The 130,269-nt window shown below is 45.8% G+C and overlaps 1 protein-coding gene and 1 long non-coding RNA gene across 2 annotated transcripts; both read right to left on the bottom strand.

Annotated features, from left to right (window-relative positions):
* Positions 1-28,484: 28,484 nt before the first annotated feature.
* On the bottom strand, positions 28,485-123,184 carry YLPM1 (YLP motif containing 1). Its single transcript, XM_073586890.1, has 21 exons — positions 122,676-123,184; positions 112,232-112,429; positions 111,339-111,533; positions 109,544-110,496; positions 104,376-108,212; positions 102,936-103,038; positions 102,638-102,842; positions 102,464-102,559; positions 100,203-100,398; positions 100,018-100,133; positions 99,803-99,939; positions 99,659-99,721; positions 99,452-99,571; positions 97,626-97,802; positions 47,276-47,359; positions 46,977-47,060; positions 46,531-46,611; positions 44,465-44,516; positions 29,054-29,175; positions 28,798-28,958; positions 28,485-28,661 (listed from the first exon to the last, which is right to left on the bottom strand). The coding sequence occupies exons 1-20, from the start codon at positions 123,081-123,083 to the stop codon at positions 28,812-28,814; spliced, it is 7,374 nt and encodes a 2,457-aa protein (XP_073442991.1). The 5' UTR covers positions 123,084-123,184; the 3' UTR covers positions 28,485-28,661; positions 28,798-28,811.
* On the bottom strand, positions 121,178-122,384 carry LOC141098912 (uncharacterized). Its single transcript, XR_012234386.1, has 2 exons — positions 121,897-122,384; positions 121,178-121,728 (listed from the first exon to the last, which is right to left on the bottom strand). It is a non-coding gene; the product is annotated as an uncharacterized lncRNA (long non-coding RNA).
* Positions 123,185-130,269: the final 7,085 nt, after the last annotated feature.

The raw sequence follows: 130,269 nt of genomic DNA, 5'->3' as shown, positions 1-130,269 counted from the left end.
GGCTAAGTTCCCATTTGCGTATATGTGCGCAGCGGATCATGTGCATGGCAGCGCAGTGTTTTATCCGCTTCAGCTTACGCGTGACGCCAACAAAAGCTGCGGTTGCATTATTTATGTGCATGCGTTTGATAGGACAGTGCTTTTCCAGGAGAATTTCCTTGACACCAGCCACGTCCAATGGGCGTGTCCATGGAAATTCTCTATATAGACACTTGTACAGATGAAATCCTCGTCTTTTGCTGCTGTTTCCAGCTGCAAGATGGATCTTGGCATGGAGAGCTTCTATCGTAATCTGAATTTGGACTTGAAATTGGCTCTTGCCTTTGCTTGTGAAGAATAAAGAGAAAGACGGAGAAGTCGTCGTCGCTACTGGCAACACCCCATCGTTGAATTCCGAGAGAGCTGTGGAGCCTACCACTCGTTGTACACCGAGCTGCGTCCAAACCCTCAGAAGTTTTTCGACTACATGAGAATGTCAGAACAGAGCTTCCATCACTTGCTGCTACGTGTCCAAGGATCCATCACCAGGCAGGACACACAACTACATCTAGAATGTCTGTTGGTGACCCTGAGGTACATCATTTTGAAAAAGAAACACCTGTCATTAATGGTTATAAAAGCCATGTACTGATTTTTTTTTTTCCAATTTTCTGTTCTGCAGATTCCTGGCTACTGGAGAGACCTTATCAGGTCTACATTTTCAGTTTCGGATTGGAGTGTCCACCCTTTCTGGGATTATTCGAGACACTTGCCGTGCTTTATGTGATGTTCTGCATGAGGAATTTTTCCAGCAAAATTCCAGGACATTTCTAGTTTTCCTAACTGGGGGCTGTGGACGGCAAACACATTCGAATTAGGAAACCTGCTGGAAGTGGATCGGAGTATTTCAATTACAAAAAATATTTTTCTATTGTCATTGGGATTGCAGATGTCGCCGTGGACGTTGGCTCATTTGGACGAGGAAATGACTCACAGACTTTCAAAAACTCTGACATGGGCCAATGTTTGGGAATAATTTCAATTTTCCACAGTCAACACTTCTTCCAAACACTGCCAATGCCTTCTGTTGTGGTTGGGGATGAGGCGTTCAAATGTGTGCCAACCTCATAAAACCGCACTCAAGTCAGGACTTGAATCACACCAAACGAATTTACAGCTACCAACTCACAAGGGCACGAAGAACTGTAGAGTGTGCCTTTGGATTGCTGGTATCTAAATGGCGCATATTGGGAACAAACATCAATCTGACAATTGAGGTTGTGAAAGCGTGTGTTGTTCTGCACAATTACATCCTGGCAAAAGAGCGACCCAACTTAGATCTTGATGAACATTGGAAGATCACCCTGAGGACTACAGTGGAAGTTGCCCAAATGAGGGATAAACTTGCCTACTTTGTTTCAGATATTGGACGTGTAGCGTGGCAAGCCTAAATGGTTTAGCTGCTAAAATGTACCTGTAATGTTTTCTGACTTTAACCCCTTCCTGACATGAGACGTACTATCCCGTCCACGGTACCCGGGCCCGTATGACCGGGGACGGGATAGTACGTCTACCGCGATCAGCGGCGCCCACGTGGTGAGCGCCGCTGATCGCGGCCGGGTGTCAGCTGATTATCACAGCTGACACCCGGCACAATGTGTCAGGGGCGGTCACGGACCGCCCCCGACACATTAACCCCTTGCACACCGCGATCAAACGCGATCGCGGTGTACCGGGAGTTAAAGGGAAGCATCGGCAGGGAGGGGGCTCCCTCCGTGCTTCCCTGAGCCCCCCACGGCAGCGCAATGTGCAGCGCTGCTGCGGGGGGCTCCTTTCCTCCAGGCCCCCGAATCCAAGATGGCGACGGGGGCCTTCGGGGGCCTGGGGAAGCTGGCTTCCTCAGTGCCTGCAAAGCGCAGGCATGAGGAAGCCTTGTGCACTGCCTGTGACAGATTGCTGATCTGTCACAGTGATCTGTGATGTGACAGATCAGCGATCTGTCACAGGACAGTGATGTCCCACCTGGGACTATGTAATAAAGTAAAAAAAAAATTAAAAAAAAGTAAAAATAAATTTAAAAAAATCGCCAAATAAATTAGTAAAAAAAAAAAAAAATATTCCCCAATAAATTCATTTTTTGAAAATAATAATAAAAAAAAAGCAATAAAAGTACACATATTAGGTATCGCCGCGTCCGTAATGACCTGCCCTATAAAACTGTCCCATTAGTTAACCCCTTTAGCGAACCCCTTAAAAAATAAAAATAAAAAACGAAGCAAAAAATAATGATTTATTATCATACCGCCAAACAAAAAGTGCAATAACGCGCGATCAAAAAGACGCATATAAATATCCATGGTACCGCTGAAAACGTCATCTTGTCCCGCAAAAAACGAGCCACGACACAGCATCATCAGCGAAAAAATAAAAAAGTTATAACTCGCAGAATAAAGCGATGCAAAATAATTATTTTTTATATAAAATAGTTTTCATTGCATAAAACCGACAAAAACATAAAAAAACGACCTAAATGAGGTATCGCTGTAACCGTACTGACCCGAAGAATAAAACCGCTTTATCAATTTTACCGCACGCGGAACGGTGTAAACGCACCCCCCCCAAAAGAAATTCATGAAACGCTGGTTTTTGTTCATTCTGCGTCCCAAAAATCGGAATAAAAAGCGATCAAAAAATTTCACGTGCCCGAAAATGGTACCAATAAAAACGTCAACTCATCCCGCAAAAAATAAGACCTTACATGACTCTGTGGGTCAAAATAAGGAAAAATTATAGCTCTCAATATGTGGTGATGCAAAAACTATTTTTACAATAAAAAGCGTCTTTTAGCGTGCGACAGCCGGCAAACATAAAAACCGCCATAAATAGTAAATCAAACCCCCCGTTATCACCCCCTTAGTTAGGGAAAAATAATAAAATAAAAAAAATGTATTTATTTCCATTTTTCCATTAGGGTTAGGGCTAGGGTTAGGGCTAGGGGTGTGTTGGGGTAGGGTTGGGGTAGGGTTAGGGCTAGGGTTAGGGCTAGGGTTAGGGCTAGGGTTAGGGCTAGGGTTAGAGTTAGAATTGGGGGTTTCCACTGTTTGGGCACATCAGGGGCTCTCCAAATGCAACATGGCGTCTGATCTCAATTCCAGTCAATTCTGAGTTGAAAAAGTCAAATGGTGCTCCTTCCCTTCCAAGCTCTGCTATGCGCCCAAACAGTGTTTTACCCCCACATGTAGGGTAGCAGCCTACTCAGGACAAATTGCAAAACAATTTTTGGGGTCCAATTTCTCCTGTTACCCTTAGGAAAATAAAAAATTGGGGGCAAAAATATCATTTTTGTGGAAAAAAATGATTTTTTTATTTTCACGTCCGAGTGTTGTAAACTTCTGTGAAGCACTTGGGGGTTCAAAGTGCTCACCACACATCTAGATAAGTTCCGTGGGGGGTCTAGTGTCCAAAATGGGGTCACTTGTGGGGAGTTTCAATAGTTTAGGTACATCAGGGGCTCTCCAAACGCACATGACACCCGCAGACCATTCCATCAAAGTCTGCATTCCAAAACGTCACTGCTTCCCTTCCGAGCCCCGACGTGTGTCCATACAGTAGTTTTCTCCCACATATGGGGTGTCAGCGTACTCAGGACAAATTGGACAACAACTTTTGGGGTCCAATTTCTCCTGGTACCCTTGGGAAAATAAAAAAATGGTGACTAAAAGATCATGTTTGTGGAAAAAATACGAATTTTTTATTTTCACGCCCGGGCGTTGTAAACTTCTGTGAAGCACTGGGGGGGTCAAAGTGCTCACCACACATCTAGATAAGTTCCTTGGTGGGTCTAGTTTACAAAATGGTGTCATTTGTGGGGGGTTTCCACTGTTTAGGTACATTAGGGGCTCTCCAAAGGCAACATGACACCCGCAGACCATTCCATCAAAGTCTGCATTCCAAAACGTCACTACTTCCCTTCCGAGCCCCGACGTGTGCCCATACAGTAGTTTTCTCCCACATATGGGGTGTCAGCGTACTCAGGACAAATTGGACAACAACTTTTGGGGTCCAATTTCTCCTGGTACCCTTGGGAAAATAAAAAAATGGTGACTAAAAGATCATGTTTGTGGAAAAAATACGAATTTTTTATTTTCACGCCCGGGCGTTGTAAACTTCTGTGAAGCACTGGGGGGGTCAAAGTGCTCACCACACATCTAGATAAGTTCCTTGGTGGGTCTAGTTTACAAAATGGTGTCATTTGTGGGGGGTTTCCACTGTTTAGGTACATTAGGGGCTCTCCAAAGGCAACATGACACCCGCAGACCATTCCATCAAAGTCTGCATTCCAAAACGTCACTACTTCCCTTCCGAGCCCCGACGTGTGCCCATACAGTAGTTTTCTCCCACATATGGGGTGTCAGCGTACTCAGGACAAATTGGACAACAACTTTTGGGGTCCAATTTCTCCTGGTACCCTTGGGAAAATAAAAAAATGGTGACTAAAAGATCATGTTTGTGGAAAAAATACGAATTTTTTATTTTCACGCCCGGGCGTTGTAAACTTCTGTGAAGCACTGGGGGGGTCAAAGTGCTCACCACACATCTAGATAAGTTCCTTGGTGGGTCTAGTTTACAAAATGGTGTCATTTGTGGGGGGTTTCCACTGTTTAGGTACATTAGGGGCTCTCCAAAGGCAACATGACACCCGCAGACCATTCCATCAAAGTCTGCATTCCAAAACGTCACTACTTCCCTTCCGAGCCCCGACGTGTGCCCATACAGTAGTTTTCTCCCACATATGGGGTGTCAGCGTACTCAGGACAAATTGGACAACAACTTTTGGGGTCCAATTTCTCCTGGTACCCTTGGGAAAATAAAAAAATGGTGACTAAAAGATCATGTTTGTGGAAAAAATACGAATTTTTTATTTTCACGCCCGGGCGTTGTAAACTTCTGTGAAGCACTGGGGGGGGGTCAAAGTGCTCACCACACATCTAGATAAGTTCCTTGGGGGGTCTAGTTTACAAAATGGTGTCATTTGTGGGGGGTTTCCACTGTTTAGGTACATTAGGGGCTCTCCAAAGGCAACATGACACCCGCAGACCATTCCATCAAAGTCTGCATTCCAAAACGTCACTACTTCCCTTCCGAGCCCCGACGTGTGCCCATACAGTAGTTTTCTCCCACATATGGGGTATCAGCATACTCAGGACAAATTGGACAACAACTTTTGGGGTCCAATTTCTCCTGGTACCCTTGGGAAAATAAAAAAATGGTGACTAAAAGATCATGTTTGTGGAAAAAATACGAATTTTTTATTTTCACGCCCGGGCGTTGTAAACTTCTGTGAAGCACTGGGGGGGTCAAAGTGCTCACCACACATCTAGATAAGTTCCTTAGGGGGTCTAGTTTCCAAAATGGTGTCATTTGTGGGGGGGTTCCACTGTTTTGGTACATCAGGAGTTTTCCAAACGCGACATGGTGTCCGATCTCAATTCCAGCCAAAAACGTCAAATGGCGCTGCTTCCCTTCCGAGCTCTGCCATGCGCCCAAATAGTGGTTTACCCCCACATGTGGGGTATCAGCGTACTCAGGACAAATTGCACAATAACTTTTAGGGTCCTGTTACCCTTGGAAAAATAAGAATTGAGGGTGAAAAGATCATTTTTGTGGAAAAAATATGATTTTTTAATTGTATGGCTTTATGTTATAAACTTCTGTGAAGCCCATGGGGGTTCAAAGTTCTCACCACACATCTAGATAAGTTCCTTAGGGGGTCTAGTTTCCAAAATGGTGTCATTTGTGGGGGGTTTCTACTGTTTTGGTACATCAGGGGTTTTCCAAACGCGACATGGTGTCCGATCTCAATTCCAGCCAAAAACGTCAAATAGCGCTGCTTCCCTTCCGAGCTCTGCCATGCGCCCAAATAGTGGTTTACCCCCACATGTGGGGTATCAGCGTACTCAGGACAAATTGCACAATAACTTTTAGGGTCCTGTTACCCTTGGAAAAATAAGAATTGAGGGTGAAAAGATCATTTTTGTTGAAAAAATATGATTTTTTAATTGTATGGCTTTATGTTATAAACTTCTGTGAAGCCCATGGGGGTTCAAAGTTCTCACCACACATCTAGATAAGTTCCTTAGGGGGTCTAGTTTCCAAAATGGTGTCATTTGTGGGGGGTTTCCACTGTTTTGGTACATCAGGGGTTTTCCAAACGCGACATGGTGTCCGATCTCAATTCCAGCCAAAAACGTCAAATGGCGCTGCTTCCCTTCCGAGCTCTGCCATGCGCCCAAATAGTGGTTTACCCCCACATGTGGGGTATCAGCATACTCAGGACAAATTGCACAATAACTTTTAGGGTCCTGCTACCCTTGGGAAAATAAAAATTGGGGTGAAAAGATCATTTTTGTGGAAAAAATATGATTTTTTAATTGTACCGCTGTACGTTATAAACTTCTGTAAAACCCTTGTGGGTTCAAAGTTCTCACCACAAATCTAGATAAGTTCCTTGGGGGGTCTAGTTTCCAAAATGGGGTCACTTGTAGGGGGTTTCCACTGTTTAGGTACATCAGGGACTCTCCAAACGTGACATGGCGTCCAATCTGAATTCCAGCCAATTTTGCATTGAAAAAGTCAAACGGCGCTCCTTCCATTCTGAGCTCTGCCATGCGCCGAAACAGTCGTTCCCCCCCACATATCAGGTATCTGCGTACTCAGGACAAATTGCACAATAACTTTTGCAGTTCAATTTCTCCTGTTACCCTTGGTAAAATAAAAAAAATTGAACCTGAAGTATTTTTTTTATGAAAAAAAGTTAGATGTTCATTTTTTTTTAAATATTCAAAAAAATTCCTGTGACGCACCTAAAGGGTTAATAAACTTCTTGAATGTGGTTTTGAGCACCTTAAGGGGTGCAGTTTTTAGAATGGTGTCACTTTTGGGTATTTTCTATCATATAGACCCCTCAAAGTGGCTTCAAATGTGATGTGGTCCTAAAAATAAAATGGTGTTGTAAAAATGAGAAATCGCTGGTCAACTTTTAACCCTTATAACTTCCTAACAAAAAAAAATTTTGGTTCCAAAATTGTGCTGATGTAAAGTAAACATGTGGGAAATGTTAGTTATCAAGTTTTTTGTGTGCCGTATCTCTGTGATTTAAGGGCATAAAAATTCAAAGTTGGAAAATTGCGAAATTTTCAAAATTTTCGCCAAATTTCCGTTTTTCTCACAAATAAACGCAAGTTATTTGAATGAAATTTTACCACTATCATGAAGTACAATATGTCACGAGAAAACAATGTCAGAATCACCAGGATCCATGGAAGCGTTCGAGAGTTATGACCTCATAAAGGTACAGTGGTCAGAATTGTAAAAATTGGCCCGGTCATGAACGTGCAAACCACCCTTGGGGGTGAAGGGGTTAAAGGGAAGGTGCCATCCCAAAAAAATTTTTTCCGCAATTGAAAAAATGTAAAGAATTAATGTTTACATTTTCTTAAAAAATATTATCATTTGTTTTTAATTTTGTAAAATATGAAAAATAATTTTAAAAAGTTTGGCATTTTCACTTGTTAACACTAGGGGGAGCAGAAACTGAAATTTGGCACAAAAACCTAGTGTACTGTACAACTAGCTCACATTACTGTCCTGCAGTAATTATGGGCATAGTGTCCATGATGTTTGATTTTGATATATGATCATGCCCTAAAATGGACACTGTATGGGTGGAATCTGCTGACATGGGTGTGGTGTCACTCCTCTCCTCCCCTACTGGGTGCTTGCTAAGGGAAAAGAGAGGATGACATCTAGGAACACAGTGAGCAGCCATTTTGATGGGGCCTGCAAAGTTATACTGACTGTCTTTTCATGTAAAATCTGGATCAGAACAGGTCATCAATCAGCAGAAATGTTTCCTGGATTTCTGTGGAGCAGACAAGACGGTCCATCCATGTGTATAAAACACAGCACTCCAATCCCTGGCACCGAACAGGGTGCCCCCCACAGACCAGCACACTGCTCTCCTGAAATACTCTGTGCTGCTGTCACCCTGCTCCTTCCCCCATACATCTCCCTCTGTGACCCCCCATAGACCAGCACACTGCTCTCCTGAAATACTCTGTGCTGCTGTCACCCTGCTCCTCCACCATATATCAGGCCCTGTCACCTCGCTTTCACACATCGCCAGGACAGGATCTGAGGAGAGGAATGGGGTCTTCGGTCACCGAGGATGGCAGGCAGCAAGGATTCTGGGAGCAGGGTGACAGCAGCACAGAGTATTTCAGGAGAGCTGTGCGCTGGTCTATGGGGGGCACAGAGGGAGATGTATGGGGGAGGAGCAGGGTGACAACAGCACAGAGTATTTCAGGAGAGCAGTGCGCTGGTCTATGGGGGGCGCAGAGGGAGATATATGGGTGAGGAGCAGGGAGACAGCAGCACAGAAATCCAGGAAACATTTCTGCTGATTGATGGCCTGTTCTGATCCAGACTTTGCATGCAAAGACCCCATTCCCCTCCTCAGATTCTGTCCTGGCGATGTGTGAAAGCGAGGCGATGGGCGCAGTGTGGGGTGACGCTGGGAAGCAGCTGGGGGGAAATGGAGCCATACAGTAACGATAAAAATGAGACCCCTCTCTTCAGCTGCCTCCCCAGCCCTCCCCTGACTGCACCTATTACCCCTGACCCATGTGCAGGTGCTCAGCCAGAACCACCCTAGAATGGGTCCCCTTTTAGATCACAAATAATACCGCCATATACTGAACACACAATGCCGCCATATAGATCATACACAATACCACCATGTAGATCACACATAAAACCAGCAGGGTGACAGAAGCACAGAGTATTTCAGGAGAGCAGTATCACACGGCAGAGAATTAGATACACGACTCAGCAGACAGTATCACACAGGAGAGGATTAGATATACGCTCAGCAGTCAGTGTCACACAGGATAGGAATAGACACACGGCTCAGCAGACAGTATCACACAGGAGAGGATTAGATACACGGCTCAGCAGGCAGTATCACAGGAGACAGTATTACAGATATGCCCACACTGGTGAAACTTCCAGCCCCCCCCAATTATACACTAGACTATGGGCTGTATATGTCACTGTCCTCCTCAGACAGCCATAAAAGCTCTCATAAAAGCAAAGGTGCCAGATTACCGGAGATCACTGGGGCTGTGTGTGAGTGAGGAGGCGGAGACAGAGCAGGAGGACAGTGGAGCTGGAGCAGGAAGCACAGTGCAGAAAGTGGAGCTCAGCAGATAGCACTGGGCTACAGTAAAATGGCACCCAGCCACACCTACAGCAGTGAATGGTGCAGGCCCACAGGGGCGTGCCCAGTTCACTGCTAATGAGGCTGCATGGTGGGGTCGGGAGCTGACCGCAGTCTCCTATGTCCAGGGACGGCCATATTTGCAGACTGTATGAGTCCTCCACAGATCTGCAAATCAAGATGGCAGCGCCCAGTGGCTACATTAAAACATTATTACAAACAAACCATAAATCCTAGTTAGTACAACATTTGCTGAAACAACATGTTTTGTTACTTACTCTTTTTTTGCAAATTATATAAAATTGCGGCACCTTTCCTTTAATAATAAAACACCTCTAGTGAAACATCCGTTACAAGTTACCTCAACAATATACACACGTGTGTGTTTGCGGCGTATTAAGAGACAAAGAAAACACAGTGATTGTGCAAACAAAAGCAAATTTTTATTGAACAATAAAATCAGTTATTAGCTTTGGGGCATGTCAGAGGGTGAGATAGTGTGAATGCATGTGGTCTGGGAGGTCATGGATGGGAGTAGACACATTAGGAGTGGAATTGTGGGAATTGAAAGACACATTGGAAGGGAGAGACAAATTAGAAAACAGAAGCACATCCGTAAGTGAGGGTGGAGGTGGTTGGACAGTTTTGGGGCGACACTTGGTGCTTCTAGTCTTCCTCTGCTGGTGGTGCTGAGCAGAGCTGGTACTGGGCATCTGTTTCCTGCTTATTTTTCCTTGGGTGTGTGGGAGTGGTTGCTTGAGTCTGGCGTGCTGCAGGATTTGGCGTCATGGTGGCTTCAGACTGGCGTGCTGCTGGACTCTACTTCATGGTGGCTTCCGACTGGCGTGCTGCTGGACTCTACTTCATGGTGGCTTCCGACTGGCGTGCTGCTGGACTCTACTTCATGGTGGCTTCCGACTGGCGTGCTGCTGGACTCTACTTCATGGTGGCTTCCGACTGGCGTGCTGCTGGACTCGTCAGCAAGTCTTCACAGCAGATCCACTGGCTTGTAATAGCATCCAGAGGCTTGAGTGTGCTGGACTTCCAGTGTCCACACCCTCTTTTTATACAGCTTTGTTTTGGGCGTGGCTAAAACCGGTTCCTGGACCTGCTCATTCTGAAGTACGCATGCATATTGAACGTATGTCCTTGCGTACCAATGCGTTCGCATAGACAGTAATGCGTTGTCTTGAAGCACTTCATCAGCATGCGTATGGCTGCGCATATTTGACGCCTCAAAAAATGCAACATGTGTTCACCGCGAAACGGCACAATCATCCGCCAGAGAACGCATGTCCCTGCGTACCACATGTTAAAGATATGTACGCATGCAGATCAGTTGCTGCGCACAGATACGCAAATGTGAAACCAGCCTAATATAGCCAAACATTAAGGAAAAAGCGATAAGACAGGGATCATCAGTAAATGGTATATTTTTATTTAGAATGTACAAATCACACCAAGAAACCACTGAATAAAAACATTTAAAAACATCAAATTTCTAAAGGCCCCACTATCCATCAGGTATTCATAATAACCTGCCAAATGTTGCACATCAACCAAATCTATATAGAGGGATGTGGACTTGGACAATCCTGAACTCCTGAGTCGGTGTCTTAATAGGCTATCGTATGCACTAAGGAGTAATGATGCATTCACAGCAGGCAGGTGAACAATCATAATAAAGAGCCAATGGTGTGAATGTAGCCCCAACACAAAATGTAGGCAATATAATTACCTGAATATGGGCATAAGGCTAGATGAAATAAAGGAGGAAAGCTGATAATAAAGCCATGTGACAGTCATCAACACCCACCAAAAAATAGAATACTCATAGTCCAAGACCAAATTACCAACCTAGAGTGTCACTACCCATCTTGAAAAGTTTCCCCCCTCCCATATATGAATGTGCCCCAAACAGGAATTTGATCTCACCATCCATTCCCATTTTATTTATGCTGTATCCATATAAATGGCCCACCCTGTACATGAAACATCTGCAAGTTATATACACATATTACACTACACATCACACGATGTCTGTACCTTATACACATATTACACTAGGCCTCCCCCTGCGCAGAGCCGGCTGACAAGCACTGTGAGCGGTGCCACGATGACTCGAAATGAACGGCTCCAGAATCAAACTTAATTTTGTTCCTTTTATCCACTGCTCCAATAAACCTGCCAGACCTGATTTTTACCACCAAGTCGGAGGCTATGTGCACATGTTGCAGCACGGAACCTGCATTTCTTGGCAGAATCCGCACTTTTTTTTTGCAGAATTTGTGCGTTTTTTGTGCAGATTGGCATGCTTTTTTACCCCTGCGAATTTCTATAGTGGAATGGGTGTAAGAACGTATGCGGATCCGCAAAAAGAATTGACTTGCTGCTTAAAATAAACCGCTGCGGATTCCATACGGAATCTTCCGCAGCCTGTGCACTGCTATTTTTCCCCCATTGATTTACATTGTACTGTAAATCACTTGCGGATCTGCGGAGGATCAGCAGCAAATCTGCAACGTGTGCACATAGCCTTACTGTTGCATCTGCAAAACGCATCAGAAGAGAGAACTTTCTCATTGGTTACTACACTCTGTACATTGAATTGATTAGAGCGCTGTAGAGAGTCAGTGTGATTTTACTGTATGCACCCACAAATTGCCTTCTTTTCTTCTAATATATATATATATATATATATATATATATATATATATATACACACACATACACACACACAGTGTGTGTATGTGTGTGTTTTTTGACAAATATTTCCTGAAAATGATGTGTAAATGACAGAATTGCTGTATGTAAAAGCTCATGTTAAAATCACTTTGCAATCGGATAGCAATCGCAATGCACTCGGATGTAAATCGGATGCTAGGTGTAAAAATCGCATTGTTCTCACATGACACTCGTCCATTTTTTCAGTCCAGATTACGGGCCGGTTTTTTCCTCACATATGGGTACAAGCCATAAGATAGCCACTGGCCATGCTAGGAAACTCTGCTATTCCCTTCAATATAGCTGGAGAGAGGTGGCTAGGCAGGCCTCTGCTGCCAGAGCAAGTGCAATGCATGATCCTGAGAAATGAGGTCACGCTCATAGGAAAATACACAATATACACATCGCGGTGAGACTGAGCAAATGCAGTGCAGTGGACAGAACTACAGGGAATCTATTACCAGGTTTTTGCCATCTAAGCTGAGAGCAGCATTGTGTAGAGCAGGGTCCACCAACAGATCACGTTTTCAGGATTTCCTTTGTATTGTACAGGTGATGCAATTATCACCTGAGCAATACTAAGGAAATCCTGAACACGTGCTGTTGGTGGACCTTGAGGACTGGAGTTGGGGAACCCTGGTGTAGAGCAGGGATCCCCAACCTTTCTTACCTTGAGAGCCACATTCCACTATGAAAGTTGGTCAAGAGCCACATTGCAGATAAAGACATAGTCAAAGCCAATTTACTAGTAGAAAATGCTGCAGAATCCGCACAAAGAATTGACATGCTGTGGAAAATAAACCGCTGCGGAAAATAAATCTCAGCATGTGCACAGCGGTTTTTGGTTTATATGGTACTGTACACTGCATGGAAAACTGCTGCGGATCCGCAGGGCCAAATCCACAACGTGTGCACAGACCCCAAGGTAGTCACTCATTTAAAGGGAAACCGTCACCCCCCAGGGCCTATTAAGGTAAAAGAGCCACCTTCAGCAGCACTAAGGCTGCATTCTGTGAAGGTGGCTATGGTGGCTCAGTGGATAGCACTGCAGCCTTGCAGCGCTGCGGTCCTGGGTTCAAATCCCACCAAGGACAACATCTGCAAGGAGTTTGTATGTTCTCCCCGTGTTTGCGTGGGTTTCCTCCCACATTCCAAAGACACACTGATTGGGGCTCACAATCTAAATTCCCTTTGGGGACAGTGATGATAATGTGTGCAAACTGTAAAGCGCTGCGGAATATGTTAGCGCTATATAAAAATAATATTGTTTTTTATTGCTATTAACCCAGAAATAATGACTTTTATAAATTTTGCGCCATACCTGTATTGAGTTAGGGAGGTATGTTTTCTCCCCGACTCAAGCGCCTCGCATCCATCATGCCCCTCTGGCCACTGCCTCTGTCTACTCGCGTCACCAGCGCTGTACAATCATTATTCGGGCATGCGCCGTCTGCGCTGCCCAGGAACTTACATCCACTGATGAATGGAGAACGCGCCTACGTGTAGCGGAGGCCCCAGACCCTGCCCCGCAATGTTTTGATGTATTTACTCTGCGGGGCTGTTCCCATCTCCCTCCGCCTCTTTCCGACGTATTACAGGTGCAGAGATCTGCACTAGACAGGCAACAGATTCAGCCCCGTAGGAGGGAGATGGGGACAACCACAGAGAGACTTACTACGCAGACACCAGATTCCCAGCCCGCAGTGTGAATACATCATAACACACTGCAAGGCGGGATCTGGGGCCTCTGCTACACGCAGGCGCGATTCTCCGTACATCAGTGGATGCAAGTTCCAGGGCAGCACGCACGGCGCATGCCCGAAAAATGATTGCACAGCGCTGGCGCCGGTGATGTGAGGAGACACAGAGGAGGCGGTGCCCGGGGAAATGAGGGGATGAGTCAGGGGGAGAAAATATACCTCCTTGGCTCAATACAGGTATGGCGCGCAATTTATTAAAGTCAATATTTCTAGGGTAATAGGGATAAAAACATAAGAGCCACCTTCACAGAATGCAGCCTTAGTGCTGCGGAAGGTGGCTCTTACCTTAAATGGAATCGGTTACCCATTTTTAGTGATATCATGTAAAGATATCACCCAATTGTGCGTCCCATAAGGATTCTATTAGGACTTTTGATTCCCCCTGACCCCGCACCTTTGATGCATAAATACCTTTTTTTTTATCTTGGTGGAGATATATGGAAATCGCCGAGGTCCGGTCCTTATTCGCCTTCTTCCCCCCCTCCTCGGCTTGCTGAACGTAATCTTCATCTGTGAATATCACAGATGCTGTAGTTTTCCACGCTTACGCATTGAAAAGACCTTCGGCGCTTGCGCAGTATGCTTTGCCCAACTGTGGGTAAAGCATATAATCAGTACTGTGCATGCGCCAGTATTTTTCAGCGCGGTCTATGCCCCGGAAGTCTTCACATGCAGGAGAAACTTCCGGGGCATAGACCACACTGAAAAATACCGGCACATGCGCAGTACCGATTATATGCTTTGCCCACAGTTGGGCAAAGCATACCGCGCAAGCGCCGAAGGCCTTTTCAATGCGCAAGCGCGGAAAACTACGGCATCTGTGATACTCACAGATGAAGATTACGTTCAGCAAGCAGAGGGGGGGGGAGGCGAATAAGCCCCACCCATCGGACCAGACCACGGCGATTTCCATACATCTCCACCAAGATAAAAAAGGTATTTATGCATCAAAGGTGCGGGTTCGGGGGGAATAAAAGTATTAATAGATATCACTAGAAATGGGTGACAGATTCCCCTTAAGAAGCCCGGAGGGGGGGGGGGGGGGGTGGTGACAGATTCCCTTTACAGTGCTTGTGCAGACACAAAAGAAAACTTAAGATAACTAATTTACTTCAATGATCCTGTTCCAACACCTTCTCTGTCCTTCACCAGTATCGTTGACAGCAATCGGTGACTGCATTCACGCCTGTGCAGTGGCACAGGTCACTGTGCTCTATAGAAGCCGCAGTAACCAAAGTCTTACAGGATTTGTGAACTCTCGCGAGACTTCAATAGAGCACAGTGAGCCGTGCCACTGCACAGGCGTGAGTGCAGTCACTGAATGACATACATAGAAAGGAGGGGCGGCAAATTACAGGCGGTGGGTCAGGTATTACAGAGAGCGGGGCGGCTTCCTTTCCAGTGACTGTCGGTGAGCCACATGTCAGGAGCAGGCGGCGGGGCGGGTATTACATTCAGCAGGGCGGCTCCCTTTCCTGTGACCATCTGTGAGCCACATGTCAGGAGCAGGTGGCAGGGCGGGTATTACAGACAGCGGGGCGGCTCCCTGGGTAATTCTTTCTTGTGACCGTGGCGAGCCACGTGTGGCTCGCGAGCTACAGGCTGGGGACCCCTGGTGAAGAGGCAGAGACCCTGACCAATGGTGTCACATACTGAGCTATTTACAAGGACTTTACCAAAACTGCAGTTTCTCCCTTTTTTTTTTTGTTTGTTTTTTTAAATATATGTGCTTCTCACTAAATTAGAATATCATCAAAAAGTTAATTTATTTTAGTTCTTCAATACAAAAAGTGAAGCTTTTTCTAATAAGTGGACAGCACGGACCTGAAGAAAGCACTAGTGATGAGTATAATCGTTGCTCGGGACTCCCCGAGCATGCTCGGGTGGTCTCCGAGCATTTTGGTGTGCTCGGAGATTTAGTTTTCGTTTTTCACAGCTGTATGATTTGCGACTGCTAGACAGCTTGAATACATGTGTGGTATGCCCACATGTATTCAGCCTGTCTACAAGTCACAAATCATGCAGCTGAGAAAAACGAAAACTAAATCTCCGAGCATGCCAAAATACTCAGATCACCCGAGCATGCTCGGGGAGTCCCGAGCAACGATGCTAGTTGCTCATCACTAGAAAGCACCTGTCCTGGTTGACGCTGTATGCTCATATAGTAGATGCCCGTTCTTGGTTCGATAAAAAAAATGCTAAGGTCCAACCTATAATTCTGCATTGTTAATTACAAAGCAGGCAAAATCCCAACTTAGGCGAATGATAGTTGTATATTAAAAGGACACATAGAAAGGGTCATGCACACTACGTACTAATGAAAAAAATACTTTATAAGCAACACGAAAATAATTTAGTAATGCAGAGCACACAAGAATAAAAGACTTTTAAAAAGTGAATGCAAGCATATAAAAACCAAATTCTGACCAGACACTAATACCTACCTATGTGATACCCCCTACCTCAATGTATTAAGTGACAACAATCCCCCCCAATATGACCAGAATAAGGGGTAAATTTGGGACATCACAATATCAATGTAAGAATAATCTCTAAAAAAAAAAAAAAAAGGGAAGTCATAAAAAAAGTCGGTGTGCAAGAAATACAAAAGTAATACCCGAGTCTGCTAGATAAAAGATACAATATCCCATAAAGGGATCAGTCTCCCATAGAGAGAACAGTGAATGGATAGATGCTTCCCAAAAATAAATCAGGAAAAATCCCACAATAATGCCATTCAGGATGGAAGGAAAGACAGCGTATGGGGGATATAAAGACTTCGCCGCATGTATTATCACCATCTGTGACTCAGAGGAAGGCCGGAGTCAGACTTGCGAGAAGCTCGGTAGAGTCTTGCACATCAATACCCGGCACTGCCACCGGCACTCGGAGTGGAGCGTTCAGCTGCATGTATTTCTATGCAGCCGCACGCTCTGCTCCTGAGTGTCAGGTATAATAATAATTTTATTTCTATAGCTCCGACATATTCCACAGCACTTTACATTTCAGAGGGGACTTGTACAGACAATATACATTACAGCATAACAATAATCACATAAATCATAACAGATATCAAGAGGAATGAGGGCCCTGCTCGCAAGCTTACAGTCTGAGAAAAAAAAAAAAGTAGACATGAAAGGTGGGTGGTAACAGTTGCCCTGATTGTATGGACCAGCCATAATGATAAGTGTGTAACAGTACAGACACAGAGGGCTAATGGATGCATAAAGCATGTGAGAACATGATGCGGGGAACCTGGTTATGGTAAAACTTGACTGTGTCACACAGGGATAGTTAGGTTAATGTGTTGAGGCAGTAGACCAGTCTGAATAAATGCGTTTTTAGGGCACGCTTAAAATTGTAGGGATTGGGGACTAATCGTATTGACCTGGGAAGTGCATTCCAAAGAAATGGCGCAGCACGTGTATAGTCTTGGGGACGGGAGTGGGAGGTTCTGATTATTGAGGATGCTAAACTCAGGTCATCAGCAGAACGGAGGGCATGGGTAGGGTGGTAGACAGACAAGGGAGGAGATATAGGGTGGTGCTGAGCCATGGAGTGCTTTGTGGGTGAGGGTAATAAGTTTGTACTGGATTCTGGGTATTGAAGTGCGAGACTCGTCTGAGTTTCTCGCAAGTCTGACCCTGGCCGAATAAGAAAGATTAGATAGGCGATATCGTTCTGATTGCTGGAGGTCCGACTCTGGGACCCACACTGATGCAAAATCCCTGATTTGTCCCTGATGCAGAAGTTTTATTCCCTTTCCAAATGAAACGTCAATTGGATGCTGCTCCATTCATTCTCTATGAAGATGCTGGAAAGAGCCAAGTTCCACGCTCAGCAACCCCATAAGGTGTGAATAGTGGGAGGATGAACATGCAGGAGCACAGGGGTTGGCTTGATAGCTGACTAGCGTGAACTCCCCGGAATTCTGTTGCTTCCCAATTACATGGGACAAGATGCTGCATATGCCTATAAGGAAGAAAACTTTAAACGTCCAAATAAAGGCATACAATTACACTAGAAACTGGTGTTTTTTGCATTGAAATGTTTAATGGTGTGTATTTGGGGATATATTTATAATGTAGATGTATTTTTTTTTTTTAGCTTGGTGGATTACCCCTTTACAGGTTGTCATTTTTACTGACACCACAAGAGGGAGGCACTGTATATGAATTTATTATGTAGTTCAGAGAGCTATAAATCCTTAACTCCCCTAGAGGCAGCTGTAGGAATAAAGACTTTCATCATGTTATAGCAGTGCTTCACATCCAGGCTCCCAGAAATCTTGGAGTCTCTGGAGCCCAGGAGCTGGCTGGAAAATTTTGGCCTGGAGGGGCAAGCACAAAGTAGTGGCCCATGATTAGCAATCTATACCTATTGGCCATTCATTAAAGGGGTGGTCCAAAACTAAATTTTATTTCACTTTTAAATCCCGAGCTATTTAACCCCTTTCTGACATCATTCCATCAAAGTCTGCATTCCAAAACGTCACTACTTCCCTTCCGAGCCCCAACGTGTGCCCATACAGTAGTTTTCTCCCACATATGAGGTATCAGCGTACTCTGGACAAATTGGACAACTTTTGGGGTCCATTTTCTCCAGATACCCTTGGAAAATAAAAAAATTGGGGACTAAATGTTCATGTTTGTGGAAAAAATAAGATTTTTTTTATTTTCATGCCCGGGCATTATAAACTTCTGTGAAGCCCTTGGGGGTTCAAAGTGCTCACCACACATCTAGATAAGTTCCTTAGGGGGTCTAGTTTCCAAAATGGTGTCATTTGTGGGGGGTTCCACTGTTTAGGTACATCAGGGGCTCTCCAAAAGCAACATAACACCCGCAGACCATTCCATCAAAGTCTGCATTCCAAAACGTCACTACTTACCTTCCGAGCCCTGACGTGTGCCCATACAGTAGTTTTCTCCCACATATGGGGTATCAGCGTACTCAGGACAAATTGGACAACTTTTGGGCTCCAATTTCTCCTGGTACCCTTGGGAAAATAAAAAAATTGGTGACTAAAAGATCATGTTTGTTGAAAATATACGATTTTTTTATTTTCACGCCCAGGCGTTATAAACTTCTGGGAAGCACTGAGGGGTTGAAAGTGCTCACCACACATCTAGATAAGTTCCTTGGGGGGTTTAGTTTCCAAAATGGTGTCATTTGTAGGGGGATTTCACTGTTTTGGTACATCAGGGGCTTTCCAAACGCAATATGGTGTCCGATCTCAATTCCAGCCTAAAACGTCAAATGGTGCTGCTTCCCTTCCGAGCTCTGCCATGCCCCCAAATAGTCGTTTACCCCCACATGTGGGGTATCCGCGTACTCAGGACAAATTGCACAATAACTTTTAGGGTCCTGTTACCTTTGGAAAAAATAAGAATTGCGGGTGAAAAGATCATTTTTGTGGAAAAAATATGTTTTAATTGTACCGCTGTACGCTATAAACTTCTGTGAAGCCCTTGTGGGTTCAAAGTTCTCACCACATAACTAGATAAGTTCCTTGTGGGGTCTAGTTCCCAAAATGGGGTCACTTGTGGGGGGGGTTTCCACGTGACATGGCGTCCGATCTGAATTCCAGCCAATTTTGCATTGAAAAAGTCAAACGGCGCTCCTTCCCTTCTGAGCTCTGCCATGCGCCGAAACAGTGGTTCCCCCCACATATCAGGTATCAGCGTACTCAGGCCAAATTGCACAATAACTTTTGGGGTCCAATTTCTCCTGTTACCCTTAGTAAAATAAAAAAATTGAACCTGAAGTATTTTTTTTGTGAAAAAAGTTAAATGTTCATTTTTTTTTTTTTAAATATTCAAAAAATTCCTGTGACGCACCTGAAGGATTAATAAACTTCTTGAATGTGGTTTTGAGCATCTTAAGGGGTGCAGTTTTTAGAGTGGTGTCACTTTTGGGTATTTTCTATCATATAGACCCCTCAAAGTGGCTTCAAATGTGATGTAGTCCGTAAAAATAAAATGGTGTTGTAAAAATGAGAAATCGCTGGTCAACTTTTAACCCTTATAACTTCCTAACAAAAAAAATTTTGGTTCCAAAATTGTGCTGATGTAAAGTAAACATGTGGGAAATGTTACCTACGTTTTTTGTGTGCCATATCTCTGTGATTTAAGGGCATAAAAATTCAAAGTTGGAAAATTGCGAAATTTTCACAATTTCCGTTTTTTTCACAAATAAACCCAAGTTATTTGAATGAAATTTTACCACTAACATGAAGTACAATATGTCATGAGAAAACAATGTCAGAATCACCAGGATCCATGGAAGCGTTTCAGAGTTATTACCTCATAAAGGGAGAGTGGTCAGAATTGTAAAAATTGGCCCGGTCATGAACGTGCAAACCACCCTTGGGGTGAAGGGGTTAAAGGGATTGACCACTACTAGGATAGCCCTTTCTTAAACTAAATGTTTAGCCCCGATAAAATTCTAAAGCCCATACTCACTTCCTGTGCCGGCTTCGTTCCAGCAGTGTCAGCACTCGCTCTCCCCAGTGCTGTGATGTGGTATTCTGACACGTGACCCTGATGCCCAATCAGTGCTGGTGTCGCTGTCTCCACCTTCGTACTAACCATGAAGACGATGCCACGGTTGCAGCTCTTCCCAGACTTCCTCTTAATGTTCAGTTTTCCCAGCTCAGACTTGGCGTCACCTATCATTTTACCGCATCACAGTACCAGAACCGCATGTGGGAGGCGAGTATAAGCTTTATTATTTTATCTGGGCCAAACATTTAGTTTAAGAAGGGGTTGTTCTAGCAGTGAAAAGCCTTTAATGTCATAATATCTTTTTTTCTAATGTACTTTAACCCCTTAAAAAACACCTGGAGCTTTTTTCGGTTTTCCATTTTCATTTTTCGCTCCCCTTCTCAGAGCCATAACTATTTTTCTGTCGATATGGCCATGTGAGGGCTTGTTTTTTGCGGGACAAGTTGTACTTTTGAACTACACTATTGGTTTTACCATGTCATGTACTAGAAAACAGGAACAAAATTCCAAGTGCGATGAAATCGCAAAAAAGTGCAATCCCACACTTGTTTTTTGTTTGGCTTTTTTTTTGCTAGGTTCACTAAATGCTAAAACTGACCTGCCATTATGATTCTCCAGGTCATTACGAGTTCATAGACACCCAACATGTCTAGGTTCTTTTTATCTAAGTATTGAGGAAAAAAAAAAATCCAAAGTTTGCTTTAAAAAAGGGTGAGGGCTTATTTTTTGCGTGCCGAGCAGACGTTTTTAATAATATTTTGGTGCAGATACAATATTTTGATCGCCCATTATTGCATTTTAATGCAATGTCGCTGCGACCAAAAAACGTAATTCTGGCGTTTCGATTTTTTTGTCGCTACACCGTTTAGTGATCAGGTTAATCTTTTTTTATTGATAGATCGAGAGAGTCTGAACTCAGCGATACACATTTTGTAGGTTTGATTTTTTGGTTTTATTATAAATGGGGCACAAAAGGGGTGATTTGAACTTATGGTTTTTTAATTTTTTTTAAAAACATTTTTCTTTAACTTTTGGCATGCTTCAATAGCCTCCATGTGAGGATAGAAACTGCCATAGCTCGATTGGCTCTGCTACAGTGTGGCGCTCATAGCAATCTGGCATCAACCATAGAGGTCTCAAGGAGACCTTAAAGTCAGGCTTTCAGAGCATATAACCGACATTATTTACCCTGCTAGTTCCAATCGTACAATGTCCTTTGACTCCAAGCACTGTGGTTCATCATCAGAATAGTACGGCTTCATTGAAAGTTATCGGCATTGAGTGACTAATGACATCACCAAGGGGAAGAGACTGTTGATAACACGGGAGGTGCTTTGGATTTTCTGCCTGGGAACTTGCCATCCCTAAGTCTTAATAACATAGTAAGGCCAAAAAAAAGACATTTGTCCATCAAGTTCAACCTATATTCCGTCAGAATAAATACCCAGATCTACGTTATTAGGGTATGTATTTTATGCGGATTGGACGCTGCGTACAGCCACGTCGATGTTACAGCATAGTGGATGGGATTTTATGAGATTCCCATCTCCATTATAGGTTCAAAGACGCAGGTGGCAGACCTGCATATACACACATGTGGTGCATCTTTATAGACCGCAGCATGTCTATGTATAGGATGCAGCGATTCCGCATGGTTCAATGAACACAAGCGGAATCACCGCGCGTACAAAAGCCGTCAGCGCTTTGGATGGAGCGGTGTCCGTGGAAACACCCTAAAGAACCTAATAACTGCAACATACAATATTGTTACGCTCCAGGAAGACATCCAGGTCTCTCTTGAACCCCTCGACTGAATTCGCCATCACCAGCTCCTCAGGCAAGGAATTCCAGATTCTCCCAGCCCTAACAGTAAACAATCCTCTTCTATGTAGGTGTACAAATCTTCTCTCTTTCAGAGGCAGTGAATGCCCCCTTGTAACCGTCATATTCCTTGGTATAAACAGATCCTTGGAGAAATATTTTTATTGTCCCCTTATATACTTATACATGGTTATTAGATTGCCCCTCAGTCATCTTTTTTTCTAGACTAAATAATCCTAATTTTGCTAATCTCTGGGTATTGTAGTTCTCCCATCCCCTTAATTAATTTGGTTGCCCTCCTTTGTACTCGCTCTAGCTCCATTATATCCTTCCTGAGCACCGGTGCCCAAAACTGTACACAGTACTCCATGTGCGGTCTAACCAGAGATTTGTACAGAGGCAGTATAATGCTTTCATCATGTGTATCCAGACCTCTTTTAATGCACCCCATGATCCTGTTTGCCTTGGAAGCCGCTGCCTGGCTCTGGCTGCTCCAGGTAAGTTTATCATTAACTAGGATCCCCAAGTCCTTCTCCATGTCAGATTTACCCAGTAGTTTCCCGTTCAGTGTGTAATGGTGATATTGATCCATTCTTCCCATGTGTATAACCTTACATTTATCGTTGCTAAACCGCATCTGCCACCGTTCGGCTCAAATTTCCAACTTATCCACATCCATTTGTAGCAGAATACTATCTTCTCTGGTATTGACTGCTTTACATAGTTTTGCATCATTTGAAAATATTGATATTTTACTGTATAAATCTTCTAGCAGATCGTCAATAAATATGTTGAAGAGAATAGGTCCCAGCATTGACCCCTGAGGTACCCCACTGGTCACAGCGACCCAGTTTGAGAATATACCATTTATAACCACCCTCTGCTTTCTATCACTAAGCCAGTTACCCATTTACACACATTTTCCCCAAGACCCAGCATTCTCATTTTGCGTGCCAACCTCATGTGGCACAGTATCAAATGCTTTGGAAAAATCAAGACACATACCACGTCCAATGACTCACCTTGGTCCAGTCTATAACTTACCTCTTCATAAAAACTGATTGGTTTGACAAGAGCGATTCCTCATAAACCCATGCCAATATGGAGTTAAACAGTTATTCTCATTGAGATAATTCAGGATAACATCCCTCAGAAACCCTTCAAATATTTTACCAACAATAGAGCTTAGACTTACTGGCCAATAATTTCCAGGTTCACTTTTAGATCCCTTTTTGAATATTGATACCACATATGATATGCACCAGTACTGGGTACTACCAAAGGTTCGTGAAAAATTTCACCCGCATAGTTAATCTGCTGCTGGAACTACTAAAGGGAGTGCCGTCGGGTTCTAAGAATCGGACTATCCAATGGGCGGGTAGCCAGGAAGAAGCTTTCCAAGCCTTGAAGATGGTCTTGACTAAGGATCCCATACTCGCCTATGCAGACTTCTCACAGCCCTTCATTCTTCACACCGATGGAAGCTTACATGGTCTGGGGGCTGTGCTATTGCAAATGCAGGAAGGAAATGAACGAGTGATTGCCTATGCAAGCTGGTCTCTCCATGACTCGGAATGGAACCCAGACTATTATAGCTTCAAGCTGGAACTGCTGGCATTAGTGTGGGCAATGACCGAAAAGTTTGCCGAATACTTGTCGGGGTCCGAAGTCTTGGTATGCACTGACAACAATCTCCTAGCCCATATGGAAAATGCAAAATTGGGGGCCTTAGAACAACTATGGGTGGCCTGCATGGCGAAGTATCGGTACAAAATCGTGTATTGGGCCAGAGCAGAGAACACGCATGCTGATGCTCTGTCAAGAGTGACCCATGAGTGGCCTACACGACCGAGATGAAGAGTTCGAGGCAGAGGAGATTCCTTGTTTCTGGGACCTCACTAGGTCATTGGTGACGATGCAGGGACACATTGGAGAGGCGTCTAGGGAACAGGTGCTGGGATGACATCGGGATTACTGAGTGCAACTCCAGATAACTAACTTGCCCAGTTGAGACAGTGGTTGGCTCTGAAGCGACTCCCCAGCTGCAGTGAAAGATGCTCTGTCCCCAGGGGCTCTGCAGATTCTAAGGCAGTGGGAGAGATTCTAGTTGGAGGACGGCTTGCTGTAATGAAAAGTGCAGTTGGTGCAGGAGTTGGGGGTCACCTGGCAAGTGGTACTTCCAGAGAAGTTGATCCGTGTAGTGGCTACAGATGCCCATGAGGGGCTCACTTTCGTCCGAAGACTACGTTGGAGTGGTTGCACAAGCAGGCATATCACCTTAAATTGAAGCCTGCAGTAGAGGCCTGTCAACGATGTCGGAGCTGTGAACTAGCCAAACCTCAAGGCAGACCATCGTGACTTCTGCCCCCTTAGAGTTGTTGATGATCAACTACTTGACTGTGTGTCCAGCTCATCTCAGGTAAGAACATTTTCTGGTGATGACTGACCACTTTAACAAGTTCGCTGTGGTGACTCCAACTCAGGATCAGACTGCAGAGTCAGCTGCACAGGCCACCTGCAGAGACTTCATCCGGGTGTACAGTTACCAGAAAAGGATCCATTCTGACCAAGGTGCTTGTTTCCAAGGACGAGTGAAGGAGGAGTTCCATCGACTGTACCAGATTGAGAAGTCAAGGACGACGCCCTATCATCCTCAGGGGAACGGAGTCTGTGAACGATTCAATTGGACACCGATTCAGATGCTCCGAACACTGGAGGAAGATCGGAAAATAAGGTGGCCTGAGTACGTGGCTGAATTGGTCTGGGTGTACAACACAGTGCACAGTACAACAGGATACACGCCGTATAACCTGCTGTTCTGGCGAAAAGGACGAGAAGTCAGAGCTGGAGTTAAATCCGGAAAAAGACGACCCACGGACAGGGGTGTCTTCCTGGGTCCAAGAATATCGACTGCAGACTCTTCACTGGCTGGTGAAGATTAAGTTTCGGGAACTCCAACACCATGAAACGCCTCTTCGAGGGACAGCTCTCAAGGCTGGAGAGTGTTGGTACGAGTCAAGCTGCTCCGGGGCAAGTTAGAGCATCGATGGGAAAAAACCCGTATCAGGTGAAACGCTGAGTCGGGTCCGAGGGGCCAGTGTATGAAGTTGAACCCGAACGGGAGGAAGGAGTGCCTACCCGAGTAGTCCACTGTAGCATGTTGCGTCCTTGCTTGTCACAGGGTCCTGAAGGAGAGCGTGCCTTACACTACCAAAACGCTCACTCCAGCGGTTCTCAACTATGATGGAGACACTCGCCTCCTTCTCAGACTTGGTTAGTCTGCCACCCGCTAGTCCCAGGGAAGTGCATAGGTCTGAAATCCCAGAGATGACCGATTCATAGGATAAAGATATGCTCCCGTCTTCTACCACTCAGCCTGAGCTATGCCGTACGGAGAGGACAACGGCTGGAATACCTCCCACAAATTATGCACAAGACCAGCTTATTTGGCAACAAATTATTCAAGAAATGAAAGTGTCTGATGAAGGAACTCTGGCCCGTGAAATGGCGAGTTAAAAGAGGACGGGAGGGTAAGGAGGAAGACCGTGCTGCAGGCACCTGCGTTATGCCAAGTTCAGAACTGTCAAGGCTGCGCCCAGTGTTGCCGGGGGGGGGGGAATGAATGGGGAACCGCACCAGTCCCATGACCCAGGGAAAGGGGGCGTGGCTAAGCCAGGCAGTGAGCAGGAAGTGCACGAAATAGTCCTGTTTCCCGCCGGTGGATAGAGCAGAGAGAAGTGTGCGGCACACTCCGTAGTTACAGAGCCTGTGCAGGCGTACCCTGGCAGAGTTTTGGCGAACGCTTCAGTGAGCCAGTGAATGTTCAGAGCGCCACGCGCCCGGCCAGAGTGCAGTGCTCGCACAGAGGAGCAAGTGCCAGTGGCAGGACTCTGAGGTGCATTCCTCATTGCTGATATATGCGCAGCAGCACACATGAGACAGACTATGGTAGCACTCACCAATTTGCCTGCACAGATTTATGGAGGCTCAGCAAAACCGGTGACAGCCCATTGCCTCCAGAAGATGGACCGTGATTTGTTGAGTACACCACACCAGCCGTTGCCGGTACTCCAACTCCCATCAGACTGTATGTGGATGAGGATCAGAGAAGACTATGATAAGTGCCATTTAACTAGCAGACTGTTTCATTAACTATTTACTGCCCTTGATTCCAGTTTGTTTTATTAACTCTCTACCAGATCATCTTCACCCTTTTGTTAAAAATTAAATATTGTTATACAGCATTGTTCTGCAATCCCTGCGTTACTGCATTTCCGCATCTGCTTACAAATACATACAGCCTGTCCGTCAAAGATGCTGACTAAGCAAGATGTCATGAGCGGAGTAGGGTACTCAACATGCTCTGGATATGGAGTATGCCACACCATGAGCATGTTATTGCTGTAAACTATGATCCGAGTGGGGTACTTGATGCACTAAACAATGTAGAGCCTTGTCTGTCTTAAAGATATCAATTGAGTTCTATAGTATTTGCAAAATCTACTGTCTTTTGAACTCCAAATTAAATTAGTTTTATGAGCAATCGAGGAAATGAATACAGCACAGCCTTGTTTGTGGACTCAGGATTTCTGCTTTATTAGCACATGTAAGGCACTTAAGTATTGTCACAAAGGAAAAGTTCACCCCCACATCCCCAAGAAATATGTAGCCAACAGAAACGTGAAGATTCCCTGCCCATAAGCGTTATTTGATCACCATGATTGAGGAATTATAAAACAAGATTAAGACCAGACACAAAATGCAATCCGTTCTCTCACAATACCATGTCTCAAATGGAGTGCTCAACGGACTGAATGATACATAACTTGCTCATCGTGAAGATGCCGATGGTGTGCAGTATCTTACCCAAGGGGCAGGCTCAACAGGTTAAATGCAGTGTTTCCCAACATGTATGCTTGAATGATATAAAGTTTACTGTTCATGAAGGTGCTGATGACACTCAATACCATAACATGAGCCTGTTCCCCCACATGAAAATGCTGATGGCACACGCTTCCATGACACAAAGCGGCTGTTTGGCACTTTGAACAATGCCTGTCAAATACGTGGTTTGCGATCCAAATTATGACTTGGGTGAGTGCTCATAATTGCAATAGAAGACTGGTTTCTGGAAAGCTAGTGGATGGAAAGCTCGTCAGGCAGAACTACGTAGAAGCAGTCTGTAGGAAAGGTGCTTTTTGCACTTCATACCATAAGGTGAGTGCTTGAGATGTGATCTTCCTTTACAGTTCACCAGGCTGGATCCTTACAACACTGTATAATACTCCTGAATAAACACAATCTTTACAAATTAACCTACAAGGTGATCCAGATGGCTTTGGCCCACAGTTCTTACTACTCACTGTTGTCCAACTCCACCTGCAGTCTTCTGCTGGAAGGCATGGGAATGGTTCAGGCTTTCCCCTATGAAAACAAAGTCATACCAAATAGTTCTCACCCTTTTGATGTCCCATCTACCCATATGTTGAGTCACTACCCATCAGTGTTTTCTACTTACACCGCTTCATGGCATAAGGTCAGAAAAGTTAACAGTTAAGACACTACTACGGTGTAGAAGCCAATCACTGACTGCGTCGTATGGAGGACTTCATCTACTCATGTCACTCAAATAAAACAGAGCAACACCCAGTCACAACAATGCAAAACACCATCTATAAGTGTAGTCAAGTAAAATAAAAAAACACCAATGTGCCAGCAAAGCAGATTTATTTTTTACAGTCCTGCCAGTAGCATATAAAGTGTTTAGCGGCAGAAAGTCTGATCATACAATGCCACTGCTTTTATTTGTGTATGCGTTTTTCTTCAATACATAAAAGGTTAGCAAACAAACTATGCAAAACAATGTCCAGTTGAGACGCACTAAAATGCAGAAAAGGTGAATCCTACAATTATAAGTACCCTAGGAAACGTCGGCGTTTACATCACACTGCTTCTTGCCATCGTTGGTCTGCAGCAGGGAAGGTCAATTAAATCAAAGATTCCACCAGAAAGCATCAAAGATTCCATTGTGCAAAAAGTTCACATTTTGCTATTCATGGAGTTACAGATCCGGAGAGCACCTACTTAAATTGAAGGTGCTCAACGGATGCAGAAAGATAAGAATTGTATAAACTGAACGAGGCTTGATGACATGTTGCAATGAAATGAGAGAAAGAGCCAAGCTCAGGAAAAAAACATTTTATTGTAGAGTAATTGGTGGGAACCAGTACAGCATAGTGTGAACAGGCCTGTATGGTTACTTCTTTAGGTCAGCCCTTGCTGCCGTACACTCCATTGTCTTGCAGCTTCACCTCACTGCTTCCTTGGGGTACACAAGATCGAAAAACATCCATCCAAAGATCGCTTGTAGAAAAAAATTATAAAAAAAACAAAACAAAACAGCACACGCTGAGACAAAGATGAGGCTTAAGAGCTCAGGACAAAGCTCATTTATTATACACTGAGCACAGATAACTTAAAACAGAATATAAAACCGACTACGTGCACTGAACTATTACAGCATGCATCTACTACAGGGATCACGGGCACCAAATCCGTCCGCGCCTCAGGGCAGATACAGCCTGGTCGACTTCCCACCTGGAATGAAGAAAGTCCTATAAATAAATGAACTTACAACGCTGAACACACAAAAAGCCAGTGCTGTGCTCAGACCCGGGTGGACAGTGTACACAGGGCAGCTGGTGCGGAGTAATGGCCGACAGCTTCCACTCACCGACTCGGGAAGCATTAAATATACTTTGTGCGGTTCAGTGCTCGCTCGGCCAGGTGCCCACTTTTATCTGTAATCTTCTCCCAGTCTGTTTGTCCAACAATAAACCCAATTGCCCTTTTCCTGTCTGCATCTTTCTTCTCCTCCAGATCTGCCCATCTGACCTGGGAGGGGGAAAGGATAAGTTCATTTTGAAGCAAAGAACAGGTTAGTCTTGTAAATTTAAAACTATGCCTGGCTACCCTGAACTGGAATTTACCCTTTTCTTTCCAGGCTCTGATTCCCGAGTGTCGTAATCATCTGGAAGTTGCAAATAATCTTCCATACAGCCGGCCATCGACTGCCAGTCTCGCTTCCTCGTCTTCAAGCCATCTAGTTTATCTGGGAAGGCAGACAAAATAAGTTATATAACTGAATTATATTTAATTTTTTCAGAACAGAATTACATAAAAGAAAAAAAAACCATTCAGGACAAAAACATTGCTGAAGACAGTAACAATAGATACAAATTCTGCATCATCAATACGAGTAAACAGTCTGCACCTCAGTATGTTTAAACAGAAACAATGACAACCAGGCAAAGAGGAGATCAAGAAACTTGCTTACTATATGACAACTAATGGCCACTACACTTAAGGCCCCGTCACACTAAGCAACTTACCAGCGATCCCGACACAGATATCAAGGTGTCAGGATCGCTAGTAAGTCGCTATGTGATCGCTGGTGAGCTGTCACACAGACAGCTTCACCAGCGATCAGCACAGCGATGCCGAGCGCCCGGCATCGCTGGCCATCCCTGTAAAAAATAGAATCAAAATAAAAAATATAGTTGTTCTCACCTTCCGACGTCCCGTTCAGCCATCCTGCCTCTCTCCACGCTCCGGTCCCAGTGATCCTTTGCGAGAATGACTGCGAGATGTCACGGTCTCGCGGGATAACAAAGTCTCGCAGTCATTCGTGCAAAGGATCACTGGGACCGGAGCGTGGAGAGAGGCAGGATGGCTGAACGGGACGTCGGAAGGTGAGAATAACTATATTTTTTATTTTTTTTATTATTTTTTTTTTTACACCTGATCGCTGGTCTCCCGCCTGTCACACACAGCGATGCGTGCTGGCCAGCGGGAGACCAGCGACCAAAGAAATGTCCAGAGATTTCTTCCAGCGATCAGCGATACCGGCAGGGGGGCCGCTCGCTGATCGCTGTCACACACAGCGATCTCGCTGGTGAGATCGCTGTTACGTCACAAAAGTTGTGACTCAGCAGCGATCTTGCTACCGAGATCGCTTAGTGTGACGGGGCCTTTAGTGTTATTCCACACATCAGACATCTTGTGATTGCATCTGTTACCACACACACAAATCACATCATATATAGTGCCTTGAGAAAGTATTCGGCCCCCTGGAACTTTTCAACCTTTTCCCACATATCATGCTTCAAACAAAGATACCAAATGTAAATGTTTGATGAAGAATCAACAAGTGGAACACAATTGTGAAGTTGAACGAAATTTATTGGTTATTTTAAATTTTTGTGGAAATTCAAAAACTGAAAAGTGGGGCGTGCAATATTATTCGGCCCCTTTACTTTCAGTGCAGCAAACTCACTCACTCTGAATGATCCAATGTTGTCCTAAATGACTAGTGATGATAAATATAATCCACCTGTGTCTAATCAAGTCTCCGTATAAATGCACCTGCTCTGTGATAGTCTCAGGGTTGTTTGAAGCACAGAAAGCATCATGAAGACCAAGCAGGTCCGTGATACTGTTGTGGAGAAATTTAAAGCCGGATTTGGATACAAAATGATTTCCAAAACTTTAAACATCCCAAGAAGCACTGTGCAAGCGATCATATTGAAATGGAAGGAGTATCATACCACTGCAAATCTACCAAGACCCGGCCGTCCCTCTAAACTTTCATCTCAAACAAGGAGAAGACTGATCAGAGATGCAGCCAAGAGGCCCATGATCACTCTGGATGAACTGTAGAAATCTACAGCTGAGGTGGGACAGTCTGTCCATAGAACAACAATCAGTCGCACACTGCACAAATCTGGCCTTTATGGAAGAGTGGCAAGAAGAAAGCTATTTCTTAAAGATACCCATAAAAAGTGTTGTTTAAAGTTTGCAAGGAGTCACACAAAACATGTGGAAGAAGGTGCTCTGGTCAGATGAAACCAAAATCGAATTTTTTGTCAACAATGCCAAACGATATGTTTGGCGTAAAGGCAACACAGCTCATCACCCTGAACACACCATTGCCACTGTCAAACATGGTGGTGGGAGCATCATGGTTTGGGGCTGCTTTTCTTCAGCAGGGACAGGGAAAATGGTTAAAATTGATGGGAAGATGGATGGAGCCAAATACAGGACCATTCTTGAAGAAAACCTGTTGGAGTCTGCAAAAGACCTGAGACTGGGACGGAGATTTGTCTTCAAACAAAGCAAAACCTACAATGGAATGGTTCACAAATAAACGTATCCAGCTGTTAGAATGGCCAAATCAAAGTCCAGACCTGAATACAAATCGAGAATCTGTGGAAAGAGCTGAAAACTGCTGTTCACAAACGATCTCCATCAAACCTCACTGAGCTCGAGCTGTTTGCCAAGGAAGAATGGGCAAGAATTTCAGTCTCTCGATGTACAAAACTGATAGACATACCCCAAGCGACTTGCAGCTGTAATTGCAGCAAAAGGTGGCGCAACAAAGTATTAATTTAAAGGGGCCGAATAGTATTGCACGCCCCACTTTTCGGGTTTTGAATTTACACAAAAATTTAAAATAACCAATAAATTTCGTTCAACTTCACAATTGTGTTCCACTTGTTGTTAATCCTTCACCAAAAATTTACATTTGGTATCTTTATGTTTGAAGCATGATATGTGGGAAAAGATTGAAACGTTCCAGGGAGCCGAATACTTTCGCAATGGACTGTATTATCTCAAAAAACTAAAACCAATTCAGCAAAAGTAATGATTTTTTAATTCAGCAATGGATCTTAAATCCATTTAAAAAAAAATGGCACCGGAAAACTTCATTTTTTTGTAGACCTGTGCTATGACTGGTTTATAGTGAATTAAATGGTAAAAAAGTTCTGGAGTGTATATCTATTATATCTACAAAGCAGAAAAGTTGTTAAACCTTTGTTTCGTCTGACTATTTTCAAGCTATAAGGCAATGAGGAATAAAAAGGACTGAGGTGTAGGGAAAATGCTGAGAAATTAGTGAGTTTTTTGAAGCATTGATCCCAAATTGTTTTGGTAAAAGTTATTGCACCCACCATCTATTAATCAAATTAGAAAAGGTCCCCCTAAAGATACAGACAACACTGCTGCCTGCAGGAGGCATCATAGACCCCAGATGTCCAGAGCCCAGAGGAGACTGACGACTGATGTGACATGTCAGCTGACTGCCAGAAAAGATCCCGTAAGCTGATTATTCACAGCAAATATTGAAAAGCGCCTCAATGACTAATGTATACTCTGTGCTCATAAGACGTCAAGGGCATGTATCAGAGAAAGTCTCAAGTTTACACACCCAGCTACACAGTATGAGGATTTTATTCCCCCAGTTCTGTAGTGAGAAGATTTTATATACCAGGTTCTGCAGTATGACTTATTATTGTCGTTACACCCAGCCTTTTAATTAAACCTTTTCATACCAAGTGTGTGTCTCGCCAGTCCTTGCAGGGTGGCTGCCAGTAGGGTTGGCTCTGTGCTTCCGCAGCCTGTGAGCGGCTCATTGCACTGCAAAATAGAGGGAATCCCACCCCCCCACCCCCGAAACGAGGCAGGACAAGCAGCAGGACACTCCCCTCAACGATGGGGCACACTGAGCAGGGACGCAGCACCTAGCAGAAGGTCTATCTTTGTGCCAGTGACCAGGAAAAATCAAGTTAGCAGCGGCAGCACTCACCATGTGGCCGGCGACTATGCAGACCGGTCCATGATGTCAGATCCACTGCCATCGGGTCAGACCTTGCCAGATGAGAGCGCAGACAGCCCCAGGTCATCACAGGAGAAGCATATCCTGACAGAGGACCTGAACACCTCAGAATCCAGCAGCCAAGAGAGACCTCCAGGCACAAAATTACAAGTATCTGCTGCACCTGACACAGCCCAGAGCTCTGCCCCATCACAGGGGTAACACTAAGGCCATACACACAGACATCTCAGCCATCAGTACATTACAGGGGCCACACTAAAGCCATACACACAGGCATCACCTCAGCCATCACTACATTACAGAGGCCATACTAAAGCCATACATACAGACATCACCTCAGCCATCACTACATTACAGAGGCCATACTAATGCCATACACACAGACATAACCTCAGCCATCACTACATTACAGGGGCCACACTAAAGCCATACATACAGACATCACCTCAGCCATCACTACATTACAGAGGCCACACTAAAGCCATACATACAGACATCACTACATTACAGGGGCCACACTAAAGCCATACATAGAGACATCACCTCAGCCATCACTACATTACAGAGGCCACACTAAAGCCATACATACAGACATCACCTCAGCCATCACTACATTACAGAGGCCACGCTAAAGCCATACACACAGGCATCACCTCAGCCATCACTACATTACAGAGGCCACACTAAAGCCATACACACAGACATCACCTCAGCCCACACTAAAGCCATACATACAGACATCACCTCAGCCATCACTACATTACAGAGGCCACACTAAAGCCATACACACAGACATCACCTCAGCCATCACTACATTAGAGGCCATACTAAAGCCATACACACAGACATCACCTCAGCCATCACTACATTACAGGGGCCACACTAAAGCCATACATACAGACATCACCTCAGCCCACACTACATTACAGAGGCCACACTAATACCATACATAGAGACATCACCTCAGCCCACACTACATTACAGAGGCCACACTAAAGCCATACACACAGACATCACCTCAGCCATCACTACATTACAGAGGCCACACTAAAGCCATACATAGAGACATCACCTCAGCCCACACTACATTACAGAGGCCACACTAAAGCCATACACACAGACATCACCTCAGCCATCACTACATTACAGGGGCCACACTAAAGCCATACATACAGACATCACTACATTACAGGGGCCACACTAAAGCCATACATACAGACATCACCTCAGCCATCACTACATTACAGGGGCCACGCTAAAGCCATACATACAGGCATCACCTCAGTCCACACTAAAGCCATACATACAGGCATCACCTCAGCCATCACTACATTACAGAGGCCACACTAAAGCCATACATACAGACATCAACTCAGCCATCATTACATTACAGGGGCCGTACTAAAGCCGTACATACAGACATCACCTCAGCCATCACTACATTACAGGGGCCACACTAAAGCCATACATACAGACATCACCTCAGCCATCACTGCACTACAGAGGCCACACTACAGACATACATACAGACATCACCTCAGCCATCATTACATTACAGGGGCCGTACTAAAGCCGTACATACAGACATCACCTCAGCCATCACTACATTACAGGGGCCACACTAAAGCCATACATACAGACATCACCTCAGCCATCACTATATTACAGGGGCCACACTAAAGCCATACATACAGGCATCACCTCAGCCATCACTACATTACAGAGGCCACACTAAAGCCATACATACAGACATCACCTCAGCCATCATTACATTACAGGGGCCGTACTAAAGCCGTACATACAGACATCACCTCAGCCATCACTACATTACAGGGGCCACACTAAAGCCATACATACAGACATCACCTCAGCCATTACTGCATTACAGAGGCCACACTACAGACATCACCTCAGCCATCACTACATTACAGGGGCCACACTAAAGCCATACATACAGACATCACCTCAGCCATCACTATATTACAGGGGCCACGCTAAAGCCATACATACAGGCATCACCTCAGTCCACACTAAAGCCATACATACAGGCATCACCTCAGCCATCACTACATTACAGAGGCCACACTAAAGCCATACATACAGACATCACCTCAGCCATCATTGCATTACAGGGGCCGCACTGAAGCCTTACATATAGACATCACCTCAGCCATCACTACATTACAGAGGCCACACTAAGGCCATACACACAGACCTCACCTCAGCCATCACTGCATTACAGAGGCCACACTACAGACATACATACAGACATCACCTCAGCCATCACTACATTACAGGGGCCACACTAAAGCCATACATACAGACATCACCTCAGCCATCACTACATTACAGAGGCCACACTAAAGCCATACACACAGACATCACCTCAGCCATCACTACATTACAGAGGCCACACTAAAGCCATACATAGAGACATCACCTCAGCCCACACTACATTACAGAGGCCACACTAAAGCCATACACACAGACATCACCTCAGCCATCACTACATTACAGGGGCCACACTAAAGCCATACATACAGACATCACCTCAGCCATCACTACATTACAGAGGCCACACTAAAGCCATACACACAGACATCACCTCAGCCCACACTAAAGCCATACATACAGACATCACCTCAGCCATCACTACATTACAGAGGCCACACTAAAGCCATACACACAGACATCACCTCAGCCATCACTACATTAGAGGCCATACTAAAGCCATACACACAGACATCACCTCAGCCATCACTACATTACAGGGGCCACACTAAAGCCATACATACAGACATCACCTCAGCCCACACTACATTACAGAGGCCACACTAATACCATACATAGAGACATCACCTCAGCCCACACTACATTACAGAGGCCACACTAAAGCCATACACACAGACATCACCTCAGCCATCACTACATTACAGAGGCCACACTAAAGCCATACATAGAGACATCACCTCAGCCCACACTACATTACAGAGGCCACACTAAAGCCATACACACAGACATCACCTCAGCCATCACTACATTACAGGGGCCACACTAAAGCCATACATACAGACATCACCTCAGCCATCACTACATTACAGAGGCCACACTAAAGCCATACACACAGACATCACCTCAGCCATCACTACATTACAGAGGCCACACTAAAGCCATACACACAGACATCACTACATTACAGGGGCCACACTAAAGCCATACATACAGACATCACCTCAGCCATCACTACATTACAGGGGCCACGCTAAAGCCATACATACAGGCATCACCTCAGTCCACACTAAAGCCATATATACAGGCATCACCTCAGCCATCACTACATTACAGAGGCCACACTAAAGCCATACATACAGACATCAACTCAGCCATCATTACATTACAGGGGCCGTACTAAAGCCGTACATACAGACATCACCTCAGCCATCACTACATTACAGGGGCCACACTAAAGCCATACATACAGACATCACCTCAGCCATCACTGCACTACAGAGGCCACACTACAGACATCACCTCAGCCATCACTACATTACAGGGGCCACACTAAAGCCATACATACAGACATCACCTCAGCCATCACTATATTACAGGGGCCACACTAAAGCCATACATACAGGCATCACCTCAGCCATCACTACATTACAGAGGCCACACTAAAGCCATACATACAGACATCACCTCAGCCATCATTACATTACAGGGGCCGTACTAAAGCCGTACATACAGACATCACCTCAGCCATCACTACATTACAGGGGCCACACTAAAGCCATACATACAGACATCACCTCAGCCATTACTGCATTACAGAGGCCACACTACAGACATCACCTCAGCCATCACTATATTACAGGGGCCACGCTAAAGCCATACATACAGGCATCACCTCAGTCCACACTAAAGCCATACATACAGGCATCACCTCAGCCATCACTACATTACAGAGGCCACACTAAAGCCATACATACAGACATCACCTCAGCCATCATTGCATTACAGGGGCCGCACTGAAGCCATACATATAGACATCACCTCAGCCATCACTACATTACAGAGGCCACACTAAGGCCATACACACAGACCTCACCTCAGCCATCACTGCATTACAGAGGCCACACTACAGACATACATACAGACATCACCTCAGCCATCACTACATTACAGGGGCCACACTAAAGCCATACATACAGACATCACCTCAGCCATCACTACATTACAGAGGCCACACTAAAGCCATACACACAGACATCACCTCAGCCATCACTACATTACAGAGGCCACACTAAAGCCATACATAGAGACATCACCTCAGCCCACACTACATTACAGAGGCCACACTAAAGCCATACACACAGACATCACCTCAGCCATCACTACATTACAGGGGCCACACTAAAGCCATACATACAGACATCACCTCAGCCATCACTACATTACAGAGGCCACACTAAAGCCATACACACAGACATCACCTCAGCCCACACTAAAGCCATACATACAGACATCACCTCAGCCATCACTACATTACAGAGGCCACACTAAAGCCATACACACAGACATCACCTCAGCCATCACTACATTAGAGGCCATACTAAAGCCATACACACAGACATCACCTCAGCCATCACTACATTACAGGGGCCACACTAAAGCCATACATAGACATCACCTCAGCCCACACTACATTACAGAGGCCACACTAAAGCCATACACACAGACATCACCTCAGCCATCACTACATTACAGGGGCCACACTAAAGCCATACATACAGACATCACCTCAGCCCACACTACATTACAGAGGCCACACTAAAGCCATACACACAGACATCACTACATTACAGGGGCCACACTAAAGCCATACATACAGACATCACCTCAGCCATCACTACATTACAGGGGCCACGCTAAAGCCATACATACAGGCATCACCTCAGTCCACACTAAAGCCATACATACAGGCATCACCTCAGCCATCACTACATTACAGAGGCCACACTAAAGCCATACATACAGACATCACCTCAGCCATCATTACATTACAGGGGCCGTACTAAAGCCGTACATACAGACATCACCTCAGCCATCACTACATTACAGGGGCCACACTAAAGCCATACATACAGACATCACCTCAGCCATCACTGCATTACAGAGGCCACACTACAGACATCACCTCAGCCATCACTACATTACAGGGGCCACACTAAAGCCATACATACAGACATCACCTCAGCCATCACTACATTACAGGGGCCACACTAAAGCCATACATACAGACATCACCTCAGCCATCACTACATTACAGAGGCCATACTAAAGCCATACATACAGACATCACCTCAGCCATCATTGCATTACAGGGGCCGCACTGAAGCCATACATATAGACATCACCTCAGCCATCACTACATTACAGAGGCCACACTAAGGCCATACACACAGACATCACCTCAGCCATCACTGCATTACAGAGGCCACACTACAGACATACATACAGACATCACCTCAGCCATCACTACATTACAGGGGCCACACTAAAGCCATGCATACAGACATCACCTCAGCCCACACTAAAGCCATACATACAGACATCACCTCAGCCATCACTACATTACAGAAGGACGCGCATATATTGAAGAGAATCTGGAGGAATTTACTACTACAGAGGAGATTACCGCTTGAAGGCCGGGATCACACATGCGAGAAACTCGGACGAGTCTCGCATGTTAATACTGCAGCCGGCACTCAGGAGAAACTGGTAGATCTGGAGGACCGCTCCAGACTTAATCTCCCCAACTTCAGGCAGATCTCATTTCTCTATCTGCTCCCAGCTCCAGATAGATCTCATTTCTCTATATCTGCCCCTAACTTCAGGTACATCTCATGTTTCTATATCGGCCCCCAACTCCAGGCAGATCTCATTTGTCAGACAGTTTGGCTGTAGTAGCGGATTTAAAAGGTGCCCTCCTGGTGTATGGGGACTTTAATATCTCACCATGTTCCAACACAGACAATTCTATACAGTCCCAAAAGAAAGGAAAATTCAGATAGTGCTCTGAGGCCGGGTTTACATTAGCGTTCGGCTGAGCTGCGGAGGGCTGCGTACTTCCTCCGTTAAGCTCCGCCTACTTGCACACTTCCGTTTAGCTCCGCCTACTTCTGCATGCATTGGGTACGCAGGACATGCGGATCCATTATTTTGACGTGCCCGCCGAACACACAGAAACGCAACATGTCACGTTTCTATGCATTTGGCGGGCGCGTCAAAACGACATCCTTATACATTCGCATGTCCTGTGTACCCAATGTTAAAGATAGGTACTCAGGACGCATGCAGAAGTAGGCGGAGCTAATCGGAAGAACGGAAGTAGGCAGAACTTATGTGAACCTAGCCTGAGACACTCCTATTGGAGGAACTCTACAATGTATGGAGAGTTAAATTCAGAAAAAGAAAAAAAAATTCTCTAAATGGTGCCAGCAGCGCCTGGGCAGGAGCGTCTATCCTTGACCCGATATATGCTACTGCACAGGTGCCATCTTAGTGGAGTCAACTTTCTTACGCTAGCAATATGGCGCCGCTTGCTCCTGCGAAGTAGAATCGCCAATAGATGCTACTGCGCAGGCATTTTGAGACAGATTTTTTTCTCATGAATTTATTTATACCAGCAAATCAAATAAATGCACATTATACAGTACATGCGATCATGCCGCCTGCCGGAATGAAGGATATATATATTATGCAGTATGTAAAATAGTGGGCGGGTAAGTGAGGGATCAGTGACCTGTCAGAAGCCATCAGTATGAATACCTCATCAGCGCACCACATGAAGACCCCCCCCCCACCAAGGCCATCTTGGAGAACAAGAATCTCTAACTGAAAACTAAAAACAAAGATTAAACGACAACACAAGACTGATTTCATCGACAAAAGGTATGATTTTTTTTTAATTAGTGTAACGATGTCGACCTGACACTCTTCGTAAGTTACTTTGCACAATCCTGTTGACAGGTTACCCTTTTAAAGGTTCATACTCCACAAATACTGTATTTCAGAACCTATCACATTCCCCATGAAATACTCAGAAATACAATCCACCATATTAAAGTGTATATGGCAGGAAAAACAACAGAGAGCAGACACTTTATACATCCCAATGAGAACAGGAGGACGAGGGCGCCCCTCAGTGGTGAGATACTATACAGCGGACACTACACATCCCAATGAGAACAGGAGGACGAGGGCGCCCCTCAGTGGTGAGATACTATAGAGCGGACACTTTATACATCCCAATGAGGAAAGGAGGACGAGGGCGCCCCTCAGTGGTGAGATACTATACAGCGGACACTTTATACATCCCAATGAGGAATGGAGGACGAGGGCGCCCCTCACTGGTGAGATACTGTACAGCGGACATTTTATACATCCCAATGAGAACAGGAGGACGAGGGCGCCCCTCAGTGGTGGGATACTATACAGCGGACACTTTATACATCCCAATAAGGAAAAGATGAGGGCACCCATCAGTGGTGAGAAGCTATACAGCGGACACTTTATACATCCCAATAAGGAAAAGATGAGGGCACCCATCAGTGGTGAGAAGCTATACAGCGGACACTTTATACATCCCAATAAGGAAAAGAGGACGAGGGCGCCCCTCAGTGGTGAGAAGCTATACAGCGGACACTTTATACATCCCAATAAGGAAAAGATGACGAGGGCGCCCCTCAGTGGTGAGAAGCTATACAGCGGACACTTTATACATCCCAATAAGGAAAAGAGGACGAGGGCGCCCCTCAGTGGTGAGATACTGTACAGCGGACACTTTACACATCCCAATAAGGAAAGGAGGACGAGGACACCCCTCAGTGGTGAGATACCATACAGTAGTCATACTCAATTAAGGTTTATGTGGAACAACAACGATGACAGACACTGGATAGAGAATGGAGAGACATTTCATTGGAACCTCCAATATAGCATCTTTTATTCATATATTGTAGCTGGGCCTAATAGCAAATTGTGTTTCGCAACAACAGTGTAGGTTGCCTCGAGGGTGTGGGGTGCACTCATTAACAAGCTTAGCTCTATAATAGCGGTCTCTGAAGCCCCCATTGAGACTCTCTGGCAGTGTATCCGGACCACCAACTCCAGGACTGGAGGTCCCAGGGAATCCTACGGATTTGAAAAGATATCCTCCTTTTCTACATGTGGAGAGAAATACCACATTCCACATAAAGACTCCAATAACTATTTATAAATCAGACACTTTATGGGGGAAAAAGAAATAATATTCTCCCAACCATGTAAGCTACAGACAATGCGACTTAATCCAACAAGACAGGTTAGAGCTGGGTCCTTAGGGCACAGTTATGTGTCCTCTCCAGACACGCCTCTTCACACATGGGAAGAAGATTTACAATGCACGATCACCCTGGGTCAATGGCAGACGATCACCCTGGGTCAATGGCAGACGTCCTGCTCAATGATAGGAACACTCAGTGTACAAACCACTTGGAATATGGATGAAAGTCATTATATAGGTGCTATTACACTGCCACAAACTGGCGCAGATCTTCCACAACTCCCCGGGTGTGTGATGGGGGTGCGAAGATCTTAACACAGATATGATGCAGATTTGGTGGACCTGCGATAGGGTAAGGCAACTATGGGATGTCATCACCCATCTAATATCTCACATAGTAACATCCCACTGACAATCAACTGAGACGCCGACACTTCTGGACATTAACCTGGACTTAACGCCGCAAGAATTCAGGACAAGAGATTCTGCGTATCCTCACAGATACCAAATTCACAAGTTATTGGGAAAATCTTGTGTGTCCGTCATTAGCTGCAATTATAGCATTGGTGAATGAGAATGGTCTCTGAGGAAACAATCGCTTCATCTGCTAATAATACGCTACCAGTCTTCAGAAAATGAGACAGTTGGCGAACATACAGACTAATACTGTGACTGCAGAGTGGTAACACAGCACTACTCGTAATACTCGGAGATACATAATCTGGTGTCGTCACAGTTTCCCCTTCCCTCTTTTACCCATAATAATTTGCTGTGATAAGAAATTAATGTTTAGATATTAAACTACTAAGGAAAATAAGACTGACGTCATGATGATGTACACTGATTGACAATAGGTTCATTATGACAATTTATATTAATAAAAAATGCATGATTTAAAAAAATGATATTTTCATTCTATTTTTCAACTAAACAGTTTCTCAAAAATTAAAGCTTCAAACTAGATTTCGTTCTAAATAAGAAAACCTAAATAAACTACATATTTGGCATTACTGTGTCCATAAGGATCCAAACTATAATAGTTTTATGATCATTTAACAAATTTAACAAAAAAAACAAATCTCATGAATCCCAAAATGGTCCCAATGCAGTAAAAAAATTTAAAAAAAAAATCATCACTGCGCCATCAGACCTTGTACAGGCAAATGACAGAGACAGAAAAGTGTCATTTTACCAAGTATTTTATGATGCAAACATCAGAAACAGGTGGCAGCTCGGAGACTGAGCACAAGTGATGGCCACCGTCACCTTGGAAAACATGGATCTTAACAGAGAAAGAATGAAACGTCACTTTTTGCCACCTGTCTTGGCATTCATTTATTGAAAATACTTTTAAGAAAAGTAACTACACCCCTTGAGCATTTGAGCAAATATGCAGACCATGTTTATAATGACATAATAGGCCAACATAGTATTGTCATCTATTAAATGTAAACACTATCCAGTTATATAAACCTCTCATTTATTATAAAAAATATAAAGCAATAACTCTCCCAAACCCCCCAGATAACACACCAGAACAAACTATGTTCATATTTCAATATACCACATACAGTATATCCTAAATTGACTGATGTTCAAGAGTCAACTGTGATCTTTAGGACCCTAAGTAACCCCTATGACCATTACCTGGTAACACTCTAGTCTGCTAACCTGGCACCATTAGCTGCCGTCCCCTCTCATCAATGCACCAGACGGTAGGCCTGGAACATTCAACCAGGGTCCACACAGATTTTCAAATGTCGTTATTGCTTCTCTCTTTCTATATATCTCCTTTTCCAACCAAATGTTATAATTTATTAATTCATTGGTTAACGGGAGGTTAAGCTTGTGAGCTTGATATAGAATTTGTGATAATCCAATAGCTAACAGGTGATTCAAATTCTGTCAACTCTCCTAGATGCCCCAACAAATATCGTAGGGGTCTCCCAGAGTTGCAGCCCGAAAACCCTTTGCATTAGGGCCAAGGAATTGAGCCCAAATACCTACATTTGCAAAGCATGTGCATTGTGTGTCCTTCGCCCCCTTTTCTCGGGCATTCCGCAGAATGTCCGAGATAAGGGAATGCCCGATAACAAACCCCAATCTTAGAATCTTAGAAAGGAAACTTGGCGTTCTATACACCCTACAAGAAGTGTATCAACAAGAGTCTCAGATTCACATGGGGACAGTCTAGGAATATGCTCCAACACCTCCTTCCACAACTCTTTCATAATATGTCCCACAAACCGAGATGGGGCTGCAGTAGTTGCTGATATATTCTGGAGATTAGACCGATAAGGACTCAAGTGCATAACTTTTTTGAATTACAGGTGCTGCATCACGAGTCTAGGACGCCTGTCTCAATTGTAGGTATTGGATAAAAGGAAGCCTGGGAATGATCACACTTTTGTTGAAGTTTATTGAAGCGCTTAAATGTTCTATTTTGTAGTAAATAAAACCCCCTTAATTTGAAAAACCCTGTCAATTTATGATTATTCCGTAACGGAGTAAATTTGGAACAATCTGTAGTTCCCAAAAATCTCTTACCCCAATCCCAACACCAGTGTGAGGGGTTTCTAATACACCGACCCACTGGCCCATAAAGTATGGCTCATTGAAAATGCAGGTGTAATGTGGCGGCCCTCCCAGCACAGGCAGCAGACTTCCAGTGAAAAAGTGTAAGATTTCATTGATTTTGTGCGCTGACATTCATATGGCATAAATTTACACTTTTCAATCAAATTTTTAATTTTTTTCTAATAAACGCTAAAAGGACATTGTAAGTACAATGTGCCACAAAGCGAGTACAAAGCCCAGTGTCCAATGCAGCAGCGGTAGCACAGGAACACAGATGACAGGGCGTGAGTATTTACAAAGATGATGGACACTCGTGGTTCAGAGTAACGCTGATACCCACAGCAGCTACTGGGGCACCATGTCAATTCCATCTACTTAGACCTCATTTCTACATAAAAAATGTGTAAAAACACAGCAGCAAAAGGGTTACTATTACACATAAGGTCCTGCGTCACTAAGGTCTTACACACTCAGTTCTGTATTCCTAGGTTCTTACACAACTGGTTCTGTGTTATTAGGGTCTTACACACCCGGTTCTGCGTTACTGTCCTTTATGTAAAAACTCACATCACGAGAAAGAAATGTTTCAATGAAAACCTTGGCCGTACATCACAAACTGAATTCTAGAGGAGAGATTTTCCAGCAACATTAACGACAAGAGTGTCGACGATAGCTGCAAGCAGTGACAGCACAGATGTGTAGGTGTAAAATGCTGCTTGCACAGCATCATGTAATGAGACTGCCATGTCTGTGACACACAAGCGACTCTACCGAGGAACCTATGGAGAGATCACCTGCACATCAGTGGTGCCACCATGCACTTACCCAGCTTGGCTTCCGAGGTGTCCATCTCCCATTTGCTTTTCGGAAGATATCCCTGTATTATGGGGAGAAATGTCAGAAAAGTTAAAGTGAAAAACAAATGCTGCAACTAAGCAATGGCCGCAAAAGAGCTGGAGTGGCGTCACTGGCACATGCTGGGGGCCATCAGCGGTGACGGACCCTTCACCACAGGTCACCTTTCATTATTACGATATTCCTTGTTTAACATGCAGATTATTATAGCAGTCTATAACAACCATACTCCTGAAGCATGCCACCTATGTATTGCAGGTTACTGTATAGTGAGGGATTAGTGGGGAGTGTGGGCAGCTGTGCTGCTCAGTCTCGCTGTGACCATGGCCGGCACCTTCTATCCTCGGCAGCCAGATCTTGGGAGAACTAGTGAGATCACGCTGTTCAAGGACAGAAAAGAAATGTCCTGTAGCCGCCAATCATGCAGGAGTCATCCTGACCAGACAGCTGGAAGCGACCAGATAGAAAGTCAGCAACTTGTACAGAGACGGTAGCACATTGCCCGTCCCGACAAATGGCACAAAGTTACACAGCTGCAACACGAACTGGCTGCCAGCCGCAGAGCATGGAGCTGTCAACCTGTGACAGCGACATCTACAGCGCCGCAGGGTCCGAGTGAAGCGCAGTCCCATGCGAACATCGCGGGGTGCTGACGAGAGATCAACATAGAAGACGTGATTGGTACTTAATCCCTCATCTCCAAAGGAACTAAAAATCAAAAAAAAAAAAAAAAAGTATAGAAAAACCTCATTCCTTTTAAAAAAAAAGCAAAAAAAATATTTAAAAACACTTTCAGCATCAGGTCTGTAAGGGTATGTGCACACGCTGCGGATTCTGCTGCGGGTCCACAGCGGTTTTGGCTCTGCAGGTCCGCAGCAGATTTTGCTGCGCTGTACAGTACCTTTATTTCCTATGTTAAAAAAAAAAAAACCGCTGTGCACATACTGTGGATTTTTCCGCGGTTTACAATCTGCAGCATGTCAATTCTTTTGTGCAGAACAGCTGCGGTTTCACACCTTCTCCATTATGAGGTGTAAAACCGCAGGCAAATCAGTCCTGCGGATTTATCTGCGGATTTTACTACAAAATCCGCAGATCCAAAAAACTCCGTGAGCACATACCCTAAACGTCCGATCTGCTACAAGGAACACACTCGTTTTGTTTTTTTGACCGCTGCAACAATAAAAAAACGCAATAAAACAGAATCAAAATGTTGTATCCCACCAACACGACATTTATAAGAGCGTCGGCCTGCATAAAACGAGCCCTCAGATGGGCCACGGATGAACATGTGAACAGTCATGCCTCTTGGAGACACGAGCACATTTATTTGCACAAATTTCTGGAGTTCTTTTTCCATCACTTGAATGAAAAAAAGCGAAAAGCAAGTTTGGTGTCGCAGTAATGGGTGACCTGTGGGTCACCAGGCCGCTCCCCCCGCCACACAAGGAGAAACACTGCAGAAATCAGGTCACTCTCTTTTCGATATTTCACAGCAATTGAAATTTTTTCCCATTATTGAATGGGAAAAATAATGGGGTCAGTGAAAACTAATATTCGCCTCGCAAAAATACATTCACACGGCCACGTGGACAGATAAAGAAAAGCAGAGAATAGCCCGGTCGGGAGGTGGTTAATTACGCTTAGAATTTTCTTTCACTACCAAAAAACTAAAAATGGTAGTAATTCCTGGTAAATTTACAGCTTTTCCACTGTCAGGAATGCCCCCCTGCCTGGGTCCAGCAATGATTCTTCACCGTTGCTCCCAATGTTGGCAATTGTCTGCAGCGGTAACGTCAAATCCATAACGCTGCCGCCAATCAATGAGCAAAGCGGCTCTTGCCCCAAGATTATTTATTGGGGAACCCACTGCTCAGAAGAACACCAGCACATGCACAGCGCCACTCCAGTCTGATGCTGAGGGACACAGTGGACTGCTGCACTCTGAAGGCCAAACTCTGGAAACGCCTTTAAGGAGGGGCCCAGACCTAGGATACTGGACCTTCCTACAGTAAGAGTAATGGCAGCCACCCTACCCGCTCGCTCTCCTCTTCCTCCAGCTCCTTCTTCACTTCTTGCTCTGGGTCCGCACTCGGCTCAGAATCCTCCATCTCAACCTGCAGAAAAGGAGACTTCAGTTCTGGTCATAAAGTAGCCAGGACATTCCCCCAAATCTGTAACCACCACAGCAGGACTCCCCCCCGCCCCCACCCCACATGTACCATTATTATAGGCCCCCTCAGAGAGAGAGTGCAGACACTGGCAGCACTATACATCAGGAGGTAGTGGAGGGATTATGGTTTAGGGCGTGGTATCACAGCTGTGTGGGGCTCCGAGGGCACCAGGTCCTGATGGATTGGGGTATGAGCTTTCTCAGAGTTCCCATCACAAAACTACTGCCTCCTAAGTGTGGACATAACCAGCCCCCGAAGCACAGACTCCCACTGGTCTACAGCCACATAACATGGCTATTCACACAAACCTCCTCAATGGCAGCATCCTGCAGCAGAGAACGGATGTCCAGGCGGATCATGTGACGTGGAGCGGCCTCCCAGTTATCCGCCATCTAAAAATGGAGGCAGGATGAGACAGGGGCATCGAAAGGAAACATTCAGCGCGTCAGGGCGGGATCAGGCGATGTACCCAGGGCGTCGGGGGAATCGGGAGATGCACCTGGACGTCGGATCGGGAGGGAGATGCACCCGGGGTGTGGGTGGGAATCGGGAGATGCACACAGGGTGTAGGGATGGCCCCTGCCACATCACATCATCAGGCGCTCACCTTGTTGAGGTCTTTCAGCTTGCGGCTGTGCACATTCCTCTTTGCACAAGTCTGAGTATCAGCGGTGATTTCAGCCAAGTAAACCTGTAAGAGACGATCACAGAGAGGTCAGTGCCTGTGTGGGGGTGATGTACAGGACCCTCAGTGTCAGCTCCAGCTGTAACAGACCTGATCAAAGCGCTTAACCCTTTCGCGCCAGAGCGTGTTTTTGCCTTCGTGACCGGGCCAATTTTTTCAATTCTGACCAGGGTCACTTTATGAGGTCATAACTCTAGAATGCTTCAACGGATCCTGGTGATTCTGACATTGTTTTCCCATGACATATTGTACTTCATGATAGGGGTAACATTTCTTTGATAGGACACGTTTGTTACAAAAAAAAAAAAAAAAAAAAAAAATTTGCCGAAAACGTTGAAAATTTCTCAATTTTCAAAATTTTTTTTTTTATGCCCTTAAATCAGAGTGTGATGTCACACAAAATAGTTACCGTATATACTTGTTTATAAGTCGACCCCCCTAATTTTGCCCCCAAAAAACTGGGAAAACTTATTGACTCGCGTATAAGCCTAGGGTGGAAAATGCAGCAGCTACTGCTAAATTTCAAAAATAAAAATAGATACCAATAAGAGTAAAATTGAGACATCAGTAGGTTAAATGTTTTTGAATATCCATATTGAATCAGGAGCCCCATATAATGCTCCATACAGTTCATGATGGCCCCATAAGATGCTCCATACAAAATATACCCCATATAATGCTGCACAAAGGTTAATAATGGCCCCATAAGATGCTCCATACAAAATATGCCCCATATAATGCTCCATAAAGGTTATGGCCCCATAAAATGCTCCATAGATTATGCCCCCATATGCTGCCCCATAAAATGCTCCATAGATTATGCCCCCATATGCTGCCCCATATGCTGCTCCATAGACTATGCCCCTCATATGCTGCCCCATAGACTATGCCCCTCATATGCTGCCCCATAGACTATGCCCCTCATATGCTGCCCCATAGACTATGCCCCTCATATGCTGCCCCATAGACTATGCCCCTCATATGCTGCCCCATAGACTATGCCCCTCATATGCTGCCCCATAGACTATGCCCCTCATATGCTGCCCCATAGACTATGCCCCTCATATGCTGCCCCATAGACTATGCCCCTCATATGCTGCCCCATAGACTATGCCCCTCATATGCTGCCCCATAGACTATGCCCCTCATATGCTGCCCCATAGACTATGCCCCTCATATGCTGCCCCATAGACTATGCCCCTCATATGCTGCCCCATAGACTATGCCCCTCATATGCTGCCCCATAGACTATGCCCCTCATATGCTGCCCCATAGACTATGCCCCTCATATGCTGCCCCATAGACTATGCCCCTCATATGCTGCCCCATAGACTATGCCCCTCATATGCTGCCCCATAGACTATGCCCCTCATATGCTGCCCCATAGACTATGCCCCTCATATGCTGCCCCATAGACTATGCCCCTCATATGCTGCCCCATAGACTATGCCCCCCATATGCTGCCCCATAGACTATGCCCCCCATATGCTGCCCCATAGACTATGCCCCCCATATGCTGCCCCATAGACTATGCCCCCCATATGCTGCCCCATAGACTATGCCCCCCATATGCTGCCCCATAGACTATGCCCCCCATATGCTGCCCCATAGACTATGCCCCCCATATGCTGCCCCATAGAATATGCCCCCCATATGCTGCCCCATAGAATATGCCCCCCATATGCTGCCCCATAGAATATGCCCCCCATATGCTGCCCCATAGAATATGCCCCCCATATGCTGCCCCATAGAATATGCCCCCCATATGCTGCCCCATAGAATATGCCCCCCATATGCTGCCCCATAGAATATGCCCCCCATATGCTGCCCCATAGAATATGCCCCCCATATGCTGCCCCATAGAATATGCCCCCCATATGCTGCCCCATAGAATATGCCCCCCATATGCTGCCCCATAGAATATGCCCCCCATATGCTGCCCCATAGAATATGCCCCCCATATGCTGCCCCATAGAATATGCCCCCCATATGCTGCCCCATAGAATATGCCCCCCATATGCTGCCCCATAGAATATGCCCCCCATATGCTGCCCCATAGAATATGCCCCCCATATGCTGCCCCATAGAATATGCCCCCCATATGCTGCCCCATAGAATATGCCCCCCATATGCTGCCCCATAGAATATGCCCCCCATATGCTGCCCCATAGAATATGCCCCCCATATGCTGCCCCATAGAATATGCCCCCATATGCTGCCCCATAGAATATGCCCCCATATGCTGCCCCATAGAATATGCCCCCATATGCTGCCCCATAGAATATGCCCCCATATGCTGCCCCATAGAATATGCCCCCATATGCTGCCCCATAGAATATGCCCCCATATGCTGCCCCATAGAATATGCCCCCATATGCTGCCCCATAGAATATGCCCCCATATGCTGCCCCATAGAATATGCCCCCATATGCTGCCCCATAGAATATGCCCCCATATGCTGCCCCATAGAATATGCCCCCATATGCTGCCCCATAGAATATGCCCCCATATGCTGCCCCATAGAATATGCCCCCATATGCTGCCCCATAGAATATGCCCCCATATGCTGCCCCATAGAATATGCCCCCATATGCTGCCCCATAGAATATGCCCCCATATGCTGCCCCATAGAATATGCCCCCATATGCTGCCCCATAGAATATGCCCCCATATGCTGCCCCATAGAATATGCCCCCATATGCTGCCCCATAGAATATGCCCCCATATGCTGCCCCATAGAATATGCCCCCATATGCTGCCCCATAGAATATGCCCCCATATGCTGCCCCATAGAATATGCCCCCATATGCTGCCCCATAGAATATGCCCCCATATGCTGCCCCATAGAATATGCCCCCATATGCTGCCCCATAGAATATGCCCCCATATGCTGCCCCATAGAATATGCCCCCATATGCTGCCCCATAGAATATGCCCCCATATGCTGCCCCATAGAATATGCCCCCATATGCTGCCCCATAGAATATGCCCCCATATGCTGCCCCATAGAATATGCCCCCATATGCTGCCCCATAGAATATGCCCCCATATGCTGCCCCATAGAATATGCCCCCATATGCTGCCCCATAGAATATGCCCCCATATGCTGCCCCATAGAATATGCCCCCATATGCTGCCCCATAGAATATGCCCCCATATGCTGCCCCATAGAATATGCCCCCATATGCTGCCCCATAGAATATGCCCCCATATGCTGCCCCATAGAATATGCCCCCATATGCTGCCCCATAGAATATGCCCCCATATGCTGCCCCATAGAATATGCCCCCATATGCTGCCCCATAGAATATGCCCCCATATGCTGCCCCATAGAATATGCCCCCATATGCTGCCCCATAGAATATGCCCCCATATGCTGCCCCATAGAATATGCCCCCATATGCTGCCCCATAGAATATGCCCCCATATGCTGCTCCATAGAATATGCCCCCATATGCTGCTCCATAGAATATGCCCCCATATGCTGCTCCATAGAATATGCCCCCATATGCTGCTCCATAGAATATGCCCCCATATGCTGCTCCATAGAATATGCCCCCATATGCTGCTCCATAGAATATGCCCCCATATGCTGCTCCATAGAATATGCCCCCATATGCTGCTCCATAGAATATGCCCCCATATGCTGCTCCATAGAATATGCCCCCATATGCTGCTCCATAGAATATGCCCCCATATGCTGCTCCATAGAATATGCCCCCATATGCTGCTCCATAGAATATGCCCCCATATGCTGCTCCATAGAATATGCCCCCATATGCTGCTCCATAGAATATGCCCCCATATGCTGCTCCATAGAATATGCCCCCATATGCTGCTCCATAGAATATGCCCCCATATGCTGCTCCATAGAATATGCCCCCATATGCTGCTCCATAGAATATGCCCCCATATGCTGCTCCATAGAATATGCCCCCATATGCTGCTCCATAGAATATGCCCCCATATGCTGCTCCATAGAATATGCCCCCATATGCTGCTCCATAGAATATGCCCCCATATGCTGCTCCATAGAATATGCCCCCATATGCTGCTCCATAGAATATGCCCCCATATGCTGCTCCATAGAATATGCCCCCATATGCTGCTCCATAGAATATGCCCCCATATGCTGCTCCATAGAATATGCCCCCATATGCTGCTCCATAGAATATGCCCCCATATGCTGCTCCATAGAATATGCCCCCATATGCTGCTCCATAGAATATGCCCCCATATGCTGCTCCATAGAATATGCCCCCATATGCTGCTCCATAGAATATGCCCCCATATGCTGCTCCATAGAATATGCCCCCATATGCTGCTCCATAGAATATGCCCCCATATGCTGCTCCATAGAATATGCCCCCATATGCTGCTCCATAGAATATGCCCCCATATGCTGCTCCATAGAATATGCCCCCATATGCTGCTCCATAGAATATGCCCCCATATGCTGCTCCATAGAATATGCCCCCATATGCTGCTCCATAGAATATGCCCCCATATGCTGCTCCATAGAATATGCCCCCATATGCTGCTCCATAGAATATGCCCCCATATGCTGCTCCATAGAATATGCCCCCATATGCTGCTCCATAGAATATGCCCCCATATGCTGCTCCATAGAATATGCCCCCATATGCTGCTCCATAGAATATGCCCCCATATGCTGCTCCATAGAATATGCCCCCATATGCTGCTCCATAGAATATGCCCCCATATGCTGCTCCATAGAATATGCCCCCATATGCTGCTCCATAGAATATGCCCCCATATGCTGCTCCATAGAATATGCCCCCATATGCTGCTCCATAGAATATGCCCCCATATGCTGCTCCATAGAATATGCCCCCATATGCTGCTCCATAGAATATGCCCCCATATGCTGCTCCATAGAATATGCCCCCATATGCTGCTCCATAGAATATGCCCCCATATGCTGCTCCATAGAATATGCCCCCATATGCTGCTCCATAGAATATGCCCCCATATGCTGCTCCATAGAATATGCCCCCATATGCTGCTCCATAGAATATGCCCCCATATGCTGCTCCATAGAATATGCCCCCATATGCTGCTCCATAGAATATGCCCCCATATGCTGCTCCATAGAATATGCCCCCATATGCTGCTCCATAGAATATGCCCCCATATGCTGCTCCATAGAATATGCCCCCATATGCTGCTCCATAGAATATGCCCCCATATGCTGCTCCATAGAATATGCCCCCATATGCTGCTCCATAGAATATGCCCCCATATGCTGCTCCATAGAATATGCCCCCATATGCTGCTCCATAGAATATGCCCCCATATGCTGCTCCATAGAATATGCCCCCATATGCTGCTCCATAGAATATGCCCCCATATGCTGCTCCATAGAATATGCCCCCATATGCTGCTCCATAGAATATGCCCCCATATGCTGCTCCATAGAATATGCCCCCATATGCTGCTCCATAGAATATGCCCCCATATGCTGCTCCATAGAATATGCCCCCATATGCTGCTCCATAGAATATGCCCCCATATGCTGCTCCATAGAATATGCCCCCATATGCTGCTCCATAGAATATGCCCCCATATGCTGCTCCATAGAATATGCCCCCATATGCTGCTCCATAGAATATGCCCCCATATGCTGCTCCATAGAATATGCCCCCATATGCTGCTCCATAGAATATGCCCCCATATGCTGCTCCATAGAATATGCCCCCATATGCTGCTCCATAGAATATGCCCCCATATGCTGCTCCATAGAATATGCCCCCATATGCTGCTCCATAGAATATGCCCCCATATGCTGCTCCATAGAATATGCCCCCATATGCTGCTCCATAGAATATGCCCCCATATGCTGCTCCATAGAATATGCCCCCATATGCTGCTCCATAGAATATGCCCCCATATGCTGCTCCATAGAATATGCCCCCATATGCTGCTCCATAGAATATGCCCCCATATGCTGCTCCATAGAATATGCCCCCATATGCTGCTCCATAGAATATGCCCCCATATGCTGCTCCATAGAATATGCCCCCATATGCTGCTCCATAGAATATGCCCCCATATGCTGCTCCATAGAATATGCCCCCATATGCTGCTCCATAGAATATGCCCCCATATGCTGCTCCATAGAATATGCCCCCATATGCTGCTCCATAGAATATGCCCCCATATGCTGCTCCATAGAATATGCCCCCATATGCTGCTCCATAGAATATGCCCCCATATGCTGCTCCATAGAATATGCCCCCATATGCTGCTCCATAGAATATGCCCCCATATGCTGCTCCATAGAATATGCCCCCATATTCTGCTCCATAGAATATGCCCCCATATTCTGCTCCATAGAATATGCCCCCATATTCTGCTCCATAGAATATGCCCCCATATTCTGCTCCATAGAATATGCCCCCATATTCTGCTCCATAGAATATGCCCCCATATTCTGCTCCATAGAATATGCCCCCATATTCTGCTCCATAGAATATGCCCCCATATTCTGCTCCATAGAATATGCCCCCATATTCTGCTCCATAGAATATGCCCCCATATTCTGCTCCATAGAATATGCCCCCATATTCTGCTCCATAGAATATGCCCCCATATTCTGCTCCATAGAATATGCCCCCATATTCTGCTCCATAGAATATGCCCCCATATTCTGCTCCATAGCATATGCCCCCATATTCTGCTCCATAGCATATGCCCCCATATTCTGCTCCATAGCATATGCCCCCATATTCTGCTCCATAGCATATGCCCCCATATTCTGCTCCATAGCATATGCCCCCATATTCTGCTCCATAGCATATGCCCCCATATTCTGCTCCATAGCATATGCCCCCATATTCTGCACCATAGCATATGCCCCCATATTCTGCACCATAGCATATGCCCCCATATTCTGCTCCATAGCATATGCCCCCATATTCTGCTCCATAGCATATGCCCCCATATTCTGCTCCATAGCATATGCCCCCATATTCTGCTCCATAGCATATGCCCCCATATTCTGCTCCATAGCATATGCCCCCATATTCTGCTCCATAGCATATGCCCCCATATTCTGCTCCATAGCATATGCCCCCATATTCTGCTCCATAGCATATGCCCCCATATTCTGCTCCATAGCATATGCCCCCATATTCTGCTCCATAGCATATGCCCCCATATTCTGCTCCATAGCATATGCCCCCATATTCTGCTCCATAGCATATGCCCCCATATTCTGCTCCATAGCATATGCCCCCATATTCTGCTCCATAGCATATGCCCCCATATTCTGCTCCATAGCATATGCCCCCATATTCTGCTCCATAGCATATGCCCCCATATTCTGCTCCATAGCATATGCCCCCATATTCTGCTCCATAGCATATGCCCCCATATTCTGCTCCATAGCATATGCCCCCATATTCTGCTCCATAGCATATGCCCCCATATTCTGCTCCATAGCATATGCCCCCATATTCTGCCCCCATATTCTGCCCCATAGCATATGCCCCCATATTGAATATGCCCCCATATTCTGCCCCATATAGAATATGCCCCCATATTCTGCCCCATAGAATATGCCCCCATATTCTGCCCCATAGAATATGCCCCCATATTCTGCCCCATATAGAATATGCCCTCATATGCTGCCCCATATAGAATATGCCCTCATATTCTGCCCCATATAGAATATGCCCCATATAGAATATGCCCTCATATGCTGCCCCATATAGAATATGCCCTCATATGCTGCCCCATATAGAATATGCCCTCATATGCTGCCCCATATAGTATATGCCCTCATATGCTGCCCCATATAGTATATGCCCTCATATGCTGCCCCATATAGTATATGCCCTCATATGCTGCCCCATATAGTATATGCCCTCATATGCTGCCCCATATAGTATATGCCCTCATATGCTGCCCCATATAGTATATGCCCTCATATGCTGCCCCATATAGTATATGCCCTCATATGCTGCCCCATATAGTATATGCCCTCATATGCTGCCCCATATAGTAATATGCCCTCATATGCTGCCCCATATAGTAATATGCCCTCATATGCTGCCCCATATAGAATATGCCCCCATATGCTGCCCCATATAGAATATGCGCCCATATGCTGCTCCATATAGAATATGCCCCCATATGCTGCCCCATACCATAGAATATGCCCCCATATGCTGCTCCATAGACTATACCCCCATCTGATGTCCCCATAAGATGCTCCATATATTATGCTCCCATATATTATGCCCCATATGCTGCTCCTTAGAATATGCCCCCATATGTTGCCCCCATAAGATGCTCCATATATTATGCTCCCATATAATATGCCCCCATAAGATGCTCCATATAATATGCCCCCATATGTTGCCCCATAAGATGCTCCATATATTATGCCCCCATATGCTGCTCCATAGAATATGCCCCCATATGCTGCTCCTTAGACTATGCCCCCATAAGATGCTCCACATATTATGCTCCCATATAATATGCCCCCATAAGATGCTCCATATAATATGACCCCATATGCTGCTCCTTAGACTATGCCCCCATTAAGATGCTCCATATATTATGCTCCCATATAATATGCCCCCATAAGATGCTCCTTAGACTATGCCCCCATATGTTGCCCCCATATGCTGCTCCATAGAATATGCCCCCATATGCTGCTCCATAGAATATGCCCCCATATGCTGCTACACAGAATATGCCCCCATATGCTGCAAAAAAAAAAAAAAAAAAAAAAAAAAGACATACTCACCACACCGCTCGCTCAGGACCCGCCACCTGAGATATTCACCTGTCCATTGCTGCTCATCGCTGTCTGACGCTTCCTGTGTCAGTGACTGTTCAGCCAGCAGAGGGCACGGCGCGCACTAACCACGTCATTGGTCCCTCTGCGGACTAAACGTCACTGACACAGGAAGCGGCAGACAACTGTGAGCAGCGTTGGACCCGGGACAGGTGAATATTGGAAATACTTACCCCCTCCTGGCGCGGTCTCTGCAGCCCCGCTTCTCCCTTCCTTCCTTCAGCGGTGACGTGGTACCGCTCATTAATCTCAGGGAGGAAGGGAGACCGTGGAGAAGTGGGGGGGCAGTATGATCTCTGACACCCCCGCTCCCCCTCCGACCCCCAGGTATATGCCTCATGTATAAGCCGAGAGGGGGACTTTCAGCCCAAACAAAATGGGCTGAAAATCTCGGCTTATACATGAGTGTATACTGTAATGAATAACATTTCCCACATGCCTACTTTACAACAGCACAATTTTGGAAACAGATTTTTTGTTAGGAAGTTATAAGGATTAAAAGTTGCCCAGCGATTTCTCATTTTTAGAACAAGATTTACAAAACCATTTTTTTTAGGGACCACATGACATTTGAAGTGAGCTTAGGGGGTCAATATGACAGAAAATACCCAAAAGTGACAATTCTAAACTGCACCCCTCAAGGTACTCAAAACCACATTTAAGAAGTTTATTAACCATTCAGGTGCTTCACATGAATTAATGGAATGTGGAAGGAAAAAATAAACATTTACTTTTCTTTCACAAAAATTTTCCTTTAGACCTAATTTTTTTTTGCTTTCGCAAGGGTAACAGGAGAAAACGGACTATACATTTTGTTTTGCAATTTCTCCTGAGCATGCCAATATCCCATATGTGGGAGAATACTACTGTTTGGGCGCACGGCAGGGCTTGAAAGGGAAGGAGAGCCATTTGACTTTTGGAATGCAAAACTGGCTGGAATCGATAGAGGACGCCATGTTGCGTTTGGAGAGCCCCTGACGTGCCTAAACAGTGGAAACCCCCAACAAGTGACCCCATTTTGGAAACTAGACCCCTTAGGGAAATTATCTAGATGTGTATAAAGCACCTTGAACCAACAGGTGCTTCACAGAAGTTTATAACGTAGAGCCGTGAAAATAAAAAAAAAAACATTTTTCATAAATAAATAGTTTTAGCTCCACATTTCACATTTAAATAATGGTAACAGGAGAAATTGCTCCATACAATTTGTTGAGCAATCTCTCCTGAGCACGCCGATACACCATATGTGGAAGAATACTACTGTTTGGGTGCACAGCAGGGCTTGAAAGGGAGGGAGCGCCATTTGACTTTTGGAATGCAAAATTGGCTGGAATCGATAGCGGATGTTATGTTGCATTTAGAGAGCCCCTGATGTGCCTAAACAGTGGAAACCCCTAACAAGTGACACCATTTTGGAAACTAGACCCCTCAAGGAAATTATCTAGACATCGAGCGAACACCTTGAGCCTCCAGGGACTGGAAAGAATTTTATAATATTGAGCCGTCAAAATAAAAAATTTTTTTACCACAAAAATGCTATTTTAGCCCCCACTTTATTTTCATAAGGGTAGCAAGAAAAAAAATGGAACCCAAAATTTGTTGTGGAATTTCTCCTGAGTATGCCAATACCCAGTATGTGGTGGAAAACTACTGTCTGGCAGGCCATGAAAGAGAAGGAGAGCCATATTACAGTGCAGGTTTTGCTGCATTGGTTTGAGGGGGCCATGTCACATTGGCAGAGCCCCTTAGGTGCCAGAACAGCAGAAACCCCCGTAGGTGATTCCATTTCACAAACTACACCTCTGAGTGAGTTCATCGTGGGGTGCAGTGATCATATTGACACCACAAATGATACCGCTGGGCAGTGAAGAAAAAATAATTACATTTTTACCACAAAAAAAATAGTTTTAGCCCGAGATTTTACATTTTCACACTGGGAAATGGGTAAAAATGGTGCCAAAATGTGTTACACAATTTCTTCTGAACTTAGCAACACCCCATATGTGGCTGTAAGTACTGCTTAGCCATACAGCAAGACTCTGGAGGGACGGAGTGCTATTTGACTCGGAGAACAAATTAGTTTCCAGACTATATAAAGAGCCCCTAAATGCCAGAAAAGCAGAATCCCCCTCAAGTGACCCCAGTTTGGAAATTACACCCCTTTAGGAACTTATTTACAAGTGTAGTGATGATTTTGACTCCATAAATGTTTTTCAGAAACAAGCAGCAGTGGATGTTGCAGAGTGAAAAATGCAAACTGCCGTTGTAGTGACCAGTACGTTGCAGTCACCAGTACGTTATGCCCAGCCCGTGCTTCTGGATACATGCACCCATAAATTAGGCGGGCTCTCATCACTACAGAAATGCCAAACGTGGATGATATACGTGGTTTAGGTACACTGTAGGGCTTAGAAGGGAGGGGGGCATTTGAATTTGGGAGGGCAGAATTTCTTTTGGAAGGTGAGAAGCAATTTCGCTTTTCCAGAGCCTTTGTGCTACGAGTAACGTGGAATCCCCCTATATTTCCATTAACAGATGATGGACCTGAGTGAGGACTTGCTTTTTTTTGTGAAATGAGCTGAAGCCTTTATTGGGAACATTTTACATAATGTTTGGGATCACATTTATCCGGCGCTCTACGCTGAGCACTTTGGGGTTTCTATCTAAATCTCTGAGTCACGTGATAGATGAAACTCCCGATCCATTCACTATAATGAGGCAGCAGAGTTACTCTGGACTCCGTCTGGCCTCTGTTCAGCTGTGCACAATACTGGCTGACTGTGCCTTTTGTATGACTAGATCACAGATCTTATGGCATCAACAGTGTCTAAATCGGCCTCATTATAGGTAATCTTTCTCCGGGGGTTCCGTCTGAATCACCCATTTCAGAGATTTACACAAAGCCTGGTGTAAGCGCTCTGCGCAGAGAGCAGGATAAATGTGCGCCGATCCTTACTGTGATCTGTGGGAGGCAGAATTAAAAAACAGATACCATGTGTAGATTTAGTTTTATTTATTTTTTACACCGTTCCTCGTACGGTATAAGTGATTAGGTGACTTTATTCTTTGAGTCGGTGAGATTACAGTGATACCAGATTTATACCGGGTTTTTAGGTTTGGCTGCTGTCACACTAAATGACGCTTTTTATTGCAAAAACAAGTTTTTGCATCACTATATTTTGAGAGCAATAATTTTTCCATATTTCGTCAGACAGTCATGTGAAGGCTTGTTTTTTGCGGGACGAGCTGACGTTTTTATTGGTACCATTTTCAGGCACATGAAATTTTAGATCGCTTTCTATTCCGACTTTTGGGAGACAGAATGATCAAACACCAGGAATATTTATTTTTTTTAATGACGTTCTGTCTGTTGTAAAATTAATAAGGCAGCTTTATTCTTCGGGTCAGTACGATTACAGTGATACCACATTTATATTTTTTTTTACAATTTGCCGCTTTTTCACAAAAACTATTTTATAGAAAAACTAACTTTTTGCATCGCTTTATTCTGAAAGCTCTAACTTATTTATTTTTCTGCTGTTGGAGCTCTATGGCGGCTTGTTTTTTGCGGGACAAGATGAAGTTTTCATCGATACCATTTTTATTTTATTTTGAGACTTTTTGTTTGCGTAGTGTTCTACATCGTGTGGCGACATGATGAAAAAAAAAGTTTTTCCTCTTTCTTTTTACGAGTGTGACCGTTTTATAGGTTGGCTCGTTCAGGACGCGGCGGTACCAAATGTGTACTTTTTTTGTTTTTAAAAATATATATGTATTTATTGGTTTAACCCCTTTCTGACATCTGACATACTATCCCGTCCACGGGGATGGTACCCGGGGCCCTATGACCAGGGACGGGATAGTACGTCATCGCGATCAGCAGCGCTCCGGGGGGGGGGGGGGTCGCCGCTGATCGCTGATTATCACAGCTGACACCCGGCACTATGTGTCAGGGGCGGTCACGGACAGCCCCCGGCACACTGCGGTCAAACATGATCGCAGTGTACCGGGAGTTTAGAGAAGCATCGGCTCCCTCTGTGCTTCCCTGAGACCCCCAGCGCAGCGCGATGTGCTGCTCTGGGGGCCTCCTTCCCTGCAGAAAGGCCGCGGGGGCCTGCAGGGAGGCGGCTTCCTCAGTGCCTGCAGAGAGCAGGCACGAGGAAGCCTGCTGCAGCGCCTGTCAGATCGCTGATCTGACAGAGCTGTGTGACGTGTCAGATCAGCGATCTGACACATGACAGTGATGTTCACCCTGGGACAATGTAATATAGTAAAAAAAAAAAAGAAAAAATAATTTAGGGGAAAAAAAAACAACAAAAAAAAACAATACAAGTACACATTTAGTATCGACCCGCCCTATACAACTGTCCCATTAGTTAACCCCTTTAGCGAACCCCTTAAAAAATAAAAGCAAAAAACAATGCTTTATTATCATACTGCCGAACAAAAAGTGCAATAACGCGTGATCAAAAAGACGGATATAAATAACCATGGTACCGCTGAAAACGTCATCTTGTCCCACAAAAAACGAGCCGCTATACAGCCTCATCAGTGAAAAAATACATTTATAGCTTGCAGAATAAAGCAATGCAAAAATAATTTTTTATATAAAATTGTTTTCATTGCATAAAAGTGCCAAAACAAAAAAACAACATAAATGAGGTATCGCTGTAATCGTACTGACCTGAAGAATAAAACCGCTTTATCAATTTTACCACACGCGGAACGGTGTAAACGCATCCCCCAAAAGAAATTCATGAAATGCTTGTTTTTGTTCATTCTGCGTCCCAAAAATCAGAACAACAAGCGATCAAAAATGTCACGTGCCCGAAAATGGTACCAATAAAAACGTCAACTCGGTCCGCAAAAAGTAAGACCTCACATGACTCGGTGGGTCAAAATATGGAAAAGCTATAGCTCTCACAATGTTTTGATGCAAAAACTATTTTTACAATATAAAGAGTCTTTTAGCGTGTGACAGCTGCCAAACATAAAAACCCGACAAACAGTAAATCAAACCCCCCGTTATCACCCCCTAAGGCCTCTTTCACACATCAGTTTTTCGCCGTCAGGCGCGATCCGGCTTTTTTTTGTAAAACCGGATCCGGCAAAATGCAATGCCGGATCCAGTTTTTCCCCATTGACTTGCATTAGCGCCGGATGGCATTGCATTTCATCCGTTTTTTGCCGGATCCGGCTACTTGTCTCATTCCAGCTTCTGGAAAAAACGGCTACTGTAACGTTTTTTGTATCCGGCGAAAAAGCCGGAAGCGCCGGATCCGACGCTTCCGGCTTTTTGCCATAATGAAAGTCTATGGGCGCCGGATCCAGAAAAAGACGGATCCAGCTACCGGATCCGTTTTTTTAAGTCTGCGCATGCTCAGATCCAATTGGCCAGCCCCCAGGAAACAGATAACCTGCTAGACGGATCCGGAATAAAAACGGATCCGTTTCTACAGTTCTCCAAAATTTATGCCGTATCCGTTTTTTCTAAAAATAGCCGGATCCTGCCTGACGGCAAAAAACTGATGTGTGAAAGTAGCCTTAGTTAGGGAAAAATAACAAAATAAAGAAAATATATATATTTCCATTTTCCCATTAGGGCTAGGGTCAGGGTTGGAGACAGAATTGGGGGGTTTCCACTGTTTAGGCACATAAGGTGCTCTCCAAATGCAAAATGGCGTCTGATCTCAATTCCAGCCAATTTTGCGTTGAAAAAGTCAAATGGTGCTCCTTCCCTTCCAAGCTCTGCCATGCGCCCAAACAGTGGTTTACCCCCACATACAGGGTATCAGCCTACTCAGGACAAATTTCAAAACAACTTTTGGGGTCCAGTTTCTCCTGTTACCCTTAGGAAAATAAATTGTGGGCAAAAATATTTTTGTGGAAAAAAAAAAATATGATTTTTTTATTTTCATGCCCGGGCATTATAAACTTCTGTGAAGCCCTTGGGGGTTCAAAGTTCTCACCACATATCTAGATAAGTTCCTTGGGGGGTCTAGTTTCCAAAATGGTGTCATTTATGGGGGGTTTCCACTGTTTTGGCACATCAGGGGCTTTCCAAACGCGATATGGCATACGATCTAAATTCCAGCCAAAAAAGTCAAATGGTGCTGCTTCCTTTCAGAGCTCTGCCATGCACCCAAATAGTCGTTTACCCCCACATATGGGGTATCAGCGTACTCAGGAGAAATTGCACGATAACTTTTGGGGTCCTGTTGCCCTTGGGAAAATAAAAATTGGGGGTGAAAAGATCATTTTTGTAGAAAAAATATGATGATTTTTTAATTGTACGGCTGTATGTTATAAACTTCTGTGACGCCCTTGGGGGCTCAAAGTTCTCACCACATATGTAGATAAGTTCCTTGGGGGGGTCTAGTTTCCAAAATGGGGTCACTTGTGGGGGGTTTCCACTGTTTAGGCACATCAGGCGCTCTCCAAACGCGACATGGCATCATATCTGAATTCCAGCCAATTTTGCATTGAAAAAGTCAAACGGCACTCCTTCCCTTCTGAGCTCTGCCATGCGCCGAAACTGTGGTTCCCCCCACATATCAGGTATCAGCGTACTCAGGATAAATTGCACAATAACTTTTGCAGTCCAATTTCTCCTGTTACCCTTGGTAAAATAAAAAAAAATGGACCTGAAGTAATTTTTTTGTGAAAAAAAGTTAAATGTTCATTTTTATTTTTTTTTTAAACATTCAAAAATATTCCTGTGAAGCACCTGAAGGGTTAATAAACTTCTTGAATGTGGTTTTGAGCACCTTGAGGGGTGCAGTTTTTAGAATATTGTCACTTTTGGGTATTTTCTATCATGTAGACCTCGCAAAGTGACTTCAAATGTGATGTGGTCCGTAAAAATAAAATGGTGTTGCAAAAAATGAGAAATCGCTGGGCAACTTTTAACCTTTATAACTTCCTAACAAAAAAAAATTTTGGTTCCAAAATTGTGCTTATGTAAAGTAAACATATGGGAAATGTTATTTATTAAGTTTTTTTGTGTGCCATATCTCTGTGATTTAACCCCTTACCTACAATTGACGTAATATTCCGTCCATGTGACCATGGACCTAATTACCATGGACGGAATATTACGTCACCATGATCAGCGGCGCCCACGTGGTGAGCGCCGCTGATCGCGGCCGGGTCTCAGCTAATTATCATAGCTGACACCCGGCACAATGTGTCAGGGGCGGTCACGGACCGCCCCCGACACGTTAACCCCTTGCACACCACGATCAAACGCGATCGCGGTGTACCGGGGGGTTAAAGGGAAGCATCGGCAGGGAGGGGGCTCCCTCCGTGCTTCCCTGAGCCCCCCACGGCAGCGCAATGTGCAGCGCTGCTGCGGGGGGCTCCTTTCCTCCAGGCCCCCGAATCCAAGATGGCGACGGGGGCCTTCGGGGGCCTGAGGAAGCTGGCTTCCTCAGTGCCTGCAAAGCGCAGGCATGAGGAAGTCTGCAGCAGTGCCTGTGACAGATCGCTGATCTGTCACAGTGATCTGTGATGTGACAGATCAGCGATCTGTCACAGGACAGTGATGTCCCACCTGGGACAAGGTAATAAAGTAAAAAAAAAAAAAAAAAAAAAAAATATTCCCCAATAAATCCATTTTTTCAAAATAAAAAAAAACAAAAACAATAAAAGTACACATATTTGGTATCGCCGCGTCCGTAATGACCTGCCCTATAAAACTGTCCCATTAGTTAACCCCTTTAGCGAACCCCTTAAAAAATAAAAATAAAAAACGAAGCAAAAAATAATGATTTATTATCATACCACCGAACAAAAAGTGCAATAACGCGCGATCAAAAAGACACATATAAATATCCATGGTACCGCTGAAAACGTCATCTTGTCCCGCAAAAAACGAGCCACCATACAGCATCATCCGCAAAAAAATAAAAAAGTTATAGCTCGCAGAATAAAGCGATACAAAAATAATTATTTTTTATATAAAATAGTTTTCATTGCATAAAACCAACAAAACATAAAAAAACGACCTAAATGAGGTATAGCTGTAACCGTACTGACCCGAAGAATAAAACCGCTTTATCAATTTTACCGCACGTGGAACGGTGTAAACGCACCCCCCCAAAAGAAATTCATGAAATGCTGTTTTTTGTTCATTCTGCGTCCCAAAAATCGGAATAAAAAGCGATCAAAAAATGTCACGTGCCCGAAAATGGTACCAATAAAAACGTCAATTCGTCCCACAAAAAATAAGACCTGACATGACTCGGTGGGTCAAAATGCGGAAAAATTATAGCTCTCAATATGTGGTGATGCAAAAACTACTTTTACAATAAAAAGCGTCTTTTAGCGTGTGACAGCCGCCAAACATAAAAACCGCCATAAATAGTAAATCAAACCCCCCGTTATCACCCCCTTAGTTAGGGAAAAGTAATAAAACTAAAAGAAAATGTATTTATTTCCATTTTCCCGCTAGGGTTAGGGTAGGGTTAGGGCTCAGATTAGGGTTAGGGGTGTGTTGAGGTTAGGGTTGGAGTTATAATTGGGGGGTTTCCACTGTTTGGGCAAATCAGGTGCTCTCCAAAGGCAACATGGCGTCTGATCTCAATTCCAGCCAATTCTGTGTTGAAAAAGTCAAATGGTGCTCCTTCCCTTCCAAGCTCTGCCATGCGCCCAAACAGTGTTTTACCCCCACATGTAGGGTATCAGCCTACTCAGGACAAATTACAAAACAACTTTTGGGGTCCAATTTCTCCTGTTACCCTTAGGAAAATAAAAAATTGGGGGCAAAAATATAATTTTGCGGAAAAAAATGTTTTTTTTTATTTTCACGCCCAGGCGTTATAAACTTCTGTGAAGCACTTGGGGGTTCAAAGTGCTCTCCACACATCTAGATAAGCTCCGTGGGGGGTCTAGTTTCCAAAATGGGGTCACTTGTGGGGAGTTTCAATAGTTTAGGTACATCAGGGGCTCTCCAAACGCACATGACACCCGCAGACCAATCCATCAAAGTCTGCATTCCAAAACGTCACTACTTCCCTTCCGAGCCCTGATGTGTGCCCATACAGTAGTTTTCTCCCACATATGAGGTATCAGCGTACTCAGGACAAATTGGACAACAACTTTTGGGGTCCAATTTCTCCTGTTACCCTTGGGAAAATAAAAAAATTGGGGACTAATTGATCATGTTTGTGGAAAAAATACGATTTTTTTATTTTCATGCCCGGACGTTATAAACTTCAGTGAAGCACTGGGGGTTCAAAGTGCTCACCACACATCTAGATAAGTTCCTTGGGGGGGGGGTCTAGTTTCCAAAATGGTGTCATTTGTGGGGGGTTTCTACTGTTTTGGTCAGGGCTGTGGAGTCGGTAAGCCAAACCTGCGACTCCGACTCCTCAATTTCCCTTACACCGACTCCGACTCCACGACTCCGACTCCCACACATATTGCTTATATTTAAGTGAAAAATTTATTGTAGTACAATGTGAACCTCAGACATTTAATCATTTTTATGATCCAATAATCAAGATATTTAGATAGAACAGAATATATATTGGTGTACTACCCGGTTTTCATTCTTTTTGGTACAGATACGATATGGATAGACAGATATGGATAAATGGATATATAGATAGAGCAGATTTCTAATCTGCTTTTGCTATTGAAAACATTATCTATGAGCTCAAAAACCTTTCAGGTGATGCAGTTTTTTTAAAAAGATGATCAGCTTTTGCAGCTGAAAAACGTATCCTCAAAAAACACAGGAAAAATGCTGTGTGTGAATGTAGCCTTAGATCAGGAATATAACAGCCATTTATAGGACATTTCATAACTTTCCCAAACTCCTATGAAAAAATATTCAGCACATCCTGCATTGAACTACTGTACCCAATTTATTATATATTTTAGGAGTCGGAGTCGGTCCATTTTATACCGACTCCAACTCCGACTCCACCAAAATGAGCACCGACTCCGACTCCACGACTCCGACTCCACAGCCCTGGTTTTGGTACATCAGGGGCTTTCCTAACGCGACATGGTGTCCGATCTCAATTCCAGCCAAAAACGTCAAATGGCGCTGCTTCCCTTCCGAGCTCTGCCATGCGCCCAAATAGTGGTTTACCCCCACATGTGGGGTATCGGCGTACTCAGGATAAATTGCACAATATCTTTTAGGGTCCTGTTACTTTTGGAAAAATAAGAATTGAGGGTGAAAAGATCATTTTTGTGGAAAAAATATGATTTTTTAATTGTACTGCTGTACGTTATAAACTTCAGTGAAGCACTGGGGGGTTCAAAGTGCTCACCACACATCTAGATAAGTTCCTTGGGGGGTCTAGTTTCGAAAATGGTGTCATTTGTGGGGGGTTTCTAGTGTTTTGGTACATCAGGGGTTTTCCAATCGCGACATGGTGTCCGATCTCAATTCTAGCCAAAAACGTCAAATGGCGCTGCTTCCCTTCCGAGCTCTGCTATGCGCCCAAATAGTCATTTACACCCACATATGGGGTATCAGCGTACTCAGGACAAATTGCACAATAACTTTTAGGGTCCTGTTACCCTTGGAAAAATAAAAATTGGGGGTGAAAAGATCATTTTTGTGGAAAAAATAAGATTTTTTAATTGTACCGCTGTACGTTATAAGCTTCTGTGAAGCCCTTGTGGGTTCAAAGTTCTCACCACATATCTAGATAAGTTCCTTGGGGGGGTCTAGTTTCCAAAATGGGGTCACTTGGGGGGTTTCCACTGTTTAGGTACATCAGGGGCTCTCCAAACGCGGTATGGCGTCCGATCTGAATTCCAGCCAATTTTGCATTGAAAAAGTCAAACGGCGCTCCTTCCCTACTGAGGTCTGCCATGCGCCAAAACAGTGGTTCCCCCCCACATATCAGGTATCAGCGTACTCAGGACAAATTGCACAATAACTTTTGCAGTCCAATTTCTCCTGTTACCCTTGGTAAAATAAAGAAAATTGAACCTGAAGTATTTTTTTTGTGAAAAAAAGTTAAATGTTCATTTTTTTTTTAATATTCAAAAAATTCCTGTGACGCACCTAAAGGGTTAATAAACTTCTTGAATGTGGTTTTAAGCACCTTAAGGGGTGCATTTTTTAGAATGGTGTCACTTTTGGGTATTTTCTATCATATAGACCCCTCAAAGTGGCTTCAAATGTGAAGTGGTCCCTAAAAATAAAATGGTGTTGCAAAAATGAGAAATCGCTGGTCAGTTTTTTAACCCTTATAACTTCCTAACAAAAAAAAATTTTGGTTCCAAAATTGTGCTCATGTAAAGTAAACATGTGGGAAATGTTATGTATTAAGTTTTTTGTGTGCCGTATCGCTGTGATTTAAGGGCATAAAAATTCAAAGTTGGAAAATTGCGAAATTTTCGCCAAATTTCCGTTTTTTTCACAAATAAACGCAAGTTATTTGAATGCAATTTTACCACTAACATGAAGTACAATATGGTCACGAGAAAACTGTCAGAATCACTGGGATCCACGGAAGCGTTCCAGAGTTATTACCTCATAAAGGGACAGTTGTCAGAATTGTAAAAGTTGGCCCGGTCATGAACGTGCAAACCATCCTTGGGGTTAAAAAGGGTTAAAATGTATTTTTTTTATTTTGTGATTTATTTATTTTTTAATAGTTTTAAAACTTTTTTTTCCCCTTTTTTACTTAGTTCCTGTATGGGCCTACAATTTTTTTGTCTGATCACTGGTTTCTTACAATGCAATACATATCTATTGCATTGCAAGAGACCCGTCACAGGCAGATCGCTTGTTAGACTCAGCTGCAGTGGGTCTCCTCCTGCAATCTTCTAAATGCCACGATCGCGGCATCTAGAAGATTGCAAAGGGTTAACATCAATAGGACCTGGATCTAATCAGGTCCCGATGATGTCACCTGTCAGAGCAACGGCTATGCACATGTATTGACGCGCGTGCAGGACCACCCACCGTAGACAAACGTCGGCGCTGCAGAAAGCCCAGATAGCGCCGACGTATATCTACCGTGGACGGTCACGAAGAGGTTAAAGACCAAAAAAAAACAAAAAAAAAAAAACCGTGAAAAAAGGAGACCCACAACATTCTGGGTGCAAAACGGTGTGAACTGCAACATATCAGCCAGAAGGTACAGTCACATGGAGGTGCCGGTACACAAACACTTCTTACTAAATTAGAATATCATCAAAAAGTTCACTTCAGTTCTTCAATACAAAAATGAAACTCATTCTATACAGACATTACAAACAGTGTGATCCATTTCAAATGTTTATTTCTGTTTATGTTGATTATTATGGCTTACAGACAATGAAAACCCAAAACTCATTATCTTAGTAAATTAAAATACTTTATAACACCAGGTTGAAAAATTATTTTAAAATCTGAGATGTTGGCCTACTGAAATGTATGTTCAGTCAATGTTCCTTTTGCATCAATTACTGCATCAATGCGGCATGGCGGCGATAAGCCTTTGGAACTGCTGAGGGGTTATGGAAGCCCAGGTTGCTTTGATAGCAGCCTTCAGCTCATCTGCATTGTTGGGTCTGGTGTCTCATCTTCCTCTTGACAATACCCCATAGATTCTCTATGGGGTTAAGGTCAGGTGAGTTTGCTGGCCAATCAAGCACAGTGATACCATTGTTTGTAAGGCTAGCTTCACACTAGCGTTTTGGGCCGCAGCGCAAGGCCACGGCTAAGCCCCGCCCCCTCCGGTCATCTCCGCCTAGTATCGCACACGGCTGCATGCGATCTGCACACCCTCTCTTTAGCACAGGGTGGGCAGACCGTGCGCTAGTAGAAGTTTGCTACCTCACACAGGAGCCTTCAGGGGACTCTGCAGGGCTGACAGCCTTCCTACCAACACACAGGATTCAAGATTGGATCTCCAAAAAAGCTAAAAGTCGCCTGCCCCCATAGATAGAAGAGAACCCCGCAAACAAATCAGACGCTTATTTCTGCCTATCTTGGACTAAAGGCGCTTCCAAGATTGTCATCTACCTGATCAGTCCCTGTAATCATTTATTCAAAATATCCATAGTTAACCCCCTGGTACTGTTATATAGGGCACAGAGCAAATGAAGCCACGCTACTGTCCTGTTATTATACCTGGCTATTACTGGGATTCTAGCGACACCTAGAGGCGACACATAAAAATTACAAATAGCCCATGAAAACCCCCTCTCTTTTACACAGGACTCTGAGACTGGGCCTCTGCCCTCAATGAATAAATAAATTACTAAGAAACATGGAGGGGGCTTGCTGAAGATGGGCAGGGATTGAAAGTTTAATTCTCTGATCCCCCCGTTCCCCCCAAATATATGAGTTAATAATAGACGTGATCATCTATGGGAAAGACTGGATGGACAGTCAGACGAAACGTAACTAAACATAAGGAGTCTTCCTCAGAGGATATGAAGCGTTTTCTCAATCCTGCACCACAGGTCAGGAGCACACGATCCTCATCTTCGCAAGTCATGTCCCAAGACTGCTATCCCCCAACGGGGTCATCGAGCTCACATAGCTCTCCTACGAAATTCATGGGAGATTGCGACGAGGACCTTGCTGTCAATAACGAAATGAGTATAACTGAGCTGAGTAAATAGATAAAGGCCCTGCCTACCAAATCTGACTTGGAGGGGTTTGCTTGCAGACTCGAAAAGTCATATAAAAAAAGAGAAACAATTTGAAGGCAGAATTTACTTCCCAAATTGAAGATGTGGAAAAAGCCCAGGATGAGGTTCACCACAAACTTCAGGCCTACAGGAAAGTTATAATTGAGCAAACCCTTAAAATAGAGGAGCTTGCATCTGGCTTGAAGGACTTGGAAAATCGTAATAGGAGAATTAACATCCGTATTCGTGGTCTTCCTGAATCCAGTGGTTTCTCCGACCTAGATAACACAGTGCAAAAGATTTTTTTGGAGATCCTTGACGATGCTGGGGACAGCTCAATCGAATTTGACAGACTCCATAGGTCCTTAGGGCCCAAACCCACCTCTGAAACCAGTCCTCGTGATGTCATTTGTAGAGTACACTACTATAGAGTTAAAGAGGCCATAATGACTGCCGCAAGGAAAAAGCGGAATATAAAGTTTGAAGACCACCAAATCCTGATTCTTTCAGATCTATCCAGACGTACTTTGTTACTGCGCAGAGCCCTTAAACCCTTATTAGCCTAATTAAAAGAAAAAGACATTGCATACAGATGGGGTTACCCCTTTCAACTTATGGCTTTTAAGGGAGGTAAAACTGCCATTTTCCGTCGCACTGGAGATCTAGCTAATTTTTTGGGAACTTTTGACTTACCAATGATCGATCTTCCAGATTGGCCTCTGACTCCCAATTTCCCTGAGGCTCCATCTAGATGGCTTACAGTCCAACATTCCAAGAAGAGGAGTAGTGGCGGAAATCCATCAAGCATCACCTGATAGCCCACTAGCCTTTTGTGCATTTTCCCTACAGGGTGCGGGACTGATCCTGATAGGATTGGTTGACAGTTTCGCCTCACTGTCCTTAATATGTTTAAACAAACAAACAACGAATCTCGGTTCTTTTGTTACAGGAGACCCACTTCAAATCTGGATCTATACTTCAGTGTTCATCAAAACACTACCCTAAGTGGGTTCATGGTCCGAATCCGCATTCCAAATCCGGGGGGGGGGGGGGTGTCTCTATAGCCTTCCACATCTCTTTTATGCCAGATATCGATGACTCGGTAATAGATTCCGAAGGCAGATTTATCTTCCTGATGATCTCATGGGGATCTCGTAATAGCCAATGTGTATTTCCCGAACCAGGGCCAGCAGAGTGCAAAAGATGTCTTGCGGAGTTCGCTGGCTCTTCTTCTGTGATCCTCGGGGGGGTTTACTTCAATACTCCCATGAACCCCACTGTTGATGCTTCCTCGGGTAAGTCTTCCTACTCCTCTTCTTCCATGACCCAAATAAAAAAACAGATGTTTGACCTGAGGTTGGTAGATGCTGCAGACCCCACTTCCCCTTCGGTTAAATGGGAAACATTAAAGAGTGTCCTGAGGGGGGTGCTTATTTCTCATGGGATGCGTCTTGAGAGCCAGAGCCGCCGAGATAGCTGAATTGTCTATGCAAATTCAAAAACTAGAAAACCAACAAAAAAAGATTCAGGCTGTGTGCCCACGTTGCGTTTTTGTAAGCGTTTCCGCAGCGTTTGTGCTGGCTCAGATGCTGCAGAAACGCTTACAAGATGCATACAATTTGCATGCATTTTTGGCTTTTTGTGCCAATGCATGCGTTTTTAACCGCTCAGGAATCGCTTAGCGGCTAAAAACGCAGCATGCTCATTAATTTCCGCATAGCTAAGCGTTTTTATCATTCCCCCAATGTTCCCAGAAAACGCGTGTTGACAAAAACCGCGCAAGAATCGCGCGGAAAAAGACGCGCGTTTTCTGGGAAAGGGGATGCGATTCCTGAGCGTTTAAAAACGCCAGCGTGGGCACATAGCCTTAGAAGTCGATACTCTCGCACACCTGTGTACATTGAGGCAAAAATTATTAGCTATAATTGACGAGAAATCACGGCAATTTAGAGAATGCCTCAAAAATTGTTTTTATCAATATGGCAACAAGAGTAGCAAATTAACGGCAAGAATCATCAATCCCAGATTATCAAGCATTCCTTACATCAAAAATAAAGAGGGGAAGAAGGTTCAAAGCACGAAGGAAATATTGTCTAGCTTTAGTGATTATTATAGGGAGCTCTACAACATTGGTGGCCACTACAAAGATCAGCCAGCCAATCAATTCACTTCGGGATAAAATTAAACTATATCTGCAACTAACCTGAGAAAACAGAAAGCAAAAAACACAAATATCATGAACTAAAAAGTAAAAAATAAACTGCAAATAATGCATAAAGGTAATAATAATAATGGTATTTAGTAAACATAATTTTGATCAAAATAATGTACAAGCCATCCCGCCACGTCACGGCAACTTTTGTGGGACAGTCCCTACTCTAGTATTTAAAACCTTTTCACTTGCCAAGTGAAGTGAATGTGAACAAGGATCGAGCAGCTGAACCACTAGTAAAAGCTTAGGCCAGACAGGATGGTTTTCCCAGCTCAGAAAGAGGGCGGTCACACCCATATATGCACTGAATGCACAATGAAATGAATAAAAAACGAATCTAAACTGAGAAAAGTAAGTTAATGTGTATGCACAATGTAAGTGCATATTAACACATGACGATTAACCAGAGAAAACAGAGAGCAAAACACACAAATATCCTGGACTAAAAAGTAAAAAATAAACTGCAAATAATGCATAAAGGTAATAATAAGGGTATGCGCACACGCTGCGGATTCCGCTGCGGTTTTGGCCGCTGCGGACCCGCAGCAGTTTTAGCTGCGGTGTACAGTACCATTCAAATGAATGGTAAAAGAAAAACGCTGTGTAGACATTGCGGAAAAATCCGCGCGGATTTGCTGCGGTTTTGAAACCGCAGAAAGAATTGACAAGTCAATTCTTTCTGCGGAATCCGCAGCAAGAATTGACAAGTCAATTCTTTCTGCGGAATCCGCAGCGGGTTCCTATCTCCACCCATTGTGGAGATGGTGAATCCGCAGGACCAAACCTCAGGCAAAACCGCAGATAATCCGCAGGTCTTTTGACCTGCGGTTTATCTGCGGTTTTTGCAAAATCCGTGCGGATTAATCCGCAGCGGATTCCGCAGCGTCTGCACACACCCTAATAAGGGTATTTAGTAAACATAATTTTGATCAAAATAATGTACAAGCCATCCCGCCACGTCACGACAACCCATTGTGCATTCAGTGCATATATGGGTGTGACCGCCCTCTTTCTGAGCTGGGAAAACCATCCTGTCTGGCCTAAGCTTTTACTAGTGGTTCAGCTGCTCGATCCTTGTTCACATTCACGTCACTTAGTAAGTGAAAAGGTTTTAAATACTACACTGCGTTCCAAATTATTATGCAAATTGGATTTAAGTGTCATAAAGATGTAATTTTTTGTTTTTCAAATAAACTCATAGATGGTATTGTGTATCAGGGCTCTTTGGATCACTGAAATCAATCTCAAATGTCTGTGATAATTAGTTTACCAGGTGAGCCCAATTAAAGGAAAACTACTTAAGAATGATGTTCCACATTATTAAGCAGGGCACAGGTTTCAAGGAATTTAGGAAAGAAAAAGGATCTCTCTGCTGCTGAAAAGCATCAAATAGTGCAATGCCTTGGTCAAGAGATGAAAACATTAGATATTTCCCAAAAATTTAAACGTGACCATCGTACTGTTAAGAGATTTGTGGTTGATTCTGAGCACAGACATGTTTGTGCTGATAAAGGCAGAATGAGGAAGGTTTCTGCCAGGCAAGTTCATCGGATTAAGAGAGCAGCTGCTAAAAAGCCATTACAAACCAGAAAACAGATATTTAAAGCTGCTGGTGCCTCTGGAGTCCCTCGAACCTCATGGTGTAGGATCCTTCAAAGGCTTGCTGTGGTGCATAAACCTACTATACGGCCACCCCTAAAAAGTGTTCACAAGCAGAAATTGTAGCAGTGGGTCCAGACATACATGAAGACTATTTTTCATACAGTCTTGTTTACTGATGAGTGTCGAGCAACCCTGGATGGTCCAGATGGATGGTTGGTGGATGGCCACTATGTCCCAACAAGGCTGCGACTTCAGCAAGGAGGAGGAGGAGTCATGTTTTGGGCCGGAATCATGGGGAAACAGCTGGTAGGGCTCTTTAAGGTTCCTGAAGGTGTGAAAATGACCACTGCAAAGTACTGTATATAGAGTTTCTGACTGACAGCTGTCTTCCATGGTATAAAAAGCAGAAATGTGCTTTCAGGAGCAAAATCCTCTTCATGCATGACAATGCACCATCTCATGCTGCAAAGAATACCTCTGAGTCATTGACTGCTATAGGCATAAAAGGAGATAAACTCATGGTGTGGCCACCATCTTCCCCTGACCTCAACCCTGTAGAGAACCTTTGGAGTATCATCAAGCAAAAGATCTATGAGGATGGGAGGCAGCTCACATCAAAACAGCAGCTCTGGGAGGCTATTCCGACTTCATCCAAAGAAATCCAAGCAGAAACTCTCCAAAAACTCCCAAGTTCAATGGATGCAAGAATTGTGAAGGTGATGTCACAGAAGGGTTCCTATGATAGCATGTAACTTGGCCTGTTAGGATGTTTTGGAGTTAAATAGCTTTTTTGTTCAGTGAATGTGACCTCCTAATGCTGCAAATTCCACAAATGAGCATTTTCAGTTCTTTAAAACAGATCAAATGTTTAGAAATTCTACTGTGCCTAATAATTTGGAACAGTGCAATTTGAGTTTTTATTCATTTTGGAGATTATACTGTTATCATTGGGAGGTTTCTTCAATAAAATTTGATGTATACTCTCACGGGTGATGACTTATTAGACTGACTGTCATTTGTACTGACTATTTAGGAAAATCATAGAAAAATATCATTTGCATAATAATTTGGAACACAGTGTAGAGTAGGGACTGTCCCACAAGGGTTGCCGTGATGTGGCGGGATGGCTTGTGCATTATTTAGATCAAAATTATGTTTACTAAATACCCTTATTATTATTACCTTTATGCATTATTTGCAGTTTATTTTTTACTTTTTAGTTCAGGATATTTGTGTTTTTTGCTTTCTGTTTTCTCTGGTTAATGGTCATGTGTTAATATGCACTTACATTGTGCATACACATTAACTTACTTTTCTCAGTTCAGATTAGTTTTTTGTATTGAGCATATAACCTTTGAGCGGTCAGCCATTCTACCCTATTACTGTTAGTTTGATCCGATATATAAGCTGCCTCCGAGTCCTTCAGACGTCGCTCCATCTCGCCATCCTCCTCCGATGTCACCCGCTTAATGTGAGAAATTGTAGTGGATAAAAAAAACCCTAGATAGGCTTTGAGCACATCCCAAAATACATTAATATTTCGGGGTGGGACAAGACGAAGCAACGTAACTGATCTATCGTTCCATCAGGGGGTGTTATCAACTTCAGCCAAAAAGGATTCAGCTTCCATGCTATCCTATTAGTCAATGGCCCATATTTAAGCTTGAGAATAATTGGACCATGATCCGAAATCCCCCTGCCTCCATGTTTAATATCATCCACCCACACCGCCAGACTGCTGAACCCAAAAATGGAGTCTATACAAGACAGTGAACGTTTGGTGGAGGAATGGCAAGTGTACTACCTCGTCTCTGGATGCCGCATTCTCCATAGATCTAGCCACCCACTGCCCGCCATGAGTTGTGACAGTTGGGATGTGCCCGGGGGGGGGGGGCGGAGACCCCACCCTGTATTCCATCGCCCAGTCTCAATTTATCAAGATGGTTGTTCATGACCAAATTAAAATCTCCCATACAGATGACATGTGTGTATGGGTAATTTAAAGCAAAGCTCAATGCCTTCTGAACAATTGATATATTGGCCGGAGGGGGATTGTAAATACAAAGAATGACATTTCTGAGAGTTAATTAGCGCGCGTACGAACACAAATCGTCCCTCGGGGTCTCTCCAGGCCTCCCACCGAACATACTTATGAATTAACAGAGAAACTCCCCTTGAGTAGCTGGTGTGAAAAGCATGTATAAACCATTGCACCCACGGTTTCTGTACCCACCGAACTGTATCTCTAGTCAGGTGCGTCTCTACCAGGGTCACAATGTGAGGACGGTAATGGCTGATTTGTGAGAACACCTTAATTTTCTTTCGAGGGGTTTTTATGCCTCTTTCATTCCAGGTCATACAAATCAGTTCAGAACCCATTCTAGTCTATCTGAATATGGTGCACGAACCAGGTGCAGAGAGCCCACACAGATAACAGAAATTGGCGTCGGCTGCGGCCTTCATCTAAACAACTATAAAAACTAAAACTTTTGAAAAAGAAAAAGCAAAACAGGAACCTAGTAACATAGGCGTACAGTCTTACACTCCCATCAAAAGATAAACAAGGGGATACCATCACTGAGTCAACTCGCCGGGAGAGCTCCAATTAGACCGTTAATTGAGAGAATCTGAAGTAACAGCCGCCACATTAGGACTCCCTCTCAAGGGATCCCCCATGGGACCGCAGCCACTCATTCGCCTCCGCCGGATCTGTAAAAAATACGGAGGAACCCTCATGGACAACTCGGAGCCGGGCCGGTTATATCAATGAATATACAATGTTCCTGTCTTTGAGTCGCCTCTTGACCCCGGAGAACTGCGCCCGTTGCTTCTGCAGCTCCACGGAGAAATCCGGAAAGATGGAAACGACAGCATTGTTGAATTTAATAGGACTTTTCAGGCGTGCAAGACGCAATGTGGTATCTCTGTCCTTGCAGTTGAGCAAGCGTGCCAGGAATGGTCGAGGTGGGGCCCCCAGAGGCAGGGGTCTTGTAGGGACCCTGTGAGCTCTTTTAACGGCGAACATTGAGGAGAATTCGTCCCCCAGGGAGGTCTTAAGCCAATCCTACAGAAACTGCTCAGGATGCTGACCTTCCGAGCGCTCTGGTAGTCCAACAATACGGATATTATTCCGGCGCATTCTGTTTTCTAAATCATCCTCTTTCTGCTTCCAAGCATTCATGGAGCCCACCACCTTCGTTAATTTAGTCTCCATAGGTGCAATGGTATCTTCCACCTTAGACACCCTCGTCTCCACCTCCGTAATGCGCCCCTTCATGGCCTGCATATCCTGACGGAGTCTCCCCACCTCCGTGTAAACATCCTCAATTTTCTCCGTCAGGGATGTCCTGGTCAATGAGATAGCCTGCATCAACTGCTCAGATGCCTGTTTAAGGGTCAGTTCTTCCTGTTCCATCTCCTCCTCGCCCCCAGACTGGCGATTTTTGCACTGAACTTGAGAGGATGTGCTCCTATTATGCCGTGCACCTTCAGCGGGGTCAGGTCTAGCAAACTCCTTCAATTTTTCCTCCGCTCCCGACCCTTTAAGTCGGCTCATGATTGTCTGCGGTGCGTTCTGCTGAAACAATTGAAACTTGTAATCCAGGTATTACCCACTACAGATGGGAATCACAGCAGGCTGGCAACAGTTAAATATGGCTCAGGCTACAGAGGGATGCCTGAGGGATTACACGGACAGCAGCCAAGCACAATTCAAATGATCTTTATGGCCCAGGGAGGGAGGGGGGGGGGGGTCCTGCAGAGGCAGCTGCAGTGGGGGAGGGCGCACAGGGCCTCCCTTAATGATGGCGCTAGCCGGCACAGTGAGCGGGTAAGAAGAGAGGGATACTACATGGGGCCCGTTTTTCGCTCCCTCAGGTTGTCAGCCGGTTTTCTTCACTGCCCGGCGGCGGTGCAGCAGTGGGAAGCCGGCGCTGCAGCTCTCAGCAGCTGAGCCGCGCGCCCAAGATGGCCGCCGCCTCGTGGGGGAACTAGCCGCCCACTTCTATCTCCCCCGCCGCCCGCTCCTAAAAGCCGTCTCCCGACCTGCCACGAAGTGCCCAGGGGGTCCCGGCGTCCAAGGGGGGCCAGCCAGCCGCAAGTAAGTTGCCAGGAGAGGGTCTAGGGATCAGGATTTGTCAGGATTAAGAGGAGCTCTCTTCACCAGCGTCCTCTCCAGTTCACGGCATAGCCACGTCCCCCTCAGATTCGTTTTTTAAACTAATATAACTAATTTGTGAGGACAGTGTTGGACTTAGAAAAAGACTTCTCATTAGAGGAAATTTGAGACTATCAAAGAATTGAAACAGGGGAAAAGCCCAGGTCCCGACTGATATACTGCAGGATTTTATTAACATTTCTCTGCCTTATCAAGCCCAATATTTCTCAATATGTGCAATTATATTTCATCAGGAGGTTCTTTTCCTCTACACTCCCTGGCTGCTCATATTACTGTTATTCCTAAACCTGGTTAAGACCCGTCTATGTGCAGCAGCTACCGCCCAATCTCTCTGATAAACCTAGATATTAAACTGAACGCAAAAATGATTGCAAAGAGATTGTGTCCACTGTTGCCGAGCCTGATCAATCAGGACCAGGTGGGGTTCGTTCCAGGACGAGAAGCCAGAGACAATACCATACGGACTATTTTCTCTGATACGTAGGGCCATTGGGGGGGGACCCCATGTGTATACTGTCGATTGACGCCGAAAAGGCCTTCGACAGGTTGCACTGGGGGTTCATGTTCCATACATTAGAGGGACTGGGTTTAAGGGAAAACATGTTCCGTAAAATCTCTGCCCTGTATACATCTCCAAGTGCACAAGTTAAAGTCAATGGCGCATTATCAAATATTTTCCCTATGCGGAACGGTACAAGGCAGGGCTGCCCCCTTTTGCCCTTACGCTACATACCAACGATGGAGCACTTAGCAACCGAAATTCATAATAATCCGTCAATAGGTCCAAAATTGCAATCAGGTGAACACAAACTGGCACTTTTCGCAGATGATGTTCTCCTATATATCTCATCCCCGATTACATGCCTTCCAAATATTATTCAAGAGCTACATAGATTTGTTAGTCTAAGTAACTTTAAAATCAATTCCCATAAATCCGAGATCCTAAACATATTCCTGAAACACCTATGATAGAGCAGCTGAGCTCCTCATTTCCTTTTCGCTGGCGCTTTGACTCTCTTAATTACTTGGAAGTCAAAATCACAGCCAAGACATCGAAATTATATGATGCCAATTTCAGGGTTGCCTTACACAAAGCTGAGTCAGACCTAGAGAGATGGTATAGATTACAGCTTTCTTGGTTGGGCCGGGTTAATGTGATAAAGATGGACTTATTGCCCCGTCTCCTGTACTATTTCCAAGCAATCCCTATGTACCTACCTGCTTCCTTCTTCTCATGCCTTAAGAGTGATCACTAGATTCAAATGGTCACATAACCAAGCTCGCATTTCCTATTTTCTGTTAAGCCGGCCAAAAACTAGTGGGGGAGTGGATCTGCCATATTTTTCTTTATATAGTCACGCATCGATTGGAGCATGTATTTTGGACCTATTCCATAGTAAAGGACATAAAAAGTGGGTAGGATTGGAAAATGACCTCAATGGCCGTGACTCCCAAATAATCATTTGGTCCCCAAGAAAGGATGGTGAGAGTAACATACTCCTACCCTTTTCTTACCAGGAACATGGCGGCTTTCCTCAACCGAGGAGGCCGAACCCTAAAGATCTCTGCATTTCCTGGCCCCTTAACTCCCATCTACGATAATCCGTACTTTCCGGCGGGACTATGTAGGAAAACATTTTTAAATAAAGATAAAAGCTCTCACCCTATAGTCTATGACTATGTGACTCAATCAGGAATTAAGTTGTTACAGGATATTTTCTCAGACGAGGAACCACCGGCAGGTTCCTGGTTCTTTTCTGAACAATTGAGAAGTTTTATAATAAAATTGGCTAATCGGACTAATCTTTTAGAGCATTAACACCCTTTGAGACCCTCTGTCTGTCTAAGAGCCCTCCGGATCATACCGTATCTCTTTCAAGAGGGACAAACCCCTCTCCATGATTTTCCTCCATTCTTCTCTAAATGGGAGACTGACCCGGGAAGATCTTAATCGTCCGAAGACAGATTGTAGATCCTTCTCTTTACGTTTAGATCTTCACTATGTTCTACATCACAGGAGAGGAGCTACAAGATTCTTGCAAGATGGTATAGATGCCCTTCAGCTGTTCACTCTATATTCCCGGTAGTCCCGGATACTTGTTGGAGATGCCCAAATGAGGTGGGCACATTTACTCATATATGGTGGCACTGTCCGCCCATCAAAAACTTGTGGTCAGCAATTTTTGACCTACACAATAGATTGTCTATTATCAACATTAGACCACAATGGAAGCTGCATTATTGTCCTTGAGTGACATCTCAGTTTCCGAATTCAAAAAAGGTCTTAAGACATTTCCTTACAGCTGTGAGAAACTTGATCCCCAGATATTGGAAACAGGTAAAGTCACCTTCTCGTTCTGAGTTTGTCGCTGAGCGTAACGATATCTATAGAATGTAGCAAATGATAGGCCAAATAGTTGGCGAGTCTATAACACTTGGGCTCCCTGACTTGTTTTTAGAGAGACCCCTGGGTTGGAGGTATGGGTATCGGGACACTGATGATTCTCTTCAATACATGAACACCCCTTTGATTTGACTGGATGGTATTCGGGGCACCCTGGGTACCTGGATGGTCTTCATGGATCTTGACTCCCATCGAACTGATCGGAGGATCTATGGCCTTCCGGGTCTAGGGAATGCCTCAATCCCATTTCTAATTTATAATTCCCCTCCCCTCTTTTCTTTCCCTCCTGTTTCCTTTCTCCTTTCTCTTCGTTTTCTTGTTAAAGTTGTATAAATACCTTTCTTTCACCAACATTCTAAACATGTCAATATCCTTTTATTGACTGCTCTATAAACCCATCAATATATTGATTGTTGTCAGTTTAGCAAGTTTTATTACAATAGAAATGATACAGCTATCATTTATAACCTACAGTTGATAATCTCATGCTGATGTGGATTATATGCTTTCTTATATACACCTTACAATAAGCCTGGATTCTGTATTGTAATGACTATATAATACAGTGGATATGGAAAGTATTCAGACCCCATTACATTTTTTCACTGTTTCATTGCAGCCATTTCTCATTATTGTACTCTCTGCACCCCATCTTGACTTAAAAAAAAAAAAAAGAAAAAAACAAACGTAGAAATTTTTGCAAATTTATTAAGCAAAAAACTGAAATATCACATGGTCATAAGTATTCTGACCCTTTGCTCAGTATTGAGTAGAAGCACCCTTTTGAGCTAGTACAGCCATGAGTCTTCTTGGGAATGATGCAACAAGTTTTTCACACCTGGATTTATGCATCCTCTGCCATTCTTCCTTACATATCCTCTCCAGTTCCGTCAGGCTGGATGGTGAACGTTGGTGGACAGCCATTTTCAGGTCTCTCCATAGGGCTCTGGCAGGGTCAGTCAAGAATAGTCACAGAGTTGTTCTGAAGCCACTCCTTTGTTATTTTAGCTGTGTGCTTAGGGTCATTGTCTTGTTGGAAGGTGAACCTTCGGCCAAGTCTAAAGGTCTAGAGAAGTCTGGAAGAGGTTTTCATCCAGGATCTCTCTGTACTTAGCTGCATTCAAGTTTCCTTTAATTGCAACCAGTTGTCCTGTACCTGGAGCTGAAAAGCACTCCCATAGCATGATGCCACCACCACCATGTTTCACTGTTGGGATTGTATTGGGCAGGTGATGAGCAGTGCCTGGTTTTCGCCACACATACCACGTTATCACCAAAAAGTTCTATCTTCGTCTCAGCAAACCAGAGAATCTTATTTCTCATAGTCTGGGAGTCCTTCATGTATTTTTTTTAGCAAACTCTATGCAAGCTTTCATATGTCTTGCACTGAGGAGAGGCTCCCGTAGGGGCCACTCTGCCATAATGGCCTGACTGGCGGAGGGCTGCAGTGATAGGTGACTTTGTGGAACTTTCTCCCACCTATCTACTACAAGTGTGGAGCTCAGTTTGGCTGTACAGCCAAGTCTAGGAAGACTTCTGGTGGTTTCAAACTTCTTCCATTTAAGGATTATGGAGGCCACTGTACTCTTAAGAACCTTGAGTACTGCAGAAATTCTTTTGTTACCTTGGCCAGATCTGTGCCTTGTCACTCATGATTCTCATTTTGTCTGACATGCACTGTGAGGTCTTATATAGACGGGTGTGTGCCTTTACAAATCAAGTCCTATCAGTTTAATTAAACACAGCTGGACTCGAATGAAGGAGTAGAACCATCTCAAGGAGGATCACAAGGAAATGGAAAGCATGTGACTTAAATATGAGTGTCTGAGCAAAGGGTCTGAATACTTATGACCATGTGATATTTCATTTTTTTTTTTTTAATATTTAGCAAAAATTTCTACATTTCGGTTTTTGTTTAGTCAAGATGGGGTGTAGAGTGTACAATGAGAAAAAAAAAAAACTTTTTTGAATTTATTAAATGGCTGCAATAAAACAAAGTGAATTTTTTTTTTAAAAGGGGTCTGAATACTTTCCGTACCCACTGTATAGGAGTTTCACATTTTGCATTGAAGAACTGAAATAAACTAACTTAATCGATGATATTCTACTTTAGTGAGAAGCACATACAATAATATATGCGCACACATACAGTGGGGGAAATAAGTATTTGATCCCTTGCTGATTTTGTAAGTTTGCCCACTGACAAAGGCATGAACACACTATAATTTTAAGGGTAGGTTAATTTTAACATTGCGATACAGAATATCAAAAATAAAATCCAGAAAATCACATTGTATAAAATTATATAAATTTATTTGCATTTTGCAGTGAGAAATAAATATTTGATCCCCTACCAACCATTAAGAGTTCTGGCTCCTACAGAACAGTTAGATGCTCCTAATCAACTCGTTATCTGAATTAAAGACAGCTGTATTACATAGTCACCTTTATAAAAGACTCCTTTCCACATACACAATTAATCAAGAGCTTTATAAGGATGTTATGGACAAGATCATAAACCTGCACAAAGCTGGAATGGGCTACAAAACAATAAGTAAGACCCTGGGTGAGAAGGAGACAACTGTTGGTGCAATAGTAAGAAAATGGAAGAAATAGAACATGACTGTAAATCAACATCAATCTGTGGCACCAGCAAAATCTGTGGGGTATACTTGATCATGAGGAAGGTGAAAGATCAGCCTAAAACTACACGGGGGAAACTTACTGATTTCAAGGCAGCTGGGACCACAGTCACCAAGAAAACCATTGGCAACACATTATTGCGTTAAGGTTTAAAATCCTGAAGTGCCCGCAAGGTCTCCCTGCTCAAGAAGGCACATGTGCAGGCCCATCTGAAGTTTGCCAAAGAACACCTGGATGATTCTGTGAGTGATTGAGAGAAGGGGCTGTGGTCAGATGAGACAAATTGAGTTCTTTGGCATTAACTCAACTCGCCGTGTTTGGAGGAAGAGAAATGCTGCCTATGACCCAAAGAACTCCGTCCCCACTGTCAAGCATGGAGGTGGAATCATGTTTTGGGGGTGTTTCTCTGCTAAGGGCACAGGACTACTTTACTGCATCAATGGGAGAATGGAAGGAGCCATGTACTGTATAATCCTGAGTGACAACCTCCTTCCCTCCGCCAGGACATTAAAAATAGGTCGTGGCTGAGTCTGTCAACAAGACAACAACCCAAAGCATACAGCCAAGACAACAAAGGAGTGTCTCAAAAAGAAGAAAACTAATAATTAAAAACAAGTTTTATTCCAACCATTAAAAAAATCAACACAGATATATACTGTTTGGTGCCTGCAACCAGCAGGTCCAGCAATATAAAATGGTGGTGAGGATTACAGATATACCCTAAACAGCCCTATTAAACCCTGTTTTCACCCATCCTTACAGCGGAGGTTGGCACGCTAACTTGAATGCCATGTGGCACCCCCGCTCACCGTCGGCTCACCCTGGATTCAAACTTGAAATCCCTAGCTATACATTAAGACACCAGGAACATGAGTGTTCAAAAAGGTGTGCCGCGGTGTTTAGAAAGGAAGATAAGGGTGTGGGAGTTAGATCAATTGGTGAACCAAAGAAAGGTGTGTCCCTATAAAAGGTAGCTTGTACAATAGTGATAACCAGACAACAAACATCACCTCCAAACGTCACCTCCTTAGGAGCCATTGTAATCAAATTCAACCACAAAATGTAAAACAAATTGAGTTAGCAACCGGATATCCAGACAAAATTCTAGATAGGGAGTTAACACGGGGGTGATTTATCTATGCTAGCTCACCCTCCAATGACCCTGGTCAATGTCCCTACCTTGCCGCGGAGGCTGGCACCCTAAACAAATACACAAAATGGCACCCCCGCTCTAAGTTGGTTATCCCTCACTTCCCCTCAGCACTGGCCCTTCCAGCTCTCCATAACCCAATATATGATGGGGATAGTAGGAGGTGGGGGCAGGGGGTGAATATCGCTTAAACTTTTCAATGATAATAAAGAGCCTCCTACCTCACAATCAACTAGCTGGTGCGCATAATTGATAGAAAAGGGCTATAGTGCTTTGTGCAAACCATGGGTACCAATCGAAACAATGGTAAGATTAAAGAGGGCATTTTATGGCATTCAACAAACATTTCTTAGATATGTCAAATCACATGTCTGGTACAACTCCGTATCCACAACGGGAGACAAACAGCAGAAAACTCCATTCAGGTCGGAGAACGCACCACTGCCGCCTGCAAGATCCTTCTGCCTAGGGCTGGCATCTGCCAAAGCGTAGGTATGGACCTTGTAAAATTTGGTGAACGTGTGAATGGGAGACCATGTTGCCGCTTTGCAAGCTTGTAGGGCGGATGCCCCATGGTGTACCACCCAGGAGGCGCCCACTGCCCGGGTAGAGTGAGCCTTAATCCCAGGGGGAGGCACTCTGCTCTTAACCCAGTAAACCTCCAAAATTGCAGTTCTGATTCAGCGAACAATCGTAGCCTTGGAGGTTGGATGGCCTCTTCGCGCACCCCATCTGGAATGACGAATAGGAGTTCCATCTTCCTAAAGGGGGTGGTCCTAGCCAGATAGAGATCCTCACCTCACCGCCCTGACCAGTTCTAGTCTGTTCAGTGAACGCTACAGAGAATGAGGCTGAGCAGAACAAAAGGAAGGGAGGACAATATCCTCATTTAAGTGAAAGGTGGACACCACCTTGGGAAGGAAAGAAGGCGGAGGCCACAACACCACCATATCCTGGTGAAGAACCAGGGAGGGGGGCAACAGGAAAGAGCCACCAACTCTGAGACGCGCCTAATGGAGGTGATGGCCACAAGAAACGCCATCTTCCAGGACAGAACGGACAGGGAGACCTGTCGGAGAGGTTCAAAGGGAGAACTCCTAAGGACCTCGAGAACAAGATTGAGGTCCCAGGGGTCCAGTACGGGGGAGCTGCATGCGCCACTCCTTGAAGGAAAGTTCTGACTTGAGAACGGGAGGCTAAGGACTTCTGAAAGAGAATGGAGAGGGCTGATACCTGACCCTTTAGAGAACTAAGGGCAAGACCAGCATCAAGTCCCACCTGGAGAGAAGCCAAAATGGAAGGAAGAGACAAGGTCATTGGCGGAATGTCATTAGACACACACCAGCGGAATTAAGCTTTCCAGGTCCGATAATAGACCCTGGAAGACGACTGCTTCCTAGCCTGGATCATGGTGCGTATCACCCGATCAGAAAAACCAGACGCTATCAGAACCGCAGTTTCAACAGCCACGCCATCAAATTGAGCGACCAAGGACTCTGGTGGCACATCGGTCCTTGTGACAGAAGATCTGGCCTGTCCGGGAGCCTCCAAGGGGCGTCCGCAAGAAGACTGACCATCTCTGCGTATCAGGATGTTCTGGGCCAATCTGGTGCGATCAAAATGACCGGCACCCCCTCCGCTTTGATATTCTTCAGCAGCCTGGGAAGAAGGGGAAGGGGAGGAAACAGGTAGGGAAGCACGAATTGCAACCAGGGAATGGCCAGAGCATCGGCGCCCACCGTGAGAGGGTTGCGGGACCTGGAGACGAACCGTGGAACCTTCCTGTTCAGTCGTGACGCCATGAGGTCCACATCCGGAATTCCCCATCGAAGGCAAATCTGACAAAGACCTCCTGATGCAGAGACCCCGGCGGCTGAGAAAATTGGCGGCCCAGTTGTCCACGCCGGGAATATGCACTGCAGCTATTGCCGGAACAGTCGCCTCTGCCCACAGGAGGATCTTGGAAACCTCGGCCATCGCCAGGGGACTCCGGGTCCCTCCGTGGTGATTAACATATGCCACTGCTGTGGCACTGTCAGTTTGAATTCTGACTGACAGACCGCTGAGAAGAAGCAAAGCAATGGCACCGCTATACCACCAATTTACTACCCGCAATAAAACACGCTAGATGCTTTTATGCCCTAAGAATGGGTACTCTCTATCCCTGAAACAGTCAATTTCAGAATCCAAAACAAAAGAAAAATAAGGATAACACTCACTGTTCGTAAAATCCATCTTTATTGCATATATAAAATCTTCAGCAGGGAAGCAATGTTTTACGAACGGTGAGTGCCATCCTCTTTCTTTTGTTCAGACCCCTGGGAAGCCTTTCCCAGTGACTGAGGGACAGAAGGATGGCCCTTATCTCGAGGATGTTGATCGGTAGAGAGGACTCCTGCGCCGACCAACGCCCTTGCACTGTCAGATGGCGAAAAACCATCCCCCAGCCGAGAAAGCTGGCATCCGTCGTCACCACCTGCCAATGGATGGGAAGGAAGGACCGGCCCTGGAGGATGAGGGTGGATGACAGCCACCAGTTGAGAAACCGCTTGACTCGGGAAGAGACGAAGCGGGCGATCCAGCAACAGGACAGACCTGTCCCACTGCGAAAGGATGGCCTGCTGAAGTGGTATTAAGTGGAATTGCGCAAAAGGGATTGCTTCTGACACTGCTACCATTCTGCCCAGGACCTTCATTCCTGAACGGAAGGAAGGAAGCCGAGAGCCTTTCAGAGAGCCAACTCCCTGCTGGAGGATTGCTCTCTTCAGGGAGAAATACCCTCGCCTGACGGGTGTCTATCATCATGCCTAAGAAGATAAGGCACTGAGTCAGAATAAGGCAGGACTTTGTTCTGTTGACTAGCCACCCAAACCGGGACAAGGAGTCGAGGACGATGGCCAGACTTTCCTGGACCTGAGAGAGAGACAGAGCCTTGATGAGGATGTCATCCAGGTACGGAATAAGCACTAGGTCCCTGATCTTCAAAATAGCCATCAATGCCGCCATGATTTTTGTGAAAACCCTGGGAGCGGTCGCGAGTCCCAACGGCAGGGCGACAAACTGGAAATGGTTCTGCTGTACCGCGAAACACAGGAACCTCTGATGAGCTGGGAAAATCGGAACATGGAGGTAGGCATCTTGGATGTCTATGGAGCACAGGAATTTCTGCGCGTCCATGGAGGCAATTACTGAGCGGAGGAACTCCATCCTGAAATGTTGCAGGCGGACCCTTCTGTTCAGTAACTTCAGATCTAGAATGGGCTGAACTGTGCTGCCCTTCTTCGGCACTACAAACAGGTTTGAATAGAAACCTGTGAAGTGTACTCATTCTGGCACAGGAACGATAACCCCTGAATGGAGAATAGAGGCAATGGACGCAAAGAAACCTGAAATCAGAGCAGGATCTCTGACGGGATTCGAAGAACCGATCTCGGGGCCGCAAAGCAAACTATTTTGTATCCTGAGGATACCACCTCCCTGACCCATGCGTCCTCCACCGAGGCGAGCCAAAAGTCCATGAAAAACAGGAGACGATCACCTAGCCTGGGAGATATGCTGGGTTCTTGACACGAGTCATGCCGAGGAAGATCTGTCAGGTGTGGGCCTGGTGGACCTACCATGGGAGCTTTGAGGACACCAGGAAGGAGTGGGCTTGAAGGAAGCCTTTTTCCTGACCTGGCGAGTCTGCAGCCTGTACTGGCCAGAAGAATCCTCAGTCGCCGCGAAACGGCTGAAAGGAGCGTTACTGCGGCTTCAGGGAAGGCCAGCGAGGTTTGGACTGGGGAAGGAGGGAACTCGTACCCCCCGTGGCCTCTTTAATAATCTGGTCCAACATGGAGCCAAACAGGCAGGACCCCCTGGAAGAGGAAGCTGGTAAGCGACTTCTTTGACGACAAGTCCACCTGCCATGCTTTGAGCCAAATATTCCGCCGGATGGCCACCATATTGCTGGACGCCTGAGCTGCGCGGGACGCGGCATCCAGGGAGGCAGATACCAATTATTTCCCTGCATAGGAAATCTTGTCCGCAAGGTTCCCTAGCTCCCCCGGATGAGCTCCCGCAAGGATGCCCTTACGAAGCTGTTTGGCCCATCTAGGTATGGCCTTTGAGACCCAAGTAAATGCAAAGGCTGGGCATAATGTAGAAGCAGCCGCTTCAAGGGCTAACTGCCAGCGATTCTATAATCCTATCGTTGGAATCCTTGAGGGATTGCTGCATTAGAAAGCGGGAGGACTGTGTTGGAGAACAGTCTGGAGACTGGCGGGTCCACAGCCAGGGAAGCAGTCCAGTTAGCGGTGAACAGAGGGGAGAAGGGATATAGGATTCCAAAGCACTTCCCTCTTTGAAAGAGTCTGGTAGGGTTCTCCCTTTCCCTGGCGAGTACCTCCACAAATACACTGTGTTGGACAAAGACCTTGGAAGGCGATTTTGACCGTCTAAACGAAACCGCCTGATCTGCGGGTTCCGTAGAAGTATCTGTGATGCCCAAGGTCTGGTTGACCGCGACAATAAGGCTCTGGACCATATCTGTCATGTTAGAGGCCTGTTCTGAATCCAGGTCCGAATCATCCTCTGAAAGCATGTCCGAAGACGTCTCGCCGCACTTCGGAGAAGAGGATCTGGAAGACGGATCTCGCCGTGAAAGACCAGAGGGCGAGATGGACCGGGAAGAGGAGCTAGAACGGTGCTCATGTCTGGGTCTCTTGCAGCCTGTGTTGGAAGGGCCAGACGGATAATTCTGTGACCCACTAGCAACTACGGGAGCCGGAAGGGGCAATCTGTCAAGCACGGTCCGCCACAGACTGCGACACAGAGGAAGCCCACCCTGGGATAGGGGTCTCAGTCTCGCCTGGGGTAGAAAGGGACTCCTGGGCAGTGAGAATAGTGGGGTGGCTGCAGCCCTGACAGAAGGGAGAGGACTGACCTGAAGTGAGTTTGCATTTGCAAGAAGAGCATGCAAAGTGTCTGACCAGAGTAGAGGAAGAAGAGGAAGAGGAATCAGGACGACGAAAACGCTCTCCTTTGTGATTAGGCACGATGAGCAGACTCACTAACTGATATCAGAAGGTTAGGGGACAGGAAAGATGCAGAGGGGAGTGTCAGTCTGCAGAGCAGAGCTACTCACAATATCCTGTAGCCTGCTCCCAGGCTGTAGCTGTAATCAGTATAAGGAGCGCAGGACCAGGCAGGCGAAACGCAGGAACCTCTAAAGAAAACGCCGTCCGGGTGCACCAGCCAGAAGATGGTGACCTTAAGGAGGATGCAGGGGACCCAGAAGGTGAAAACGCACGCTGCAGAGAAAGATCCTGCTCTCAAGAGGCCAGAAGAGGGGTGGGGCTAGCCACAAGTTCCAGGGGGAGCAAGATGGTGGCGATCCCAAACAGACTGGGGAGGCTGGGAGTAGTGGGCGGAGCTGACTGCCATTCGCAGGAAGAGGGAGAGAGAGTAAGAGACGGGCGTGAGAAAAGCCCGCCCAGAGAGCTGAGAGGACGGGGCAGAGCAAACGCTGTAACTAGGCCAGAGAGAAGCCGGGACCTAGATTACAGCTAGTGACTTCCGAAGCATGGGGGAGCGGCGCGGAGGTCCCTACAGCAGCGCAAAGCGTCGGTTTCAGGCTGCAGAGGGGCACATAGGTAGGCTCGGTGCCCCAAATCATCTAAATTCCCCTAATGATCCATGGGGGAGCGGCGCGGAGGCCCCGAAAACGCCGCAAAAGGTATGCCCGGAGCTGCCAACCCTCAGAATTAAAGGGGAAAAGAGGATTTTGGTTGCTTACTGTAAAATCTGTTTCTCAGAGTCTCCATTGGGGGACACAGAAGCCGTGGGTGTGTGCTGCTGTCACTAGGAGGTTGACACTATGCATGAAAAAAAATGTTAACTCCGCCTCCGCAGTATACACCCCTCCGACAGGCTTTAGGACAATCAGTTAGTGAAAAAGCAGTAGGAGGAGACATCATCATGTAAGTCAATCATATAATCATTACAGATAACAAAATCATGGGAGGGCGCTGTGTCCCCCAATGAAGACTCTGAGAAACAGATTTTACGGTAAGCAACCAAAATCCTGTTTTTTTTTTTCCTCTCATTGGGGGACACAAACCATGGGATGTCCAAAAGCAGTCCCTGGGGTGGGAAAAGACAGAAACTTCCTTTAGGTCAGAGAATTCACCACTGCCGCCTGCAAGATTCTTCTGCCTAGGCTGGCATCCGCTAAAGCATAGGTATGGCCTTATAGAACCTTGAAAAGGTATGCACAGACGACCATGTGGCAGCCTTGCACAACTGCATGGCTGATACCCTGTTGTGTACCGCCCAGGAGGCGCCCACCACCCGGGTTGAATGGGCCCTGACCCCAGCAGGGGACACCCTGTCCTTCACCCGGTAGGCTTCCAGAATTGCCATTCTGATCCAGCGGGCAATTGTTGCCTTAGAGGCCGGCAGGCCTCTTCTCAACCCATTGGGGGTATCAAAGAGCGAGTTTGTCTTCCTGAACGGAGCGGTCCTGGCCAGATAGACCCTTATCGCCCTGACAATATCTAGCTTATTCAAAGAACGCTCCAGAGGATGGGATGGAGCGGGACAAAATGACAGAAGGATTATATCCTCATTCAAGTGGAAAAGCCGATACCACCTAGGGAAGAAAGTTAGGAGAAGGCTGCAAAACAACCTTGTCCTGGTGCATAATTAGGAATGGAGGGCGACAGGACAATGCCGCTAATTCTGAAACCCGCCTAATAGAGGTGATGGCTATGAGAAATACCACCTACCAGGAGAACAAAGACATGGGAGCTTCCTGGAGGGGTTTGAAGGGTGAACCTGTCAAGGCTTCCAAGACCAAGTTAAGATCCCCTGGAGTCACAGGGGATCTGTAAGGAGGGGCCGCATGTGCCACTCCTTGCAGAAAGGTCCTAACCTGTAAGCGGGAGGCCAAATTTCTTTGAAAAAGAATAGAGAGCAGATACCTGGCCTTTCAAGGAACTTGGGGCCAGACCGCCATCTAACCCTGCCTGGAAAAAAGCTAGGACAGATGGCAGGGAACAGAGCATAGGTGTGATGTGATTAGACTCCCACCAGCCAAAATAGGCCTTCCAGGCTCGATAATAGACCCTGGAAGAGGATGGCCTCCTAGCCTGGATAACTGTAGTAATGACTCCGAACTGGTCAGAAAATCCTGGGATTAATGGTCTGAAAATCCCGCTGCTCTCAGTATTGTGGTTTCAACGGCCACGCTGTCCAATTGAGCAACCGAGAATTCGGGTGGTAAAACGGCCCCTGAGCCAGAAGATCTGGTCTGTCGGGAAGTCTCCAGGGGGTGCCTGCGAGAAGATTGATAATTTCTGCGAACCAGGCCCTCCTGGGCCAGCACGGGGCGATCAATATGACCGGAACCCCTTCCGCCTTGATCTTCCTTAGCACTCTGGGCAGGAGAGGAAGGGGAGGGAACAGGTAAGGGATTTTGAACTGTATCCAGGGAATGACCAGCGTGTCGACCCCTATTGCTAGTGGATCGCGGTATCTTGGGACAAACTGTTGGACCCTTCTGTTTGTCGCGTTGCCAGGAGTTCCACGTCAGGAGTCCCCCATAGCTGGCATATCAGACGGAACACATCCTGGTGTAAGGACCATTCTCCTGCCGCGAGCCCCTCCCAACTGAGGAAGTCGGCGGCAGTGTTGTCTGTGCCAGGAATGAAAACTGCCAAAATTGCCGGAATTGCGGCTTCTGCCCAGTTGAAGTTTCTGCATACCTTGGCCAGTGCCTGGGAACTTCTGGTTTCCCCTTGGTGATTGATGCATGCCACCGCCGTGGCATTGCCCGTTTGCATCCGGACTGGCTGGTTGTTGAGGTATCTTTCCCAATGTAGAAGTGCTAGGAAGACCGCACTCAGTTTTAGAATGTTGATTGATGGTCGAGGCAAGAATCCTCATTATCGTCCCTGGACCGTCAGGTGACAGAATACCGCATCCCAGCCCAGGGGACTGGCATCTGTAGCTACTAACTACCTGCCAGTGGACAGGGGAAAAAGGCCGTCCCAGATGAACAAAGGGGAAGGTCAGCCACCACCTGAGGGACTCCCTGGTCTGAATGGAAGGGAGGAAGGGGCGATCCAGCGAAGAGATGGACCTGTCCCACTGAAGGAGGATGCTCCTCTGTAGTATCCTGGAACGGAACAGGGCAAAGGGTATTGCCTCTGAAGCGGTCACCCTCCTTCCCAGGACTCTTATGGCAGCGCGAAAGGATAGAAGCCGGAATTTCAACAGAGCGAATTCCCTGCTGGAAGGTAATCCACTTTCTTTCTGGGAGAAAGACCCTTGAGCGGGGTGTTGATTATCATTCCTAAGAATTCTAGGCGTTGTGTTGGCGTTAGGTGAGATTTTTCCCTGTTTATGATCCAACCAAACCGGGACAGCGTGTTTAAAACTACCGCTAGATTTTCCTGGGCATGAGCGAAGGAGGGCGCTTTGACGAGAATATCGTCGATATAGGGCACCAATATTATGCCTCTGACTCTTAATATAGCTACCATTGCTGCCACAATCTTTGTGAAAATTCTGGGGGTCTGTTGCCAGCCCAAATGGCAGGGCCACAAACTGGAAATGCTGCTTTTGGACAGTAAAACACAGAAACCTCTGATGTCCCCGAAAAATGGGGACGTGTAGGTAGGCGATGTCCCGGATGTCTATGGAACATAGGAATTCCTGATCCTCCATAGACGTAATTACCGACCGTATCGATCTCATCCTGAAATGGCATAAGCAGACCCATCTGTTTAGCCTTTTGAGGTCTAGTATGGGACGAACGGAGCCTTCCCTTTTGGTATCACAAACAGGTTTGAGTAAAAGCCGGCAAAACGTTCCTGCTCGGGAACGGGGACAATTACTCCTGCGTTGAGGAGAGAGTTGACTGCCGCAGAAAAACCTAGAGCCCTAGCAGCATCCTTTGGCTGCGATAGAAAGAAGCGATCTCGCAGAAGCACGTTGAAGTCTATCTAGCATCCTGTTGATACTACCTCCTTTACCCAGATATCCTCTACTGAACTCTGCCAGACATCTCTGAAGAGAAGGCGGCCTCCTAGTCAGGGAGAGGTACTGGAAAGGTAATTGGACTCCCTGCTGGCGTCAGGCTGATGTGGCTCTGCCCGGCCCTGACCTGGTAGTTCTGCTGTTGGAACTGCGGGAATGCCATGAAGGGGTGGCCCGAAAGGATACCTTCCTCCTATCTCTCGGTGCTTGCGACCTCTGTGAGCCTGTCGCTGGGGTACGACAAAAGGGCTGAGCCCTACGTTTGAAAACATATCGACGAGGCTTGGCCTGGGGGAGAAGGAAGCGTGTACCCCCGTTGCATCCTTAATGATTTGATCTAGCATTGACCCAAAGACCCGGTTGCCCTGAAACGGCAGATTGGTCAGTGATTTCTTTGAAGACAAATCAGCCTGCCAAGCCTTTAGCCAGACCGTCCGCCGGACGGCTACCACGTTACTGGATGCTTGACCTGCGCAAGACGCGGCATCCAGGGCTGCTGATACCATATACCTCCCGGCATGGGAGATTTGATCTGCGAATTCCGCCAGTTCCGCTGGTGGTGCCCCGGCCATTATGCCCTGTCTAAGCCGTTTGGCCCATTCGACTTAGCTACCCAAGCTGAGGCGAAGGCTGGACACAATGTGGCGGCTGCTGCCTCAAAGGCAGATTTTGACAGGGATTCTATCCTCCTATCATTGGTATATTTTAGGGCTGCCCCACTGGCGAGTGGGAGGACTGTATTGGTAGCGTGTCTGGACACTGGTGGATCCACCGAAGGGGAGGCAGTCCAGTTCTGGAGGGAAGGGATACAGAATCCCAAAACGACTTTCTCTCTGAAATCGCCTGGTTGGAATTTGCCTTTCCTTGGCCAACACTTCCTCAAAGCGAAAACCCTAGAGAGGGACTTATGACGCTTAAATGAAAAAGCCTGAACATTAGGTTTTGATGTGGCATCCCCAATGTTAAAAGGTCTCATTGACAGCGGCAATGAGGCCCTGAACCATATCCTTGACCTGGGACTGTTCTGGCCCGTACTCAGAACCCTCCTCTGAGTGTATCTCCGATAATGCCTCGCCTGATTCCGGGGTTGAGGACCGGGAGGAGGCAGACGGCCAGAAGAATTCTGGCGGTGAGATGGAGTGAGAAGGGGACCTGGGTTGATGGTCCTGTCTAAACCTTTTACGGCCTCTAGAAGGCCCAAAAGGAGGCTCCTTTGGTGCTCCTCTGTCCACTGGAGTCTGAAGTGGCAATCTGTTAAGCACCGTTACCAAGGTCTGTGATACCCCGGTAAGGTCGGCCACAGACTTGGATAAGGAAGAGGCCCATCCTGGACACTCGCTGTCTCGCGTGGCGATGGATTGCCCCTGGGCGGCAGGCAAGGTGCTTCCTCCTGCTCCAGGGGTAATATGGGAGCTCTGACAGGCAAAACGGGGGGCTGCACCTGCTCTCTATCGTAGGTGACACCGTAGGTCTGCTGCAATCTGAGGAGAGTGGCGAGGACTGACCTGAAGGGGGCCTGACATTGCATTTGGTACATACAAAATATTTGACCAAGGTCACTGAAGCGGATGAGGAGGAGCGGGACTGCTCTCCCTTGGGCATACTGACAGGTATTACCTGGTGCCGACCGTCGGGGGTAGAAAGCGGAGTGAGGGAGCAACCTGTAGTGCTGTACTCACATACCCACGACCTGTGTGCCCGCCGCAGCGGCCGCCCGAAGGCTGATGAGGGTGAGCGAGAGCACAAGGTGAACAGCCCCTCGAAGCCTTATGAAATCCCTGCACGGAAGCGGTGGGCGGGGCCCTGCTCTGCCTCCTGGAGCACCAAGATGGCGCTGGTACAGGAAGAGGAAGTCGGGGTGCGGAGCCTGCCGGAAGCTGGAATCTAGCGCCGGCCTTGCTGGGCTCCTGCTGGAGATCAGGGCCATAACGCTGCCACGGGAGGAAGCTGGAACCGCACTGCACCGCGTGATTGAAAGTGTTGGCTCTTAACATAAGTATAGAGCCATGGGCTGCGAGCCCGAGTGCTGATTACAGCGGTCACATTCAGCAAGAGCAGCTGGTGAGCAGATCATACAACGCTGCAGCCTCTTACCTCCAAGTTCACCCCGTAACAGGGGTCGGTTATCTGCATGAAAAGATTGCTGTCCCAAACCTTATCTGCAGGGCGTCTCGCTCGATCATCAGGCTCTGGTGGGCGAGTGATGGGAGACGAAGGTCAGGACCAGGCGCTGCCACCTGAACATGAGTCCTGTGTTAGGGGATAGGGTCCTGCCCGTGGGATTCATGAGGATACGGGGTGGCAGTACACGCCGTACTCATGATCCCGGTGTGGGAGTACAGATGTAGCAGCTCTACCCTGTATCCCTCCATGGTTACCTGAAAAGGAACAATGCACCTTGAGGTAGGCATGGGTCTGCAAGAGACCCCTGTCCACCTCCTGCTGACACTAAGCAAAACTGATTGTCCTACAGCCTGTCGGAGGGGTGTACACTGCGGAGGCAGAGTTGACATTTTTCTAGTGCATAGGACGCCCGAAAATCAGGCGTTGCGGGACGTCCGCGTCTCCTCAAACAGACAGGCTCTGGTGGGCGAGTGGGTAGGGGGACGGAGGCAGGACCGGATCACCTGAACACGCTTCTGTGTTAGGGGTTGGGGTCCTGCCGAACAGAAGTATGAGGATACGGGGTGGCAGTACACACTGTACTTCGCCTCTTCGTGGGAGTACAGTAGTGACTATTCACACAGTATCCCTCTGGGAACCTGAAAAGAAACCACACACATTAGGTAGATATGGGTCTCAAGAAAGACCCGTGTCCACCTCCTACCGACACTAAGCTAAAGCGGATTAACTTAGTACCAGTCGGTGGGGTGCATACTGCAGAGGAGGACTTAACTTTTTTTATGTGCATAGTGTCAGCCTCCTAGAGGCAGCAGCATACACCCGATGGTTCCTGTGTCCTCCAATGAAGCGAAAGAGAAATGCAAATAAATTTATATAATTTATACAATGTGATTTTCTGGATATTATTTTTGATATTCTCTCTCTCAATCTTAACATTAAAGGGGTTGTCCGGGCTTTTCACATAATCTCAGTACATATCTGGGCTGCAGAATTATGACAATATGTAATTTACTCTGTCACTAGTTTGCACGGTTTTCTAGATATTCTGAACAGAACGTCCAAGGGGGGAGTGTGTTATGGCATTGAAATGAGAACTAGTCGTACCCTCCTACTCTACTCCAAACATGCCCTCTGTAGTAACAACCCCACCCTCCACAGCTACAGGCCCTCCCCGTCCACATGAAGAAGCCCTCATCGTCCACATGAAGAAGCCCTCATCACACAGTAACAAATCCTCCACCTCTAGCAGCCTCACTGCAGAGAGCAGCTGCTCCTCCCCCAGACACAAAACAGTGTTCTATGGAAAGTGAAAGTAGTGAGGAGGGAAAATCGTTCTGTATTCTGGGACAGGCTGCTCCCATCAGTATTTGTGTCATTAGAGACACAGTGCTCACACATACACTGCACCAAATCTGCTGCTGTGTGAAGACATCAGTGACACAGAGCTGTCTCATTCACACAGCAGAGGCTTTGTCACACAACAGATTACATCAGTGACTGCCATCCCGTGCAGATTAGAAGCTGCAGACCCCCATCACTGGCCATCACACAGTCTGTTCTCACTGCTGCCAGCAGCCTGGGACAGTGAGGGAAGGAATGACTGATAATGAGTTATGTATTGTAATCATGGAGTGGCCCAGAATACAGGACGATTTTCATTCCTCCTCACTACTTTCACTTTCCATAGAACACTGTTCAGCGTGTGTCTGGGGGAGGAGCAGCTCTCTGCACTGAGGCTGCTGGAGGGGAAGAATTCGTTACTGTGTGATGAGGGCTGATTCATGTGGACGGGGAGGGCCTGTAGCTATGGAGGGTGGGGTTGTTGCTATGGAGGGTATGTTTGGAATAGAGTAGGAGGTTATGACTAGTTCTCATTTCAATGCCATAACACACCCCCCTTGGACGTTCTGTTCAGAATATCTAGAAAACCGTGCAAACTAGTGACAGAAAGTAAATTACTTGTCATAATTCTGCAGCCCAGATATGTACTGAGATTATGTGAAAAGCCCGGACAACCTCTTTAACCTACCCTTAAAATTATAGATTGTCAGTGGGAAAACTTACAAATTCAGCAAGGGATCAAATACTTACTTATCCCAATATATATGTATACCTATCTCTCTTATATATACAATATATATATATATATATATATATATATATATATATATATTACATACACACACACATCTCTCTCTCTCTCAAAAAAGTTGAAGCAGCACACCATAGAATAATTATAAGATGCTATTTATTAACCTATGTGGCAATGTTTCGGGCCTAGGTGTGGACCTTTCTCAAGCCTCTCCTCAGATTTTAAGCTCTTGTGGTCAGTGTCCTCCCCTCATAGATTGTAAGCTCTAGTGCTTAGTGTCCTCCTCTCCTCATAGATTAAAATCGTTTTATTGCAGAGTTGCTTGTACTGTGGGGCGGATTATGTGCTGCTATACACTGATCACAACCTCCCGCCTTTACTCCAGTTACCTTAACACCTCCCCCGAGAGGCGAAGCCGTGTACGTACCTCAAATCCTTTGGTTTTGGCCGCACTCCAGAACTGCTCGAAGTGCCGCACACGATCATGGATGCTGTCCAGTATAATGAAGGGGAAGAAGCCATCATCCAGAGTCTTCTTGAAGGTCTTTAACATGCCACAACGGTATGTGTCCTCCATGTCCGGTTCATACTCGTACTCCATGACCTCCAGGAACACAAGGAGCCCGGCGTCACACACAGTCCGACACTTTACACGTTGCACGCACCTCATTCTAAACTGTGTTCCAAATTATTATGCAAAAAGAGTTTAGGAGTGATAAGGTTAGAATTTTTTTGTTTGTCATTTAAGCTCATTGATGGTGATGTGTGTCAGGGCTCTTTAGATCACTGAAAGCAATTGCAGATACCTGTGCAAATTAGTTTGGCAGGTGTGTCCAAATAAAGGCAAGACTACTTAAGAAGGCTGTTCCACATTATTAAGCAGCCTACATTTTTTGCCAAAATGGGAAAGAAAAAGGATGTGTTGGCTGCTGAGAAGCAACAAATTGTGGAGTATTTAGGTCAAGGCATGACTACAATCAACATTGCCAAGACACTTCATCGTGATCATCGCACAATCAAGAAGTATGTAGCTGATTCCCAGCACACACGTGTGCGAGCTGATAAGGAAAAATTGAGGATTCTTTCCAACAGGCAATTGCGTCAGGTTAAAAGAGCAGCTGCAAAAATGCCTTGTCATAGCAGCAGACAAGTTTTTGAAGCTGCTGGTGCCTCCAACGTCCCCCGAACAACAAGATGCAGGGTCCTTCAGAGGTTTGCAGCTGTGCGTAAGCCATCCTGTCGACCACCTCTATCCACTGCACACAAGCAGAAACGGCTCCAGTGGGCCAAACGATACATGAAGACCGACTTCCAAACTGTTTTGTTCACCGATGAGTGCCGTGCAATGCTCGATGGTCCAGATGGATGGAGTGGAGGATGGCTGGTTGATGGACACCCCATGAAAACACGGCTAAGGCACCAACAAGGAGGAGGTGGAGTAATGTTTTGGGCTGGAATCATGGGGAGAGAGATTGTCGGCCCCTTTAGGATCCCTGAAGGGGTAAAGATGAACTCCATAACCTATGTGGAGTTTCTAAAACAGCACTTCTTGCCATGGTTCAAGAGGAAGAACCGTGCTTTCCGCAGCAAGATCATTTTCATGCATGATAATGCACCGTCTCATGCTGCAAATAACACATCTGCATCTCTGGCTGCTATGGGCATAAAAGAGGACAAACTTATAGTGTGGCCACCATCTTCCCCTGACCTCAACCCCATTGAGAACCTCTGGAGCATCATCAAAAGGAGTGTCTATGATGGCGGGAGGCAGTTCACATCTAAGCAACAGCTCTGGGAGGGTATTCTGTCCACATGCAAAACAATTGAAGCACAAACCATCCAAAAACTGACAAATTCAATGGACGAGAGAGTTCAGAAGCTTCTTTCCAACAAGGGGTCCTATGTGCAAATGTAACATCACCTAGAATAAAGTTTTGACTTGAAAACTGTTTGATTTCATTTTGTAATAAGCTGATAATGCTTATAATTTCACAATTGACCATTTTTTGTTCAAAATAAAAATAAAAAGGTTGAAAACTCTGCTGTGCATAATAATTTGGAACAAGCATTTTGAGTGTTTCTTATTTTAAAAAAATATACTGGTTTCATAGGCAGTTTGTTCAAAAACATTGCAATTATACTAGAATATTAGATGACTGGAAAATAACAATGACTGCAATTCATATAGGTAATTTAGAGAAAATATGAGGAAATATTTTTTGCATAATAATTTGGAACACAGTGTACACTTACCTTTTTTATCACTTTCCTGCCAGATTCTGGATCTTTTTCCACCTTCTCCACCTCAGTCATGAAATAGTCATCAAGGCTCAGGACTCGAGGAGCAGAACCTCCATATTCCACCTCTTTATCCTGAAGGTGAATGAACAGTATGGGGCGATGAGTGACGAGGATAAAAACCACAGACATGACACGTGCGGGAACTAAACCTGGCCTCACCCTGATCAGCTTGGCTACATGCGTCTTCCCACTTCCAGGCAAACCTCTCATGATAACGACAATCTGAAGAAAAGATGGCACAAACATTAAGGTGCCTGAAGAAGGAAGGTGAAAGGTGGTGGGTGCTCAGAAAGGAAGGCTCACCCGGTCAGGTCTGTTCCCACGGCCTGGCTTCTTCAGGAGGTCATCCACATTTTTAATCTCTGGTTTCTTCTCTGGTGGAGGAACAGGCACAGGAGTAGGGAGCAGAGGCCTCTCCTCTGGATAAGGTCTGCGAGTTGCTGTTAAGGAGAAGACATTATTATTTCGTAGTCCAACTGCCATACGGACAAGTCATGGATGAGCAGAGACTTTCTAACCGCCAAATGCAGGTGCTGGCGCCTCAAAAGATGAGCGCTCTGGCTTTCTCTCGTAGGAGGGCTTGTCAGAACCACTGCGACGATTTGTGGTCTCCTTATCGCGGTAAGATGACAACCTGCAGGAAGAGTGTACATGTGAGCACAGAAATAACGAGACAGCTGAGCGACTGTCCACCAACTCTTACCTCTCCTCTCGGGAGTGACGATCACGATCAAAGCGCTCTCTGTCATGGTCACCTCTGTCCCTGTGACTATCCAAGCGATCGCGGTCTCTTTCACGCTCTCGCTCGTATCCCCGACGGTCCAAGTGTTTATTGCTTTGCCTTTCAAAATATGGATCCTGGTCCCTGAGGTCTCGATCATAGCAATCGATCAAATAATCTGGAGGCAAAGATGGAAGTCATCGCAGCTACTACTACAGACCGCACTTCACAAATTCTCACGGCAGGGAGCATCTTGGCTGTTTTCTATGACTTCACAGGAAACATGAGACCACGTCCACACAGGTTGGATATGGTGTGGATTTTACCTGGAGACTTATGCATGCTGACCCCACAGCATATGACAGTACAGACAGGTGATGGGGCGATTCGTGCATGACTGTGTCTCCCCTTGTGCTGCTGACTGAGCAGTGAAGCTGAAAAGTAGCTTAACATTGCTAATTTAGTAAAGGTTAAAGTGCACCGGTCACCTGTTTTGGCCGCTATAAGATGCAGCCACTGCCTTTCAGGGTTTATCTACAGCATTCTATAATGCAGTAGATAAGCCCCCGGCCCGACCTACAAGATAAGAAAAATAAGTTTTATTATACTCACCCGGGGAAGGAGGCGGGGCGGTCTGGTCCGATGGGTGTCGCAGGTCCGGGGCCTCCCATCTTCCTGTGACGCCGGCCTCCTGCTTGCTTCATCGCTCCCAGCATAGCACTTCTGCACAGGTGTACTTCTCTACCCTGTTGAGGGTAGAGCTAAGTACTGCAGTGCGCAGGCGCTGGGCCTCTCTGACCTTTCCTGATGCCTGCGCAGTGCAGTATTTTGTCTTACCCTCAGAGCAGATAAGTACACGTGTGCAGAAGTGCGATGCTGGGAGCGAGGAAGGAAGCAGGAGGGCGGCATTGCAAGAAGATGGCAGGCGCCGGGCCTGCGACACCAATCGGACCAGACAGCCCCCCTCCCGGGTGAGTATAATAGACTTATTTTTTCTTATCTTTCAGGTCGGACCGGGGGCTTACCTACAGCATTATAAAATGCTGTAGATAAGCCCTGAAAGGCAGTGGCATCATCTTATAGCGGCCAAAACAGCCAACAGGTTCCCTTAATGGCAGATTTAGGGCAAAATTCACAAGTCTTCGCTTTTTAATCTTTTTGGGGGGTTTTCTTTAAGGAGTTGTGCGAGCCAAACTGATAGGTCTGCAGTCACTCTGTGTGAGTGCAAACTTATGAATCCCTCAAGTGCACGCACTGTGCTGCAGGGATTCGCGAGTTTCTGACCCAGGATCATTATTCATAATACCAGCCTCTCTCTCCACACATTTGGATAGCGCAAGCCCATGCCCATTGGCCGGGAGTATGTCTAACGCATACATACACACTACAATCCCCAATCAGAAACCAGCGGATCCCCGTAAAGCACAGTGCATGCACTGGGGGATTCATAAATCTGCACTCACACGGAATGACTGCAGATTTATCGATTTGGACCAGACAACCCCTTTAAGAAAGCAACAGGAAAATCTGATGCAAATCTGTTTGTGTGGACTTGGACTTATAAAGCAGATCCTGCTGGATTCCATCTACTTGAGAACATCTGTCCTCGATATTATAAAACTGGGATGCCAGCGTGAAGGGAGACATCACCAGGACTCAAAGGGTTTGTACTAAAGACATACTAATAGGGAATTTAGATTGTGAGCCCCATCGGGGACAGTGATGATAATGTGTGCAAACTGTAAAGCGCTGCAGAATATGTTAGCGCTATATAAAAAATAAAGATTATTACTACTACTACTACTAAGGCCATGGGGCACTTGCTAACTTCCTTATCGCTATGGCAGAGTGAACAGACCCCCAGTTCCATTGTATATTGGGCTGCCAGAAATTGACACATACGGCACTCAACTGTCCTCCGTAACAGAATAGAGAGGCGGTCGCTCGTAGTGATCTCATGATGCTGCCCATATCACAAGGACTCTTATAGGGAGAGCCACCGGCGTCCAGGAGATAAGTCTACATTTTTTATTTCTTGCAGCACTTTAGGGATATACATAAAGGGATTCTCCAGCAGTGGACAATCTAATAATGAAACTAAAACGCTAAAGACAAGAACACTAACAGGTAAAGAACAAGTCCATGTACATGGACGTACAGAACTGAAAACCACCCTATGGGATATCCAATGGTCACAGGAAGTACCAGAGCTATGGCACTGGCCAGCATCGTAGGTCTCATACCAGTAGGAAATGAAGAACTCCCTCTCTCCAGGGCAGGCTCAGGCAATACCACTCTCTCCCCATAGGGCATCTGTTCCACTTTACCCACCGTGAGGTCTAGGACAGAGAGAAGAGCATAAACCGAATAGCATGAGGACCTGACGTGACAGACCGTAAAGGACGGGGAGCTCTCACCTTTACCATGTGCATAGTCTACTGTCTGCTGAATTCCTGGCAGTTTGGACCCAACAGGTAGGTTAGCAGAACGACCAACTTGTCGTTCTTCATCCCACAATCCACTGAAAGAGTCTTCATCCCAGTGCTCTGCAGCCCCTCTCACAGATGAGGCCAGAGTGGAGGTCGCAGCCCCCTCCACTTTATCCAAAGAGCCTGAAGGCACCTGAAAGCAAAGCAAATGAAGCCCCAACATTATACCCCTACATCAGATTATGGCGGATTTACCCTCGTCAGTATCTGCACAGTGCCCGCTCACCTGTAACACCTCTTGCTGAGTAGCTGGGACGGGGTTCAGGGTATCAGATGGATTTGAGCTGCTGAAAAAATTCTTCAGATTATCCAGTTGTTCCTTCTGCTCCCTGTGTATGACAAGAACAACAGATTATAAGGACTTGACCCTTCATCTCTCCAGCACTCGGCCAGTAATGGACAAGAACTATAACACGGAGACTACCAGGGTCAGAAATTCCAGCATCCGTTCTTACATGGACTACTGTAATCTGGGGAATCTGCAGAGTGGAAGGACTAAACCCATACATGTTCGTGAAATACCGTATATACTCATGAATATGTGCATATTTAATGAGCGGTACCACTTGACCAGCTGAATGCAGGAACTGGAAACAGACGGCAGAGTGAGAAGCAGGGGCTGCCGCTGCAGGGAAGACCTTGCGGCTAGGAGGGGCGAGTATGACGGGGGCAGAGTGATATTCACCTGTCCCCGTTCCAAGCCGTGCACCGCTGTCTCCGGGTCCTCCTGCTGTGTCTGCAGAGGGCGCGATGACGTAGTCAGTGCGCACCCTCTGCTGTCAATTCAGAGATACGGGAGACACAGCGGTGCACGGCTTGGAACGGGGACAGGTGAATATCACCACTGCCAGGGGCTCAGGACACCGGCACCTGGCCCCCAGCGACGGAGAGGTATGTCTTTTTTTTTTTTTTATTGCAGCAGCAACAAATAAGGGGTATTTATGGAGCATCTTATGGGGCAGCATTAACCCTTGTGGAGCAGCATATGGGGGGTATTTATGGGGCATTAACCCTTGTGAAGCAGCATATGGGGGTATTCATGGGGCAGCATTAACCCTTGTGGAGCAGCATATGGGGGGGTATTTATGGGGCATTAACCCTTGTGAAGCAGCATATGGGGTGTATTCATGGGGCAGCATTAACCCTTGTGGAGCAGCATATGGGGGGTATTTATGGGGCATTAACCCTTGTGAAGCAGCATATGGGGGTATTTATGGGGCAGCATTAACCCTTGTGAAGCAGCATATGGGGGTATTTATGGGGCAGCATTAACCCTTGTGGAGCAGCATATGGGGGGTATTTATGGGGCAGCATTAACCCTTGTGCAGCCGCATATGGGGGGTATTTATGGAGCATCTTCTTGGGCCAGCATTAACCCTTGTGCAGCAGCATATGGGGGGTTTATCTATGGAGCATCTTCTTGGACCACCATTAAACCCTAGGCTTATACGCGAGTCAACAAGTTTTCCTAGTTTTTTGTGGCAAAATTAGGGGGGTGGGTCGGCTTATACATGAGTATATACGGTAATTCTGGTCTCAAATTTGTTAAAGCTGAACAGTCAATGAATAGGAGAGCGTGGGTCTCACAAACTAAAGGAAAAGCTAAAAGATTTTGCAGATGACAGTCCACACCCATCACTATTAACCAACCACACAATTAACTCACCGAAGCATTTTTAGCTCTTGAGCGGCCTTCAGTATGATTTCATGCTGCCTTTGGCTCAGTGCGACCATACCATGGCCAGCAGGTTCAGAGTCTGGTCCTGTAGACTGGGCTGGAAGTACATTCAAACCTTCGCCCAATGCTCTATCAGATGGAATCCATTGGTCTTCTCGGGGATCTAGATTTGGACTTTCTAGAAACTCGTGCTTTCTGTCCTCGCGCCATGAAGGAACATCAGAGTATTCCCGTATCCTAGGCTCTGTGCGTTCATGAAAATCTCTGTCAGACAGATCTCTCTCTAGCCTCCATCTTTCTTCCCGGTAGTTGTCAAGAGGTGGAAGAGGAGGCAACGAAGAACGTGGCTGACCAGGGGAGAAAGGACGATGTGGTGACAGAGACCTGCGGGAAGGCAGCCAGTCCCTCTCCCTGTGAGTAATATCTGGATCTACAGGGATTCTGAGAAAATTTTGATCATCATCATCATCATCATGTAAGTAACGTCTTTCTGCTCTGTCGTAATAGCCTTCACGGTCTAAACCGCTCTCCCTATGCCAAGGGTCACATCTAACATCACTAGGTAAGGGTGGACCAGACACTGGGAGACGATCTTCCCTGAAATATGGGTCTCTAGAAAACTCTTGTTCTTCATCATGCCAGTATCTATCGCTTTCCCAATCCTCACTTCTAAGCTCTTCACCAGGATGGTCTCTCCTTCCATTATTCAATAAAGGATCTAAAAACCTTTCCCTCTCAAAAGGCATTGGTTCTCCACGGAATGTCTCCCGATCATATTGTGGCGACTTATCTGGACCTTCTCTGAATAGTACTTTATCTTCTAAAAATGGGGCCCTAGGCTCAAAATCTCTCTCAATGGGAAAATCTAATACATCACGTCTTCCTGGTCGGGGAGGGAGTCTATCACGAATAAATCCCCTTGATCGCCCTCTGGACAAATGATTATATCTGGGATTTATATTCCCTCTCCTTGGACCTTCAAGAGAAAAGTCACTAGGATAATATTCAGGCTCACCGGACAGCTCATAGTCACTGTAATTACACGGTCGTGCCTCAGGGTGTATACGACTTTCAGCAATGCCCAGGTCTTGATTTGGAAAAGGTTGCCTCATATGGCCTCGATGACCTTCTGGACCAGACATCCTGGAAAAAGGTTTTCTCTCCATGAAATGTTCATGGTCTGAGGGAATTTGAGGTTCAGTCAATGATTTCCCAAGATCAGCCCCTTTATAAAACGATTGCGCTCTTGGATCTACATTGATAGGATGTTCATACACATCTTCTTCATCTGGAGGAATGTCTTCACTGAAATCCTCATCAGAAACAGGAGGATGAAAGTCAACCGGCCTCACAGGCAGGGGCATTCTAGGTGCACCCGGCCTAACAGGGCAAGCTGCTCTCACTTGTCCAGGCCTGACATGGGGAATACCTTGTCTAATGGAGGGAGAAGCCCAAGGAAAACTAGGCCTAGCAGGTGGAGGTGGCCTAGGGGCTCCAGATCTGACAGGAGGTGAGGCTCGGGGAACACTAGGTCTAATTGGAGGAGGTCCCAATAGTGCTCCTGACCTGACCGGACCGGCATTCTGAGGAACTCCAGGCCTGAAAGGAAAAGTTGCCCGAGGGGCTATAGGTCTGACAGAAGAAACCACTTGAGCTCCAGGAGTGGCAACACACGGGGCGCCAGGTCTGATTGTAGGAGTCGGAGAGACAGCAGACCGAGAAGAGAAAGCTAATTGATGGACAGTCCCAGCAGGAGTTGGAGGGCCAGGACAGTTATCAGGGGACCCTTGGGTCTCATCTGGTTTTGTCAGAGAGGATGGATTAGTAATCAGATCCCCGGGGACATTGGGTTTTGTAGCCTCCAGCCTGAGAACACCTGAATCACTTGCAGTTGGCTCTTTTGAAGAACAAGTAGGTGGTGATTCTTGGAGCGCATTTAACTTCTCTGCGTTTTTCACAGTCGCCTCAGAGATGAGACCCATTTTTGTGTCAAGACCAGGCAAGGACTTCTCAGACGACGGACCAGATTGCATTGTAGGAATGGCTTCAGTTTTATGGAGACTGGAATTTGTAGTCTCAGCAGCTCTCTCTTCTACAGGAGAAGCTGGTCCAGCCATCTGCGGTGGTGTTGGGACTTTGGAGATAATTTCTTTATTAAGTGAGTGATCTTTTGTACTCTTGTCATATTTTTCCATCTCCCCACAGAGATCAGTTTTCTCAGAGTCAGCACTAAACACCTCACTACCCACCGCAATTGGGCCGAGGAAAGGTGCAGGCAACGCTGTGGAGGCATTTTGCTCATCAGATTTTTTTTTCCCATCAAGAGGGGTTTCTTTCCTATCCCTGTTGTCGAGAGGCAAGCTCTGACTGCTCTGCTCGTGCTCAGGAGCAAAGCCAAATTTTCCCCCCTGCCTTCCACCCATGGCATCACTACCAACCTGTCTATTCCATCGCTCATCAACATGTTTATTTGCAGGGTCACTCATGGGCAGTGGAGGCACACTCTCTGCCATTCCACCTTCAGACTGCCATTCAGGTCTATCAGAGCCCTTATATGGGGCCCTTTTACCTGTCCAACCATCTTGAGAGCTATCCACATCAAACCTTTCACGTTCCTCAGAAAAGCCCCACTTTACATGAGAGGTGCTGTCAGTTCGAAACGGACCCATGGTGGGGGGAGCTTCTAAAGCTCTAAATCTGTCTGGTGGGAGGTTAGGACAATCAAAACGGGTCTTGTGTGTTGGGAAACTAGTGCCTTCATAAAGATGTTTAGGTTGATCTTCAGTACTGCTAAACTGATGTCGATGTCCACTCTCTGCTTCACCATATCTGTCTCTTGGAAGTCCTTCAGGACTGCTAAATCGTTCTCGACTGAAGCCCGCTGGGCCAGTAAACCTGCTACGTTGCGGTTCACCAGGAAATCTAGCTCTTCCACGGGGAGGCATCTCTGGAGCACCAAACCTGAAACGATTTGGGCCTTGGAATGGAATAAACTTGTCTAGTGGGGGACCCACATTATTTCTAGAAGCACCAGCATCACTACGAAGGTCTTCAGTATTCTCTGCAATGCTCCATTTGTCTTGAGCTTGTCTGTTGGGACCAAACCAACTGTCATGGGGGGAGTCTGAAGCACTCCAGCTGTAGCCTTGAGGGTCTCCCCATTTATTACTTATGCCTTCTCTTTGGCTATCTGGTCTGTCAGGTTGAGGGGTTTCATGTTTCTTTCTCATGTCTCTCGGGAACGCCTCGGCCCTCTCTAAAACCTGCTGAGCTGGAGTATCAGCACTGCCTTCAGGAGACTCCATGATATCTGCATTTTCCTGAGATCTGCTTGTCCCAGAACTGAAATATTTGTCTTTAACATCCCATTTGTGTCTATCACTCTTGTCCCAGCTGCTTTCTGTGGGACGATCCCATGTTTGCGGCTCTTCTGGTTGGTCCCATCTGTTTGCAGACACATGATGCTGCTCATCCCATTTTTTTCCAGGAAGCTCTCCCTGACACTTGTCCCATTTGTCTGCATGTCTCTGCCCTTGCTCCCATGCTTGTTTATGTGGAGTCAGCATCTGGAGAACGGGCTCTGAGCTCTGCATGGATCGATCACAGTCTCCTGGGTCCGGTGCAGATTCGGCACGCTGCTCCAGGGTGGACGCTGGCTTCTGCCCTTGGAAAGCATCATTAGCAGAATGGAAACTGGAGCCATGAAAATGCTTTCCTCCCAGAAGTGGACGAGGATCACGAAAACCAAGTGGACCCATCGATCCAGGAAACATACCTCCTCGAGGTACAGAAAATCTTGGAGTCTCATAACCAGGAGTAGGAAATCTAATATAACAAAAAAAAAAAAAAAAAAAAAAAAAAAAAAAAAGGAGATCAGATATATGTTATACATAAACACACAAGTTATCAGTAATAACACATCAGATATATACAGATATCAGTAATAACACATCCATCGTCAGATATGTACAGATTTCAGTAATATCTGGTGATGAGCGAGTATACTCGTTGCTCGGGTTTTTCCGAACATGCTCGGTTGTCCTCAGAGATGTAGTTTCTGCCGCCGTAGCAGCATGATTTGTGGCTGCTGAACAGGCTAATTAGGCCTGTTTGTTAGGACAGGCCTGTTTGTTAGGGATTCCCACATGTATTCAGGCTAGCCAGCAGCCACAAATCATGCAGCTGAGGCGACAAACTAAATCTCCAAGCACGCAAAAATACTCGATCACCCGAGCATGCTCGGAAAAACCCGAGCAACGAGTATACTCGCTCATCACTAGTAATATCACATCCATCATCAGACATGTACAAACATCAGTAATACCACATCAATCATCAGATATGAACAGATATCAGTAATATCACATTCATCATCAGATATATACAGATATCAGTAACATCACCCCCATCATCAGATATGTACAGCTATCAATAATATCACCCCCATCAGATATGTACAGCCATCAGTAATTCACCCCATCATTAGATATGTACAGATATCAGTAACATCACATCCATCATCAGATATGTACAGATGTCAGTAATATCATATCCATCAGATATATACAGATAGCTGTACATATCTGATGATGGGGTGATATTACTGATATCTGTATATATCTGATGATGAATGTGATATTACTGACATCTGTACATATCTGATGATGGGGTGATATTATTAATATCTGTATATATCGGATGATGAATGTGATATTACTGACATCTGTACATATCTGATGATGGGGGTGATGTCACTGATATCTGTATATATCGGATGATGAATGTGATATTGCTGATATCTGTATATATCTGATGATGGATGTGATATTACTGATGGCTGTACATATCTGATGGAGTGATATTATTGATAGCTGCATATATCTGATGATGGGTGTGATGTTACTGATAGTTGTACATATCTGATGATGGGGTGATATTACTGATATCAGTAACATCACATCCATCATCAGATATATACAGATATCAGTAATATCACATCCATCATCAGATATATACAGATTTCAGTAATATCACATCCACTATCAGATATATACAGATTTCAGTAATATCATATCCACTATCAGATATATACAGATATCAGTAATATCACATCCACCATCACATATGTACAGATCTAGGACATCTCACGGCCTCACCTGGGTCCTGCCATGTTCATTGGGTGGATGGTCTGGGGAATAGGAGGTACAGTTTCCTTCTCAGCTAGCTTTGATGGACTTGATGGAAATACTAAAGGTTTGGCGTTGTCTTTGGGATCAGGGCATTCCTCTGATAGCTGTGAACTGCCAACATGTGCAATTGACTTCTGTTGTGGTGGTTTATGGGCAGGAAAAGATGGGGAGTTCTTGGCCAGCGCAGCATACTTCAGAGCTTGCTGTGCCTGGTAGGAGAGTCCGGAGGGCGGAATTATATTCTCACAAGTGTCCGCGTTTACAGGTGAATGGGCAGAGGAGTCTACTGCAGGCGGTGGCACTAGTTGGCTGACAGTGGAGCTAGTCATCTCTGGTAGTGGAGGCACCTCAGTGCCACTCGTGTTCTCGGGTGGTAAAGGTGGTGGCACGGCTTCCATGGATGCTGTGTTATCAGGTGGTGGAGGGGGAGGGGCACTTGTTGCAGGTGGCAATGGTGGCGCAGACACTGGGGGCAGAGGAGGGGCAACTTCACTGAAAGCTGCTGCTGGTGCAGTAGGTAAGGGTGGAGGGGGAACCGTGCTATACATTGGAGGTCCAGGTGCAGAAAATGGAGGCGGAATGTTTAATCCTGGGGGTACAGCAGGGGGTACAGCAGGGGGCATGACTGCAGAATATGTTGGGTACTGAGGAGGAACGACAGCAATGTAATGGTTGCCCCCAAACTGCTGCTTCAAACCTTTCAGTGAGGTAATTTTGTCTTTGAGCTGAGATTTTGTGGCTTTCATGTGTGCCTGCCACGACGTCCACTGCACGTGGTAGTCCTGCAGCTGGTCCTTGTGAGGGTACGTCTGGAGTAACTCCTGCCACTTCTTAAACTGACTCTCCCACTCCTGGTGAAGTGGCAGAAACTGCTTCTGCTGCATCTCGTGGTGCTGGAGCTGCACATCCACAGACATGGCCTGAAATGAAACATGCAGCAGTGAGCGCCAGACACAGCGTTACATACAACTTGGACCACCTACAAGCCGCAAAGCGCCGATCTCAAGAAAGCACGTCTCCCTGTAATTCTAGGAGGGTAGTCACTTCACAGCTACAACTGCCTGTATCTTAGTTCAGCTACTGATGGTTACTGGAAACAGTAAGCAACCTGAAATACTAAGGCATAGGGCAAACTAATCAAAATTTTACATGATCACCACAGCTTTTCCTGGCACATATTTCGTGTTACCCCAATTCAATAGATGGGCGAGAGGCCTGGCCGGTTACACGGCGTTAACTGCATCATAGAAAGCAGGGGATACCCCCTCATCGCCAAACACAAGGTCAACGTCTTCGCGCGGACACACCTGATATGAGATTTGGCGCTTTCTATTTACAGCCTGTTCTCTCAGAAGTCATAGATGCTTTTCCTCTCTTTCCACACTCCGATACGCCATCTGGACACACCACCACCACTCTCTACCTGCTCTCGAAGTATTTACAAACCAGCATTTCACATTCAGGTACAGATTGATGATTAGGAAACTGTCAGTTTGGCTTTGGAGACCAATAGTCCTTCAGGAAATTGTTATCTGTACTTGAACCATAAACTATGTGCAAAGCCCAACACAGAGGGAGGAAGGGATGAGCAGAACTCTGGTGTGCCAGATCCTGGACTCCACAGACACAGTGGTGAGATCTGCTATTATAATGCAGTGAATAATATCAGCAAAACAAAAGGTAAAGTGCGAGCGCTTCCATATTAGCATTGAAAATCTACTTTGCCGACTCAACATGCAGCCTGTGCCAGGATATGACTTACAGCGAGGTGGGGGGGCTCTGCCAGCAGCTGCTGGGACCGCTGGAGCAGCTGCTGTAACGTGCTGTGTTTCTGGATGATTCCCTGATACTGGAAACCCAAGCGATGCTGTTCATGCTGCTGCCAGTGAGCGGCGGCTTCCTGCAGTGTCTTCAGTCTCTGCGCCTGTTCCGGATCCTCCGTCAGGTTCATGCTCGGCTGAAAAAAAATAAAACCAGAATAAGGTCCCATGGGAAAAGAGACCCACAGACAGCGGGCACCTAGAGACGAGGGGGCCCCACAGACAGCGGGCACCTAGAGACGAGGGGGCCCCACTGGCAGCGGGCACCTAGAGACGAGGGGGCCCCACTGGCAGCGGGCACCTAGAGACAAGGGGGCCCACTGGCAGCGGGCACCTATAGACAAGGGGGCCCACTGGCAGCGAGCACCAATAGACAAGGGGGCCCACTGGCAGTGAGCACCAATAGACAAGGGGGCCCACTGGCAGTGAGCACCAATAGACAAGGGGGCCCACTGGAAATGAGCACCTACAGATGAGAAAACCCATATACAATGAGCACCTAGAGATGGCTAAACCCACGGACAATGGGCACCTATAGATGAGGAGGCCAAAGACCAATCCATACCTATAGATAAGGATGAGAACCTATAGATGAGGAAATCTGCGTACAATGAGCAGCCCGCATACAATGAACACCTACAGATGAGGAGGTCTGCATACAATGAACACCAATAGATAGAGGCCCACAGCAAATCAGCACCTATGCATGAGGAGGCCCACATACAATTAGCACCTATAGATGAGGACAATGAACACCTATAGATGAGGAAACCCACAGACTGCAAATTATCATTGAGAGCTGTCTGTCACTTAACAGAAATGGTGGAAAAATTACCGTGGAATCCTGTGGAGGGGGCAGGCCTTCATCCAGTGGGGGCGGCTCCTGGAGAGGAGGGGGTGGAGCATATCCAGCAGATGAGTGTAGCACATCTTGCGGGGAATCGGCAGCAGACGCCACCATCTCCTTTGCAGATCTCTTAGCTTTCTGTTGAAGACTCAGTAAATGCTGCTGATAATAAAACTGCTGCTCCTCCTGCAAGAGGAAAGCCCTAGTGAGGAACACAGCGCGCGGCGGTGGTGGTATACACGCAATCCAGCGCGCGGCGGGGGTACATATACATGCAATACAAAGCAACGGGGTACAGCTACACAATACAGTTCTATGAAAAAAGTGTTTGATCCTTCCTGATTTCCTATTCTTTTCCATGTTTGTCACACAAATGTTTCAATCATCAAATAAATGTAAATATTAGACAAAGATAACAAGCAAACAAACTGAAGTTTATAAATGAAGGCCTTTATTATTAACCCCTTAATGACCGGACCAAATTTTTCAAATCTAACCAGTGTCACTTTAAGTGGTATTAACTCTAAGAAACTTCAACAGATCTGATTGATCATGAGATTGTTTTTTTGGGACACATTGTACTTTATGCTAATGGTAAACTTATTAAAAAACACAGAAAACATTGGCATCAGAAATTTGTCAAAAAAAAAAAATCTAAAAATTAGCAATTTTCAAACTCTGAATGATTTTCCCTTTAATCCAGACAGTCACAGTACATAAAATAGTCATTGAACAACATTTACCTCATAACCACACAAGAAGCTCTGAGTATAAATCTAATTAAAACAATTTTTATTCAAATTTAAATAATAAAAAGACAGAGACTACACAAGCAAAGACAAAATTAGGAGAGCTGGGTGACATATGTCTAAACAAGATTATGTATCCACATTTCATGAATAAATTAGTGCCATAGGTGCATACAGCAAGTTACATTTCATTTATGAATACATTCTATGCCAAAAGTGCAAGAAGCAAGTTAGCTAATCAGCAGGTGTCCTGATGAAGTAATACACTAAACGTGCACTGGGGCGAAGGGGAGCAATGGTGACTGTATAAATATGGAAGTACGACATTGTATGTTCATTGATGTTTAACCCCTTAGTAACAGAGCCATTTTACAGCTAAATGACCGGGCCAATATTTACAATTCTGACCACTGTCACTTTATGAGGTTATAACTCTAGAACGCTTTAACAGATCCCGCTGATTCGGAGACTGTTTTTTTGTGACATATTGTACTTCATGTTAGTGGTAAAATTTCTTCGATATGTCTTGTGTTTATTTATGAAAAAAATGGAAATATAGCGAAAATTTTGAAAATTTTGCAATTTTAAAATTTTTATGCCCTTAAATCAGGAGAGGTATGTCAAAAATTTCTTAATAAATAACATTTCCCACATGTCTACTTTACATCGGCACAATTTTGGAAACAAAATTTTTTTTGTTAGAAAGTTATAAGGGTTAAAAGTTGACAAAAGATTTCTCATTTTTACAACAAGATTTACAAAACCATTTTTTTTTTTTAGGGACCACATCATATTTAAAGTCATTTTGAGGGGTGTATATAACAGAAAATACCCAAAAGTGACACCATTCTAAAAACTAGACCCCTCAAGGTGCTCAAAACCACATTCAAGAAGTTTATTAACCCTTTACGTGCTTCACAGGAACTAAAGCAATGTGGAAGGAAAAAATTAACATTATACTTCAGAACCAATTTTTTTTATTTTTACAAGTGGTAAAAGAGAAAATAAACCACAAAATTTGTTGTGCAATTTCTCCTGAATACGCCAATACCCCATATGTGGGGGTAAACCACTTTTTCAGCGCACGGCAGAGCTCACAAGGGAAGGAGCGCCGTTTGACTTTTTCAACACAGAATTGTCTGCAATTGAGATCGGATGCCATGTTGCGTTCAGAGAGCCCCTAATGTTCCTAAACAGTGGAAACACCAAACAAGTGACTCAGTTTTGGAAACTAGACCCCTTAAGGAACTTATCTAGATGTGTGGTGAGCACTTTCCTTCAAGTGCTTCACAGAAGTTTATAACGTAGAGCCGTGAAAATAAAACATTTTTTTTCCACAAAAATGATCTTTCCGCCCCCAAATTTTTATTTTTACAAGGGTAACAGGAGAAATCATACCCCCACAGTTGTTGTGCGATTTGTCCTGAGTACGCTGATACCCCATATGTGGGGGTAAACCACTGTTTGGGCGCACGGCAGAGCTCAGAAAGGAAGGAGTACCGTTTGACTTTTTCAATGCAGAATTGGCTGGAATTGAGATTGGACGCCATGTCGCTTTTGGAGAGCACCTGATGTGCCTAAACAGTGAAAAAAAAAACACAAGTGACACCATTTTGGAAACTAGACCCCTGAAGGAACTTATCTAGATGTGTGGTGAGCACTTTGAACCCATAAGTGCTTCACAGAAGTTTATAACGCAGAGCAGTGAAAATAAAAAAATCACTTTTTTTCCTCAAAAATGATTTTTTAGCCCGCTATGTTTTATTTTATCAAGCGTAACAGGAGAAATTGGACCATAAAAGTTGTTGTGCAATTTGTCCTGAGTACGATGATACCTCATATGTGGGGGGAACCACTGTTTGGGCGCATGGGAGAGCTCGAAAGGGAAGGAACGTCATTTTGGAATGCAGACTTTGATGGAATGGTCTGCGGGCTTCATGTTGCGTTTGCAGAGCCACTGATGTGCCTAACAGTATAAACCCCTCACAAGTGACCCCATTTTGGAAACTAGACCCCTGAAGGAGCTTATCTAGATATATGGTGAGCACTTTGAACCCCCAAGTGCTTCACAGAAGTTTATAAACGCAGATCCGTGAAAATGTAAAAAAAAAATTTTCCCTCAAAAATGATTTTTTTTAGCCCGCTATTTTTTATTTTCCTATGGGTAACAGGAGAAATTGGACCACAAATGTTGTTGTGCAATTTGTCCTGAGTACGCCGATACCCCATATGTGGGGGGGAATCACTGTTTGGGCGCATGGGAGAGCTCGGAAGGGAAGGAGGGCCATTTTGGAATGCAGACTTTGATGGAATGTTCTGTGGGAGTCATGTTGCGCTTGCAGAGCCCCTGATGTGCCTAAACAGTATAAACCCCCCACAAGTGACATTTTGGAAACTAGACCCCCCCAAAGAGCTGATCTAGATGTGTGGTGAGCACTTTGAACCCCCAAGTGCTTCACAGAAGTTTATAACGCAGAGCCGTGAAAATAAAGTCTTTTTTTTCCCACAAAAGTGATTTTTTTTTAGCCCCCAATTTTTTTATTTTCCCAAGGGTAACAGGAGAAATTAGACCCCCAAAGTTGGTAAATAGTGGAAACCCCTCAATTCTCGCTCCGACCATAACACACCCCTAACCCTAATCCCAACCCTAATTCTAACCCTAGTGATAACCCTAATTCTAACCCTAATGGAAAAATGAAAAAAAAATAATTTTCTTTATTTCATTATGTTTGCCTATCTAAGGGGGTGATAAACAGGGGGGGGGGGGGGGGGGGGTTTGGCTATTTACTGTTTCTTTTTTTTTTATCACTATGATAGCTTATCATAGTGATCAAAATGAATGAATGGAATCGGCCAGCTGGAGCTTGCAGATTCCCGGCGGGCGCACAGGGCATGCGCCCGCCATTTTTTCTGGATCCAAGATGGCGGCGCCCACCGGAGGAAGCCGCAGGGACCCAGGACCACCGGGAGGGGACAGAGGACCTCCAGGAGGTGCAGGGGGGGGGGGGATCGGGGACCTTATTTAAGAGAAATTAAATGCAAAATCGCTGCTTTTTTTCCGGTCGCCGTTATAGGGTTAATAACGGCGATCGCAAAAGCGGGGTCGGTAAAAACCGACCCGATTCATGTTCTCTGGGGTCTCGCCTACCCTCTGCAGCCGAGACCCCGGAGAAAATCCGACACTGGGGGGCGCTATTTACTTACTCCACAGCGCCATGAATTAGCAGCGCTGTGGTTTAAGTACCCTTAATTACCGCCGTTAAAAGTCGTATCGGCGGTCGTTAAGGGGTTAATCAGCGATAACAGTATGTTGAGATTGATAGAATCTTTGCTATTCACACTGAAATTATTAGTGGAGACATGATTAGCGAACTTGCTTCTTGCACTTTTGGCATAGAATGTATTCATAAATGAAATGTAACTTGCTGTATGCACCTATGGCAGTAATTTATTCATGAAATGTGGATACTTAGGCTGTGTGCCCACGTAGTGTTTTTTAAGCGTTTCCGCGGCGCTTTTAGACGCGCGTTTCTGCTGCGGAAACGCTTAAGAAAAGCATCCCATGTAATCATAATTGAATCCTCACATGTGCTAACGGTGCGTTTTTTTCTGCTGCAGAAACACTTAGCAGAAAAAAACGCAGCATATTCATTAATTTTGCGGAAACGCGTGCGTTTCTGCATACATACAATAGTATTGCAAAAACGCATGCTAAAACGCTCAACAAAAGCGTCAAAACGCTTACAAAAGCGCTTCATAAAACGCATGCTAAAACGCTCAACAAAAGCGTCAAAACGCTTACAAAAGCGCTTCATAAAACGCATGCTAAAATGCTCAACAAAAGCGTCAAAACGCTTACAAAAGCGCTTCATAAAACGCATGCTAAAACGCTCAACAAAAGCGTCAAAACGCTTACAAAAGCGCTTCATAAAACGCATGCTAAACCGCTCAACAAAAGCGTCAAAACGCTTACAAAAGCGCTTCATAAAACGCATGCTAAAACGCTCAACAAAAGCATCAAAACGCTTACAAAAGCGCTTCATAAAACGCATGCTAAAACGCTCAACAAAAGCGTCAAAACGCTTACAAAAGCGCTTCATAAAACGCATGCTAAAATGCTCAACAAAAGCGTCAAAACGCTTACAAAAGCGCTTCATAAAACGCATGCGTTTTTCCGGGAAGAGGGTGTGCGTTTCCACTCAGGAATATTCTGCTTCAAAAAAGCAACGTGGGCACATAGCCTTAATCTTGTTTAGACATATATATGTCACCTAGCTCTCCTAATTTTTTGTCTTTGCTTGTTTAGTCTCTGTTTTATTATTTAAATTTGAATAAAAATTGTTTTTAGTTGGTTTTATACTCAGAGCTTCTTGTGTGGTTGTATAGTAATGTGAGTTGTTCCTCCAGTATAGTTGGGCATTTGTATAAAAACATTTACCTCATGTCTGCTTCACATCAGCACCATTTTTAAAATATCCTTTTATTTTGTTAGGATGTTAGAAGGTTTAAAACTGTAGCAGCATTTTTTCATTTTTTAAAGAAAATTTACAAAACTTACTTTTTTAGGGACCTAGTCAGATTTGAAGTGACTTTGGAGGACCTATATCTAGTAAAATCCCAAAAACTGAGATCATTTTTAAAAACAGCACCCCTCATTGTATTCAAAACTTATGTCAGGTAGTTTATTAACCATTCGGGTGCTTTTCAGGAATAAAAATTGGCATGACAGGAAGGAAAGGTGTTCTTTTTTACCACCTAAATGTTGCTAACTTCTGAACAGGCCATCATAGCTGGAGGACTCCAAGGCCGTGAATTGCCATGGTAAGTATCAGGACCACACGATCAAGACCTCGGTGCTGAAGGGGTTAAAGAGGGAGCCCTTACACTCTGTTAAGCATTTTGATGGCATAATCACTATTGACAGCAGCATGTAAGAGGTTAAAAACGCCATGGTTGGTGACAAAACAAATCAAGGCTGATACAGCAAGGTGTCAGCTATAGGGTACTGTCGACTCCTGCTGCATTTTCACCATTAGAAGGGTGCTATTGTATGATATGGGAGGTCAGAAAAAAGATGTATCCAAACATACAGTGCTCTGTGTGAAAAAGTGACTGCCCCCTCCCTTAAAACAAAAATTAACTGTGGTTTATTACATCTTTGGGAAGAGAGTTCACGTCCCCTATCCACACCCGGGCCTGATTACTGCTAAACCTGTTCTCAATCAAGAAATTACAAATAGGAGCTGCCTGACAAAGTGAACTAGACCAAAAGATCCTCAAAAGCTATACATCATGCCACGATAAAGATATTCAGGAACAAATGAGAAAAAGTGTTTTAGATCTATCAGTCTGGAAAAGGTTATAAAGCCATTTCTAAAGCAAACCACAGTGAGAGCCATCATCCACAAGTGGTGAAAACATGGAACAGTGGTGAACATTCCCAGGAGTGGCCGGCTGACCAAAATCACCCCAAGAACGCAGCAACGACTCATCCAAGAGGACACAAGAGACCCCACAACACATCCAAAGAACTGCAGGCCTCACTTGCCTCAGTTAAGATCAGTGTCCATGACTCCTCCATAAGGCTAGTTTCACATTTGCGTTTTGGGCCGCAGCGTCGGCCTGCGCACGGCCACCGCCTACCCCCGCCCCCTCTGGTAGCTCCGCCTCCAGGCGCATGACGCTGCATGCCTCATGCATCCCCTATCTTTATCACTGAGGACGCAGGCCGTGCGCAGTATGCGTTTGGCGGCGCCTGCGTCCTTTTGACGGTGCGCCGAGCGCAACCAAATTGCAACAGGTTGCGTTTGGCACTGGTCGGCGCACCGTCAAAAGGACGCAGGCGCCGCCAAACTCAATGCGCACGGCCTGCGTCCTCAGTGATAAAGATAGGGGACGCATGCAGCGTCATGCGCCCAGAGGCGGAGCTACCGGAGGAGGCGCAGCAGGGGGCGGGGATTAGCGGCGGCCGTGCGCAGGCCGACGCTGTGGCCCTAAACGCATATGTGAAACCGGCCTAAGAAAGAAAATGGGCAAAAATGGCCTGAATGGCAGAGTTCCAAGATTGAAACAACTGCTGAGCAATAAGAACATAATTCCTCAACCATGAAACCACAAAAACACTAGTGCATACTCATCTCCCGCCTCGACTACTGCAACCTCCTACTCTCTGGCCTCCCCTCTAGCACTCTGGCTCCGCTCCAGTCCATCCTACACTCTGCTGCCCGACTAATCCACCTGTCTCCCCGCTATTCCCCAGCCTCGCCCCTATGCCAGGCCCTTCAATGGCTTCCTATCGTCCAGAGGCTCCAATTCAAAACCCTAACCATGACATACAAAGCCATCCACAACCTGTCTCCTCCATACATCTGTGACATGGTCTCTAGGTACCTATCCGCACGCAACCTTCGATCTCAAGATCACCTTCTCTACTCCCCCCTTATCTCTTCTTCCCACAACCGCATACAAGACTTCTCCCGTGCTTCCCCCACACTATGGAACTCCCTGCCGCAACACATCAGACTCTCACCATCAACGGAAACCTTCAAGAAGAACCTGAAGACCCACCTGTTCCGACAAGCCTACAGCCTGCAATGATCCTCGGTCTACTGAACCACAGCATGACCTGCTCTCCCCTCTCCTACTGTATCCTCACCCATCCCTGTAGACTGAGCCCTCGCGGGCAGGGTCCCCTCTCCTTATGTACTTGTGTGTCCCTTGTCTTACACGTTTACTATACTTGTCTATATTTCCCCTTTTCACATGTAAAGCGCCATGGAATAAATGGCGTTATATAACTGCATAATAATAATAATAATAATAATAATAATAAGACTTGTCTCAGTGTTGCCAGAAAAAAATCTTGATGATCCCCAAGACTTTCGAGAGAATATTATGTGGACTGGTGAGACAAGAGTTGAACTTTTTGGAAGGTGTAAGTCCAAGTACATCTGGGTAGAAGTAACAGCATTTCAGAAAAGGACCATCATACCAACAGTAAAATATGGTTGTGGTAGTGTAATACTCTGGGGCTATTTTACTGTTTCAGGCCCTGGAAGACTTGCTGCGGTAAATGGAACCATGAATTCTGCTCTATACCACAAAATCCTGAAGAAGAATGTCCGGCAATGTGTTTGTGACATCAAGCTGAAGCGCACTTGGGTTTGCAGCAGAACAATGATTCAAAACACTAGCAAGTCCACCTATGAATGGCTTAATTAAAACAAAATTAAGACTTTGGAGTGGCCTAGTCAAAGTCCTGACCTTAATCTGATTGAGATGCAGTGGCATGACCTTAAAAAGGCTGTTCATACTCAGAAACCTCCAATGTGGCTGAATTGCAAGAATCCTGCAAAGATGAATGGCCAAAATTCCTCCAGAGCGTTGTAAAAGACTCAAAGTCAGTTATCGCAGACGCTTGATTGCAGTTGTTACTGCTAAGGGCGGCCCAACCCGTTATTAGTTTTAGGGGGCAATCATTTTTTCACACAGGGCCCTGAAGTTGTTTTTTTTTCCCCTTAATAATAAAGACCTTAATTTATAAACTGCATTTTGTGATTACTTGTGTTATCTTTGTCTAATATTTACATTTGTTTGGAGATCTGAAACATTTAAGCGTGACAAACATGGAAAAAAATAGATGAGGAAGGGGGCAAACACTTTCACACAACTGTATATACAGGGTTGTGGAGTCAGTAAGCCAAACCAACGACATACTGAGCATGTGCATAAAGTGCAGCACAGATTATTAATCTCACCTAAAAGCTGAGATCAGGAACAAAATAGATATTTAAAGGACATTTCATAACTTTCCCAAATTCTTATGAAAACATTTACAGCACATCCTCCATTCTACTACTGAACCAAATTTATTATATATTTTAGGAGTCGGTCCATTTAACACCAACTCCACTTTCACAGCCCTGCCGGTGACCATGGTAATCGCCTGCGGTGGAGCTTGGTTCTACAGCAATACAATTTTACCATTCAGCATAAGAATAGGAGTGAACATGGCAACGAGGACAGGCTGTCCCGACGGTGAAGCTGGGTAAACCCTCTGTAAATTGGTTCCCAATGCAAGTTCAAAAAGGGGGAGGCATCATAGGAAATCTTAAAATCTCTGAAGCCCCTAGTCAAAGGGGCACTCAACCCTCCCCCCCACACACACACAGATTTTCAGTAAGAAAAAAAAAAAAAAAAAAAACACAACATCCTGAGTCTTTTAGGCCAAGTTCACACTTGTGGATGGGCGAGCTGCGGACTTCCTCTGTGAAGCTCCGCCCACAGCCACACCTCCTCCGCCCATCTGCAAGTGTGATCCTAGCCTTAGAAATGGACTGGTACAATGGACATAAAGTAGGAAATGTGTATAGTGGGAAGTGATGTCTATTGTGCGTAGGAAACCGTATATATATCGGACAGGTGATTAAAGGGAATCTCTCACCCCATTGTTTATCAGCTGCCAACACCACCATCAGGGGCTTATCTACATCATTCTGTAATGCTGTAGATAAGCCCCCGATGTAACCTGAAAGATAAGAAAAATGAGTTATATTATACTCACCCAGGGGCGGTCCCAGGTCCGGTTTTGGTCTGATGGGTGTCGCGGTCCAGTCCGGCGCCTCCCATCTTCTAACGGTGACATCCTCTTCTTTGCTGCTTGTTGTGGCTCCTGCGCAGGCGCACTGCTGTTGAGGGCAGAGCAGAATACTGCAGTACGCAGGCGCCGGACCTCTCCTGGCGCCTGCGCACTGCAGGACTCTGCTCTGCCCTCAACAGAGCAGAGCAGTGCGCCTGCACAGGAGCCACAACAAGCAGCAAAGAAGAGGACGTCACCGTTAGAAGATGGGAGGCACCGCACCGTGACACCCATCGAACTGTCCCCCCCGTTGAGTATAATCTAACTCATTTTTCTTATCTTTTGGGTTACACCGGGGAGGGGATTCGGGGCTTATCTACAGCATTACAGAATGCTGTAGATAAGCCCCTGATGGCTTTGCCGGCAGCTGATACTCGACAAATGGGGTGACAAAGGCAGGAAAGGTCCTTTCAGAGGGTTTGATAACAAAGGTACATATCTTTACACACAGATAGATAAGTGGAAGAAGCTAATGTTGCCCCCACACTTGGCGTCTTCGAAAGAAATTTATACATATTGTGGCTTATATAGATCTGATAATTATGAGACATGAATTTTCGGCTTCAGGATGAATTAGCGAAGATGCATATTTTTTCATAACTATAACCCCTGCCTATAAGCCACAAATCAATAGTGGGCAGATTGCGGACAACCATCATGTCATGTTTGGTCTCTGGGTAACTGTAAAACCCCAATAAAAAAAATATGGCAGCACCCGCGAACATAAGCTATAATATATATATATATATATATATATATATATATATATATATACACACACACACAAATACAGGGCAACTGGGTACTAATATATAACCTGTCACCCTGAATTGTGTATACATTTGCCCCATCACCCTGCACTGTATATATGTCGTATATACGTACCCCGTCACCCTGCACTGATTATACACACACCCCATTACCTTGCACGGTGTATATATATATGTACCCCCTCGCTCTGCACTGTATGATTATATATGTATGTACACATACACACGTGTTTGCACCCTGTAAACCCGCACCCTATATATCCGGACCCCCTCACCTCCAGGTTCTTCTTGTCCCCGGGGTTCCCTTCAGAGCCGGGCAGGGGCGGCGGAGGCGGCGGCTGCTCTGGGGCGGGCGGAGGCGGCGGCTGCTCCGGCTCCGGTGGCGGAGGAGGGGCCGCGGGTTGCTGGTAGTCGGGAGGCGGGACGCCGTGTCCATAGGGCGGTGGAGGTGGGAAGGGGAAGGCGGCGGCGGGCGGCCGCGGCGGGCTGTAGTAGTGTCGCGGGGCCGGGGGAGGCCCAGCCGGCAGCACGCTCTCGAGCTGCCGCTGGTGCATCCGTTGGAGCTGCTCCAGTTGAGCGAGGTGCTGGTCGCGGAAGCTCTGGAAAGCGGGACCCGCGGGAGGCCCAACGGGAGCCGGAGGCGCGGATGGGCCGCCATAACGGGGAGGCCAAACCGGGTACATGACCGTCTGCCGCTGCTCGGCGAAACCCGGACGTGACGACACATTAGCTGCGCAAGCGCACTACTGAGCTCTTGATAGGAGCCCACTGCGCATGCAACAGAGCAGCTGCTGGGGACGTCTGAGCTCAGGGGTTGCTATGGCAACAGTGAATTCCCGCCTCATTCTGAATCCGTCCCGAGTCCAGAAGAGAAACAGACCGCGGGCTTCACTGTATCCTCATCTCTCCCCCGGTCCCAATACCCGGCCACTACTGTGTACAGCCAGCTTCTACCGTGTCCTCACATCCCGGCCTCTACCGTTTCCTCCTTCTCGTCCTCTACTGTGTCCTCACCCCCTGGCCTCTATTGTGTCCTCCCCCGGCCTCTACGGTAGCCTCTACTGTATTCCCCCCACCTGGCCTCTACGGTGTCCTCTGGCCTCTTTTGCCTCCGACTGGCCTCCACTGTGCCTTCCCCCCGGCCTCTACTGTGTTCTCTGGCTTCCATTGTGAGCTCCCCAGTCCCCTGGCCTCTACTATGTACTCCCCACGCCTCTACTGTACCCCCTCCCACCCGACCTCTTCTGTGTCTTCTCCCTGGCTTCTACTGTATCCCCTGACCCAGCCTCCACTCTCCCCCCCCCCCCCCCCAACCGGCCTCTACTGTGTCCCCCCCCCACCTCTACCATGTACTCCCCTTGAGCCTTCTAGGCATTCCTACCGAGCTCCACTGTGTACTCCCCCCAACCCCCCCCCCCCCCCCCCCCAGGCCTCTACTGTGATCTCCCTCTTACCTCTACTATGTCCTCCTGGCCTTTACTATGTCCTCACCCCAGCCTCTACTGTGTCTTCACCTCGGCCTCTACTGTGCCTTCCTTCAGGTCTCTACTGTATCCTTACCCCAGGCTCTGCTATGTCCCCCTCCCCCTGGCCTCTACTGTGTTTTCCTCCCCCCCCCCCCCCTCAGTCTCCACTGTGTCCTCGCACCCCCAGTGAAAAATGAAGTCCAGCTTTGTGTGTTTATATTAAATGGTTTTCGTCTACTAGAACAAACCTGCTTGGCCCCAATAAAATAATACTTATACTCACCTCCCGTGACGACTCTGTTCCCGTGGTGTCGGCACTCACTCTCCCCCTGTACAGCTACCTCATACACAGTATAATGCCCTCTCACTGTATAGTACCACCCACATAGTATACTGACCCTTTGGTAGCCACCTGTTTGATGGCCCCCTCACCGTAATCCCCACACTGTATGATGGCCCCCTCACCGTAATCCCCACACTGTATGATGGCCCCCTAGATAGCCTTCATATAGTATAATGTATAGTATAATGCACCAGAAAGTTCTCAATATAGTATAACGTACACCCCATCGGCCTCTATATTAAAATGCACTCCTCATAGGCCTCTATAGCATATTGCATACCCCATAGGCATACTCTATATAATATAATGCACTCCCTGCAGGCAGACTCTATATTGTATAATGTATTCCCCATAGGCAAACTATACAGTAAAATGCACTCCCCATAGGCAAACTATAGTATAATGCACTCCCCTTAGGCATATTCTACATTGTATAATGCACTCCCCATATCCAAACTCCATATAGTATAATGCAGTGGTCCCCAACCTTTTTTGCACCAGGGACCGGTTTCAAGCATTCTTCCATGGCCCGGCAGGGCGGGGATGGAGGTGTGGCAGGGGCGGGGCTTTGGTCATAAGGGGGCAGGGCTATGGACGCGGTTGTAGTGTAGCAGTGCATACTTATAATTAAATAACATTTATAATGTGACTCAACTCACCATAGGTTTTGAATGAGTGCTCCATCACCCCCATCCTTGCCTGCTCCATCACCCCATCATTGCCTTCACCCCATCACTCCCTTCTCCCCATCATTGCCTTCACCCCATCACTTCCGTCTCTACATCATTGCCTTCACCCCATCACTCCCTTCTCCCCATCATTGCCTTCACCCCATCACTGCCGTCTCTCCATCATTGCCTTCACCCCATCACTGCCGTCTCTCCATCACTCCCTTCACCCCATCACTGCCGTCTCTCCATCATTGCCTTCACCCCATCACTCCCTTCTCTCCATCACTCCCTTCACTCCATCACTCCCTTCACTCCATCACTCCCTTCACCCCATCATTGCCTTCACCCCATCACTCCCTTCTCCCCATCATTGCCTTCACCCCATCACTGCCGTCTCTCCATCATTGCCTTCACCCCATCACTCCCTTCTCCCCATCATTGCCTTCACCCCATCACTGCCGTCTCTCCATCATTGCCTTCACCCCATCACTGCCGTCTCTCCATCACTCCCTTCACCCCATCACTGCCGTCTCTCCATCATTGCCTTCACCCCATCACTCCCTTCTCCCCATCATTGCCTTCACCCCATCACTGCCGTCTCTCCATCATTGCCTTCACCCCATCACTCCCTTCTCCCCATCATTGCCTTCACCCCATCACTGCCGTCTCTCCATCATTGCCTTCACCCCATCACTCCCTTCACTCCCTTCACTCCATCACTCCCTTCACCCCATCATTGCCTTCACCCCATCACTGCCGTCTCTCCATCACTCCCTTCACCCCATCACTGCCTTCTCCCCATCATTGCCTTCACCCCATCACTGACGTCTCTCCATCACTCCCATCATGGCCTTCTCCCATTACCCCCTCATGGCCTTCTCCCATCACCCTAGGCATCATGGCCTTCTCTCCCCATCACGGTCTTCTCCTCATGTCCCCATCTCCTCCAGGGCCAGGCTCCACCTACACAAACACACACACAGACATACATGTACACACACAGACAGACATTCATACACACATCACCTCTCTCCTCTCACCTGTCCGCAGCATCGCCCGCGCTTCCTCGCTCTGACACAGCAGCGGCGCGCTCCTCTCTGTGTCAGTCAGAGACAGAAAGCGCTGGCGGCGGGCAGGAAGCTGGACGGGTCCTTGCAGCTCCGCTCCTGCTATTCCCTATTGCAGGCAGCGGAGCTGCTTGGATCGCTCCCTGGCCGCCGCTACATGAGGGCAGTCTAAGAATTGCTGCGCGCCGCCCCAGCCCCCGCTACGCCACTGACCGCCCCTGGCTCCCCTTGTGTCCGCGGACCGGCAAGGGCACTGCAGCGGCCCGGTGGTTGGGGACCCCTAGTATAATGCACCCACCATAAGCTTATCTAATATATAAAGCTCAAATGTGTGGATGGATGTATGTGTGTGTGTATGTCCGGGATTGGCATCCGCACCGTCGCAGCTACAGCCACAAAATTTGGCACTGTCACACGTCTGGACCCCAAGAGCGTCCTAGGCTATGTTGTGAGGCGAAATTTTAACCCCGCGTGTTCCAATTCACCAAACTATTTTGCCCCTATCTACATAATGGGGAAAAAGTGTGTGTATCAAGCCCCGCCTATCATTATGATGTCATAATGGTTGCCATGGCGACGCTGATGTCATCATAGGTTGCAAGCCCCGCCGCTCATTATGATGTCATAATGGACTGTGGGATGGAGTATGGGTATATGGGCACTGGACTAAGGGATGGAGGATATGTATGACGGGTATATGGGCACGGGACTATGGGATGGCGGATATGTATGATGGGTGTATGGGCACGGGACTATGGGATGGAGGATATGTATGATGGGTATATGGGCATGGGACTATGAGATGAAGGATGTGTGATGGGTATGTGAGCACTCGACTATGGGATGGCGAATATGTATGATGGGTATATGGGCACGGGACTATGGGATGGAGAATATGTGTGATGGGTATATGGGCATGGGACTATGGGATGGAGGATGTGTGATGGGTATATGGGCACTCGACTATGGGATGGAGGATATGTATGATAGGTATATGGGCACGGGCCTATGGGATGGTGGATATGTATGATGGGTATATGGGCACGGGACTATGGGATGGAGGATAATTATAATTTGTTATAACTACTATGCCCGGGCAGCGCCGGGCTCTTCAGCTAGTTCTATATATTAAAATGCACTCCCAATAGGCAAACTCTATATAGTATAATGCACTCCCATTAGGCATACTCTACAATGTATAATGCACTCCAAAAAAACAAACTTTATATAGTATAATGCACCCACCATAGGCATATTCTATATACTAAAACGCACTCCCCATAGACAAACTATAGTATAATGCACCCCCCATAGGCATATTCTATATACTAAAACGCACTCCCCATAGGCAAACTCTATATAGTATAATGCACCCCCATAGGCATACTCTACATTGTATAATGCACTCCCCTTAGGCATACTCTACATTGTATAATGCACTCCAAAAAAACAATTTATATAGTATAATGCACCCCCCATTGGCATATTCTATATACTAAAACGCACTCCCCATAGGCAAACTATAGTATAATGCACCCCCCATAGGCATATTCTATATACTAAAACGCACTCCCCATAGGCAAACTCTATATAGTATAATGCACCCCCATAGGCATACTCTACATTGTATAATGCACTCCCCATATCCAAACTCTATATAGTATAATGCACCCCCCATAGACATAATTTATATACTAAAATGCACTTACCATAGGCAAACTCTATAAAATATAATGCACTCCCCTTAGGCATACTCTACATTGTATAATTCACTCCAAAAAAACAAACTCTATATAGTATAATGCACCCCCATAGGCATATTCTATATACTAAAACGCACTCCCCATAGGCAAACTCTATAGTATAATGCACTCCCCATAGGCATACTCAATATTGTATAATGCATTCCCCATAGGCAATCTATATAGTAAAATGCACTCCCCATAGGCAAACTCTATATAGTATAGTGCACCCCCCATAGGCATATTCTATATACTAAAATGCACTCCCCATAGGCAAACTATATAGTATAATGCACCCCCCATAGACATATTCTATATACTAAAATGCACTTCCCATAGGCAAACTCTATATAGTATAATGCACTCCCCATAGGCATACTCTACATTGTATAATGCACTCCCCATATCCAAACTCTAATATAGTATAATGCACCCCCCACAGACATATTCTATATACTAAAGTGCACTTCCCATAGGCAAACTCTATATAGTATAATGCACTCCCCATAGGCATACTCAATATTGTATAATGCATTCCCCATAGGCAAACTATACAGTAAAATGTACTCCCCATGGGCAAATTCTATATAGTATAATGCACCCCCATAGGCATATTCTATATACTAAAATGCACTTCCCATAGGCAAACTATAGTATAATGCACTCCCCATAGACATACTCTATATTGTATAATGCATTCCCCATAGGCATATTCTATATACTAAAATGCACTCCCCATAGGCAAACTCTATATATGATAATGCACTCCCCATAGGCAGACTCTATATAGCTTAACCCCTTCGCCCCAAAGCCTGTTTTCACCTTTCTGACTAGGCCAATTTTTAAATTTTTTCAATTCTTACCACTGTCACTTTATAAGGTAATAACTCTGGAACGCTTCAATGGATCCCGGTGATTCTGAGATTATTTTCTCGTGACATATTGTACTTCATGGTAGTGGTAAAGTTTATTTGCTATAACTTGCGTTTCTTTGTGAAAAAAAAGTAAATGTTGCGAAAATTTTTATGCCCTTAAATCAGAGTCATATTACACAAAATAGTTAAAAAATAACATTTCCCACATGTCTACTGTACATCAGCACAAGTTTTGAAACATATTTTTTTTTTGTTAGGAAGTTAGAAGGGTTAAAAGTTGACCAGCGATTTCTCATCTTTACAGCAAAATTTGGAAAACCATTTTTTTAGGGACCACATCACATTTGAAGTGACTTTGAGGGGCCCAAAAGTGACACCATTCTAAAAACTGCACCCCTCATGGTGCTCAAACCCACATATATATAGTTTATTAACCCTTCAGGTGCTTCACAGGAGTTTTTGGAACGCAGAAGGAAAAAATAAACATTTACTTTTCTTTTACAAAAATTTTCCTTTAGACCTAAATTTTTTACTTTCGCAACAGTAACAGGAGAAAATGGACCATCCAATTTGTTGTGCAATTTCTTCTGAGCATGCCGATACCCCATATGTAGGGAAAATCTACTGTTTGGGCACACGGCAGAGCTCAAAAGAGGAGCGCCATTTCACTTTCTGAATGTAAAATTTGCTGGTATAATTAGCAAACGCCATGTCACGTTTGGAGAGCCCCTGATGTGGATAAACAGTGGAAACCCCCAACAAGTGACACCATTTTGGAAACTAGACCCCTTAGGGAACTTGTCTAGATGTGTATTGAGCACCTTGAACCCCCGTGCTTCACAGAATTTTATAACGTTAAGACGTGAAAATAAAAGTAATCACATTTTTTCAAGATAAATCTTTTTTAGCTCCAAATTTTGCATTTTCATAATGGTAATGGGTCGCCCTCCCAGGGCCGTGGGGTACTCGGTACCGGGCCCGTGGTTTCAATGGGAGATGTCACGGCAGCTGTGACCCGGTCCGTGGCCCTGGGCGTCCATTGTAAAAGGGAGGATGTTGAACGTGTGGATGATGATTAAAGTTTATATTGAATGATTCGTGATGCCACCTGTGGTGTTCGGCAATGAAGATGTTAAGCCGACGCTGCAGACAGATCCTCTGGGACAGATGGTGTGGTGCAGCAATGATGTTGTGGCCCTCCACAGGTAGGGCTGTAGTCCCAGGGCAGTGTAGATGGGGAGCGAGCGAGGAGCTTTACTCACAGTCTGTTGTGCGTACAGGTGCCCGCATCCGTGCCGTGTCCTCCAGGTCAGGAGCTCAGCCAACTTCCAGGCAAGATGAAGTACTCCGCCAACATGTGCCTTTCCTGAACGTCTCCCTTCTAGCGCTTATTTGAAGTACTCACAGTACTGAGTTACACTGGAGTTCCTCCTTTTCAGATGTTCTTAGAACTCTACTTGTACGGCAGACAGCTGTAGCCTGCTTCAGGGACTCCTTGCTACTAAGTCCCGGCTCACCCACGTTGCTGTTGTGCCCCCAAGTCTTGTGTGGGAATAAAGTGGTGACGACTTCTATTCCTCCGGTGTCTGCTGCAGGACCATTAGTATCCATACAACCTCGGGGACCGGACCCCGGCCATGCACTTAGAACTTGAGGAAGGGCCCTGCTCTAACCCTAATCCTTAGTTCTCTTCTTCTCCTTACGT

Source organism: Dendrobates tinctorius, unplaced genomic scaffold, assembly GCF_039654945.1.
Source record: "Dendrobates tinctorius isolate UK_male_01 unplaced genomic scaffold, ASM3965494v1 ptg000010l, whole genome shotgun sequence".
Classification (NCBI taxonomy): Eukaryota; Metazoa; Chordata; class Amphibia; order Anura; family Dendrobatidae; genus Dendrobates; species Dendrobates tinctorius.
The sequence above is the reverse complement of the archived record's forward strand: the minus strand, read 5'-3'. Positions and strand labels throughout refer to the sequence as shown.

Excerpts from the sequence above, each read along its gene's own strand:
- YLPM1 (XM_073586890.1), bottom strand. The coding sequence starts at position 123,083 with ATGTACCCGGTTTGGCCTCCCCGTTATGGCGGCCCATCCGCGCCTCCG. Across the intron at positions 102,843-102,935 it reads CTCAGCAAGAGGTGTTACAG|GTGCCTTCAGGCTCTTTGGA; the intron begins GTGAGCGGGCAC and ends CTTTGCTTTCAG. Across the intron at positions 46,612-46,976 it reads AGGATGCTGCCATTGAGGAG|GTTGAGATGGAGGATTCTGA; the intron begins GTTTGTGTGAAT and ends CCTTTTCTGCAG.